Source organism: Sabethes cyaneus, chromosome 2 (assembly GCF_943734655.1).
Source record: "Sabethes cyaneus chromosome 2, idSabCyanKW18_F2, whole genome shotgun sequence".
Lineage (NCBI taxonomy): Eukaryota > Metazoa > Arthropoda > Insecta > Diptera > Culicidae > Sabethes > Sabethes cyaneus.
In genome coordinates this window covers 76,045,550-76,189,728 of record NC_071354.1, presented here as the reverse complement: position 1 = coordinate 76,189,728, position 144,179 = coordinate 76,045,550, and the positions used below count along the sequence as shown (strand labels likewise).

At 41.1% G+C, this 144,179-nt stretch overlaps 2 protein-coding genes across 2 annotated transcripts in view; one reads left to right on the top strand and one right to left on the bottom strand.

Moving 5' to 3' along the window:
* Positions 1-43,801: 43,801 nt before the first annotated feature.
* LOC128735596 (protein jim lovell) lies at positions 43,802-106,404 on the bottom strand. The gene is made up of 3 exons (XM_053830079.1): positions 104,718-106,404; positions 93,197-93,328; positions 43,802-44,532 (listed from the first exon to the last, which is right to left on the bottom strand). Exons 1-3 carry the CDS (start codon positions 106,402-106,404, stop codon positions 43,802-43,804), a joined length of 2,550 nt encoding a protein of 849 aa, XP_053686054.1.
* A 37,243-nt stretch (positions 106,405-143,647) lies between these two features.
* LOC128735595 (ribosome biogenesis protein NOP53-like) overlaps positions 143,648-144,179 on the top strand; it is a 1,188-nt gene continuing 656 nt past the window's right edge. The window contains exon 1 of the mRNA XM_053830078.1: positions 143,648-144,179. This exon is cut by the window's right edge and continues 656 nt beyond it. Within this exon, the coding sequence (XP_053686053.1) occupies positions 143,648-144,179 (532 nt within the window).

Below are 144,179 nucleotides of genomic sequence, written 5' to 3'. Positions count from 1 at the left end.
CAGACTTTGTCTAGCCAGCGGCATTCAAAGATATTCCCGTTTACAACGAGAAAGTTAGAGTAAAGTGCCATTCACTTGATCAAAACACGGTAGGTTGCACAACCATGTGCAGTAAACACAAACACCCTGTCATGCAATAACTTTCTAATGGCAGACAAAGATGTTGTGTTTTGCATCAATTTATATCGAGTAAAGTAAAATTACTTCTTTTGGCTGAAACTACCAGAAACAGATAACCGTAAACAAGTACCATACCATTGGAATCATTACAAAATATCTTTTTTTACAACAACAAAATTGAATTTAACCTGGCGCCATTTGGAGGCATTGAAATAAAAGTCTTTGCGCGATTCCTGGTCAATTGATGCATACATTTTGTTGATTCGCCAAGAAATGAATGAGTTGTAGAATGTTTAAAACCGGACCATTATTCAACTTTTACATTTTGATTTAACACCTCTACCCTCCTGTAAGATGCAGCCACAGACAAACAGACATAAAACACATTCTCCGCATTCGTCTCACGTTGTAACTGTCACTTCAATTTTCTTGCTGGTTGGGAATGTCTCAGTAATCGTCAAAGTGGCACTTTTTAACGAATGGAGGGGAATTCCTCATAAAAAATAGTTGCTTGATCGCGAGATACCACTGTCGCAAGTTAATATTTAGGAATGCCGATCACAGGTGGTGGTAATGTTCAGGCAAAAAGTGCGTGACGTACACTCTTAAATGATTCTACCTGTAAATTGGTCGGATTTAGTTAAAGTTAGGTTGAAACTACTCAAAATGCCCTTAAAGTGTACAAACTCAGATTTTGAGTAGTTTTTCAACCAAAAAATTGGTAGTAGGAACTTAAAATTGCGTTATTTGTCATAGAGAATAATTCAATTATCGGTAGCAAGTAGCCAAAATTGGTTGAAATTTTTACCCAAAGTTTGAGTTTGTACACTTTAGGGGCATTTTGAGTAGTTTCAACCTAGCTTTAACTAAATCCGACCAATTTACAGGTAGAATCATTTAAGAGTGTAGATTTTTGTTGATGTTTTCGGCCAAGAGTTATATCTGTTTGTCTATGATGGAGTCTTACGTCAAAAATATTTGCTATAAATCAAAGCCTGTAGGGCAGTTTGCCTTCTAATTGACGCATACTTTAATACAATCTATCGAAAAAAAGAGAGTGAAAGAGTAAGCACTCGATCACAGCGAGTGATGGGGAATTGTTATGAAGCCGTGCCATTATTCAGGGAGTGACATAACCTACTTACCATTTAAAACCAGATATAATAAACCAATTTCATTACCTGTAATGAAAAAAAAATCTTTTATTAGAAGTGAATAGAGAATTGATCGTAATTTTACGAATAGGCCAACAAAACAATTGCAATTTGCAAAACACCTTCACTTGCATTCACCCGTTTCCAGTGCGCTGGATTATCGTTTCAACTCATTAGTTTGGGAATGTGACGGAAATGATTTCCGCATTTTAGTTCAATTAAGTCCCCAATAATGTTACGGTCACTTATTTCAAAACAAACAAACGAATCAAAACCGCTTCCAAGTCGCGCACCTATGATTGACCAATCAACCGGCGCTGGCTGCTATTTATTGAAGTTGAGGGGATCCATTTTCCTAGATGAAATTGCAACTCTAATGATGGTCGGAAATTTAGCGCCACCACCAGTTTGCCGATATAATTGTCGCACTCTAGTCTAGTTCTCTGGTCCGACCCGGCGTCGAGTCTATCGATCCGCACGTAACCCATCGCGTGTATGTGTGTGTGTCTCGCCAGTCTGGCAGCGTGCGTCATCAGAAGAACAGACACAATATCACGAGAATTTTTCGATGCATGATTTCCCCCAATTAACGGGTTTATCGCGCGCGCTCGTGCATGTGTTCCCAGGCCGAGGCGCAATTGTTACGGCAAAGTGTATCTTTCAGCTGGAAACCGGCAGATTATTATCATTGTGTGCTGGAGATCGGGAAAAATTTAAAACCAATAGGATTGCGTTTCTGTAATTGTGCGTGATTAAGCAGCTGTCTGCCAAGCAGTGAACGGTTGAGCTATCAGAAAAGCACACGTGCTTCATTAAAAAACGAAGAAAGCCCATAGGATGAAAGGCACAAAATGGTTCATTGGCTGCAGTCTTCAACTAATTTCCATAAACGCTTGAAATTATCACACTTGAATTGTAGTTTTAGACATAATATGAGCTGAAACATTCGCCAACAAACCACAACCCCATACTAAAGTTTTCCGTTTCAATTAGGGCTGACATTATGCAGCTACTTGTTCCTTTTTCTCATACAAAGCTTGTAGCATTACGTAACTCACAAGACACAAACCAGAACAAACGCCTTTCGTTGTAATTAAAGTTACGCTGTGACAAAAGCCATTGGCTGCTGCAGTGCTGTCAACACTAACAGCGGAGAACATCTGTTTGCAAACAATTCTTCTCCGGTGGCATCTATGTAGGTACTTCAGGAGGATACGTCTGTGGCTACCGCAGCGCTACTGAAGAGTTTCATCCGCACGTGCCTCTATTGGCTTGTCGAGTAGTTCCGCTGAACGTCTTCACTGCGGAAACACTAATTCACGGTCATCTCACCGTGCGGGGTTTTCTTCTCACCTGGCAAGGTCACGCTCGCCCTGCATTAGGAACGAGGGCGGAACAGCACACGGAACGTAAATGGAAATGGTTTTGATTTAGTCCGAACTTTTAATTGAAAAGAAACTTTGCTAGACAAAGCTTGACTCACGTGTTCTAACCGAGCACAACGTGCTCGCCTTAGCTTCGGACCAAAAAAGGCAAATGTTTTCTTTGACAGTAGAATATTATGGGTTTTCCCAGTCGTCCTTACACGTGTCACATGCAGATTACCTTACATGAGCGGAATAATTCCGCATGACTTTTTGGACACTGTGCTTCATCGGAAAATGGGAGTATTTAAATGTATAAAGGGCACAAAGTATTTTCACTGACGTTGAAAAAGGTGGATTGGTAATTGGCAAATCCTGGAATACCTACACAACAACCCACCAAGGCCAGGACAAACATGACACGTTATTGTGCGAAAAAAGCCGTAAACTATAATTGGATCGGAAACCGATGATGGTGGTAACACATTCCACAGCTACCATCCTGCCCCGTGCGACTGGATAACGTGTGTTCCAACTTCCAACAAAGGAAAAGTATGACGACAAAACAGAACAAAGAACGTCGGCAGCTTTGTAATTTTCTGTGTTGTTCTATGAGTACCTACACACCGATTTATCATGTAAATGCGGTAAAGCGTTGAAAAATTTTATATTACGTAGGTTCTTCGTTATATAGATTAGTTGCACACGGTGGACGCATTTACAAATTGTAATTCAAACATCTTCCACATACAACGATGTTCATTATAGGATTGGAACTACCAAAACCTCAGTAGAACTTTCGATATGTTCACAACTAAACAGTAATTCCAGTGACTGTGTATGCTCAAAAGCGGTATCGCTGATTTATGCTGAATAAGCTCCGGGAACAGTGCCAAACAAAAGACTGTGGTCAATTCTAAATTGATCTCCCTGCGTAAAATGCCCAACAAGGCAAAGCCTCGGTGCTACATTACGCTTTCGGAATAAGAACTTCTATTTTTATTTAAAAATCTTTGCAACTGTTAGATTACAGGACAATTGCAGGGCTTGGGCTACGATCCTATTGACTCTTACAGCCTTTCCCAGTCTACATTTGAACACACAACGATTATTGGCTTGCTAGGCCAGTGTCGTACCTCGAAGTTCTTGAAAGGACCCTGGGAAGCGTCTGCGTTCTATGTTAGGAGCAGCACAGCACAGCGTCTGACCCGGAGAGCAAAGTTATGTTTTGAACGCTAAATCCAAGGTGGCAGCTCCACCACGAGTCACCATGCACAACAAAGCCGTCTGAGTTTAACATTCGGAAATTGAAAAAATAAATAAAAAGGAATGCCAACTTGTTGATAAAAAGGAATGCCGACTTGAACACGATGATTTTTTTCTAGTTCGAAATCGAGATGGACGGGATGGAACACTCTTTAGAGAATTTGAAAACACCACAATGAAAAACTTTTGGGCTACAACCGATACGTATCTCAGGTATCACTGATTGCTGCCCATTTAGCCCCAGTGAGCAATACATACCCATCGCAAATGGAAGGCTTCCGTAACCTATCTCACGGCAAGTACAAAGCGTGTTCTGTTTTATCCGCTGCTGATACGTATCGTGTGCTTTCAGTCCATCGTTAATTTGCAGAGCGTTGGAAGATAACTCACTTCCTGATCCTGCTTGAATCAGTACCAAGAAACGGACGACCAGTTGCTTCACCTTCAACGCTGTTGCAATACAGTGGACCCCCGTTCGTTTGAACGATTCCTCATGCAAACTAACGGGGTTACTTTTTAATTTGAACAACTGGTAACCCGAAATATGCTGAAACCTGTGTGAACTGGCAGCCCTGATCTTTGTTATTGTTTTGGTGGTTTGTTTTAGTTGGCAGTTGCAGGTGCGAATATTGCATTTTCCGATCGGATTTCTCTCTTAATCGTTAGGAAAACGAAATGTGAAACCGATTAAACACGCTAGGTCAGTACAAACGAATCGTGTTTATGTACATTGTCTGCATAAACAAATGATGTCATGTTGAAAATGACATTTGAACCATTTTTAATTTGCACGTCGTGCAAACCAACGGGGTTCAAATTAAAAAGTGTTCAGATTAAAAATGGTCAAACGAACGGGAGTCCACGGTATACACGCGGATGCCGAAAATAAGATTGACAACGTTCCGTCACTGACCTGGATACTGGGAGCGCAATGACATTAGTATTCAGGAAACTCTCAACCCCCCGCCGTAGTTGAGTTACTGCCGCCAGTCTGCAACCCCCGTCCCGGTGAAACGTATGGGTGTGGAAGACAGAGATTTCGGAAACCAATTTATGACAAATATATATCATGTCCTAAACTGTGCTCCGTTGATGCGTCTCGCGCTTTCAGGTCAACGATAACCCTCTCGCTACTGGAAGATCTGTAGTGATGTCCCACACCCGTGTGCACCGTATCGAACCCTTTTTAGCCTTTGATCACTCTCGACGCAAACCATAATGCTTTGGACGTTCAATTTGGGCCCTTTGCTTTTTCATTATTCATCAACGAGCTGTCTATAGTGTTACCATTAGGTATTTAAAAAAATCGTACTTCATGAAACTGCAAAAATTTATCAAGTTGTTTAAAGCATGGTGCACGTGAAGTTTGTGACAATCAGTGTCCTCGAATGCAACGTAAGTGTGCTCTACAGCAATTAGAACCAGATTATCTTCATTTACTGCATTTTGGGTCATGCACTACAACGAGTTGAACACAAACGTCGGACTTGCTTCCATCTGATACACGGAGGTTAAGGTTGTTAAGACTCAAAACGCTCAAAATAAAAAAGCGCAAGATCATTTAAGTTTTGTTCGTTGCTAAGCTCTTGAACAGACAAATTGATTTTCCCTACTTTAATGAAACAGCTCAATCTCTACCCCGCAGAAGGAGCTCTTCGAACGAAGAACTTCCTCCTTTTTGAGGTGGAGTCAACTACAGTCTGTTTAACCCAATATGCACCCTGTTGGGTAGCCCAGTTCAACACAGCCTACGAAATATTTTAAATATTTAAAAGACGACTTCCGAAACAACTAATTTTTAAATAAATGACAAAAGACTGATAATAACAGGCGAACTTTGTGGGCACCCGTGCTACTACAAATCATATCTTTATGGTCTGACAAATACTTCAGAAATGTCGAAAATATAGCGTGTCCACACATATTTTCGTTGAATTCAAGGCGGCATATGATACAGTTGACAAATTGATGTGGTTGATCAAAGTTACTCTAGAACGAGTGATATATACCTGCGCGTTTCTGTGAATGTGCTTTTCGCTTTTCCTCTCAAGTCTTATCGTATCACGTGCAGGGTGGCGGCCTGGGGACGGACTGCCATGTTTGTTATTTAATATCGCCATTAAGAGTCATCCGGCAAACTAACAACAAAACGAGAGACATGATTTCCAGGAAGAATAGCCAACTCCTAGGTTGCACAGACAACTTCTTAGCTTAGCTTAGCTTAGACTGATTGCAGATATCAATGGTTGCACTCCGTGATTGACCCGAATCAGTGAAATTGCACAATGATTCAAATGAATGGGATTGGGAGTGACCGGGTTCTCACTGTTCAAAATTCAGTGACTCGATATTTGAAGGATCAATAACTGCGCCGGCCAGGTCCTTGCAATCAGATGGGATTGGAGAAGGAATGTTAGCGTAACCTTTGTTGTTTTAGGGACCGTGTTATATATATATATATATATATATATATATATATATATATATATATATATATATATATATATATATATATATATATATATATATATATATATATATATATATATATATATTAATGATCTATATAATGATATATATATATATATATATATATATATATATATATATATATATATATATATATATATATATATATATATATATATATATATATATATATATATATATATATATATATATATATATATATATATATATATATATATATATATATATATATATATATATATATATATATATATATATATATATATATATATATATATATATATATATATATATATATATATATATATATATATATATATATATATATATATATATATATTAATGATCTATATAATGATATATATATATATATATATATATATATATATATATATATATATATATATATATATATATATATATATATATATATATATATATATATATATATATATATATATATATATATATATATATATATATATATATATATATATATATATATATATATATATATATATATTAATGATCGTTCAACTCACAACGCTGATACTACATTTAACTTCTATTACTGTGCGATTAACTTAATTTTATCAAAGCTTTAACATAACTATGTAATCAATTATCTAGAGTTATTTTACTATTTAATTAATTTTAAATCTGGCTAAGTTATTATTTTTGTTGATTTATTGGGACTTCTTAATCAAAAACCGTTCATCTGAGTCCTAATATTGCTTAGTTTGATCAATCCAAAAAAGTAAAAAATAACAGATACTAAGAACAATGCCCATTTTATTAGTCATTCAATTCTTATTTAAAATTTTATCATCACCCATTTGTGTGTAAAAGAATTAATTCTTATGGGCTCATCAAAATGTAGGAAAAGATATTTTCCAATTTATGCATTGCAATAAAATTCCTGAACCGTAAAACTCAAAAGTCGGGGTTAGTATACCTAAAACTACAATCTGGCATTATGAAATTATCCAATCGCTACTTGAAAACTACAGTGCCTAAGATGATAAGCATTTCCTCTTATTATCGCAAATATGCAGAAATATAGCGCCCCGCACGCTCCCTAGGCTGCACAGACAACTTGTATGCATTTACTAGAATCTTCGAGAAAGCGCATGCAATATACACTAAACTAAAAGCGGAGCCTAGGAAAGGTAGGTTCAATGCGCCGGCACTATTGATAGCAATGAACTTGGAGTGGTTGATGAGTTCACGTATTTTTATCTTGGCCCAAGCAACAATGTAAGTTTTATTGTACTTTTATGGCGGTTTTCATGACCAATTTTGGTCTTAAATGCCATTATAAGAGTGTAATAAAACCCAAATTATTACTTAGCCCTGAAATTATTACCCCTGACAATAATCCTAGTACAGCAGGATTTCGAATTTGGCAACAAATGCGTGTCGCCTAACCGTGCCAAAATCGAGACCCTTTTTCGATAGGAAAAAAGTAATGTAAATGCTTTAGAAGTTGACTAAATATCATTAATCAACGATTGCAACCATTTTATGTTTCAAAAGTCCGACAAGAGCTATCCGTCCGGTCTCCGGTGCAAATAAGTTATTGACACCCTGCGGTAAGACGTTGTCCTACGGCAATAAAGATATTATTGTTCGAAATCACATTTTTTTTTCATGAACATACTCAGGGCATCATTTTTTCGTCATTTAAAGCATGTATGCGGAAACTGATTGATATTCAAGCAAATTTTTGGAAGTGATATATCTTGTGTTGCCGAAAACGAATACTTTTGTTGCCAAAATCGTGGCATGCCAAAATCGAACCATGCCAAATTCGAAATCCAACTGTAATGAGATTCAGTGACGCAAAGCAAAACCTTGGGTTATAAACGTCTTTAAGAATTGACCCTTCTTTATCGACAGACTTCGCAGCCGATTATTAACGTACAGAACAGCTACGAAGCCAGTGCAATGATCCTACTGACTGTAGCAGCACCTCTAGCTGAGATTCGAACATACTACGACTGGCTAGACCAGCATCGTGCCTCGAAGCTAACTGGGTGGTTAGCGATGCGTTCAAGTAAGAAATCGGGTCTTCTTTCCCCTTCTCAAGATATTTCCATCAAAGACAATGCGAGCAATACGATACTTTCCCTTTTCGGAAGTTGGAGTTTCTTGGAGCCGCAGTTAGCTTATAGATTACACGATAATCGCGGGGCTGGGGCTGGAGCCGCAGCAGTCTCGCTGGTACCCGTGTACCTTTGAACCATAGAGGCGCTGGACAAAAGGAGACTGTGCAACCCCCCTTATTAATGTAGCGATGTATCTGGTTTTGGGTTATTTTTAGACACAAAGTGTACCTCTTCCTCCGTCTACTGTAGAAACCATCGACCGACAAATTTTAATCTAACGTGTTTTTACTTTCAGGGCGATGACACTGTGCATGTTAATATTAATGCCTGACCGCAGTTCAAGGTCAAAGACTAAAAACACGAGTTTGGTCAATTTCATAGGAACGGAGCCTTTCTCCGAAAACCCGCGCCGTAGTACCTTGCAAGTCGTAAGGGCCTGCATAATGTCGTCGTCCTGAAAGTAAAAACAAGTTAGATTTGAACTTCTCTATCGGTGGTTTCTACAGTAGACGAAGGAAGAGGCACACTTTGTGTCTAAAAATAACCCAAAACCAGATACGTCGCTACATTAATAAGGGGGATTGCGCAGTCTCCTTTTGTCCAGCGTCTCTATGGTCCAAAGGTACACGGGTACCAGCGAGTCACACGCCCTGGAGGGTGTTATGGGTTCAAATCCGGTTGTAATCTCTGATTATAGCTTGGTTCGACCCATGCACCTTCCAGCATTGGACAAAAGGCAGGAGTCACAACGACAACTTGTTAAGCGTAGCTACCTATTACCCCCCCCCCCTCCTACCCAGCTATAAGCTTTTATTTATCATGAGTATACCCCCCAGGGGGTGTACTATTGATAAGTTAACTACCAAGGATTGCAGTATCCCCTCGGGGGTACAAAAATCTCTCAGTATGTATATGTTTGTGTTTGTCCAAATTCCTCATCCACCCCTTCCTATTCCTCTTGTTTTCCTTCCCGTCCTCATCAGATAAATGATGACACGGGCAAGATGGGCAAGGCACAAATCTTCCTCATGATTGTGAGAAACGTGCTGCTCGAGCCAAAGATACTGATACCTGATACCCCCCCCCCCCCCCCCCTCATGCTTTTCCTCTTTCCCCTCCATTCCCAAAAAACCCCCCTCATGCTTTTCCTCTTTCCCCTCCATTCCCAAAAAAATTTCATTACTTTCCCCTACCGTCCTTCCATCAATTGTAGAAGCATCATTTCAAAAAAATATTAATGAATGAGAGGAACATAAAGATTCGAACTGGTACAATCGGTCGAACTATAGAATTATAGATTGAAAATTCAAGAGCGCACTTGAGTGCTCTACGGCGTATTGTAGACAGGGATGCCACCTATAATTCTGTGTTCTTTGTTGGAAAAATCTGACAATCTGTTCGGCGAGGAAAAATATCTGTGCAAAAATCTGTCCAATGCAAAACAATGAGAGTGAAAGAGATAGATAGTCATTTTGCTAACTATTTCCGTCTCTTTCACTCTCATGTAAAAGCTCCAAAATCTGTTTAATCTGTGTAATTTGGCGAAAATCTGTATTCTATGCATACAGATTCTGTACAGGCGATTTCTTTCAAATATCTCTTAAACACAGAATAATCTGTGCATGTGGCAACCCTGATTGTAGAGCCGCAAGTTCGACGTCGTAGCGCTGCAGGAGATGTGCAGGAAGGGCGCAATGGTACGTACGTTCGGAGATGGACGTACCATCTACCAGAGCTGGGTACGTAGTACGTATACACGGGCTGTGAACAGGCTAGATTCGAAAACGGGTGACCGACAAGGAGGCATCCGACGCACATTTAGAGCTTGAGTATAACCACTGCCCAAAACATGACATCAAGATCATCATCGGGAATTTCTATGCTAATGTCGGCCAAAGAGCAGAAATACAAACCGGTGATTGAAGGGTTCAGCACACACCCGCTGATGGGCCTAAGACTTATCGATTTTTCCAGCATAGACTCCTATACAAGTACACCAGGAGGTCACCAAATCAAACAGAATCACAGATCGACCATGTTTCGATCGACTATCGGCATTACACAGACATCGTTGATGTCAGATCCTATCGAAGCGCTAACGTTGAGTGATGGTTAAAATGCACCGAAAACTTTCTGTTGTGAACAACATTCGGTACCGACGAAGCCAGTCTCGGTTAAATTTCATGCGAGGAAGCAACCCGACGTCGGTCGCCGTAAACTACGTGCATTCACTCGAAGCCACGAAGTCTATGTTGGCTCACTGGTAACCGCGGACAATGACACCTGACGTGGGATACAGAAGCGTATTATCAGCGGAAGCAGAAGACTAAGCCCCTATACAAATTGTACCTTGTATAAGACGCTCATTAGAACGGTTGTTCTTAACAGGCATGAAGCGTTTACAATGCTAGAGGAGGACCTGCGAGTGCTCAGAGTTTTTGAAAGACGAGTAATGCTAACGATCATTGGCGGTGTACTTGAGAACGGAGTCTGGAAACGGCGGATCAACCATGAACCTGCACCTTTCTATGGCAAAGCCAGTTTCCAAAAGGTGGTTAAAGCTGGACGGATACAATAGGCCAGACCTGTTACTAGAATGCCGGACCACTGCCCCGCAAAGATGGTGTTTGTTTCACATCCGGCAGGAACAAGACGATCAAGGGCGCAACGAGCAAGATGGTTAGACCTGGTGGAGTGGGATCTGGTGGAAACTCCACGGTGTCCAAGGAATTGGAGACCGGTAGTTCACAATCGAGAAATTGTACAAATTTTGTTCAACAGTATGTCATTACAGGTTACCTTACCCCGTTGAAGCCTCTTGACGGTACAAAGTGTCACTTTTATAGTTTAGTGTACTAGTAAAAGTGGAACTCATCCCTAACTACGGACAGCTATAACTGGACAGCACTGGCTCGAGAGAGAATAGTAGAACAAACTTTAAAGGAAAGCTAAACCCGAAATACATCGCAATAAAAAATTTAACAAGCATATCGTACATTCAATAGTGACTATAGCAAAAAGAAATGCAGTGGGTTATATCCGGGTGATATCACAATTGACCAACAGTACTGGTCACAGTGATGAATCCAGACATCCTACATAAATTATGTTCCATACACATATTATGAACGGAAATAAATAACTATGCAATATTCCGTTAGCATTTCCTCGGAAGTTCAAAGTGGCGACTGAACAATTAAGTAATTTAGTCTAACGGTGCTACATCTCGGATTAAACCGCTTAATAGTTTTCGTAAAGTGGTTTACCATCTCTCCCTCCATTCAAACGGCCCAAACCTCGACTAGTGCGGTGCCGGTGGTTGGATCATCAAACAACTGACCATCGTAATTTCGTCTTAAAACAAGCTTCATCATCGTCGTGACCTGGTCTTGACTAAGTAAAGTTGTAAACACAAACACACTGCATTCGTCATTGTCCGACCACTTGGAAACAACCGGGGTACACACTTGGCGGGACTACTGTTCGCCGGGCATCGGGGACGATGGTGCAATTCACAGGAAAATAGCCAAATGGCACTCGAGAAAATAGCACAACGCTGCGCTGCAGGCCAGCGGATGTTGTTCTTCGACGTCGTTCGAGGAAGTGGGTCAAACAACTATACTCTGCACATTTGTTCGGCGAGGTCTGCGATTTCGTGCGGATTTTCCGTCGGCAGGAATGTTGGCGACGACGTTGAAAAGCATATAAACATTCTATGGTTATTTTCAGACGCGTAAAAGAGTTCAGGAATTCAAACACGTGCTCCTTGCCCACAACAACCGCCAGCTGGTCCTTGAATTATTATTCTGGATACCGTTCGCCTCGCGATACGTCGGAAACAATGAAAGGAAGTACGCAAATTGATTGAACGGTGTGCCAAAGCGGTTTGCTGCCTCCAAACAGATGAGAGTTTTTTTTCGTTTCCGCCTATAGCCAGCCGGCACTCGCTAAATTGGGCAGATTGGAATCTACGGCGTAGCTACCTGACAGCTTACTTCGGATTAGTTTGATGAATAATTCAACATACATCATTACTGTGGGTGCTGATACAAATGGCGCTATCCGGCTCCACTCCTGCTCCATGCTGTGACTAGATGAAATCTGATAAACCAAAGACTTACCACTTGGTCATTTAACCTCAAAATCGCAATCAGCTTTCGTAACCAGACCCACGTATGGTCATTATCAAAATCAACGACCAGTCTACGGAGCTCCTAGGTAAGCTAGAAGGAGTTTGATTATTCGAGACATGTACACAAAGATTTGCGCTTTTGTAACATCGTCGTCGCCGGTTTTGCGGCGATTCCTGCTTACTTGACTCGCGACGACGACGGCTATTTCTTGCGGGCATCAAAATAATACCTATGGAGCTCACAAAGAGAACAAAACTTTTTACCTTGGTTCAGATTGTATCTGCAAGTCGATACATGTATGTATGTATGATTGAACGGAATTGAAATTCCATTTGCGTATCGCGCAAATATACATTTCTGCGAAGTTTGAATGCTGATCGATTCGTTGCCAGCATGCGCGGGCAGGCATGTTTCAGAGCCAGCCAGCGGGGCTAGGATGGAAGGCAGATAAAAGGTTGCGTAATTAGTATGTCGGTGCGCTCGTTCCGCCTTCAATGGGCAATTTAGTGTTATCTTTATGGTGCAGCGCGGAATAGCCTTTGGCGATAGGCTAGGCAATCGTTTGGGCATAATTTACATCATTGCATCAGGAAATAGCCGCAGATGGGTGGCTGTAAAATCATATTTACTTGAAGCCGGAATGCGAATTTAAATAACTTCTTTTGTGCTGTTTGCTAGGCGGAATGGAAAATATATGCAATTGAGTTTAAGATGATTTCATTTGGTAATAACTAAAAAAAATCGTTAATTACTGTTGGTACGGAATAATTTTTGGTACGTCTAAAATGTTGTAAACCGTTATCAGTTGTCCGATTTAAGCTGTGTAAACTGAACAAATTAGTAGACTTAAATCCAGTAAGTAGGAAGTTAGTTTACACACATTGAATGCTTCATATTTCAGCAGCATGTTAAGAAGCTACTGAGTGCGAGATTTGCTTGGAACAGTATTATATTATCTCCACCATATTAATGAGCTTTTTTCGTTATAAGGAAACACACACACACACACACACACACACACACACACACACACACACACACACACACACACACACACACACACACACACACACACACACACACACACACACACACACACACACACACACACACACACACACACAGACACACACACAGACACACACACAGACACACACACACAGACACACACACACAGACACACACACACAGACACACACACACAGACACACACACACAGACACACACACACAGACACACACACACAGACACACTCACAGACACACACACACACACACTCACAGACACACACACACACACACACGCACACACACACACACACACACACACGCACACACACACACACACACACACGCACACACACACACACACACGCACACACACGCACACACACACACACACACACACACACACACACACACACACACACACACACACACACACACACACACACACACACACACACACACACACACACACACACACACACACACACACACACACACACACACACACACACACACACACACACACACACACACACACACACACACACACACACACACACACACACACACACACACACACACACACACACACACACACACACACTGGTGCGAGTGGTGTCAATAGTCAAGTGGCAATCACAGTAGGACACGGTAGATGGACCCACAGACTAATACCGAATCTCTCGACGTGGGTAAAAAGAAAGTATGGAGAAGTCAACTTTTACCTAACGCATTTTCTGTCTGGTCACGGCTGCTTTAGACAGTCCTGTATCGATTCGGACATGCAAGGTCACCCCACTGTCCGGATTGTAGAAACGTGGATGAAACGCCAGAACATGTTCGATGTCCAATGGCCTCGATAGTGTTCGACTGTCCAAGATTCGAGGCGAGCAGCGATCCGGCATCGGCGAGATGGACACAGTGCAAGCAGCTGAGGAAGTCAATTCGCGTATCGGTGTCGGGAGATATTCCATCGTCGGGGAAATCTCTGACGGAGTAGAATAAATCCAATCCATCGCCGGGGATTATTCGAGCAACTACAAACGCGCGCCATAGGAAGGCGAGGGTGGCCGTAAATAGACGGAAGTCAAGACGGTCGCCATCCCTACATCGTTGCACGTCTCGACAGGTAGTAGGAGAAGCTATATTAGGATACAGGTGATTCAAATCAATCTGAACCACTGTGACACGGTACAACATAGGAAGGAAGGATAATAATATTCATATGAAGAAATTCTGCGCGGGTGGTGAAGGGACAGAAGTTAAGATGGTCGCCATCCCTACATCGGTACACGACTCGACAGGTGAAAGGAAAAAGGAAAGTGGACGGTGAAGGAGCATGAGTAGCATCACGGATGGCAGAACCCTGACAGGGTGGCTGAGAAGGAGTGGACATTATGACGGTCACCATCTCGGGATCGGTTCACGTGACAGGTGCACGGAGCAGTGTACAGACACAGCCTCCCCCCGAAGTAATACCTTACGGTAGTTCCGGAGGGGTTAAGGTCAGATGCCCGTGAGGTTTTTAGTAGGTTAAAGTCCCACACTGTGCCACATCATCATTAGTGTGCCTGGCATAGAGCGTTTCCTCACGCAAAAAAAAAACACACACACACACACACAAGTAGGATAGCGTAGGATGGTCGGCCTCCATGCCGAACATCCAAAGTAACGTGGGCGACGGCGGCTTAGAGGTTGGGGAGGAAGCGACGGTTACGAAAAAGGAACTCATTGAGATCGCTAAATCCCTAAAGGTGAGCAAGGCACCGGGACATGACGGAATCCCGAATTTGGCCATTAAAGCGGCTATTTTGGAGACTTCCGAATTGTTCGGAGCAGTAATAAGTAGATGCCTGGAAGTTTGTCACTTCCCGGACAGATGGAAGCGACAGAACCTGGTTCTATTGCCGAAGCCGGGCAAACCTCCGGGTGTCCCCTCGTCATACAGGCCGATCATATAGGCATATGATCGTCATATAGGCACGCATAATTTGTTCGTTGACTTCAAAGCCGCATATGGTACCATCGACCGGAAAAAGCTATGAGAAATCATGGACGAGAACAGCTTCCCCAGGAAGCTCATCAAACTGATTAAATCTACGATGGATGGTACACAGTGCTGTGTTCGGATTTCGGGTGGATTGATGGTGATGGTCTTTCATGCCTGCTGTTCAACATAGTGCTACAAGGTGTTATGAACCGAGCGGATATCAACACGCGGGGTACTCAATTCGTCAATTCGTCTGTTTTGTCGATGACATGGATATTATCGTCAGAACATCTGTGGCGTTGGCTGAACAGTACACCAGACTAAAGCGCGTAGCAGAAAAGATTGGGCTAAAGGTTAGACGTATTTACCTTTAGCCCGATCTACAAAGTACATGCTAGCCAGCAGAACCGAGGCCGACCGACGCCACTTGGGTAGTAGTATAATGATTGACGACGATCAGTTTGAGGTAGTCGATGAATTTGTCTACCTTGGCACACTGATAACGACGGACAATGAATCCTGCCGTGAGATTCGGAGGCGTATTATCAGCGGAAGTGGTCCTTACTATGGGCTTCACAAGCAATTGCGGTCGAGCAGACTAAGTCCCCGTACAAAGTGCACCCTGTACAACACGCTTATTAGACCGGTTGTTCTTTACAGGCATGAAACATGGACACTGCTCGAGGAAGTCCTGCAAGTGCTCGGAGATTTTCGAACGACGAGTGCTAAGAACAATCTTCGACGGCGTACAGGAGAACGGAGTATGGAGGCGGAGGATAAACCATGAATTCGCACAGCTCTATGGCGAACCCAGTATCCAGAAGGTGGCTAAAGCTGGACAGATAGACAGATTTTATTAGAAGTAATGATACAGAACATACCGTTAAAGAAAAGAAGACGTCACAAAAATACAAAAAGTCCAGTCTGGTATAACAGTAAGATTAAGAACTTGAAAAATCGCAAACAAAAGGCCCATAAAAATCATAAAAAACATGCCAGTACTGAAAATTTAGTAAGATATTTGGACGTATGCAAACAGCTAAATTCTGCAATCAGCAATGCGTTTGAAGAGTACAATTCAAAAATTGAACTTGAAATAAAGTCCAGTCCTAAAAACTTCTTTAATTACGTGAAAACTAAACTAAAATCTGACAATTTTCCATCCATAATGCATCTTGATGAAAATGTTGGGGATAGCCCGGAAAATATTTGTAAGCTTTTTGCAAAATTTTTTCAAGAAATCTATACAACATTTTCTGAAGAAGATCGCGATCGCGACTATTTTGCATTTTTTCCGGATTCTTCAATGGATATTGGCGTTAACCAACTTCAGGCTCAGGATATTTTGCAGGCTTTGAAAAATGTGGATGCCTCAAAAGGTCCTGGGCCTGACGGAATCCCTCCAGTATTCATAAAAAATCTTGCAATAGAGTTCACTGCTCCTCTGTTTTGGCTTTTTAACTTATCACTAAAATCCGGAATCTTTCCAAAAATATGGAAAAGCTCATTTCTGGTGCCTATCTTTAAATCGGGCCGGAAATCTGACGTACGTAATTATCGTGGTATTGCCATTATCTCTTGCATTCCAAAACTTTTCGAAGCTATTATCAATGAAAAACTATTCCTTCAAATTAAAAACAGAATTACAGAAATGCAACACGGTTTCTTCAAAGGACGTTCGACTACGACAAATTTACTGGAATTCATAGACCACTCACTGAATGCAATGGATAATGGAAACCATGTAGAAGCACTCTATACGGACTTTAGCAAGGCATTTGATCGCATTGACATACCAATGCTGCTTTTCAAATTGCAAAAAATTGGAATTGAGCCAGGGCTCCTGAAATGGCTTGAATCATATTTAACTAATCGCCAACAAATAATTAAATTTAACGGAAAGACCTCGAATCCAATTCAAGTCACTTCTGGTGTTCCTCAAGGCTCTCATTTGGGACCTCTTCTTTTTATCTTGTATGTAAACGACATTTCCTTCATTCTCAAGGAACTTAATGTGCTAATATATGCCGACGATATGAAGCTCTTTTTGGAAATAAGAAATGAAGAAGACATCAATGTATTCCAGAACGAAATACACATATTCTACATATGGTGTAAAAAAAGCTTATTAGAACTTAATGTAAAAAAGTGCAACCTTATATCATTTAGCAGAAAAAGAATTACACCGGAAATATCAATCATATTAGGAAATGAAATAGTAGAAAAATGTGAAAAAGTTAGGGATTTAGGAATTATCTTAGACTCCAAACTAACTTTCATCGACCATTATAACACAATAATACACAGAGCAAACATGCTAGGTTTTATTAAACGCTTTAGCTATAATTTTTCAGATCCATACACCATCAAAACACTATATATTGCTTATGTGAGGTCAATACTGGAATACTGCAGTATTGTATGGTCTCCTTTTTCAATAACGCACGAAGAAAGAATAGAATCAGTACAAAAACAATTTCTCTTATATGCTCTTCGTAAATTAGGTTGGACAGCATTTCCTCTTCCATCATACGAAGCACGCTGCATGCTTATAAATATACAATCATTAAAAGAGCGTCGTATTTATGCAATGGTCTCATTTGTAAACGATATCGTTTCGCACCGTATTGACTCAGCAACACTTTTATCAAAACTGAACTTTTATACACCTACCCGGCAACTTCGTAATCGAAATTTATTTGCCATAAGCCATTATCGTACTAATTATGCAAAATTCGGTCCACTAAATCGTATGATGGCCTCGTACAATCAATACTGCGAAACCATTGACTTTACAATGTCTCGACATAGACTTAAACATCACTTTAATTCAATACGTAATCATAACGCGTAGATAACGAAACAAAGGAATAAGAACACTTTTTAATCACCATCTAATTATAAGACTTCTATATAAGAAACTGTATATGCATTATACTAGTCTACATCGGTTGACGAAATAAATAAATAAATAAATAAAGCTGGACAGATACGATGGGCAGGGCATGTTGCAAGAATGCCGGACAACTACCATGCAAAGATGGTGTTCGCCTCAAATCCGGTAGGAACAAGACGACCAGGAGCACAGCGAGCAAGATGGTTAGACCAAGTGGAGCAAGATCTGGCGGAGAGGACTCGTGGAATGTCCGTGGAATTGGAGAGCGGTATCCCTCAACCGAGTTACATGGAGAAACTTTGTTCAACAGGCTTTGTCTTAGAACAGCAAGCCACCTAACTGGAGTGTGGACAACTAGTGGATGATATGTGTCGAGAGTAGCACCGAAAAAGAAGAAAGAATCTTTGGGGAGACGCCTATTTACGGAGTTGCCTTGTCGAAAACAAAAGGTCCTTCCGTACCAACCCGAAAGGTGTTCTGAGAAGATTAAGGTAATCATCTAGAGGCTGTTCCGGCAGCAGGCTCGTCGATCCCATTGTACGGTGAGGAAGAGAATCACGAAGAATAAGCTCGAGTCACCTACGAGGAGGGGATTAAATTGGAGAAGACCATGAAGGCAAAGAAGATCCTGACGTGGCCTAACCTGACCTTGAAAGTGGCAACCCAGAAGAACCCGGATATGTTCAGGAAAACGTTACAGAAAACCATACACGAAGTTAATTTCCCCGGTAACTGAAAGAGAAAGAAGTTGGTGCTGCTACCAAAACCGGGAAAATACCCTAGAGAACCTTCAGCGTATAGACCATTAGGCCTGTCGGATAAACTTTCCAAGTACAAGGAGAGTGAGAGCAGTTTGTCAAACAGTTTGTCGAACTGCAGTTCGGCTTCCGAAAGGGCAGCTTTACAGTGGAGTTCTCAATAGCGCACACCTAAGAATCAATAATTTTCTTTATAGGGGTCGACGCCTAGACGGTTTTCCGATCGATTGGTTGAAAAATATCGAAAATTGATCAGGAAACCGCTAAGTTAATAGCGTTCAAGCCCTCACCACTTTTCGAGTTAGATTTTTTCGAAAGACGCCAAACGACCTGCCCCTCAGTAAGACGTAGTACTATGGCAAAATCGGGTTAAATTACATAAGTAAATTACTTAAAGTAATCCCGCTAATAAGGCACTAGGTCATCAAATCCACCCATCGAAATTGTTCTGCTACATTATTTTCAATGGACTTTTTTTTGTATGTGAGTAGGACTTTCCACAAGCTAATTACGTATCGAAAGTTAGCTAAATTAATTAAAATAAGCTGAGAATTTATGGAGGGTGAAGAGAGTACCAGTCACTCTGCTTTATTCATTACACGGTACAACTGTTGCCAATAAACTTGCCCATAGCTGACCGACTTTGAGCAAAATAATTTTTCTGCTGAATCGAGTTCCACTGCTGCTAACTGGCGAAAGATGTTCGCCAAAAGCAAACCCATTATCCGAAGCAGGTCGGCGCTTTTGGTGCGGTACAGTCGTTATGGTGAAAGAAAAAGAAAGGTGAACATTTCTGTTTACTTTTTCCTGGCGGTCACTGTTTACATATAGGAAAAAAAAGAAATTACTAATTTAACTTCAAGTGAAACACACTGCAATTTAGCAGTGGTACACGATGGAAGGAATGGTGTAAATTACTTCCATATCTCAAACTGCAACGCAAACGTGCAAACATATATTCAACCGGATTCGGTCAATCAAGCCGTCAGCTGAGGAGCATGATCGAAATGAACCGGAGACGGAAATTGCTATCTTCAGCGATAAGAATAATCCGATATCTATTTACATGTGCTTTACACGGCCGGTTTTTCGATATCGAAAGCACCTTAATTCAATTAAGTGCCGAAACACATCACACTCCATCATAAAATGAAAAAATGTTTCGAAATACGTTTGGTTTTAATTGCAATGTTCTTTTTCACGTTTAATGCCTTTTTTTTAAATTGGGCGTGAATTAAAGTTTTCATATTTCGTCACAGAAAATAAACGTGTAAATTTTTACACGAATCAAAGACGGTCAAAAATTGGGAAATCTTAACGTAGCAAACCTGTTACCATAAATTTACACTTCGGAAATTTTTCCGATGAAGCTGCTTCTACTCAAGTTACAAATGCAGGCTCATATTTATGCATACTAATCAATGTGACCATCGGAAGTGACAGACCGAGTATCACGTTCACACTAATGTGACTCGATTTTGCGATCCATCATTGCTGGACCCATAATGGTGTGACAGCAAAAAGGTCACATGTTCTTACGGTCACAGCTTTATCCAGTTAGTGGTGCTTGCAGCACCCGCGCAACCCCCAACTAACAGCGTAAACGACCATAACCAGATTGCCAGCTACATGAAGCATTCCGGAATCACGTCACACATCAGTCAGCATTCCACTTCATTTCATACGACATGTCGTTCATTCGCTTCGTTGATGCCCACAACCTCCCACTGCTGTGGTTTTCCCTGCTACCTATACCTAATACGCAGAACAGGAAGAGACGATATAAAACCACACAAAAGCACCCACAAGAAAGGCCCTTCCAGGCTGGAGCATCTGTGTCGCTTCTAAACGGTACGGATGGCTGGGCAGCTTCAAAGGAGCGGAAGCCCTTTTCCCGTGTCCCTTGTCCTCGTCCGAATGCGGTTCGATGACGTTGGCCAGCCTCTGAATGGGCATGATAGCGAAGAGCAGTTATTATAAAATTAAAACGTAATGCTTTTTACAATTTGCGATTTCAAAAGAATGTATGATGTAAAATGAACTGTCCTAAATAGATCAAATACACGTAACAGCAATGATTTTCAATTGCATCCCCATGGAAAAGTTGCAGAAAGGAAGCGGAGGAAATGGATCCCGAACGTGGGGTTCCACTTTGGCGGTTGTGCTTGCGGTATCATTGCAATCTCGTAACAACAAAGAATTGCCGAAACTTGTCCGGTTTCTACGTCACTGGGGGAGAATCGAACAGAACAGCTCTCAGAGATAAATCGTATCATCCTGATTGACCCAATTTCCCGTCCGTCCAGGACGAAGCAGAATATGCCCACTATCTGCTATGGATGAGGAGAGCCAACAGCAGCAGCGCCAGCGGTTTCACCAGACGAGATCGGCTGAGGTGAATTTTCCCACTTGCCCGTAGCGACTGTGCTAAAATTGTACCATGAAAGGGTACACATACACATTCGAGAGTATAAAAGAATAAAACGGAAGCAAAGGGACGGCGGAGTACAGTCGAGCGACGAAAGCTCAGGTTCATTCAATTATTGATGGAACGACGACGAGGCGAAAACTGGGAAAATCGAGAAGCATGATGTTTTGAGCGCTGCTGCTCGCCCATTCGGCGTCGCCATTCAACATTATCGGCAGAGAGCCTGTCGCTAGCTCTCTCGTCAATACATCAACAGCGGGTTGGTAGTTTTTCTTCGGATGCACATTTTCTAAAAAAATTAATTCATAGATTAACGCAATATTTTCGAAAAATTGCACTGCCATAAGGAAAAGAAGACTATTGGTTTAGCTACATCAACTTAGAGAACAATAGAATTATGTAAATAATGTCCTTTTTTACGTAATTGTTTTCTGAAGGATAGTTTTTATGCGTTCAAGACTGCAGTTAGCAAATAACCCGCTATAACAATAATGCCACATACAATGTGTACTGGCAACCCTGACTGGGTTATGCTCCCGAAAAGGGAAAGAGAAAATGAAAACATAAAAGCCGAGGTTATTGAATCGGGTTCAGCTTAACATAAGGAAAAGGACAAACAGACACACACAGCGGGGAAGCAGCAAATCGACGGCACAAAAAACCCACTGCAGATAAAAAAAATACACAGCAATAATAAATAACAGCACAACCAATTGCACTACTCCTACTACCAAGAAAGAAAAAAAACTGTTACATAAAAATCACTCAAGTACCTTTATAAATTTATGCTGATATCCTACGACAGGACCGGATGCAATCCGAATAAATCATTCGTTATCCGCGCTCACAGTTTACAAACTAATCTTTAAAGTTTTGTTGTTTAATCTCAAACTTCTGCACAATTCGTCACCTTGATCCACGCGTTGTTTTTCATAAAAACAAGCAGAAAGCAAAGCAAACGGATTATAAATAAATTCGCGTTTCTTTGCGGATATTTTTGGATCACTCACCAACAACAGGACACCACTACACTTTAGCAAAGATTATTTCGCAGTATTTTCTGCTTGGTAAAAGCTTATTTCAATTTTTCTTTGTTTTCCTCTCGTTAGGGGAAAAAAATTCGTCGCACTTTTATTCAAATCAACAAAAAAAAGTACACACGATTGAAGGTAATATTCACACTCTCTTCTTTTTTTTCTATTGTGACCTTAAACCTCACAGAGATTGACCAACACCATTTTCCCTGTACCTAATCGACCGAAGTTCGATTTTCACTGTTATGTAGGCAAAACTGTCTTCAATTGAACTTTTACGTTCTTTTTTTTCTTCTTTTTTTTTTGACGCACTGTCGGTAACTCGCTGCAATTTTACGGCTGTTTAATGTTTTACTGCGCTTCGAACGGCTAAACCACTAACAGGGAGTGAAATGCCCGAAAACCAGCTTCCGAAACGTTCTACAGAAAACTAAAACACTCCTGGTTCTCTCAGCTGAGAACTTGGTTAGGGAAAACAAAAAATTCTACGCATTTGTGTTTCGACCCTGGTGGAACCTCCCCAAGGGTTGCTCCCGGTGCGTGCGTGTGCTTCGCGGTAAGCAGACAGAAGTGAACTGCCGCCTGCCGTGGATGGAACGCTAGAGCTGGCTGCTGCTGGTTGCTGGTTTGGTTGCTCGACCGATCCGACGACCGCTGCGCTGCTGCCTTGCATGCCTGCTGCAAAGGGATGCATGCGGATATAGGATAGCCCCAGCCAGACGGAGACCGGATTCGCGGAGAGCGAGAGCAGCGACACACAGTAGTTCGTCTTCTGCTCAGCTGGTTCTGTTAGTTGGGCGAAGAAGGCTACCAAAACAAACGGAACGTTGACAGCGATGTCAAAAGGAAAAGAAGCGCAAGAGAAGAGGTGTAAACGTTGAAATGGTTTGCGTCTCTGCTGAGCTTTTGTAGGTACGTAAGCTTTTTAAAAGCTTTTCATCGATACCTTTAGTAATATAGGGGTGCTTAATTATAACTTTTGAATCTTGATCGCACTTCATATAAAGACCTAAACTTGATAATACAAAAAATAATTTGGAAGATTTTTAATTTTCTTCACATTACCCTCACACTTAATAAATCGCTATACACTCAAGTACTTTTTTTACACGGTTTGTTTTTTCGAATATTGGGAACGGGGCTATTTAGGGACCATTCATTTATTTCTCAATACGTTTGAAAGAGGCCCGACATTCGTCACGTATTTTGTAAATGGTCCCTAAATTGCACCGTTCTTGAGTAGTCGAAAAAAACAAACCGTGTAAAAAAAGACTCGAGTGTAAATATGTTTACATCACATTTAGGGGCATTGCACTTCCTTTGTTGAAAAGCTATTTTGACAAATACGAATACATTATCAACCAACAATAAATTTGAAATGACTGTTACAGCATGTTGATGCTGATGATAATGCTGATGATGGTTGGATAATGCGCAAAACAAACCACATAGCGATCCTTAGCCTCTTATCCTATCACTCCTATCTCTACCTCCACGTGGTAGAGATCCTCCAGCCGGAATACGAGCAACCTTAGCGGAAATCGTGTAACCAACCCAGATTGAAACTGTAGGATCGTGATGGGCAAAATGCAAGATCGCGTAATGGACTGGAAACCGATCAACTAGAGGATGTGCATGTTGAGAATAAAAAACCGTTTCTTTAACTTTATTTTGGACATTTACGGCAAAATCAAATGGAAATGTCCAAAATAGAGTACGCGTAACGCCTGTCCAAAATACATAAATCACCCTATACCATCATAATCGTGCATTGTCCACACGAAGGTAGACCCGATGACGAGAAGGAAGTGTTCTATGCGCAGCTAGAGGCAACATACGACAGCTACTCACCTCGGGACATCAAGATCGTCATCGGGGATGCTGAACGCTCAGGTCGGCAGGGAAGCAATGTATAGACCGGTGATTGGGTCCCATAGCCTGCACACCGACACGAACGATAACGGCCAGCGATGTATCAACTTTGTAGCTTCCCGAAGCTTGGTGATCAGAAGTACTTTCTTTCCCTGAAAAGATATCCACGAAGCCACCTGCAGATCACCTGTCCAACGAACCTTCACCAAATCGACCATATTCGAGGGTCCGTTTTTCTCGAACATCACCAACGTATCCTACGGGGTGCGGATGTCGACTCTGACCATTACCTAATAGCAGTACATGTGCGCTTAAAACCGCCTTCTTCGGTTAAACGTTCGGTAATTAGTCAACCCGCGAGTTGCCGAAAACTAGATGCGCGTACTGGATGAAGCTAGAGCTAGAAGCTTCGATCCACGAAAACGGATGGAGTATGGTACGCTCGACCGTCAACAGGGCCGCAACCGTGGTACTAAGTGAAGAAACGTCGAGTGCACGAAATGATTGGTAACTATTTTAGCATATCCACGAGAGAGAATTTGGCCAAGTATCGACGAGCGCGGAACGAGTTGATCACGATCTTGAGAAGGAAGAAAAAGCCAGAAGGAGGACAGAGGACAGAGATTGTGAGGAACTGGAAAAGCTATTCCGTGCTAACAAAACGCGCAAGTTCTACGAGAAGTTGAACCAAACTCGTAAGGGCTACACACCCAAATCAGACATATGTAGGGACGAGGGAGGAGATCTTATCAAAAATGAGCGTGAGCAGTTCTTCGATGAACACCTCAACGACGATATAGCAGAAGGAGACGCAACGGAAGTTAACCTAGGAGTGCCTACACACGACAACAGCGTGCAGGTTCCCGATCTGAAAGAGATCCGGCGAGAAATCGGCCAGCTGAAAAATAATAGAGTCGCCGGAAAGGACCGACTCCCGGCAGAACTCTACAAAAATGGCCAAGAACCGCTAGCAACGGGGCTTTACTGGATAATTTCAAGGATTTGGGAGAAGGAGAAAATATCGGAAAAGTGGATGGAAGGTGTAGTCAGTTCCATCTACAAAAAGAACGATAGACTAGATTGCTGTAATCACCGCGGCATTACACTGGTGCTGATCAACGCCGCCTACAATGTGCTCTCCCAGATTTTGTTGCGTCGTCTATCCCCAATAGCAAGAAAATTCGTAGGGCACTATTAGGTGGGCTTCGAATCGCACAGAAGATTGCGGCAACTGGATGGGATGTCTTCGGCAACTGTATGCTATTCAATATCGCTATTGAAGCTGTGATCCGGCGAGTGGGTATCGAGACGAGAGGAACGACCTTCAGCAGTCCTAGCCTTCGCAGACGACTTCGACATCATTACGAGAAACTTTCGGACGGCGGAGGCGATCTACAATTCAATGCGTCGAAACCCAAAAATAAGAGGCTAGAGAGAAAACTTTGTTTGCCTCCTACGGACAGTGACTATTGACGGCGAAGATCTGAAGTGGTTGATGAATTCGTATAGTTGGGATCGCCGACAATAATACGAGTAACGAGATTCAATTACGCATTCAAGTTGGAAATCGAGCCTACTTTTCCCACCTCAAGGCGCTTCAATCAAAGAGCATTCACCGCCGCACAATGCTGATGATGTACAAAACGCTAATAAGACCGGCAGTCCTCTACTTGAGACAACAACTTTGCTTACGGAAGACATACGCGCACTTGCCGTATTTGAAAGAAAGGTGTTGCGGACTATTTTAGTGGGGTACAAACGGATTGCGGAGAGTGGCGTAGGCTATAAATTACGAATTGCAGGCCTACTTGAAGAGACTCCCATCGTAACCTGGCAAAGGTTGGGATACTACGGTGGGCCGGTCACGGCCGCAATCCGTTCTCTTCAAGAACCCCACCGGCACCAGGAATAAAAGGGGCCAATGTGCTAGATGGCTCGGCCGGGTTGAAGCGTTTGTCCTACTTCCTTACTTAAATGGCTCTCCAATTTCTCGGACACCAAGTACTCTCCACCAGATCTCACTCCACCTGGTTTAACCATCATGCTCGCTGCGCGCCTCGTCGTCTTGTTCCTAGCGGATTTGAGGCGAACACCATCTTTGCAGGGTAGTTGTCCGGCATTCTTGCAACATGCCATGTGCTTCGTATCCATCCTTTTGGATACTGGGTTCACCATAGAGCTGTACGAGTTCATGGTTCATCCTCCGTTCTCCTGTACACCGCCTAAAATCGTTCTAAAACTCCGAGCACTCGCAGGTCCTCCTCGAGCATTGTCTGTTTCATGCCCGTAGAGAACAACCGGTATAATTAGCGTCTTGTACAGGGTGCAGTTTGCGAACTTAGTCTGCTCGACCGCAATTGCTTGTCAAGCCCATAGTAAGCACGTCTTTCGCTGATAATACGCCTCAGATCCTCACGGCTGGTATCTGTCGTGTCTCTCCTTTTAATGACTGGAATTTTCACGATTTGGAGCATAATTCAGCTCCAAATCTACCATCGACACATCTTTCTAACTCCGATGAAACACGTCCGTCCAAGCTAACATCGTCCAAAAAACTGCCTCTCTTGTTTCGCGCAGGCTTTAAAGTCGCAACCTCAATTCGGAACGAACGATTCGCTCTCCTTCCCTCTGTTCTGCTCAGACGAGAGAGTGTCGAGCCACGCATTTTGTGCGCACGATGCATGATCTTGTTCACACATGCAGAGGAATTCTTACACTTACCAGTCAACAAGATCTATATGCCAACACCATTTTGTAACACGAAAAGGAATACAATCATTTATCATCTAACTGGATTAATTATCCAACCAATTTATTTTGCCTGACACATTCCCTACAGTATCATTGTCCGCCAGTCCGCCAGATACCAGTGCGGCAAGGTAGACAAATTCGTCGACTACCTCATACTCATCGCCGTCAATACTATACTACTGCCCAAGCGGCGTCGGTCGGCCTCGGTTCCGCTGGCCATCATGTACTTTGTTTTAGACCTATTTACCTTCAACCCAATCTTTTCTGCTGCGCGTTTTAATCTGGTGTACTGTTCAACCACCGCCACAGATGTTCTTACGATAATATCCATGTCATCGGCAAAGCAGACGAATAGACTACATTTGTTGAAGATCGTGTCCCCCGTTGATATCCACCCGGTATAACGCTATGTTGAAACTGTTGACGAAGCTGATCAACTTGACAATCCACCTGAAATCGGAACATAGCACTGTGTACCATCCATCGTAGTTTGAATCAGCTTGGTAAGCTTCCTGAAGAAGCTCTTCTCGTCCATGATTTTCCATAGCTCTTTCCAGTCGATGGTATCATATGCGGCTAGGAAGTCCAAACGGCGCATGTGAACTCTGTATTCACGGCCTTTTTGGAGGATCTGCCGCAGTGTAAATATTTGATCCGTTGTATACCGACCTTCGACGAAACCGGCTAGGTAGCTCCCACAAATTCGCAATTGGTGATAATCAGCGGAAAATTATTTGGGACAGCACTTTGTAGGCGGCATAAAGAATAGTGATCGCTAGATAGTTCTCACAGTCCCACTTGTCGCCCTTTTTATAGATCGGCCAGATAACCCCATCTTTACACTCCTCCGGCAGCTGTTCCGTATCCCAAATTCTAACAATTAGCCAGTGCATACAAATGGCCAGCTTTTCTGGTTCCATTTTAATAAGCTCCGCTCTGATGCCCAACTTTCCCAGCTGTTTTATTGTCCTTTAGCTGCGTGATGTCCTCCTTAGCTTAGAGGGGCTGGCACCTCATCCCCGTTTGTTGCACCGTCGAAATCGTTTTCCCCGCCGTCATGGTTCTCCGCCCGTCATGATTTCGGCTCACGACACAAAGCCTTGCGGGATCCGTTCAGTTCCTGGTGGAACTTTCACGTTTCCTGAGAACGATGCAGCCGCTTCAACTCTGCATATTCCTGCTCTTTCAGGTAGCGCTTTTTCTTCCGGAAGATTTGGTTTCGCTGCATCTTCTTCTGTTTGTGTCTTTCCACGTTCTGATGTATGCACTGCGCATCTTGGCCGCGCGCACAGCGTTGTCCTAATCCATTACCCTCCTAGATTCATCGCGAAACCAATGCCAAACCAATCGTCTCGCTGATTCCGTATTACATGCCCGCTGGAGCTCTCCGCTACACTGTTTTGATGGTATTCCAACAATCTTCGAAAGGAGTTTCGTCCAGCTCGTCCGATTCAACGTTAGCGCTTCGTTAGGATCTGACGTTGCTAATGTCTAAGAAGTGCCGACAGTCGATCAAAATGTGTTCAATCTGTGATTCCGTCTGATTTGGTGACCTTGTAGGAATGGGAAAACTATCATTAACTACTGATAGTTATCAGTAAGCAATAATATCACTAAGTACCAGTAAGGTTTCGCTATTATTGATATCTACTGATATAGTTACGTTGTCCCGTTAGAACAATTAGTTAGCTTAAACTTATTGGTCGGTAATTGGGTACGATAAACGTGGATGACACAATACCTCGTAGTCAATGTCAGTAGCCTAAAGCCGGGGTAGCTCGTGCTGATTCAAGCAGTCGTCTCCATTTAACTCGAACTTTGGCCACTCGTCGCCAATTTTCCAGTCGTCTCAAAAGTTGACGTGTCTGGCCCACCGTAGCCTACTGACTTCCGCCAAAAGTACGATGGAATTCTCTCCAAACAATGCCTGTAGCTCGTGATTCATACGTCTCCACCACTCTTCGCTTTCAGTTTATACTCCGCCAAATACCCGCAGTACCTTTCGTTCGGACACGGCAAGGGCGCGTATATCCTTCGTGAGCGACCTTATGAGTCCATAAAGAACTACTGCCCTAATAAAAGATTTGTGCATTATCAGCTTCGTACGTTAGCGTATGCTTCTTGGTCGTTGCGTGTAGCGAAGGGCAAAGCAGGCTCGATTTCCCGCTTGAATGCGCCGCTGGATTTCCTTACTAATGTTGTCCACGGTCACCAGCAATCCAAAATACACGAATTCATCTACCACTTCTAGTTCGTCGCCGTCAAGGGTTACCATCCGTGAGAGGCACGCGTTTGGTCCCTTGGAGCCTCTTCCTTTCATGTGTGTGATCTTTGACGTATTTATTATTAATCTGATCTTCCTAGACTACTGCTTTCAATCTCGCGTAGGTTGCCTCCGCCATCGCAAGATTCTTAGCTATGATATCAGTCATCTTGTCAGTTGTCACCTTGTCAACCCTCGCCGCGTTTCGACGGGTGTGTCCCCGAGATGCGCACGAAACACACCACTCGATCTAATAGCTCTGATCAGTAGCGTCAGTTTATCTGGCAAACCGTGCTCATCCAATAAGTGCAATTGCTGGTCTTGATCGACTGATTCCGTAGTTGCGCAAGCCTCCATAAGGCCCGCTTGGTTATTTACAATGTAAACTTACAAGGAAGAACGGAGTTATAATATTACAATTTCCTATTTTTTGCTTCAATGCCCTGAGGAGTAAAATTACTGATATTTACTGATAGTTAACAGTAACGTACTGAAATTGCTGATAGTTATCAGTAACGATTTTTAATGATAGTTCCCATCGCTATGACCTTGTGTAGGAGTCTGTGCTGGAAGAAAGTACTACGTACGGCCATGTTCTTCGAGGAGGCGAATTCGATAAGTCTTGAGCCCATTTCATTATTGGTCGGCTGGTGTGCGCTGAGCCCTCCAATCATCGGTTTGAATTCCTCTTCCTGGCCGAACTGAGCATTGAAATCCCCGACGACGACCATGATAACATGTTTTGGGCAGCGATCGTATTCGACCGTGTCCTGCTCCATCCATTTCGAGGGTCAAAGCACCCTGTTCCACAGAGGGAGGTAAAGCGTAAAGCCTCATACAGCAGGTGCATATTTCTCGGCAACTTGCCGAATATTTAATCGAGAAGGACAGCTTTACGGCGAGGTGTATACCACCTAGGGTTGGGAGTACAGACGGCATTTTTTTGAGAACCGGGATTTCAGTACGAGCGGTACGGTATTTTGGCACGAGCACGAGATCGTCGATATGCGAGAGCAGCAGCGAGGGTTTACCTAAAATGAGTAATAAGTGATGTTTACTAGAGTAGCCGCTAGCGTGTAACGAACAAGGGAGGCGGTTGGCAGCTTCGCGCAAAAGCCGGGTCGAAAGTCAGTCGGTGCTAAAATGGCAAAAGAAGATAGAATAACACATTGGCGATCCATTGAAGAATTAAACTTTCACGGTGAATTTAGGTAATAAAAGAGGTAAGCAAAATGTAATGTTTTGCTGGCAATATATGCTGGTAGAATTCCAAAAGCAAGTGCGGATTTTTTGCGGAGGGCGATTCTTTTGCGAAGTTGAGAGTTTATTTAGGCAGGGTTTGTTTAAACATTTGGTGACAGTATAGTTGCTGAGCGTAAGAGTGTTGTATTTAGCGACGTTCGAACGTTTTGCATTGGGATAGGGATGGATAATTGAATTCGCAATTACAAACGAAACTGGCGAATTTGGGAAGAGCTTAAACCAAACCAAACGAGCAGATGGAATGAGTATGGTTTGTCCCATGTACAAAAAGGGCCATCGGTTCGATTGCAGTCAGAGATTGGGAATATATGGACCTACATTCTTGGCTGCTTTCGTAACTGACACAACGGAATGTGTCCGTTTTATTTTTATCTCCAGTTAAGCCCGCAATTCGAAAGGGTAGTAATCTTGACCCATCACTTTTTCTGCTATACGTGAATGATGCACGTGAATGATGAAATTACTACGAAAATCCTACGCTAACGATCTTAAGCTGAATCTAAAGCGTCAGCAAAAATCCAGATTATGCTGTCTACCCTACTAGCACGGTTGTTACGAAGTAGTTTTGGTAACCGAATTATGACTAATTTCAGTCGTAATCCGGTTGCTTCAACAAAATGGACCTAAAATGTGCTACTTGGGTACTCTATCTTCAACAACGATTACGTTTTCGATGGGACATTTTTACAACGTGAGAATACTATGAAAAGTCTTGAGCAATTCTTGACTCCTCACCAGCATTCAAAGATCAAATGTCATACGCTGTCTGAACACCACGTCTCAATCAGGATTTTACGGTTTGGTAAATATATCCAAGGTCGCCGTCGCCTAGCGCACGATCTTTTCTTTGGTTGCACGAGCACTTGTTGGTACCACAAGGAGGTCAAAATAAGTGAAATGACTTAAGATGAGGACTCGAATTGAGTGACGCAATGACAATTATCAAGATGACTTAAATATATAATGAGCTGTTATAATATTATGCAAAAAGTGGTATCTGAAGATTCACAAGCTTCTTGTAACATTTCAAACATACCTTCAAGCATTTTGTTATCTTGACCTACTACAGGGAAACAAATTCTGAACTATGTTTTTTATCAATTATTTTTATTTCAGTTTTATAATTGTTCATATAACAGTAAATATCAATAAGTGCCAAATATTTTTCTTACAATTTTTCACCTTACTTTTTCACTTCATAATTTTTTTTCGATCTTATCCTAAAAATTACGCCCTAGCTGTTTTTTTTTTGTGTCAATTTTTCTTTTTCTGAAATTTTCTTACCGCATTTCCTTTTGTTTTCGGTTTTGACCTTCTCTTGTGCCGAATTATGTTACAATTTTGATAGATCTGCTACTATATGATAAGAGAACGGAATTGTGTAGTACAAAAATTAACCCAACGAATTTGGGAAACAATTATCGTACAATTAATCATTTAAAAAGAAAACAAACGCGTACGTGTTACGAACACACAAATATTTTGTTTTGATGTCTGCCTTAATGGTACACTTACTAATTACCCTCGAATCGGCCAAATAGAATTTAAGGACATGCTTCGATTTTGGTTTTCTTTTAGAGTTACTCCTTCTATTTAAATAATTGTGCCTAAATAACAGTTATTTTCCATTTGCCTAAATTGCATTTATATTCTTGTGTGAGTGTGTTTTTTTACGTCCAAGTCGTCATTGGATTTGTTTTTGTTTTTTCTTCATTAACTTGTTATCATTTATTTCACTCGTTATAATTTTCTTTCGCTTTTTTGTGTGTAAGTGTGATGTATGTGTGTGTTTTTGTCACTTCCAAAGTTTATTCTTTACATGTTCTTTAATGATTAACTTACCGAAAAACGTTTTTATTTACAGACGATTATATTTGCCAGCAGAAAAAATACGCGAATTAAAACAAACTTTTTCTCTTTTCTTTTGGAGAAGTATCAACTGAGAATAATCGAAACCAAATTACATAGTACTTTGATGATAATAACAAACAGTACAGGTTGATATCACATATCAAAAATTACACGTTACAAATATTTACTGTATTTGTTGCTTTCTTCCTTTTGTCGAACGGCTGCTTGCAACACTTTGTCGCACTCCGTTTCGCTTAATATGAAAGTTCATTCGCCATTTTGCTGTCTGTTCTTCCATTAATGGTTACACTGTATCTTTAATCCTATTACTTTGTTTCTTTCATTGTGTAGTTTAAGATTTGCTTCTTATATGTTTTTGTGTTTTTTTTTCGTTTAATGTATATGAAATTCAATAAATTACCCTGTTTTATTCTTTCCGTTTTTTTGTTTCACTAGATGAGCAGCTGGTTACTGTCGTAGATTTTGTGGAAACACAAAGTCAAACCAAAAACACGGTGTCAAACTGCTGTGACGATGGATTCGCCGATTTTTTGAAGCGTTTTGCGTATTTGTGGTTTCGCTAATGCAGTAGTTTGTGATCAATTTTCGGATTGTCTATTGCTGACTGTTTTGCTGAGGTTTTACTGAGAGGAGATTAGCGGTAAGTTTCACTCACAAATAGATGTCGAAGGACGGTTTTTTGGGAATCAAATGAAGAATTAAATGCCTGCGCGCGGTAGTGAACTGAAACGATGATTTTCGGTAGAATTTCTTATTATTGTAACTACGTTATTTTGTACATGTGGTTTACAGAATTATTCAATTTAGCCTAATTCGAAATGTTTTCATGTTCCAATTTGGAATATGACATTTAACACCTGTTTTATCAATTTTTCTTCCCTCTTGCTCGTTTCGGCTTATAGGCGTTTGGGTTTTCTGGGTTTTTAGCTGCGAATCTAAACACCGTTCACTTCCTGCATTTGATTTGATTTTGACATAACCTGAACAGAGTGTGACATCTAGATCTCAAGTCGTATACTAGGTGAAAACACGCTCTGAGTGATTTTTATACACAAAAAAAATAATAATCTGTCCCAAACTAGCATTTAACTAAATCTTTTCACTAATCGGTTGTTCTCGATTCACTTCGGGTAAAATTTTCACGATACTCAACCGGGAAATTTTCGTTTGTACATCGCCTAAATGCCTTTACTATATGCTTAACTTCAGCATGAGTGCTTCTTCTTTGAAATTAAATTTACGGTGCACGTTAAAAATTATAAAGCTACAAAACGAAAGTAACCCGAAACTGTAGTCTAAGCTGCGCGGGTGATTTAATCTTGCGGATAGTTGCTCTGATTTTTTACTTGTGTTGTTGTCTTTGTTCCATTTGATGCGGTAGTTAGTTGTATATCGGTTTGTATTTCACTGTAAATAATAGAAATATATGGTTTGGCTGTATTGGTAAGTTTTCAGTATATCACGGTGATGCTAAGCTAGCATCTTTCTATTTATTTTGTTGCACCTGGTGCAGTATTGTTGTGTTGTAGTGGTGTAAATGTCCCGTCCAACCACATATTCGTGTAAAACAGGCAGGCATTGTGGTGAACAGGACATGGTTGTAAAAGAAAGAAGAAAATGCTTTCCATGTCTATTGTTTTTGTATTGTTGTATATCCTGTTGAATATGCGGTTTGATTTCGGTTCCTATGTATAAAAACATCTGCTGCTGCTGCTACCATTCCCTTCTTCTAGCATTTCTCTTCAACTAGTTTTCAACTACTGCGCTCGTTAATTGGCTTGAAATGTTTAGTTATCTAGTTTATTATTTCACATTATTTTAAACAAAAGTAATTTGCTGTGAAAGTTCTGCTTGGTTAGTACGCGGATCTTTGATCGAATTGAAGTCGTGTAATTAGCTGAACTTAGTACTGTAAACCATGTCTAGTAAAGGTAATAGTTTTGTTTGTCGAGCAGGGTACATCTCCAATTCAAAACTGGTTTACTGATGTTCTATTTCAACAATTAACATTTTTCTAATAATTTTTAATTCAGAGAACTAGTATGATTTGGACTAATTAACAAGCCACTTCAGTTTTGGCAACTTAGCACTACAAAATGAAATGTACTATCAAAATGTAAGTGGAATCCGGAGTGATTCTCTATCGCTTTTTGTAGCAGAACAGGAATTTGACTATCGTTAAAATTTTAATAAACCATGAATTTATTTTTATTTACAAATGATCTTTGTTAGCAGATAAGTCGCAAATCACGTGGTGGTTTCCAATAAGTTAGGCTGCATGTGTTCCGCAGCCGTCGTATAGATTGCAATACAATACAATCATCCACCGGCGTCGTCAAATAGAAACTTGCTTCATGTAACGAAAAATATCGACACTGCAACTGAAAAGCCTAAATTTATACCATTCACTTCTGTCGTCTTACATCCGGAGACCTTTCATTTCATCGACCAGTAAGATTGGAATGTTTAATACCAAAACGGTAGACATTAGTCCACGAAAACGCTGGAAGGCTGAGACTTAAGAAACCTCAGCAGCGCAAGGCCTTCGGTGCCCAAAAACCAAGCCAATGTTTCCTTTAGAGAGATGGCGGAAACTATTGACCTCGCAATTACTTCAAGTGATTACCTGTCTACTCTACATAATATAGATCAACTAAATAAAGTGCAAGCGCCAATGTGGTTGAAGGTTACAATACCAAACATTAAACCCTGGGGCGACATGCTACTCTGGATTTTTATAAGATGCGCTTTCCAAGGTCTAATGTTCATGAAGACGTGGACAACGTGAATATCACAAGTGACAAGATCTTTTGACGACTTTAATACCAGAACGATAGCTGAGTTTTTAATTATCAACAAATGGATAGCAGTCCAACCAACACATGACTATCACGGATTCTATGGCTAGAAAAAAGTGTGGAGTAAGAAACAACCTACCTAAATAGACCAAACCCTCTGGCTTCACGCACGTCTGAAACAGTCGGGAAATGATACGGTTCCAAACATTGCAATAGTAATGGAGATCGTATAACCAATCCCGTTGGAAACCGTCTGTTGACTGTCAGGAGCATAATCATGCGAATGCCAAATGTAGGCACGAAGAATAGGCTATCCAGTCTAGAGAATGTGTTTCCATGCCAGCAACAACTCTTGGTGATGATTCAACTGCAAGATAGAACATTGTTTCCTCATCGCAGTGAGCAGTTCATGTAAGAAACGGCTCACAATAGCGTCGAACCCAAAGCGGACAGCTGAGCTTAAAAGGTATCGACTCGGTACAAAAGCTAAGATGACCCGAAGCCGTATAATCACCAGCTACCTAACCTCATAATTGTAAACTTCGGCAAAAAATTGGGTAACGGGACTTGACTGCTATGGGAGTTGACAAATCAAAAGGCCCTAAATTAAGATGTCGGCCGATTACTAATTGGCTGGAGAGGTATAAACTTGCCAGTCATAAACGAAGCGGTCTGTTAGACCGGTGCTGGTTTTTACTGTCGAGAGTTGGAATTGTAAAAATCCTATTCGCTGGGTAGTTACTCTACCGTACGTATTCAAATCGAAACCAAGGAAGTAGTTACTGCTGAACATTAGGCTACTATCAGCGCAAAGCGTTGCTGCAGAGCCTTTTGGGAAGCTGGTGAGCAGCTCGGTAAATAAACTGGAGAGAATATAAACGACCAGCATACCTATGGTACGATCAATGCTACGGCAGAGTACTTGACTCGTTCACGATGTCAGACGGATTGAAAGCAAGATGACGGGGTAACCAAATTTGCTGTTCAATTTTGAATTGAAAGTGGCTATTCGAACGGCATGTGTGCCGAACCATCATCACGAGATCTCACATACTCCTAGGCATTGGCGGACGCCTTCGATTTCATCGGTGTTAGCCGTAGAGCTGTGGCTCATACACATATCAAGAGGGAAGCTGCCAGAATAGGACCCTACAAACTGCTTATTTTCCCGGTGGCACACTATGGACTTGTAGTGTAGGCGTTGAAAAAGAGCGACTGACGTGCGCTGAACAGTTTTGTTGAGCGTAAGATCCTGTGAACAATTCTTAGCAGATAATTAGAAGAATGAGTGCGGCGAATGGGCCTGGCAAAGGGTGAACATGTGTATTTCATAACCACTGCTCACTAACTCCTATCCCTACCTCCACGTGATGCCGGCTGGGGTATGCAACCTCGGTTGTCGTACGCTAACAGGGACAGGAGCACAATCGACCCCTCCCACCTGAAGATGGCAGCCCCATTAGCGGGATAAGGACCTTAGACTAACAACCTACTGTACTCAAAAAACAAAAAAACATTAACTGAAATGAAAGAAGATATCGATGCGGATTATTGGCATGAAAACACGGACACGAATCTTAAACATGGAATATACTGGCTCTTGCTCAGCAGAGCGAGCTGGCTCCACTTGCAAGGGAAGCTGGCCGCCCGAAGCTTGAAATCCTGGGACTGAGCGAGGTCCGCTGACCGGGTACTGGCGAACACAAGACATCATTTGGGCAAGCCTTGCTCTATTCTGCTCGAGAAAGAGTAGTTGGATTCCCATTGAGCCCAGATGCACATGCGGCCCTGATGTAGTACGAACCAACAAACGAAAGAATAATCGTTGCCAGAATAAGAACACGGGCTAGAAACCTTACAGCTGTGCGCCAGCGGATGCTGCCGACCTGCAGGAGCGAAGGAGGACATCCAAATCCACTTGGGCGACTTCAACGCGAAAATAGGCTCAAACAACGCGGACTTTGAAAGCGAAAACGGGGAGCTCTTTACAGAATATTCTGGTAATAACAACATGGTCATTGGTGGGTCGCTTTTTCCCCATAGACCAGTATACAAAGTCACGTGAGTTTCCCGCAACGGCCTAACAGAAAACCAAGTGGACCACAACTGCATCAGCCCAAAATGGCGAAAGAGCTTTCTTGATGTACGCAACAAATGCAGCGCTGATATTGCATCCGACCATCATCTTGTTATCGCTGAGATACATCTGAGCGTGGCACGTGTCCAACGACGGGAGGAGAAAGTTGGATGCCGCCTCGACGTCCGCTGATCGAAGAATTTGGAGGTGAAAAGGGCCTTGAATCCCGAGCCTCGGAGTTACCATCTGGTGGAACCGTCGAAAACAATGGCCTTTATCACGATCAGTGACGAAACCGTCGGCAAAATGCGCAGCGGGCGAAGGGAGCCGCATTATATTGGAGCAGATCAATGAATTCGAGGACTCTCTTCTGCTGGTGTTCGTTGACTTCGCAAAGGCGTTCGACCGACTCAACCACGAAAACTTCTGTGGAGCACTTAGGCGTAGAGGAGATCCAGATAAGCTAGCCCATCTCATTGCGGCTCAGTGCGAGGCGTTCTCGTGCAAGTTTAAGCAGAACGGCGTCTTGTCCGACCCTATAAGGGTTACTGCTGGCATTTGGCAAGACTGCATTTTATCACCGCTTCTGTTTCTCATCGTTATGGATGAGATATCAGTTGGAGCAATTGACAGTAGACCAAATCGAGGATTGCTCCTCTAACGATGGAGTAGCTAAATGACCTCGACCTAGCGGACTATATTGTCTTGCTCGCACAACGCCGAAACGAAATGCAGAGCAAGTTAGATGACCTCTCCGAGAGCTCCCAGGTAGCAGGTTTCACAGTCAATGTAGCAAAAACTAAGTCTATGGTAGTGTACATTAACAATCCACCCAACTTCACAGTAATGGGACAACAAGTTGAGCAGGTCTGGCGTCTGCCTTTCAATATCTTGGTAGTCAGACAATGCCCGATGGTGGTACCAATACTGATATAACCACACGGATCAGGAAGGCCACGGGTGCCTTTGCAGGCCTGCGAAATATTTAGCGCTCAAACCAGATCATTCGGGATACGAAAACTCCGAGCTGCCAGCGAAACGTGGTGCGTCTGAGCGATGACAACATAAAAACTGCAAGTATTTATTAATCGCTGCGTGCGATATATTGTCCGTGCCTGGTGGCCTGGCAACTGGTCATCCAATGGGGAACTCCATCGTGGACGTCATCCCAAAGTAATTAAAAGTTCCGATAAAAGGTGGAATTTTTTGGCTTGATCAGCCAACGAAATGATCATGAATAGAACTCTATTCAGCTTAATTTTTAAGTAATTAACGGTACTTCCAAGTTCATATTTGATGATTGAACTTCGAAGGGAATGCAATTTCTAACAGGACTAGAAAGTTCGCAAAAAGTCGCTTTATAGAACACTATTCAGCTCAAAAAGAAACTCCAATAAAATCTTAAAAATAAAAAAAGGTTGGGGAATTTTCTCACTTCTCCCTGTTTTGTAGGTTCATGACATTTCCTATTTAAACTAATACATTAATTGTAACTTTCCACACATCTCCAATCACCACAAAACCTCGGTGATTTGAACTCGGGTACTCCCTTTCGGTTACTTAGATGCATACCACTCATTTTTCTCATTTCTCATTTACCACAGCCCCGAAACGAACTTACACTCAAGAACAACTCAGCGGCAAAATTCATGTCACTAGCGGCGTCAGAGATGGCGCAATGCATCAGGATAGGCTTGCAACGCGGAACACTCTGGGTCTCAAATCCAGCAGCGGTAGGTGTTAGTTAGAGTCTTTTTAAATGGTCTGTCTTAATCGACTGAACTGGCTTTACAGAAGTTAGGAGGAGGCGGAGTTAGAAAATAGAAAAGTATCAAAATAGAACTTAAAGTGCTATAGACCCATAGACATAAAGCTTATTAACCATTATCCAAACTCTTAGTTACTTTCAAGTTGCATGTTGAATTTTCAAGCTGCATGTTGAACTTTCAAGTTGCTACAGATATTAACGACACTTTATTGAGAATGAAGTTCGGTTTACGAACGTAGTGGCTGGTTGTTCAGCAAGAAAGTTCTGCGGAACTGAATTTGAACCAAATATGAACTTCCAAGTCCGTTTCTTGAGTGAAATTCGAACTTTTGGTTGCTTGGGTCAACGGTCGATAGCAACAGAAATTCGTGAACGTGGGTGGAAGTAGATCGAACACACCTTGAGGAAAGACGCAAACGTGATCTGCAGAGAAGCACTTGACTGGAATCCGCAAGGACAGCGTAGAAGAGGCAGACCCAGAGGCTCATGGTAACCCAGCTTAGCCAACGATATCCGGGTTGTACACGAGCACCTGTCCTGGCGACAGGTAAAGGCCATGCCGGGTAACCGTCAGCGGTGGAGATCTCTGATTTCATCCCTTTGTTCTGCCGGACCAGCGGATAACCCATGAGTAAGTAAGTGCGGCGAATGCACAAAATCGTGAGATATATAGCGCTCTACGCATAGAGTTGCGAGCTGCTCGTCAAACGCCTGAATTTAGGAAATTCATGTGAATCTTCTTACAACTTTGTAAGCATGTATCTAATACTACAAGCGCATTATTCTGTCTGTGACGAAAACCATGCCTCTGACAGGACGCCATGTTTTCGTGGTAAGATTCGCAGATGGCCGCTTATACGCGCTTTGTACAAAGCTGAAACTAATACATGTATCACTTAAAATACACCTCATGAACACTCCTGTCATCCGGGACAGGATTTGTTGCGGGCCTGAAAAAAGAGGCGCTAATTTGTGTTACAAACATAACAACATTCGTGATACTCCAAGTAACCAAAAGTTCCGATAAAAGGCGATTTTTTGACTTGACCAGCCAACGAAATGATCTTGAATAAAATTCTATTCAGATTATTTTTGGGTAACTAACCGTACTTTCAAGTTTCATGTTTGATGATTACATTTCGAAAGGAATGCAATACAAGTTGTTCTTGTTCTTGTTCAGCAAGAAAGTTCTGCCGAACTAAATTTGAACCAAATATGAACTTTCAATTTCGTTTCGTAAGTGTAAATCGAACTTTTGGTTGCTTGGGTCCTTGTACAGAGTCCAGTTAAAACCCTGGCGCCACAGCTGACAGGTGCAAATTAGTATATAAATGTAAGCAAAGACTCAACCCTCACACAGACTATGCCAGATTCAGCATGAGTAGCGTAGTTGCGTCTCACAGAGTTCCATTGCGTTAAAAGTACATTTAGGAGTTTTGGTCATAAATCCGGGTTAACTCCGTTATAGTGAATCTAGTTTATCACGTCAAAAGTATTTTTTACCCAAAATTATAGAAAATTCGCGAGGCGATGCACACAGTCTACAGCTAGTAGACAAATATGCAAGCTGCATAATCGCAAAACATACTACACACTCACTAATCACCTATATATAGGCATGAGGTATATGTACAAATCAATAATCGAATTGTCGTCGAAAAGTGAATTAAGTAGGTGCCATCAGTATTTACTACAAACATTTTTTTAACCTGGAATACTGGTAACCACTAGTCACAACTGAAAAAATAAACGAAATTTTTACCTTTAGAAACGTGAAAGTTCAAAATTTAGAACCTAAACTGTCAACTTTTAAAATTATCAAATTGCCAAAAATAAAGTGACTTATTCCCTTGTCGTTTGATCTATTGCATTTATCTTTCCGATTACCACGTTAAAATTTTTACGATCCACTATTACGTCAGCTCTTGCCAATTTAGTGTTTGTGTTTTGTCTGAGGAACTATTGTTTTGTATTGAATTCAATTAACTGATCATTCTCTCCCGCTCTTCCCCTTCTCTCTCTCTCTGTGTACGTTTCCATCGCATTCTTCTTGCAGTAGCAGTACCAGCAGCGATTGCTTTCTGAACTATACGGTTAAAGTTAACACATATTCTTCTGTAAAAAATAGTCTATTGCGTTTCATCTGTAGTTCCATGTTTCCGTATTTTTTTCTTCTTCTTCATGTATGTAATTTAGTATCAATTGTAACTATGTATTTTCATTTAGGATAACAGTGCTTGTATTGAGGTACTAGAACAGATCGGCTAAGTCGATGGTGACTTGCAGGCAAAATAAAGAACCGAGAAGGCAATCCCCCTAGATGTAGGCTCCCGCAAGAAGTCCTACTGTTTTGCGTTTTTTTGATCGTTTCCTTAAGCTTACTTTCCTATAAGTTATAAGAATAAGACTGCGCGTGTATAACGGTTTCGGTGATGTTTGGTTCTCTCAACTCAGGGATTTATATCTGCTGTAATTGTAATGCTTGCAAATCGATATATTCTGCTGACCTGGTTCGGGTTCGATTCGGTCAGTTTTTGTAGTAACCTATGTAATGCGAGTTAAAATTAGTTCCATTCAGTTTTTTTGCTTTTTTACTGCGATTTTGTTGTTTGTTTTTGTTTTTCGTTTCGTTTTTAGTCAGCCGCTGTGCTGCGAGCTGAAGCCAGATGCGTGAGCTTCCTCGCTCGTGAGAGCGTCAAATAATTCAATCTGACAGCCCGGCCGCGGTTTGCTCTTTGAGTTTGCCCTTAATTCGTGAAGCTCATTAAATGTTTACCTTTAATTTGTGTATGGCTTTCTTAAGGTAGAAAAAAAACTTGTTTCTCTTAGTTGGCTTTTAACTTACGCTTGGCTATTTGGATGTACTAACCTTAATCGATAATCAAAAGTCACGGTAGAAAACGAAACAAAAATAAGGATTTTCTCAAAACAGAAGAATAACTGGTTCAGTCTTTTATTGATTCTGGCTGTTGATATAAAACAGGAATAAAGGACAGAAATAAAACCAAAAAAGAAAAATATCGATCCATGTAAAAATTGCTTTATTTAGTTGATTAATACTGTATCATTTGTTGGTTTTCGTCGCTTCTTCTTGGAAGTACGCTGGTATGTGAAAAATAAGAGATAAAAAATATACAGGAGAAAAAATAGAATATCGCTCTATAGTGGGTGTGTGTTTGTGTGGATGTGTTTCTGTGTGCCAGTTAGAAACAATACTAAGTAACTATCCAATTGGATGTTGCGGTCCAAATAAAATCTAGCTTCAACAAAAATAGAAATTATACTACTTGAGAAAAAAATAGGTTTATAAAACGGCTCTTGCGATAACAGCACTTTGATTCACTTAGTTATGATTCATAAATAAATTAGCTATTGTAGTAGTTATTTTGTTGTGTTTTGCATTATATTCACTTAGATCTGTGTTTTGTTGTATTCTGCTTAGTTCACTGTAAATGGATTTTAAAACTTATACTTTAACTTATATACTCAGGAAGCACGTTTGTTCATTTCTCTTATTTAGTAGTTCTATTGTTTCATTCCCATTCCATATCTGAAGTACTGCACGGTGTTTGTCTTCGTAGGAGAAAATCATAATTTCTCTGTTGTGTTTAGTGTTTGTTTGCTGTGGTTGCAATTGTTTTGCGTTCATTCGTTTGGCTTTCATAAGTTGATAAAATTAAACTTAAATTATATCCCATTAAGCACCATCTCGCAGAACTAGCTTGCATCGTTCCGAAAACTTATAGTAAACTAATATCTGTGATCTTATCCATAGTCGCATGTTTGTTGCTTATAATTTCAAAAAATAAATATTGCCCCAAAGTTGTTTGCGCATTTGTGTCTATGTTTCTGTGTGCTATTAAGTAAAATCGCATTAGAACTAAAAACTTTTCACAATTTAGCACGAGAAGATTTTCATTAAAATAAAATATTGCATTCGTTCTACTATAACATTGCATTAAATAATGATTCAACTAATATACTCAAAATTACAAACAAAAATAGTTAGGAATTGCTCAAATAAAAACTAACACTATCACGTTCGATTAGTAGTTCCTCTGTCCTCTGATCAGCGTTGCTTCGTCGAAGCAACAACTATTTGCAGCCGCCGAACGGTGCTCGGTTTTGTTGCCTGCTGCAGTGGCGGCCAGCGGCCGGCGGCGACGGCCCGTTTTAGCCAATACTCAAACCAGTTTGGCATTTTCTTCATTTCGCCGCCCGCCGCGTGTTCGTTTGTATCACACAGCCTAATATATGTATAGTTTCTCGCGTTCGCACTATCGAATCGACACTCTCATTTCACTCTTTTGCCGCCGTTACTCAACTTTCTCAACCAACCCACTTGGGATACCGTGGCAGTGCCTTGAGGCGGTCAAGAAAGTATAAATATTAGTCCTGACCATTCTGCTGGTAGATCTCTCTCCGACCGTCGGCCGGATGGCCACCAGGTCCACCGTCGCCAGGTGTCCCCGCGGATAACGAGGACCGGTTCAACGCCAGAGGCTGCGGGAAGTCATCGTCCATAGACTGCTTCGATCGGTCGCTTTTGCAGTCCTCGTCGATGCCCATTTGGTGCAGCTGATGATGGGGTCCATGTCGGTCGGGAGGCAGGAGATTTAGCATACTCAACGGCAAGCCTGGAAAGCCACCGGGGAAATCCGGATAGAAACCCGGTGGGAATGGATTAAACAAAGGATTCGGACTTCCGAGCAGCTCCGGTTCCGACGAAGCCGAGCGCGGTCCACTGCGCTGATCTCCTGGCCCGCTTCCGGATCGCCCTTCACTCGGGCCTCCACCGTTGCCCGAATGATGAGGCAGATCCTTCTCGGAGCCATCCTTCTTGTCTTTGTTGTTGTTATTGTTCATACCCATCTGCAGCAGCTCGATAGGTGGTCCACTAATGCAGTCTTTTCGCAGCTGCTCCAACTTTAGACTTTTGCCGTACTTTCCCCGAACGTACATCAGCAGTGAGTTGTACGGGATACCGAAGATCCGCGACGCCTGGCTGGTGGTCATCTTTTTGTTCCACACATGCTGCAGCGCCTCCGTCAGTTCGGCGTTCGTCCACGATCGCGGTGGACCCCCTCGAGGAGCCGAGTGCTGCCCTTTTGGTCGGTTTACTGAAATGTTTACAAACAGATAGGTAATGGTTAGATCGTATAAAAACAAAAGAAAAATCACAACTAATAATAGGTTCCACCGTAGAAAGCAGCAACGCGATTAAGCAATGATCCGATTCAGTTATTACTGTATCAAGATTAATAATTGCCACCGTTAATTTTACAGGTAAATCTCGCAGAATCAATGCGTTATCCTGCTGAATCGTAAGCTTCGTTCGTTTCGTTCATCAAATTTCCGATCCATCGAAATGATTAATACGATCAACTAATTCGATGCTTGTTCACCCTAATTGGACAATTTGACTACTTTCCTGTGATGATGCTGCCCCGAACGGCGGGAGTCAACCGGCTCCTGCCTCTCCCATACAGTGCTTTCTTTTTCTTCTTCTCGAACGAAAACGGAACAAGGAAGATAAAAGGCATTCCAGCCAACAACGTATTCGACTCCCCCCCCCCCTCGTTCCACTCCATTGCAAGTCACACTCCCAGCCAGAAGAAAAGCCCCACGAGTAGCCAGCGAATCGGGGGAGAGTGAGAAGATAAAAAATCACTTCGGTTCCACCCCCAAACAATTGAAAAGTTTCTTCGAGTCACGACTTTTGGACTCGATTTTTTTTCCGCCTTTACTACGATGATCACTACGACTACTACTACTAACGGTTGCCTACTGCTGCAGATGAACTTCAAAAGGCATAACGCGACGATGACTGCATCGCCCTGTTCAGGGAAGATGAATCGACAAACAAGCAACCAGCCAAAGCCAAGAGGAACATGAAAAATCTCTTATACCATCCCGTCGTCGTAGGACGAATGGTAGGTTACTACTTTAGAAAGGGGGTTGGAGGCGAAAGAGGGTACAATCGGAACCGGGCAGGACGCATATGAACACGCAGCATGTGCAGGAGCTTTGCTTGCTTTTGCTTCAGAAGTTGATGTTTGTTCTCGAATATGAGGGATAATTTGTCGCGCTGCGTGCTACCACCATCACCGGCACCGGGGACATTAATCTTTGGCATATTGGAGACCCCAGTCGCGCCCGCGGGGAACAACGCTAGGTGCGTGGTTAATTCTAGGCGTGGGCTCGTGCCCGCTAAATGATACGCAGTTTACACTTTCTACCTGTTTTCGGCGAACGTTCTAGCTTTAGACTTTAGAGTATAAAAAATTGCTTCTGTTTTGTTGGCTGAATGGTTTGACTTTTTTGCGTTTTAGGATTAAAACCATTTATAAAGGTTGTATAAATAAACGCACGAATACATAATTTAAACGCCCACATAAATGGAATTAAAAGTTTTTAATGATAATTAAAAAAATTGATTCTGGATGCTCTTCTTGGTTTACTGTATCACCATTTTTTGGATTTACTGGCGTTGAATCGCTGAAAACTATGCCAGACCACATTATTGGCTTCTAACAGCAATCATTAGGGATACCCATCCGTTCTGATTTAGCTGGATACATCCTGATTTTGACATCCTATTGAGCATTTGACCTGATTTTCATAAGACTTTCAATTTTGTTGACGATCCCTAATTTTTTCATTGTGTTATGTTTTTGAGTGGAAACTTTCTTATAATTGACTATAATTTTGCAAGCGTGTAAAGAGTGACAGTTCCATCTGTTTTCATTATGAGTTTTGATTTCACCGTGTACGGTATCGATTTTGTGTTTCGTCTTGAAATTCTTAGTTGTGTATTCTTTCAAAATGTCTATCTGAAAGTGTCCCTTTAATGACGAATGCGTCGGAATTACCCTTGTTTCACAGAAGAACGTACAGATTATGAGAGCAAATGTTCCATATGCGATTCATGCGTTTCGGTAGCCAATAATGATATGTATATTTTGACTAAGTGGAGACACAAATTTGAAGGCATTCATTCTGTCATTAATGAATTGCAGGTAAATCTGATTTGGAAAAGCATATCCAAACACCGAGACATTGCAAGAATACTCAATTGACATTAACTTGTAAATTCATGCTGAGTTATGTGGTGCAAAAATCAAATCCAGCCGCTCATATGATTTGGGCTGCGGACAGAAAGCCATCTGCGTCAATTCGGGAGCTGGCAAAACTTCTGGATTATCATGTAACTACTGTAGTTCTCAAATACAAGGTAACTCTTACGACTGCTCGCAAAGTGCAAGCCAACCACCAGAGAAGAATCCATTATTATCAACTGCAGTTGAAGGTCATACGGAAAGTCATGTCTGATGTCAACTTGTCGGATTATGATTTGAAGAAAAAAATTAATCTTGACCGTTGTTCTGTGTGGCGAATCCATCTCTGCCAAGGCAACAAGTGTTACCGTAGTTGTTCAGTTACCGTCCTAAATGAAGCCTCAAACGACAAACAGTGGCCAGAACCTGGGCTCGTAGGCTGTGCTGACGAAACACGATGGATCTATCTTGACGATGAAAGTTATGCGAAAGCCGATGTCAACCAAATTCCGGGGTCAAACTCTACAAAGCTCATGCTCGCTACAAGTTTCCTATCAGATTCAAGTTCGTTTTCGAGGATAAGTTTGCGAGAAAATTCATTTTTTGGCAAAGGATTTGATCAGGTCGATCCTTCGCATATCTGTAGGAATAAAATAGCAAGTAGTCCTCAGTCTTTTAGCCAGCAACTCCAAATACCAGAAAGAACCAAATACCAAACAAAATTCGAGCAACCTAAGTGGAGCTCATAACCAACAGCAGTAGCAACTAAGGTCGTATACGGACAGGGAAGCACTGATGTCAATGCTAGTAGCATTGCTATTTATAAGCATCTGTACTATATAAGGAGTGGATCTGGACGGCTTTACGCTTCCCCAACGATGTAAACACTTGCAATCTAAGTTAGGAGTGGTTCACGACGGCGTCTGATTCAGAGCGGGCGGCTGAAATTTCGCCACTAAAGCTTAGATGACAGCCCCATCACGAGACTCGGGAGCATGGTCCTAGTAAGGCAACCTGCCTAAACTTTAGGCAAACACGGATCGGAATATTCAAGGGCAATGAATGGATGTTTGATACCTGGAACATAAAGCAAAGCCATCCCAAGTAACCAAAAGTTCCGATAAAAGAGGATTATTTGGCTTAATCAACCAGCGAAATGATCATGAATAGAACTCTTTTCAGCTTGATGTTTAAGTAATTAACGGTACTTTCAAGTTCGTATTTGATGATTAAACTTCGAAGGGAATACAAAGCAACTTCTACCAGAACTAGAAAGTTCACAGAAAGTTCATTTAAGTCGCTATATAGAACACTGTTCAGCTCAAAAAGGAACTCCAATAATCATGATATTTCCGTATAAAAATAGAATTTAAAGTGCTATTTTATAAATTTTTGCCAAATTTCTTTAGAGCAGCTTCTAACGCTCTTTGCAGCGAACTCAAGGCAATTTTGAATTTCGGCTAATTACAGGTAAAGCTGCTAAGCAAGCTATAGATCCATAGACATCCCAAGCAGCACCATTTGTTGCATGAAGGGTTACGCAACTATAATTGAAACATTCAAATATGGTAAAAGTTCGCATCAGTTACCTTTATCGAACTGTTATGTGATTGAAAAAGCGCAAGAGGTGGAGCCTATATGCAACCAATTGTTACACAGATGTTTTATGGAACATCAATGCGCGTTATCTATCCATTCGCGACTACGATACTAAAAGAGATTTTAAGCCTGTTCGCACTCCCACGAAATCCTAAGCCGCGTTGTCAAAACTTGCGTGAAAATATAAACAAAAATACTTCCTTCTCTTTTTTTCTCGCACAAAAACCAATGCGCGTTATCTAAATACAAGCAGGTATTCGCGACTACGATACTAAAAGAGATTTTATGCCTGTTCGCACTCACACGAAATCCTATGTCGCGTTGTCAAAACTTGCGACTACGATACTAAAAGAGATTTTAAGCCTGTTCGCACTCCCACGAAATCCTATGCCGCGTTGTCAAAACTTGCGTGAAAACAAAAACAAAAATATTTTCTTCTCTTTTTTCCTCGCACAAAAACCAAACAATTATGAGCAACTTCATCACGAATTATGTTTAGCGGGAACCGGGATTTCCTCTCTGGGCTCCAAGACGAAAATTATTTACATTAATAAATATTCTTAATGCGACTTTAGTTTTTTGGGCCTATTATGAGCTAATCTCCATGCCATTCAAAATTTATCGTGCAAAATATAATTTTGCTTTGTATTATTTGATGCGCCTCGTGAAAGTTATTAATTTATTTATTTTCAAGTTTAAAGAATTAACCCAGCCAGATTAAGAATTCGTTTACGATGGAAAAATGCGGTGTAAAATCGAACTAGATACTGTAATCAAATAATATTTTAGTAAATGCCATGGATTCCTGATGAATGTTCGTGTAATTATTGTTAAAATAAAAACATTCCTTCGTTGAAAAATATTTTTTCATAAAAATATGGCGGAATATGATGTTACATTGGTTGTATTTGTTTGGTTACATTTTATTTAACAATATGCCGTAATCAACATGATGCAACATCATGTGACATTATTGTTTAGCAATGACATTATAATAACACGATGTTGCGATGAAGTTTCATGTTACTAGATATTGACTAATATATTTGTGACAGCCAGTATAAGTATTGGATAACCTGAATCCAACATATTAATAACATGAAGTTGCTTATTTGTTGCGTGTTTCAATACTGTAACCGGTGAAGTTTTTTGCAATTTAAACAAGACTTAATAGCCACATGGAAGATGTTGCAAGTGCTGCTTGGGATAAAGCTTATTAACCTTCCTTAGACACCATTTTTCAAACTCTTAGTTACTTTCAAGTTGCATGTTGAACTTTCAAGCTGCATGCTGAACTTTTAAGCTGCTACAGATATTAACGGTACTTTACTGAGAATGGAGTTCGGTTTACAAATATAGCGTCTGGTTGTTCAGCATGAAAGTTCTGCGGAACAAAATTTGAACCAAATCTGAACTTCCAAGTTCATTCTTTAAGTGAAATTCGTACTTTTGGTTGCTTGTATTGAGTATAAACGTCCTTCAGAACTTGACCCTTCTTTATCGACAGACTTCGTAGCGGGTAATTAGAGTACAGAAAAATTATGGGGCTAGTGCAAAGGTCCTACTAACTCTGTAGCGGTACCGCCCAGTCGAGATTGTAACACACGGACTGGCTTGTTTATTTGTTTGTCAAGCATTTGTAGACTACATACAATAATATTATTACAATGTTTACTTATATACTATATATATTATTCCTATGACTAAGTCGTAGTTTAATTTGGATTCTGGACATCGTGATGTCAATTCTTTCGCAATTCTGTCTTCGTCGCACTACCGTCCACCATCCTTACGACGTGTCCTGGTCATCGTAGCCTACTGACTTTTACCAGATGTTCGATGAGAATCTCTCCAAGCAGTGCACGTAGCTCATGATTCAACGCCTTCAATTTGTACACCGCCAAATATCGTCTCCAGTTCCTTCTGCTTGAGCACGGCAATGGCGCGTATGCCTTCCATGCGCAATGTCACGACTTCAAGTCCATAAAGAACTACCGGTATAATAAGGGTTTTATACATTATCCCTTTCGTACGGCGGCGTATGCTTCTTGATCGTAGCGTAGAGGGCAAAGTAATGTATTTGTCCGTGGTCACCAGCGTTCTCGTATTTGGTCTTCAACGCAATTATTTTTAGCCCAGAAATCGTGACGGCAAGGACCAATTTTTCCAGAGCGGTGAGTCAACCAACGAGTTGAAAAAGGGCTTTGTAGTGGTGCACAGAATGCCGGCTCGCGTGATGGACTGGAAGACGATTAACGAGAGAATCCTCAACATAGAAAAGGCCGTTCCTTCAACTACATAATCATAAACGTGTACTGTCTACATGAATGCCTAGATCGGTAGTAAAGCAAGGTATAGAACGAGAATAGTCCCCCGTAGTCGACACACTGACACGAACAATTACTGTCAGCGATGAATCACCGTTGCAGATTCCCAAGACCTGGAAATCAAAAGCATTCACTTCCCCGTCACCTAGATTTCACGACCGCTGAAATAAATCGACTATATTTGCCTTGATGGCTGGATTTTTCGGCTCCTAACGGGGTGCGAATATCGGCTCGGATCTAGTTCTAGTTGCTACTAGAACTATGATGCGCTCTAAAGCATCGATAGCATTCAAAGTTAAACAATCCGCAAGTTGTCGAAAACTACGCGCATCTGATGGATGATGTTCTACCTTCCTCTGTGAAGCTAGGTGCATGGAGCCTCGAAGACGGATGGAGTAGGTTACAGTTGGCCGTCAATGACCGCCCGCAACCCCGCTGCTAGGTTAAGAAACCCCTAGTGCCTGAAAAAACTGGTTTGACGGGGAAGGCAAGCAAGCTATGAAAAGGGAATAAAAGCCTGTAAAAACTCGCTAAACATTGCCGCGAGGGTGAGGACAGAGGACAGAGGACAGAGGCCGTGAAGTATTGGATCTACTATTTTAGGCTAATGATACGCATAAGTTCTACGAGAAGGTGAATTAACCTCGCGAAGGATACACACCAAAGCCTTATACGTGTAGGGACAAGGTGGAAACCCTGGTAACAAACGAGTTTTTCGATGGGCATCTCAATGGCGATACAACTAAAGGTAACAGAGCGGAAGATAACCTAGGAGTACCTACAAACGACCACAGCGTTCAGTCTCCCGATCTGGAAGAGATTTGACGAGAAATCAGACAGCACAACTCTTTTATGGAGGCTCTGTAGCCGCAAGGTTACCGAGTCTGCTTTGACAAGCGAATGGTCGTAGGTTCGAATCTTAGTAGAATCAGGCCATTCGATGTCAAAGTGACTTTTAGCATGGGTTTATTCTCTGGCCCCTCATCACCCTTCCTTCATGCTGAGTTCTACATTATCTCGAAGACGCTTCTTATGGTTAGTATACTGGTATGAGGACCTAATGAAGTAATGGTTTTGAACCTCAGGAGGACTCACCAGTGCTAACTATAACGAGGCGAAACAGGTTTGGTATAGTAGGCCATGCATCGAAGCATGGGTAAAACCCTCAACACATAAGCACGCATAAAAAAATAAGCTTATCGTTTACTCAATAACGATAAAGCACAGAAATGCAGTGCAGAATACAGCATACACCCGGGCAACATTACAATAGATCAATAATGTTGTGGTCAAAGTGATAAACCCATACAAAACAAAGCCCACTTACGAGTGTCGGGGCACTCAACGAAAGGATCCCAGCTCTGTGATGCTAGAGAAGAAGGAGCCAACTCCTGGGTTTCGTAGATGATTCCAGTAATATTATTAGAAGCTTTGGAACGGCGGAGGAAACCTATGACAAATTAAAAGCGAATGCTAAGACTCTAAGAGAATCGGACAAAATCTTAATCAAAAGCAGAAGCTCAAAAGAAAACAATACAATGATTGGTGACGGTGATAAACTCGAAATGGTTGATTATATCTTTTGTCACTGGCGACAACAACAGTAGTAAGTATATTCAACGACGCATTCAAGCTGGATGTCAGTCCGTCTTTGCCCTCCGTAAGCCATTTCCATCAAGGAGCCGTCGTAGGATGCTGACGATATGCAAAACATACATTAAACTGGAACCCTTTAACGACCTTGAGACTGTAATTTTGCTTACGAAAGACGTATTTTATGCTTTACGTTCGAATGAAAAGTGTTGGGGCAAATTTAAGCACAGTACAAACCGAAAACCTGGCGTACTCTGTTCATGGCGCAGGTGTATGAAGTACGTCTTGGAGAGATTTTCAACGTTCACCTGGTGAAAGACGGAAGTTACGGTGGGCCGGACAGGTCGCGTTGCCGAACGACAGTGCAGCGAGTTCAGTTCATTTCAGGGACCGGACTGGCTCCAGGAATAGAAGGTTCTAAGCACGAGATCGAAGCTGGCTTGCGAGTGACGAGATGCTCAAAGATACGTAGCCCACGACTAAGTGGGGTGAAGACGAGTTCGTGATATGGCACGGGTGATCTCGCCGCTACGCTGCTAAAGAAGAAGAAGAAATAATGGATCGGAACAAACACTAAAGATTTAGGCCATGGCCATGGACCACAATTGGGAACTCAGAACGTAAAACTGTAAGTCAAACTAGGCTTCACGGGTTGCGATAGGTTGATATAAGTCGAGCTTCAATCTTGCCTTAACTTCTAGGTTGTATCCCTGCAAAACCTTTGTTGAACAGAATAAAAGATACCGAAAATTCGATATCATGTGACTGTCTTCTTCCAGAGTGGTGCAGCTTAGAGCTGGCTTTGCAACCCAACGAACATTTTTGTTGTATAACAGCTTATGAAGCGCTTGTTACTCGTTTATTAGCTATACAACGGTTTTTTTTTTTACGGTTGAATAAGCTGCTATTCAACAAAAATGTTTGTTGGGAATGCTGCGCAGTATGCATCAATGCACAATTGGAAGCGTTTCTCCAGCTTTAGCATCATCAACGTAACTTCTCACATGAAGGAAAATCTGACGACAAGAAAGAATTTCTCTTTATGACGTTGTTACTATCTCATGAAGGTGGTTCGTTTGTGTGTCGTATTAACTATGAATAACTGAATAATGTCGATTTTTTTTTAACAATGGCTCACCCGATTTGCGCGACTGAATTGCCTGGATTGCTGCATTGAGCCATGGGTATTGCTAAAAACATAACAAAATATTTTAGCAGCTTGGATCATGCCATTCGCCAGAAATGGGAGAAGTTATCGTAAAAGCACATCAGGTCAGTCGCTGATTGCTTTACAGCTCATCTGTGAATTGTGGACGCCATTTAAGGTTGAGGCGCCTTTGAGGCTCCTTTGTAGGTGCGTCTGGCTCTCACCACGCACTCCACTATTCCGTTCAATTCCAGGTCTTCTCTCACTTTCCGGAGAATTGCTATGTACGTCATTTTATCAGAAACTTCAGGGCATCTCCCCTAAACCTCTCTCGTCGGCACCCGAAACACGATGTGTCTCTACTCGTTTTTATTCCTGCGAACCATTAGGGAGGAGGATGAAGAGCCCCTCTTGTTACTTATTATTGCCGAATTGTTCGGCAAGGTTGTGGTTAGCGCTAGAATGTGACCGAACTATCACAGTGATAACCAGAATCTAGCCGCAGGAGAAGGCTTTGGCTCCAGTATATTCTCCAACCTTCAATTGTCGAATAAATATACAGCTTCCGGGCGAATACCTCCACTGTTTCTCGTTATTCACCATTTGCTAGGATGTAGTTAGATGAAGTCCGCGAGGATCTCCTTGAATCTGGAAAGGTTCAGTTTCAATACACCGTCGTACATCGCATTGTACATTCCACACCGTCGGACAGAGGATGGAGCCCTGAAGAATGCCCGCTATGATTGTAGTTCTCCAGTCTCCTCTGTCTGTCTGTCGTTGGTTATGAACATATCTTTTCAAAAAATTATAAAATATCATTCCCTGCAGTGATACACAGGAACGCGCGTGGTGTGCTTTTAGGTTGCCCTGGTGACTTCCTCTTATCTGTTGTATCTGTGGATCTTCTACGCTACCAACACCGTTCAGTTGCATAATCTGAGTTTCATGATATTTTCGGTGAAAATTAGAAAATTAATTTTCACCGAAAATATCATGAAACTCAGATTATAAAGCGAACGGTGACTAACTCAAACAACCATTCAGTTGCCATTCAGTGTAAACCTGACTATATAGAGACCTTTCTCGTTCTTCATATGCTTGGTAAGCTTATTCAGAATTTCTCTCTAGTAATTTACCAACCGTATCCAACAGTCATTTAACCTATATGTTGAGAGACTTCCGGAAGCTTTTACCGATTGCGGTAGCAGCACTATATCTTCTGTTACATCCGGGAAGCTACTTTCATCTATGCGTTTCTGCAGAAATGCGTGGTCCTGAACGAATTTGAGTTCTTCTGAATCTGAGAGTCCTAAATTACCGCTTTCAGATCCAGGTTCGGAATTGCATCTGATCCTGGGGCATTCTTAACCGTATGAATTAGGTGCGCGAAATTTCAAATTTGTCACATTTCCAAACGACGCCATAATTTTAACTCCCTGTTTTGTGTGTCACCTGAATTCGACCAGCTACAACTAAACTGATGGTGACTAATTTTCGGTATGGCCTAATTTGAATTCAGTTTTACTTACCGCTCAACCAAACGGTGGCAGCTAGCTTGGTTGAATATGGAAAGTAACTAGGTTACAGATCATCTGTTAAAGCATTGCGTAGGGTTTAAAACCGTTGCCAAATCAATTACAACTGTCAGCTGCTGCGGATTAGCTCTTCCGTTGACCGTTGGTTTACCGTACGGTTTTGTGAAAATTGTCTTATTGCTTTGTTTCTCACTCCACCCCAACTTAGTCGTAGGAAAACAATATTGAACCTCGCCCGTTGTGAATGACGGACCTGAAAATCGGAATTAGGTATTCATGGTTCCGTTTTGAGCCTACCTCAGTCGAGTAGCAGCCAGCAAAAAAAAAAACATTATAAAAATATTGCACCTGTCTTTCTCCGCAGCTCCTCGTTCGGCTGTCCCCTACCGAGCCGTTCGGCTTTAAATATTGTTCCAATCCGCTCTGTCAAAAATCATGATTTTTATGCAATTGTTGTTTCTCGAATCGCGTTTTCATTGCTTCCACGTTTCTGATGTTGCCACCCTCTTGTAGCGTCGAAATCGTCTCAACGAGCCATCGATTTTCATGTTCGACAATGCCACGCCGCCGCCGCTCAGCTCGTGCAGATGTGTTTGTTCCAAGTTGGCCTTTTCGCTTCCTGCCACCCGGTGAATCTTTCCGCCCGGCCCGGTTCGGCCCGACCCGATCCCACCGACAGGCGCTAGTTCCGGCTGGAAAACTAAAAGAACGAATGAGAAACCAAACTGCAAACGAAAACGCCTCAGCCACTATCTATACATGGTCGCCGTGGCCCTGCCGGAATGAGGCGGGTGGGTGATTTTGTTGCAATTTCACGTCTGGTTCGCTGCTCTCTGCCTCTAGTCGGTTGAATTGAGAAACAAAAATACGAAAAAAAATCGCGCTGCGCCACTCTGACTGTCAGAAACAGCCTGGGAATGCGGTAAATGCGAAGGTGCCTGTGTTTGCGTTTAAAGCCATCGTCGTCGTCGTCGTCGACGTCGTAGTGGTCGTCGTGGGGCTTTGAGGGGCAAATTGTTCCAAACCAATTTGTGATTTGACAAATTTTCGATGTTGCCCTTTTTAGCAAAACGCGCCAGCAAAACAGGGGTGGTGTAGTTGTGCCGCTCTAAACTGGGTCAGTTTTGAACGGCTTCGGCTGGGAATTAGAGAAACTTGTTGGTTCCGAGGTGTCAAAATGTTTGGATTATTGCCGAGCGATGCGTTCGATTTGTAGGATTTGTGTTTTTAAACAAGGTTTAAGTGGGCCAAATCAACCATTGAGATTCATTCGTTTCGCACGGTTTGATGCTAACTTGTCATACTTTATTTTGTTATCAAGAACTAACCATTATGTAGTTTATGACTGCTGAAATATCCTTACAAATCAAATACAGTATATCCGGGCTCGTGTGCAAAAACCGTAAGCATTTTGCACTATTGCTCTTAACCTCGTTTGACCGCGACCGCAACTTCCTTGGTGGCCGAGACTTCTATGCGCCGACCGCTTGAAAGCGCAAACCCAGACTCAATGACTGGTCGATAGATCCGTTACGAAACAATTATCTACACTTAGTTTAGTACTAGTATAATCTAATACATGCTCCTATCAAACGTTCAAAAAATACACCGGGGGAATTCCATCGTGGTAACCTCGCGCTAGGAGGAAGCACTTTACCGCTGCAGCACGTGTAATCTCCCTATGGTAAACTGGGCCCAGCCAGAACTATATGATTTTCTCACCTGCTTCTTCAGATATGCTCCACGCGCAAGGCTGGCTGGCTGGCTGGGGCGGGGGAAAGGCAGGATGGGTGTTCTTTCCTGCTACCGTTTTCGGCCTCGGCCTCGGCCAGCCAGCGGACACAGGTTGCTTCGCACAAAAAGGCCGAAATTGCGCGGTTCGGTAAATTTCATCAATCAGATGCGGCTTCCAAATTGCTACCTCTTTTCTTTCTCGTAAATTTTCACGCATCACTTATCCATCTATCAACCCACGAAATGGTTTAATTGCATGTTTAGACATCGCTTTGCAAATCAATGGGCGGCAGCCAGCGCAGCTTTGGGTTCATATGTGAACAATTATTCCGGAGGAGGTGAGGAAATGGATAACCGTTTGAAGCTAAGCCGAGTTCGGCTGGGTTTCCGATATGCGTTTATACAATTGAATGGTGTGTTGCGAAATGGGAACTTAATTTTTTTTTTCGTAAGATATTAGAAAACTTTAGGCCCATTCTTTTCCAAAGGTCCGTAATTCTCTACTGTTATACAACAGAAACTACTTCTTGATTTATTTACATAGGTATATCATGTCATCATTTTTAATTTTATATTATTTTTTAATAGGGTCTTTGAGTAAAATATAGGTTATTTTTTTGCCATATTAAAATGGTAAAGTATGAGGGGCATTACTATTTTTCTTTCATTTATTTTTAACCATGTCATTAATTAAAATTTACGAATTTCATATACTTTGCTAGCTATTTCCAAATCTGAGGCTCATCTAAGACGTTTGTTGAATGGAATCAGTCAAGTAATCGAGTTTGTTTCATCAACAACATACGAGGCTCATCTTTTTTAGTACATCGAATTCCTAATAAGACAACCAGTTATTTTGAGTACTCTAGAAATACATGACGAAAAGTTGACCGGACGATAGCCGTAAACACGATAATTATCCTTTGTACGGTCGCCATAACGTATGTAATCAAGCCGTGTAAACAAGTGATGCTTTCACTTAAACTCCTACCCGCAAGCGCAATTGAAGCACCAATGTTTTACTTAGTTCTTTTCTCCCCAAAAACTCATAAATGGTTGGCTAAATTTACGAATTTTAGGTGAAATTTCAAAGTAAAATATGAAAATTCCATGCATCCACCTTTGGCGTCAACTTTAATAACTAGCAGGAGGGGCTTGTCACCCTCCTCCCTAATAGATCGCAGGAATAAAAACGAATAGAGACCAATCGTGTTTCGGGTGTCGACGAGAGTGGTATAAGGGGATGCCCTGAAGTTACTGATAAAACGACGTACACAGCAATTCTCCCGAAAGTGAGAGAAGACCCGGAATTGAATGAACTAGTGGATTGCGTGGTTAGAGCCAGACGCACCTAAAAAGGAAGGCTCAACCTTAAATGGCTCATTGAGAAATCACTTGCGAATAAGGCAAACATTCAAGCCTTATCGCAAGAAACAGTGATCGAATGCAGAGACCTAAATGAGTTAGTTAAGAAACTTACCCAAGCAACCAAAAGTTCGAATTTCACTTAAGAAACATACTTGAAAGTTCATATTTGGTTCAAATTTAGTTCCGCAGAACTTTCTTGCTGAACAACCAAACATTACATTTGTAAACCGAACTTCATTCTCATTAAAGTACCGTTAATATCTGCAGCAACTTGAAAGTCCAACATGCAGCTTGAAAGTTCAACATACAACTTGAAAGTAACTTAGAGTTCGGATAATGGTGTCCAAGGAAGGTTAACAAGCTTTATGTCTATGGAGGTATAGCTTGCTAAGCAGCTTTACTGGTAATCAACCGAACTTCAAAGCTGCCTTGAGTTCGCTGCATAGAGCGCTAAGCAGCTTCTGAAGAAACTTTGGCAAAGGTTTATAAAACAGCGCTTGTAGTTTTATTTTTATACTTTTCCATTTTCTACCTCCGCCTCCTCCTAACTTTTGTAAAGTCGGTTCATGCGATTAAGATAGACCATTTAAAAAAGTCTAACTAACACCGACCGCTACTGGATTTGAACCCGAGCGTTCCTCGTTACATGCCTATCCTGATGCATTGCGCCATCTCTGACGCCGCTAGTGACATGAATTTTGCCGATGAGTTGTTCTTAAGTGTAAGTTCGTTTCGGGGCTGTGATAAATGAGAAATTAGCACATCGAGTAAAAACGATGCAAATCGCATATTCCAGCAACGGAGCAGTGGTATGCGTCTAAGTTACCGAAAAGAAGTACTCGAGTTCAAATCCTCGAAGTTTATGTTGGTGGTGTGTGGTAAGTTACAATAAATAAATATTTATAAAAAAACAGTCAATTATTAACCGAAATTAAACACTTTAGTTAATGAGAAACGTCATGAATCTGCAAAACAGGAAGAAGTGGGAAAATATTTCCCCCAATCTTTTTTATTTTGAAAATTATTGAAGTTTCTTTTTGGGCTGAACAGTGTTCTATATAGCGACTTAAGTGAACTTTTTGCGAACTTTCTAGTTCTGTTAGAAGTTACTTTGTATTCCCTTCGAAGTTTAAGCATCAAATACGAACTTGAAAGTACGGTTAATTACTTAAAAATGAAGTTGAATAGAGTTCTATTCATGATCATTTCGTTGGCTGATTAAGCCGAAAATCCCCTTTTATCGGAACTTTTGGTTACTTGGGTATTTAATAAATAGCTCACTACGGAGGAGGAGTTATTGAAAGCGCTGAAAGTACAATGCGATGTGGGCGCCATCTCGATGACAATCCGGCTACTACGACACACTGCGGTATCCACGACAGCGTGGATTCGACTCTCAACGGTTATGGCCAACAAACTACTGGACGTAGGCAGGGTGAAAGTTGGGTGGACATTGTAATCACTGAGAACCGTTTCTTGAATCACGAAGCAAACGGAGAGATACTTTAAATGCATTTGCTTGGGCCATCTGGCGAGGAGCTGCAAAGGTCGGAAAAGACCTGATTTGATCTGTATTGGAAATGCGGCAGAAAGGAATACATTGCAAGGGAATCTATGACGCTTTTAAGGTGTAAAAACGAAGATGGCAATGACTAATTGAGAAGAGGCTTCAAATGTCAGGCATACAGGACGGCACTGGCTGGCCAACAAAGATAGAGGTTATTCAAATTAACGTTAATCATTGCGACACCGCACATAATTTGTTGTGGAAATCGATTAAAGAGAAATAACCCGAACCCCCCAAGTAACATTTTGGGTTTTATTACACACTTATGATGGCATTTAAGGCCAAAATTAGTCATGAAGACCGCCATAAGAGTGCAATAAAACTTACATTGCAGCTTGGGCCGCTTTTGGAATTGTATTCACTGCATTTTTTTGCCAATCTGCACACAGAGAATATATTTTCATAAGTAGAACTATTACTTCAAATAAAAAAAATTGCTTTTGAAATTTACAGAATCAATGACGACTTCCAGGAAAAAAATAACCGTAACACGAACATTAGCACCCGGAAACAAATAACCATAACACGAAGGTAAAAATTATTGTAACAGTAGGATACAAAATTACAGTAAAAACAATTTAATTTATCGTCAGAAAAGATAACCAGACCATCAAACTTATTGTTGTCCACCATAACTTTCATGGTTTTCAGAGATTCTACCATAAAAATGAAGGGTTGTTAAGAATCTTAACAATAACAAAAATGTTGCTTTTCGCGATCAAAAATTTTCATTTACAGTAAAAGTTTTCGTCCTTTTATGGTAATTTTTTAGGCAAAAAAAGAAATTTAATTTAAAAAAGCACTAAATTTGTGAAGAAATATAGCACGAGGTCTTCAAATATTGGAACTTTTGCACTTGATTGGTTGAAAATGGTTAAAAAATAAAAGCTACGTTTTTAATACCTCGAAATAGTGGACCCCTCGTTCGTCAAGGAGCCTAACAGTTTCAAAAAACGTGGAATTTTGAGCCAACCTTAAGATCTATATCATGCGATATTTCGATAGTTCTGTAAAGAAGAACAGGGCAATGGAGTGAAAATTTTTTTGGCGGACATCTTGGTTCTGGTCGTCATATGGGATTTTACCAAAAAATCGTTTTCACCTTGAAACTCCAACCGATTTTCGTTTTAAGACCATAATTGGAAAGCTGAGAAAAAATGCTACAAGAAACATTCATAAAATTAGGTGCGCAATGGCATTAACTGAATAAAACAACCAGTTATTTGTAGCAAAGTGCACAATTTTCATTTAATTATTATGATATTACCAAAATTTGCTATGAAACAAACTACAAACGCCACGGTTTTGTAAACGAAGCGAAAAAAAAATTTCGGCTATCTTGGATTTGGCCGCCATGCTGGATTTCATAAAAAAAACCGCCGTTTTCGCCATGATCCTCCAAACGGATTACCTACGAATGGCCGAAACACAAATGGCCGAATCACGAATGGCCGAAACACAAATGGCCGAAATAACAAATGGCATAATATATCTAATGGCCGAATCACGAATGGCTGAATCACAAATGAACGAATCACGAAAGATCGAATCACAAAAGGCTGAAACACGAATGACCGATCGTCATATTCGGCCGAAAATAATCACGGCTTTCAGCCTGCACAAATGTTGAGTATATGCTGTCCTTACTCGCTGCCGCTCGTTCAGTCTTAACTAAGGGATAATCCCTACTAGTCGGTAAACCTAGGAAAATGCATATACCTAAAGAGTAGTGGTTTCTGCGGGGGCTGCCCCCCGCAGTGACCAGCGCTTCCGACGGTGGGTCACTGGCGCACACTCTCGGCCTATGGCCGTCTCGCCCTGAATCATCTAGGAAACATTTGACACAATCAATAGGCCTCGCACCCATAATAAACGTAAATAAACGCAAATCATTCGCGCTTAGAGGTAGAAACAACTAGCAATCATCTATGCTCTATCTACCAAAATAAAAACTAAGACGCAGAGTATGTGTTGTTTTTCTGAAACTAAGGTACAGAATTTTACGAAAAGCTTTTTTCCTTCACCCAGCAACGACGCGGATCATCACAGAGCTGTGAGTGGAACAAAAGGCAATAGAGGGGAAAATTTTAAAGGTTTTTGGGCGGATGTTTCAAATTCGTGGAGAGAAATAGATGAAAAAATTTATTCAAAATGTGTAAGGTCTCACAAAATGATCAATAAAAATTTTGTTGATTTAGGCATACCGGGAAAATTCGGCCTTTCGTGATTCGGCCATTTGTGATTCGGGCTTTCTCGATTCGGTCGTTCGTGATTCGGCCTTCTGTGACTGTTGTTGGAATTCAGCCATTTGGATTTCGGCCATTCGTGATTCGGCCATTTGTGTTTCGGCCATTCGCCCCTCCCAACAGATTTTAATTTAAAGACCACCATCGGAAAGCTGAAAAATGCTATGGACATGGTGGCCCGAGAAGCAGTTTATGCATCAACCTACGGACGCGCTTACTGAAAAGCTCATCGGAAGAAGGCCGATAATTATCGAGGGTAAATTCAATACCTGGGCAGTGGAGTGAGGTGATAAATTGACCAATGCCAGAGAGTATAGCCAGCTAGAGATGCTGGCAAAGCTGGAGGTATATAACCTCGAACGGTGATACGGTTACTTATCGACGTTACTTTATGCAGCCCTTCGCTAGTGACAAACTGGAGGGTTTGGGAAGAATACACCAATAGCGATCATCTGACGGTCCGGTAAAGCACAGGCCAACAAAATGCTGTAGCAGTACGGAGGACAAAACGTTGTTACGGGAATGGAAGAGGAGTTCTTTGTTAAGACATTAAGAACGTACTTTCAGCCTTTAAAGCGGAGCGCGGAAGAGTCTACGAACACTTTACTAAAGGCATGTTATGCAACCATCCCAAGAAAGCTGAAACCGCAGAATCTACGACAACCAGGTGGAACGGTCAGCTGAGCGACCTCTGTAGTAGTTGTCTCGAAGTAAGAAGACGAGTTCAGAGAGCTAAAAATACGGCAGGCAGAGATGAGCGTAGGTTCGTGTTCCAATCGGCAAGCGCTGCATTGAAGAGCGAATTAAAAAGGTGCACCCACTACAAAGAGCAGTGCCGTGGCATTTATGCTAATCCCTGGAGCGATGCGTAGCGTATCGTCATGGCAAACGTGAACGGGACAATGACAGCTGAGGACCTTGGTTGGTCCAGTAAAGATGAAGGTCATTGTAGATTAACTTTTCCTGAGGCACTACCCAGCATGGTGACCACCTCCTCCGGACCTAGGCTAAGGGGACAACACCGAACATGTACAGGTGTCCAACAAGGAGCTTGCAGGTACTGTAACAGACTTGAAAGTGAAGAAGGTGCCAAGTGCGGATGGAATTCCTAACGTAGCCCTAAAAGTCGCAATCCTAGCGTTCCCGGACAAGTACAGGATGGTACTGCAGAACTGTCTAGAGAAAGGTCGCTTTCCGGGCATGTGGAAGATCCACAGGCTGGTATTACTGCAAGGTATTGAAACTTGTGAAACCTCCGGGTGTGTTGAATACACTCGGGAAATTGTTGCAAAGGACCATCATCTACAGGTTAACGAAGTTTACGGAGAGCTGATAGGGTCTGTCGAGGATGCAATTCGGATTTTGGAAAAGGAAATCAAAGGTTGACACTATCCGGACCGGACAGCAGTCGAGAGAGCAGAACAGTTGGCAAGACAAAAATGAAAAGGCGACCGATATTACGCGGTGATAACGATCGACATCAAAAACGCTTCCAATAGCGCCGGTTGGTAGGCTATCGCCGCGTCATTGCACAGATTGAAAGTCCCTGCTACCTGCCTGCTAAGATCCTAAAGAGTTACTTCCAGAACCAAAGGTTAGTATGAGAGACGGTGGCAACGATCGGTGATACTTACGGCTGCAGTTACTCAAGGCTCTATTATGGGTCCAATATTATAGTACGGTATGTAACACGATGTGTTGTCTCTAGAACTGCCCAAAGGGGCAGGGATCGTTGGCTTTGCGGACGACACCGTGCTGTGGTTTGCAGGTGAAACGCTGGAATAGGTAGAAATGCTAGCCACGCAGGCAATCGATATGATTGAGAGATGAATCCCAGGAGTGAAGCCGCAGAAAGCTCATCATATAACGGAAGTGTTGCTGGACAGTGGGAGTAAACCACTGTTGGACAGTGCGTCTTACCTCGAAGCGACTGCTGATACTAAAGCATTTGGGAGTGATGATCGACGATCGGGTTAATGTCAACAGCCACGTGGATTATGTCTGCGAGAAGGCGGCAAAAGCCACCAATGCGGTTGCTAGGATTACATCGAATAGCTACGAATCTAGCAGTTGTAAGCGCCGACTTCTGGTTAGTGTCTCCCTGTCAACTCTCAGGTACGGAAGTCCTATCTGGTCTTCAGGGTTGAAGACCAAACGAAACCTAGCAATGCTGAACAGCACGTTTCGGTTCATGACCATGCGAGTCGCTAGTGTAAATTGAACAGTTTTATTCGAGGCGGTATGCGTCAGCGCAGGAACGATCTCTAAATATCACCATCGTACAAGACAGAGAGTGTTATATGCGAATGCAAAGGAAAACCAGAGGAGTTCGGAAAGTTGTCAGATTTGACTCCCTGGCCCGTTGACAACATGAGTGGGATGCGCTGCTAAAAAAGCACAGATTCATACTGGTTATGTTAAATTGGATGAACAGGAAGCAGGGGAGAGGTAAACTTTCATCTGACGCAGTTCTTATCTGGCGGCATGGAAGAAACAACAGAACAAGTAATATTCGAATGCCCAAGACTCGAAGTAGTGCGGAGATATATGTCTGCCTTAAATGCGTAGAACCTGGAATGCTGTTGTGAGGGCAGTATTATTTAGAATTAGGATAGAATTAGATTAGAAGCAATTTACGATCAGTTCAAAGTCACAAAGTCAGTTTAGAATCAGTCCAGAATCAGTTTAAAATCACATTAGAACAAGTTTAGAAGCTTAGAATCAGTTTAAAAGTTTTTTATAATGATTATAAGTTGTTTATAATGATAAAGACTGATCATATACAGTTACTTCAGTTTTGAATCAGTATAGAATAAGTTTAGAAGAAGTTTAGAATGAATTCAGCATCAGTATAGGATTAGCTAAAAACCAATTTAGAATCTGGGGTCAGTCCCGGCGTAATGGTTAGCATTCACGCCTCTCACACCGAGGACCCGCGTTCATATCCCAACCCCGCAGAAGTCACGAATGACCCAAAAACTGGTTAAAGTGACTATAATCTAAACAAAAAAAAATTTTGAATCTGTTTAGAATTAGTTTAAAATCATTTTGTAATCACTTTAGAATCATTTTAGAACCATTTTGTATTCCTTTCAAAACAAAGTTCTCTAATTGGACAAAATATTTAAACACACGAGTTCGCATTGGGTTGACAAGAAGTTCGACTTCAACAGCAAAGCTTGACAAAACATTTTTTCACTATTAAGAGACTAAATGGCAGTTGAATCCTTGAAGTATAATTAATATCGGCATTGGTATAAGAGATTGTACACACCGTTGATAGCTCCTGTGTTGCAACCGCCGGAAAAGTCGATAGGAAAATTAGTCCAACATCTACTTAAGATGGCACAGGGAACCCATACCGTTTTCCTCTTCATAGATGTCACATTTAAGTATATTTAATACGACTAACAATTCTCCTGAAATGTCAATGCTTATATAAACTTCTTCAGGTAATCAAACCAGAGCCTTGCCACCACAGATTAGTTAATTAGCATTGCAAGTCCAGTTATTTCCTAGAGAATACGAGCATCAACAGTTGAACCCCTTTACGGCTGGTTCGACTCATGTTAGATTAGAACTATTCTTTCATCAACCACGCGCACACTCACACTCGTCCGGATCGCCGTTTGCCAACGAGCCAATTCCCACGGGTATTTCGTGCGGCCTCCGTGAGCGATCGAGGTAATTCAATTGCTTAGCCCTCTGCTCAGCCCTCCAGATGCCCGAGTAACGCTCCAGCTAAATTTGTTCCCTATTGGGATCCCGACTGATGGAATCGAAAGAAAAACCACGCGCGTGGTCAGTGGAAATAACGTGTGTGAACGACGCAGTCGGAATCTTCTTCTTCATGCTCTTGATCGGGAAAGGTACGACGAGACCGGAAGTAGCGTGTAAGACCGACGACGGCCGCTCGCTTCAAGAGCAGAGATTGCAGCTCCATTGATTCGTCATCGTTTTGCCTCGCCGAGTTTCGCTGCTTTCGTCCGTCCACTTCGTCGTCGTTGTCGGCCGGGGCATGGCCGGCTGGCACAGCACTCTCTTGTGGTGTCTTAATCGAGTCATTAGATCTGGTGTAAAGTGTATATCATTTCGCGGTTGACGGATTGCGAGAACTGGCGTTTAGATTGCTGCCCGCTCCGTTTTTCGGTGCGAGGGTAATCATGTGTGATTAGAGCATAAACAGCGGTCATGCGTAAGAGACTTAGGGGAATCTTTCCGTTCTGTTATGCGATACATATGTTAAGTGTGGGAATGAAACGCATTGTTGAGTTCAAGAATTTCGGTCGAAAGAATTTTGAAGTTTCTTTCTTAATGTGGGACTCTCCGCTTCAAAGACAACTACCGAATCGTAAAACAATACTTACAGGCAGCCACCGGAAACCAAACCATCTATACAAGAGCGAAATACGATAAAGTTTCACCAAGGCACTTCTCGAAAACACAGATCCTTTCCTAAATTTTGCAGTAATCGCACTAAAAACTTTTTTCAACTTTGCTCTCACCCTCCAGCTACTGGGAGCAAAGGAAATCTTCTTTTAATGACTGTAATATATGACGAAGCCCATCAAAAGATGCACATCATCAAACATCTCCAACCGACTTGCCCCAACTGCGCCACCCATTGAAATCCTAGCCCGAAAAAAAACAGCTCTCCACAGTCGCACGCATTGACAGCGACAGATCTAACGCATCCCTTGCGCGATGATAAACTTCAGAACCGAAAACATCCTTCCTTCCTTCTTTCGGCTTTCCTCGGGAACATTCCGCTTGTTGACGCCACACATCCCATCCTTGTCGGTCTGACGTTAGAGTTTTGGATGAGGAAAGTTCGGGTGAGGGAACAACGATATATCTATGTGCTTACATGATGAACCTTATCGTCGTCAACCAACCTAAATAAGTGCAGATAGAGTGTGCATGAATATATGCTCGTATCTCCAAGCCGAGCGAGTGTTACGATAAAGTTTTTTGATTTTGTGTCTCCTTCAAACGGAAGGGTAATCCTTTCAGTATACTTTACGTATTCGGCTCCGGGAGCCCGGGGCTCCGCTGGGAAAGGGGGGCCAAACAATTATTCCAAAGCATCAAAACATTTAGAAAGAAGATTAACTTTTGCATCTTCACTGCTTTCGTAGGAGGAAAGAACTACAAAAACTGAGGAAACATAAAGGATGAAAGAAGCAGAGAGTATAGTGATTTTTTTGTGGGTTATGCCACCGTTTGAACCCGCTTGTATCGCTTTTCTCGTGTTGAATAACTCCATTCCACCGTTCGTTTCGTGTTTTTTCGGCTTCGATTTTCACCTGTGTTTCCCCTCGGTCGGTCTATCACTGCACGGTGCAGAAGCTTGTTTCGCCATTCAAAGTGGTTGCTTTATTTTTAAATTTTCGATTAAACAATTCCACCTAGACCCGGCATTGCGGTTCTGGCCCTTCCAGCCCCCGCCCCATCGTCGTTGCGATCGACCGCTGCTGTGTCAGAAACCGACAGCGACGACGACGACGACGACGACGATGGTAGCCATGTGCAACGGGCGATCGGAGCAGGAGGACGTAGCTGCATGCTAAACGGGAGGTACTAAAAACGGCACCAGAAGAGCAAACCGCCCTTCCCGACACTGCACTGCTCCACTGCCAGTCGTGCTGTCCTCCGCAGCCGTTATTGACAAGCTGACAGTGCTGACAGCGGGATTGCCCTGTCGGGACTGTTGTGTCACTTTCGCTGAACGACCGAAATCATTTGTTTTTGGTACGAAACCAGTCGCAAGTGCTTTTTTGGATGGTTGCTTGAAAGCAACTATTGATCTATTCTCGCGTAAGGTACACATTAAAAATCAAATTGGTAATAAATCACTATCACCAGTAGAAAAAAGTGCTTCGAAATTTGCTTTGCCTAGAGTTTAGAATCAGTGCAATTGGATGTTAACACTAATTTAAAATACGGGAAAAATAATGCATGAATTTCAAAATTAAATTACAATAAATTGAAAACTAATTCTGAACTGATCATGTTGACTTGGAAATTAAGGCGCATTAATTATGGAACTTATCTAATAACTATTCAAAATTACAAGAAACTGTATTTTTGAATGATATAGTAATGAATTGCCTTTCAACTGATGTTAAAATTATCTTAAAATAATTATCATCAAATGCTCTTAACCCTCTGTCACTTTTAAAGCCTTAGAGGCCCTATGTAATTTGTTTAATATACATTAGGTAAAAAATGTAGTTAAAACAGCTTTCTGGGTGATTTGGTACCAACATCTCAACATTTTGAGCATGCATTGAATAGTTATCATATTTTAAAAACCAAAACTTCGTACCTGGTGCTGGTCCAGATAATTACTTTTGCATGAAATTCAAAACTTGAGATTTGTCATTTACAGCACTGAATCGCTTTCGTCAATTTCCCCGAAATTGTTGATAGCACCATTCATTGTGGTAGATTGATTTGAAGTGTGATTGTCTTACAACTAACATGTGGACAGCCAGTTAAAATATCAATTAGCTAACGTCCTCTGCATCTTATTACTTCCATTTGGCACTCGTGAACACTTTACAGCTCTTAGCACTTAGCAAAAATTTCAAGCAACTAACCGTTGCAAAGCAGCAAATGAAACGCTCAAAACTGTTTTATGATAAGACGATCGGTCATTGTCCTCGCTTTGAAAATTGCTGCGTCACGTCACATGCACAAATATCCCTTCAGTCCTGTTTCCGTGAAAGACAGCAGTTCCGAACCAATTCTAACAGCACATGGATGCAATCTGGCAATAGGAAAGCATGACCGCTCATTTTTCTATGACGTTTCACTCGCAGAACATCAAATTGAACTAGATTCAATATTTAAATATAACATCGGTTGAAGAAAAGGGGTACCCTTTTGTGCTTACCCAAGCACAGATATCCAATTAGTATAGCCCAAGTAACAATTCCAAGTTTTATTACGTTCGTATAGTGGTTTTCATGACCAATTTCATAAAACCTCTAATAAAACTATGAGCTCCACCACAAATTTCTGATTACCACTATAAAACTGCTTTGTGACCAAGTGGCCCACTCTTCAGAATGTTTTCATAACCTCTACAAGAATCAGGTTATAAACTCAAGTAGTTGTATCACGTTTTGCTGAAAGCAGCAATAAAACCGATTAAGCTTTCGCTGCTTGACAGCCACCGCCATAATTTAATAAAGCTTTTCGCTTTTCGCTCTAGTAACAACTAAATATCAGTTCGTCAGCTTTGTCAATTTGAAAATATATCCGTGAGTAGTAAAGTTTAAGTTTTACTGACAGATCAATCTGAACGATTTGGTTTATAGCGACCACAATAAAATATCCCACAGAATAAATAATGAATTTTAAGCAGTCTTAGTTCATTTGCAGCATGTGCACATTATATTTTATCGTGCATATTGATATGATAGGTTGATGAAAACAGCGCGCCACTGAAATTTTACTGGTTGTTTTAAGAAAATAAAAATATTCAGTTAGTCATTCTCAATTTCTAGCAAAATTATTTTAGTCGCTTCCTCTGACAGGAAAACCGAATGATTCTTTCTGCAAAACACTTTGTTTTAATGCGTTTTTGTTTGCGAGCTAAAACAAAATATTAGAATATTGCAATATGGCCTCGCATAAAAAGATGATTGTTGAAGATGAGTGTTGAACTTCGGTTTTCTTCATAACAACAGCAAAAAACCTGTTTGGTCAGGGTGCTACCGATTTAATAGCTCTATAAAACTTACAGATTTATTGCGGTTTGAAAAGCAACCGCGATAAAATCAATTTTGATTAGTAAGCCATTTTGTATTGCTACGCCACAAGTCTATAAGAGACGTAGTGCAGCCAACCGGTTTCAACGTGGTAATATAAGCAACCACAATAAATTTGCTTTATTAACAGTTTTATTGTGGTTTTCTAGCTAGCTTTAAGTGTATTTGGACTCGTATCCTCTTGGTATTGCGCAGTACCACAATAAAACCAGAGGTTATGATTAATATCGCAATAAAACCTTTATAAAATTCAAGTAAAACCAAGTGGCTTTAGAATTGTTACTTGGGAGGTAAAGAATCTTCGGAGTGTCCCCCATTAGGCATACGGACGCTAGGCATTCGGATTATAGGCATAATAGACGTTAGGCATAAATAATGGACGGTAGGTATAATTACAGAGACTACAGATTACAGAGACACCAAGACACTCAAAATCCGCTAAATTTTGAAACAAAACGGAGAGTACCATCATAAATAAAGGTAACTCTCCGCTTTCGTTCAAAATTTAGCGGTTTTTGAGTGTCTCGGCGCCTCTGTAATCTACAGTCTCTGTAGGTATAATGGACGATAAGCATAATGAACAATTTTTTTGCTAACAGAATACGACTGCACTTAGATCTATTGTGGTAGACCTACACGGGTGGTAGGAAATGGACGTGCGGGAGGCATAACGGACGTTAGGCAATCTGCCGTTAGCTTGTAAGCGTTCTAATCAACTCAGTTTAAAAGTGCATTGCATATGGTATGAGTCAGATTACTACAGAGACTATAGATTACAGAGGTGACAAGGCGCTCAAAAACCGCTAAATTTTGAATCATAACGGAGAGTTACCTTTATTTGTGATGGTACTCTCCGTTTTGATTAGATTCAAAATTTAGAGTTGTAAAAGGAAACCACACTAAACAGAGAGTGTGTTTAACTGTCGTCCCTGCCTGTGAAGCAAGATAATCACGAAGAAAAAGTATGGGAAAATTTGACTACTGAAAAAGTATTGTTAATTCTACGATTTTTTTTCAAAGAACGCTGTAAACCAAATCGATCAGAATGATCTGACAGTAAAACTTTAACTTTTCTGCTCACAGATGGGTTTACAAATTAACAAAGCTGGCCGTATGATTTAGCTTTTTATCGGAGCAAGCTGTATGTTTTACAGCTTTGTAGCGAAAAGCTTTATTGAATTATAGCGGTGGCTGTCACGCAACGAAAATCATAGTCTGTTTTATTACTGCTTTCAACAGACCGTGATAAAACTACTTGAGCCTATTACCTGTTTCTAATCTATCTATCTATCTTCTATATTCTATATATATATAGATAAGAACCTTGTCTGTAACCAAAACTAGGTTTCTGACAGGACGTCATAAGAGGCTTATCGGTAAAAACAGCCCTTAACAGGACGTCATGCTTTCATAGCAATGGGTTCTATTCCCAATCTCCTCATTGGTCGACTCCTGGACTGCTCGATAGCTCAACTGCTCGACTAGACTGCTTGACTGGACTGCTCGACTGAACTGTTAGATTCGACTGCTCGACTCAGCTGATCGATTGGACAGATCGACTTCACTGCTTGACTGAACAGCTCGATTTAACTACTCGACTGGACTAGTCGACTCAAGTGCTTGATTCGACAGATCGAATCAGCTGCTCGTTTCAACTGCTCGACTAACTATTCGGCCCAACTGCTCGACTTATTACTCGACCTAACTTCTCAGCCGAACTGATCGACTGAATTGTTCGGTTCGACTGTTCACCTTGGCAGCTTAACTCAACTGCTTGACTTGATTGTTTGACTTAACAGCTTGATTCAACTGCTCGACTAGACTGCTCGATTTGATCATTGTAATCGTAAGATCTTCGCATGTCGTGATACAAATAAACTCAATAGAGCGGGGCTTAAGTGCGACGTTTGAAGTTGTCATCAATTTTTAGGAGATATGAAGAAACACAACAATAAAATATATTTTATATTGATGCAATAACTCAATATCTTCACATTCCACTGTAAATGATCTGGAGTAATAGTGTTATGCAAAATAATTTCTTCATTTCTCTGATCAAGTGCCGAATCGCACTTTTACCCCACCAGCGGGCCAAAAGTGCGAAGCTCGAATCTATGTGATTAGATCAGCAGTAGTTAACGAAACCATAATATCTTCAATCTGCGATATGGTTCGGAAAGGAATATTCTTAATTTTCACATTTCCTGTTTTCCACTGGTGTACTGCAGCTTCCGTCAGATCGAAACTTTACCAAAGGTTTTCATTTGTTTCACCAGCGGATATATACTATTTTCCGCTGGTCAACATCAGTATAGCACACAGTTTCCACCTGATCTTCCATTTCTAGTATCTGTAATACAGCGCCTAAGACTGTATATAATTCCCTATGCATTTCTGCCTCGTCTACGTATCGTACTTTTGCTCCGTCCTTTAATCGCACTTTTGCCCCGCCAGGCGCCTACATTACATCAAAACCAGTCTAAAATAACATTTACACATAACTCAGCAAGCATGCTTCGTAAACAATAAATGTTTACGATAGATTCAAGCTGTCGAAGTAGTCACCTGTCCATGCCAATGTCAATCCATGCCATGCCAATCTATACTGATAAATCATGGAATCGCACTTTTACCCCCTTCGCACTTTTACCCCCTTCGCACTTTTACTCCCTTCGCACTTTTGCCCCTCGTTACTCTATTGTATTGTGGATTTTCGGCTTTGCAGTCAGTTTTATATTGAAAACGGCTTTTTTATACTGCCTGACGTTTCGGCCTTCGGTTTTGGCCTTTTTCAAAGGCAATATGGTTACGTTTTCTTGTCTAGTCGTTGATTATCAACTTCCGTCTGTTGATAAAAAACCTGACTAACTAAAGTTTTTGGAGCGTCTTAGTAGAATACGAAACAGGTTCGAAAACAGACACTGAGGAAGCCTGCAAGTCGTAGGCGAAATATGTATCTGTCGTGGATAAAATATACATAGTAGAATTAAATTCGATAAGTTTTCTTCTTCTTATTCAATTTTAGATAAAACTGACTGCAAAGCCGAAAATCCACAATATAATAAATTTAATATCAAAGAACTAATAAAAAGATTAAACATCTTCGCAAACACTGGTAAATGGAATGTATCCGCAGGTTTCTTGACAAACATTTAGATTTCCCGGATTGTAAGATTCGGGCTCAACTAGAAGAAGTAATAAAAATCTCCGAGTGGGGCTCATGGTCGAAAGACAGTTTTGTAGCGGTCGTCAGAAAGTTCTGGAGGAGCTCATAGTTTTATTAGCGATTTTATAAAATTGGTCACGTAAACCACTAGAGGAACGTAATGTTGGGTTAACCTGCTGAACGTTTGACCGTATGTTTCGCATAAGACTTTGACTAATTGAGGTGTTCGGCGGTGTCGGGACGCATTGTACCTCCGGGTAAAGCTCCGGCCACAAATATCGCAAATGTATCTGCAGAAACGGAACTAACATGATAAATTAGGTGACGGAATATTACAAAACGGCTTTCTGCCGCAACATACTCCCCCACCAAAACCTATGGTTTGTCACTATGCCGTACTGATGAACTAAAACGGGACGGAACGGATGAACAATGAAATATCAGCGGGCTAGCGTCCTTTTAGCTCTGGTGAACGACGCGTACGATAATTTCTCACTGGACACGACACAGTTCAAACTTGCACAGTTCAAAAGCGTAAATTTTCGATGACTACACGTCGCATTTCCTCTAGTATGGCCATCACAATTAGCGTTCAACAGGAACTATTCACTGTGCGGATACCGAATGTACAATGGCCTGCAGTAGCGCAGCAACAATATGTCACATGTCACGAGTATGCCAAGATATCTAAATTCCATTACTGCTTCATATTATCTATATCCAGCTCTACCTCAGCTCCAACACCATTAGAACTCCATGTTCCTAGTAACCAAATCGATTGTTTTGTCAGCATTGATGGCGAATCCCAAATTCGCTGCTTCCAATAAAAAAGACCTAAAGGCCTCTTCATTGCTCTACGGTTTATTCTGATGATATCTATGTCATCGGCCAAACTAAGAAGCATTTGAGATTTCATGATGATAGTCCTATTCGTTTCAACCTTCGCTCTTCGTATTGCACCTTGCAAGGCAATGTTGAATAGTAGGTTCGATCATCCCCTTGCTACAGTACATTTAGCGTCACAAAAGCAGCTTAGATCTCGCCTGCAACTCTGACGCATAATTTTAACCCATGCAAAGTCGTACGATTCTACTAATTTCGTAGGACAGCCATGGTCTAGCATTATCTCTCACAGGTCACTTCGTTTGACTGAATCGCACGTAGCCTTAAAATCAACAAACAGATAACGGGTCTGTGAATCTGTATTTACGGAATTAACGCAGAGTAAACACCTGATCTGTCGTGAAGCGGCCTTCATGAAAACCTGTTTGGTACTCGCTGACGAAAGAATCCGGTAACGGTCTTAGTTTACAGAACAGAATGCCGCAAAACACTTTATAGGCAGTATTGAGTAATGTTATGAGTAGGTAATGAGCAAAGTTGTGTTGGCATCTTTCGTTTAAGTGGTAAGGATGTTCGGCGCTTCTTTTCCTGTTGCCGGTGGAGTTCTTAAAGAGAACATATTTCGCAACACGGCAAGTACACATATACCTTCCTTAAGCAAAGCTACAATCTCAAGTCAGGTGAGGTATATCTAATTCATACCACCTAGCAAAGTACCTATAGGAAACCAGATTTCTTGTCCATCTAATGGAAATTTTTTAATTGTGCTCTAAGCTAGCGCGACACATCGAAGCGAACCGAATTGTGTGTGGGAAAATTCTTCCCGACCAAGGCTGCACTGGCCCCATTCGCATATCCTTGAACCCGACCACACACTACGGTGGTAGTGCTTATCAATCAAAATACCGGAATCAACAAACGATTTGACACAGTCGTTTTCGGCATCGGCAATAATCAGTTGCGAGCGCGATCTGCAACCAGCAACCACCGGCAGTGTCGAATAGCTCTACTCCAGTTTTCTAGCCATGTTGCGCCGATAGAAAACATAGCCAAATCAGTCGTCTAAACGAGCTCTCCCACAATTAATCATCTCGGCAGCAATGAATGCTGATTGAGATCTTCCCCTGTGGTCAACGCTGGTGACAACTGGTCCTGCGAGGCTACTCATTGCTGCTGGTGCTGCTGCTGCTGCTGCTGCTGTTGAAGCAGATCCAATGCGGTTTCTCCCGGTGTAGCCTCGTCCTCGAAACCGTGCACCGGTTGGTGATTGATTTTATAACCATGTACGCACTGGACCGAATAATGTAGTAATAGATTCCGTTGCGTACACTAACCGAAACCACAGACGGCACAGCAACCGCGCCGACATAATATGCGTCGCAGCCGTCGTCGTCGTTGTCGTCGCCGCCGCCGCGCTAAGAAGCATATTTATGTTTTGAGGTCTCGCCTTCGCCACCCACCTGTGCGAGCAGCTCACCGATCAACGGCAGCGCACACCGGTATCTTGTTTTAACCGTAAACAAATCAACCATCTCGGACTGTAATAATGGAATTAACCACCGAAAAAAAATCGTCAACAACTACCGCCAGTTCTGCTACCAGGCAGGCTCCGGGTAGGGTGACCGGGAGGATTAAAAGTTTTACTAAATCAAACTCCGTCGTTGAATATTAGATTGGATTTGAAACAAGATATGTTATAATGTCTGTTGCAAATTTCGACCACCCTAAGTCGCTAGCCATGCTCAAAAGCCAAAGGAAATCGAGAAAAGATATTATTTGTCAGGTTGTCACATTGAATCAAAATCATGTATCATAACCGAGGCAGCCCTGCCGGCACCCTCACCCGGTTCCTCTCCCACGAGATCTCCATCTCTGAAGTGTCTGTATTTGTGGCAGTGTGTGAAGCAAAATGTATAGCATCCGACGAGCTTTTATTTAGAAGACGTGTGATCCAAGGGCAACGCCATGTGCCTCCCCCTACGGCTCGGGAGATACTTTTGCGGTGGCTAAAGCGACCGGTAGTATCAACAAAACCGGCAATAAATCACATCAAAAAAGAATAAAATGATAATTTATTATCGGTGCTTGTGCTTCGGTCCTTGTGGGCTCACAGTGACTCCACAGTGCCATCATCGTCGTTGGTTCGGTGAAATGTAGGCAACCGCCGCCGCCGCCGCTAGACGAATCGTCCTCGGACGCGAAGATGTGAACGTAATTTGAACTCTTTCGGGAGCTAGCAAGCGTTACAGTGTGGTCCTTATTTGTTTTGAAAAGATCTTCCTTAAGTGATCGTTCTGCTGTGTAACAACAAAACTGAAATAGTTGCTGGGCTAGGGTTTCTCACGTCCTCGCAAATTGTATGTCGCTTAGTCTTCATGCGCGAACATGGCGCAAGAACAGCGACGGCTAGTTCCCGTGAGTTCTTCGAAGCACGGAGTCGCGATCGAGCAGTTAGTTGATGAAAATCGATAATTCGGTCAGAACCTACCTAAATTTCAATATTGGAACGTTAAGAAAAATTATAAGGAAACGAAAAAATTTGTTCAGTAAAATAACAAATACTGCATGATTAGCAATGAATCAAAGCTGTTGGACAAATGATGACTCCAGTATGCTTCACCACAGGCACGTCAATATCAATGGTTGGGAATTTAGTTGAAATCCATCAGTATGGAGGATAAACAGGTCGTAAACTAGGCACAGCAAATTATTGACAATGAACCAATGTCCTCTGTTGTTTGCAAAATCAACTTCAAACCTGGCATTATGTTTTAAATTTCTATAATGTGGAAAATAGAATCAACCGCAAAGGTACTGCACTATTGAAAGTACGACGCTCTTGATATGTGTGTAAAGGTCAAACCTTTCTGGAGGGGCCACTCTGTAAGTTCCTGCAAATACTCTCCAAGCCATGAACCATAAAAAACTCACATGAGCAATATCATGTGCAACCACAGCCATCATTTGAGTCGGAAAACAATTCACCCGACCGATAAACCGCGCAAATAAAGCATCATTACGTCCAACAACATTGCGTAATTGCAATAATCCAACGAAACCCCTCAATCGACCAATAAAGCAGTTAACCGATATCAATAGACGGCGGTGGATTAGCATCCCGTCCCTGCTCCCTGCTTCATGCACCGTCGTCGTAGAAGCCTAGCAGCCTTCGCATAAGGTACGGATTGAATAACAGGTAGGCCGGCTGGAGGGCAGGCGGCAGACAGGTGAAACCTGCGCCCATTCGTTGCCTAGGGCGCCATGGCGCAGTCGACTGTTCGGTTCGGATCTCAGCAGAGCCTCGTCGCAAGTGAGAGCAAACGATTGAGGAACAACCATACATGCCGAATGGCACACGAAAAAAGACCGGGAAAATCATCGAAATCTTCATCCATAGGCAAATTAGTTCTGGTTTCCCTTCTGCCCTCTCACTCTGCCGCTCACCGCAGCTACAACTGCTTCAATGCCGGAGGCCGGGCAAAGCAATAGGATAATAATCCCGAAATCAAACAGACTGCATTCACCCATAGCCAAGCGCCAAGCCGGATTATGATGCTAATATGCCAATAGACTAATCGATTAACATACATTCGATTAGTGGCCTACCTGTGCCGGCAGGAAGGCTGGGCCCAAGCCGGTTTCTAGTTTTGTTGCCGTCGTGGAAACAGGCAGTGAACGCACCGGATGACGAAAAACGGCGCATGGATCTGGGAGTTTGGTTTTCGCTTTGGGTGGGTTGATCTTCACCCTACGCGCCCACTCGCTAGAACCAGCATCGAGTTCCCCAGCAGCCACCGCCGCGTCGCCCCGCACCGATGACGGCGCAACCGGCCCTGACTTGGCCAATATCGGGATCTCACCATCGAGCTTTATATGCAAATAATGGTGCAATAACGGCACGTGAAAGGTGAAATACCACCAGCGAAACGACTATTGTTTCTAGGGTCGGTTGGTCTGTTGATCGTCGTCGTCATAGTTGTCGATGTGCCAATAGGAAAATTGTAACCTTTTTGCGGTCTTCAGCGATTTACCATTTTCCCCTACGTTTGCTGCCTGTTGCTGCCTGGTGTCTTGAGCAGAACTGTTCAGTGCAGTTGTTGTTGTTGTTTTTGATGTTGTTGCTGTTGTTTACACAACACACCGATCCGAATCGAATCGATTGCCACGGGGTGGAAGTGGGTGGTGCCCCGATAGGTGAGCTTGTAAAATCAGATAAAAATTCATCAATCGACGATGAATGGGCCATCGATTTGCCATCAAGCCCGGGCCCGGCGCACTGCACTGGCGAAACTGGGTGCAACCGGACCCGGGAAGGTTGAGCAAATATTGACGAAATTACTATCATCAGGCGCGCGGAACGAGCGAACGAGCGAGCGGTGCGATGCACGTATGTTTTGGTGGCTCGGCTGCCTGCCGAGCTTTGCCGAGCATCATCGGAGGGTTTTGTTTTTGAATTGAGACCGCGGTGTGCCATTTGGTGTCCAATGCCGGGGAAAGAGCAGGGAGAAGTGGTAAAGGTCTTCCCAGAAGATTTATTTTATTGGTGGTTTGAAGTTAATTGAATGATCATTCGAGGCAGTCGGTAAATGTCTCAATTTAGGTGATATAGTTGCATATTTTAATTCAATAGTTGCATACTTTGGTTCAATAGTTGCATATTTTTGATAATTAACCTTTACTTTCCCGACATCAGAAATAAGGGTACTCTTTTGGCTCTTATTACTTTTGGTAGGTATGGACCAATATTTTGTCAGAATATCTCGATGCAGAGACTAATTCTGTTTAAATGTAACAGGCAGTGGCTATTATATTTCCACCAACGAAAAATATTTGTTTGGCTCTTAGAACAATATCGTTTTACTATATTATGTGCCGTAAAACGGGGTAACATCGATCAGGTAGGCCATTTGCACAAATAAGTGAAATAAACAAGTTCTGTCAACTTTCCTGAACTGATCAATGCTACCCTCGATGATCAATCTTACATCATTTTACGATACTCGACTGACTCTGACAACATTTGGCAACATTCTTAATGTTTTAAATAGCTGAACTTGTGAAAATAGTGATTTGGGTGCCATTTTTATGGACACAAATCTTGAAAACCATTAAATTGGTAACTTTTTTGATGGTAATATTTTGTTTACGGTTTCTTGTGGCAGATTATGTTGATTTATTCTAGAAATTGGCACGATTACCTTCGATCGTACAGTAGTACAGTAGTTAGTAGATCATAATCTTGTCTTTCAAAACCTTTACAGCTAATTTTTAACCTGACGCTTCTTCAGGAAACGTTTCTTGTGTACTCGAAAGGTCCTTTAAGGTAACAGCAAGGTCATAAAGCAAAGATTCCAAATCTTTCCTGCTTTTAAAAAGGAAAATAAAATCGATATTATCAACTCTAACGCGACTCTCAACTAGTGATGTCCGAAATTTTCAATTATTCGATTACCGATTAATCGGTGAGCCTTGTCTGCACTAATCGATTAATTCAACTATTCGTGCTAGTGGTGTTCGATTGAAAATATTCGAATATTTCTTTGAACAATTCGATTAATCGAACGATTATGAACAATTAACGAGCATTATTCGGGGATTATTTGTACTGATTGAACTATTCGATTAATTCAACTACTCGTGCTGGCAGTATTCGATTAAAAATTATTCGAATATTCCTTGTGTTATTCGATTAGTTTTAATAATCGGACGATTAACGAACATCGCTACTCTCAACTCTAGGTCGAAATTCTGAAAAATAAATAGAAACATTTCTAGTGCATGCATGGTTTGTTCTTGGTGTCCTGGCCACTCGATAAGCACATATCTTTCATTTTGTCTGCAATTTATATTAGGTAGGTAGAACACAAGTTCATGTCACGTATCAAGTACGCCCACGCGAACCACACTAAACTGCTAGCCAAATTAAAGCATCCTGGTGCCTCTACTACTTTTGTTCGGCGATTAAATTCTTTTGGAAACCGCTGCCTCTACGAACCTGAGTAATACCGAATCTTTGACTTTCGGAGTACCTCAGGGTATCAACGTCATATCATTGCTATTCTCGCTGTATAATAGCGAATTCATAAATTAACCTAGCACAGGTCGATTGGCACTCAGTTTTAATCGAAGTGCTGTCAAAGCGTTCATAAATTAAGCGAGATTGCATCTCGGTTAAACTGACAGCATTCAGTTTGAAGCGCAGGTTAAAACTGTCTAGCATTACGGTTTACAGGTCGATCTGTCAAGCTGCCCGTATCGTTCATAAATTTCGGGTTCGAGTTAGCACGAACCCAGGTTAATTTATGAATTCGCTATAAGACACATCAAATCGGCCCTCTCGGCAGCTAGACAACCTGTAATCAGGCACGTATGCAGGTTTCTGTCCAAACTCTGTTCAATTCCTAGGCCTTTAACAAAACTGATGCGTTCCAGGCTAGCCCCTTAGATTTGGTCAGTATACACGACCGGAGCTATGCTGCCACTAAGGATGATAACTGAGCATTTAGAATAGCCTGATGATAAGGTTGTTTAGGCGACACCATCCCTAAAACTTGTCGATAGGATTTTGCAGTTGTTTGCAGTCTTCAGCGGATCGTATAACAATTTACAGCCAGGCAGTATCACAAACCAAATAGCATTAAAATATAAGGAATAGTAACGGTCCTAAGTTACTTCCCTGTGGAACTCCAGCCTGAATGCAGAAACTCTATGATTGAGCAGAGCCTAATTTTTCTGAAAGCTGACGACTGCTAAGGTACGTCTGAAGCAGGGCTTGAAAAGGGATCGCAAGTTGAATGTGACTGCCGTGAATGCGAACTTTCCGCATTCAAACTCCGCTTTTTGAACGATTATTTGACTGTTTTTTGAAATCCAGTCAATCTGCCGCTTGCGCTGCTGCCGTCTTACAATTCATGCGGCATCTCAGCAAAAGCAAACAGTCGATCTCCCGTTTTGCTTTGCGCTTTGAGAATATAAACTGCAAACTCACTGGAAGCATACGGTGACGTATTTTTTCGTTTCTCTTTTTGTCTCCAAATCGGCTGCTCACAGTAATAGTTTGTCGCCCGGACGTCGGTCCGACGCAAGCAAAATATTCGTTTGTCTTGGACGGAGTCCGACCGACTTCTTCCATGCACGTGGTTGTTTTTTTTTTGTAGTATTGAATCATACGATTGTGCGGTTGCTTTTTGTTAGAGTGTTGACTGCCAGTCATTTGACTGTTTTGCAGTCATTCGCTGCTCCAAACAGTAAAGGCAACTTGATCGAAACGAAAATGTTAAAAAGCTTTAGAACGCGTTCGTACTACTGCGTGTAATCGGCGTTTGACTGAGCAAACTGCCAGTCGTGTTATGCATAGTGTATTCCTCCACCAATCGGACGGTGTGAACTTGAATGCGCGTTGGTGTGACTGCGGTAGAAAAAAAGGATCGTTCGAAGCCCTGGTCTGAAGCCAGTAGATGAAACCATCAAATACGTCTAAACGACTCAGTTTTTGAAGCAATATTTGGTGGTTAGTTTATATGATGTCTCAGCATATTTATTACAACAGATGGGATTCCATCAGGACCCATACGAAAACTAAGTTTTAACTTCTGTAAATCGGCATCAATCTTAGCTGCAGAGAAATGTGAGAGCCCAAAGTCAAAAATATTTTTAGACACAACACGTGGGCTACGAAAGAGTATTGTCGGTCTGTTTCTAAATAACCTATTTTCCTTTTCATTCGCTAAATAAATACTTTACCGATATACAACTTTAACATTTTACAACTATTTTCCCAAAAATGTAACAAATCTATTTTTGTGTTGAAAGAATATCAAAACCAGCTGTTCTTCCACTAGAAATAGACCTAGGTCGTCAAAATAGAAGCGATCGCTCAATGGGCTGAAAATACCCTCCCGTTTCCCTACCACTTCGTCAATTTGAAAAGTTGAAAGTAATGTCAAGCTAGATACACTAGATAAGTATCTAGCAAACATTTTGCAAATAGGGTAATTTGCCAATTGTTGTACACCACCCAATAATTGCACACTTCGCAGTATTTGCACCTTTTCACGTTGGTTGTAAATGTAATTTGACAGCAACATCGGCTAGACAATTTCATTATCCATCAGAATGTTACTATTTTCTCAGTAAATCAACGTGGTTTTTAAGCGCAATAACAAATTTTCTTACATATGTTTCAATTTCCCTTTCACAAAACGATTTTCTTGCCAAAATTATTAAGAAAGTTGGTTTACAAAATAAGCTTTTATCGAACGTTAGATGCAAATAAACATGTTCTATGGGTTTCGTAGCATTGGTAGAAACTTACTATACTCAATAAATGGATAAAAGTGGGTCTTTCTAACACAAATTGCCGATAAATTCGTAAGTTCAATAATTGGAACAACGTATGACACCTTCCAATTTTATTGCACACCTGTTTTGCTTGTCCTAACCCCTTTTTTTCTGCAACGCGCATTTGACAGTTCACTTCTCCGTGGTGTTGCTTTTTGTTATTCAACGCAAGCGGTGAGAGCCGTAGTTTTTCGTATCGTGATTTTTTCCGTTTTTACCGTTTATTGCAAGGTTTCCAGGTCTTAATAGATGCTAAGGTAATCCTAAAATATGTACATATATGTAAGTGGCAGACTTGTCATTTCCTCACTCATTGTGCAAAAAGTGCAACTCTTTTTGTTCAATACAATGAGTAGAACTGCGGCCACAAATGAGAAATCTATCCACGCATAGCGAAACAGGCCAAAAATAAAGAGAAATATAAACAAACTTTAGTTTCTCATTGAGCGAAAAAGCACGGGAATTCCAATGTTACCGTATCTATCATCCACTTTCATTATATGCAACAGGTTTTACACTGTTGCCGCTGCGAGAAGTCTATACAGTTTTTTTTTGTGCCCCACATCGTGCGCAGCCAAAAAGTGTATTAACATTTTGTTGCTCAGTTCACTGCTCAATGAGTAGAACGTAGAACTTCAATGTCCAGGTTGCTGAGCAATCACAGTCAGTAAAAAAGAGAAAATAAAACAGAGCACAACAATTCGCGACTGCGTAAAGTGTGAATTTCTCTCTTCTCTTATTTTATTCTGAGGAGGAATCGTCCCTGGTAGGTGGTTTTGCCCACAAATAAAACAACTTGGCAATAATGCCAATGTAATAATGAGAAAAAAACCAAAACAAAAGCTGTGCAACAATTGAGCGTAAAGTGTGTAATAATAAGATTTGAAGCTTATTTTGGTGTGCAACAATTGAGTGCAGAGTTGGTATGCAAAAAAAACGCATATTACATGATTTTTGTAAGGAATTTCACACAGATGACTATGGGAACCTATTTCAGATTAGTTTATTGGCAAAGTAAGCGGTATTGCCAAATAAAATTTGTCTTCAGTTGTTAAAAATCATTAAATTGCTGTAGACGAGTGCTTAACTGTGTAATAATTGGCAATTTACCCTAAACATTTACAAAATAACATAGAGTTCGGCAAAATTTTGCCGAAAGTTCGGTAAAAATGTCGATGGTGTATATCGACATTTGCGGATCTTTAGTTATATTTGGCAACAAAAAAAAATTTACCGAACGGTCGGTTGTTGAGATTTCGGCCAAATTTTGCCGAGCTCGGTGCTTTTATTTAAGTGTGAGTGTGAATATTTTTGTAACATAATTAAATGCCATAAGTGGAGTGTGAAGTAACTGTAGTTTCAACAAGATGACCTAACATGCCACACTGAGCATGCAACAACTGATTTGTTGAAACGTTCGACAAACGAAAAATTTCGTGAATCATGGCGAAGTTGTAGAAGAAGGATGATCCGAAGTTAACCTAGGAATGCCCATGGAAGATAGTAATGTCCGAGCACCTGTCTTCCAAGTGATCTAACGAAAAATCGGATTGTATCAACAAAACTACCGGTAAGACCAGTTTGTAACGTTCTTCGAGAAACGCTGGCAACGACTCCACACTGGGTTATTTCCAACATTTGGCTGGAGAAGAAGCTACTGGAAGAATGGCTGGAATAAGCTGTTTGTCACATCTGCAAAAGGGTGATCGGCTCGACTGCTGCAAATATCGCGAAGGAAAGCTGATACATGCCTACAAATACTGTTATACCATCAGCAGCCACGGGTAGCACAGATTTTCGTAGGGACTTATCAAATGCCATTCAAAGGAACTCACACTACTACGGATCAAATTTTTACCAGCTGACAGATCTTGCAGAAATATTATGAGTAGGTATAACATGCCCACGAATTACACTTTTATTGACTTCGAAGCAGCACAAAATACAGTCGATCGAGGCTGGCTGTGGCAGATAATGCACGAACACGCTTTTCCAGACAAACCGACACGACTGATCATAGCTGCATCGAATCGGGTGGAGTGTGTCGAGAGTTGTGACAAAGGCTTATTCTGTACACTTTTCAACATCGCTTTAGGAGGGAAAATCACGAGAGGCACGATTTCCAGCAAACCCAGCTAACATTTTCGTACGTATATCAAAGAGAAAAATGAGAAATATGTTCCGATATATATCATAAAAAATCGCACTAGATGCACGAAACCAGCATAAGCGTACTATTTTGGAGGCGATATACGTACTGCAGATTATTCGTAAACAATTCACATTCATAAGCATTTGTATACGATAAGATCCGACTTAACATGATTAGTTCCATAATGCTATATGATTCTGTGATGAAAATCGTATGTAAATCAGTCGTCATCATTCTGTACGATTGAATATTATACTGTGATTTAATAAGCTTTGTGTACGATTTCGATTTTATTTAGAGACATTTAAGATGATTTTCATATATTCATATACGATTTGTGGTTTGCTGGGAAGGTAGCCAACTACTAGGCTTTGCAGATAGGTTTTAATATTACGCCAGACTGAAAGCAAAGGCTAGGAAGATTGGGCTAAGCAGAATTCTGACTCGCCCAAAAATTGGTGTCGAGTGACTCAAGATCCAGTTCAATGGATACGACTGCTTGGAACAGCACGAGTTACCCCGGCATATTCTTACGGCGAAGGCGGTGAATCCATTACGATTTGCTTTAACCGGATGTAACATTTAATGACACGTATTGTGGTTTCAAGTCAAGTATTAACACGTTTTCGAGATATGACGTTCATTTTTTTATACGAGAGACATCGCAATCAGCTGTAAGAGTACAGGACAATTGCCGAGCTTATGCTACAATCTTTTTGACTCTTAAAGCTTATCCCAGTTGAGATTCGAACACGCAACCACTAGCTTGTTAGATCAGAGTCCTACTATGAAGCCAACTGGTAGACAACATTCCATCTGATATCCGGTCCGGTGGATTATCGTAACAGCATCTTGATAACTACATCAAATAGATGAATAAAAATTGTATTAAATTTTTATGATGAATTTTTTTTTTTGATGTGGCATCCATACTTTGCCAGCAAAACATGAGAAAATGCTTTAATCAATGTCACTTAATGATAGTTTCAACACAAATACATATAAACTTTTCTCTATAAGTAATTTTTAGTCTGCAATGTATTGTTGATGAAAATAACCTCGAAATGACAATGTTTTGAGAAAGCTTGGACCCTGGTAGATAGTTTAGTGCAGCTTCATTACAAATCGCGGTTAAACCGGGTTAAACAAATTTAAAGGTAGATTTGAGTATTGGATGTGCCCACACATCATCATTCGTAGATTTCAGGGCAGCATACGATACAGTCGAGCGCGAACAGCTATGGCAGATAATGCACAAGAACGGTTTTTCGGAAAAACTGACGCGGTTGATCAAAGCTATCCTGGAGCGAGTGATGTGCTACGTGTGCGTTTCGGGGGCATTTTCGAGTTCCTTCGAATCGCGCAGTGGGTTTCGGCAAAGGACTGTCCTGTGTGTTACTTTACATCGCTATTGAAGGTGTAATCCGGCGATCGGGCATCGAAACGAGAGGAACGATCTTCAGCAAGAGTCCTAACCTTCACTGACGACCTCGACTCATTACTAGAAACCTTGGCAAGGCGGAGGCAATCTACACCAGACTAAAAGCGGAGACTAGGTAGATTGGGCTACAAATCAATGCGTTGAAAAGACATATGGTAAGAAGAGGCTCTAGAGAAAATAACGAGCGCCTGCCACGGAAAGTGACAAATTGACGGCGATGAAAGCGAAGTGGTTGATGAGTATATTTGGGATATCTGGTCACCGCTGACAATAATACGAATAAGGAGATTAAACGACGCATTTAAGCTGAAAGTCGAGCCTACTCTCCCCTTTCGCAACCCGCTTCGATACGCCGCCGCACAAATCACACCGGTAGTCCTCTACGCGGCCGCTACTAGGCACTAGATATTGAACCTCGGAGTACACAAAATGATTGGTTTGATGGGGAATACCAACAAGCGGTGGGAGGAAAAACTGCTTAGAAAAATTATCTAAGTATTGCCACTAGAGAGAACCTGGCCAAATACCGACAAGCTAGGAACCAGTTGACCACGATCCTGAGGAGGAAAAAGCGCCTAAAGGAGGACAGAGATCGTGAAGAATTAGAACAATTATTCCGAGCTCGCGCAAGTTTTATGAGAAGGTGAACCAAACTCGGAAGTGCTACACACCGAAACCTGACATGTGTAGGGACGAGGGAGGGAATCTAATCACAAACGAGCGCGAGGTGGTCGACAGATGGAAGCAGTTCTTCGATGAACACGTCAATGGCGAAGTCGCAGAAGGAGGCGGAACGGAAATTAACCTAGGAGCGCCCACGGAAGGTAGTAATGTCCTAGCACCTGATCTCCAAGAAGTCAAACGAAAGTTCGGGCTGCTGAAGATCAATATAGCCGCTGGGAAGGACCGCCTACCGGCAGAGCTTTATAAACATGGCGAAGAAACGCTGGCAAAGGTTCTACACTGGGTTATTTCGAGAATTTGGGAAGGGGAAAAGCTACCGGAGGAATGGATGGAAGGAGTGGTTTGTCCCATCTACAAAAAGGGTGATCGGCTAGACTGTTGCAACTATCGCGGTATTACGCTGGTAAACGCCACCTACAAGGTCCTCTCCTAGATCCTGTAACGCTGGTTGTCACCGATAGCACAAGGTTTTGTAGGGAATTATCAGGCGGGTTTCACGGGGGCTCGCCAACTACGGACCAAATTTTTACTATCCGACAGATCTTGCAGAAATGTCGGGAGTACAACGTGTCCACGCATCACATCTTTATTGATTTGAAAGCAGCATACGATACAGTCGATCGAGACAAGCTATGGCAAATAATGCACGAACACGGTTTTCCGGACAAACTGACGCGGCTGATCAGAGCTACATTGCACAGTGGTCCAATCAGCGAAATACGTGATCGTTTGATATAGCGCCGAAACGTGAAGTTTTTCGCATATAGTGTCTTTAGGAACATTTCTGGGTATAACAAGCCCCTTCTTGTGAGAGAAATCTTTGGGTGATTAATTCCCTTAAAAGTGAGATACGAAATTTATTTTCTCGTATATTCGAGATACAGGTTTGGTACTTTCGGCAAAGTTGTAGTAAATATCAATACAAACAACTTTGTCAAAGACACCATACTTATATTTCTTCATGGAAATTGTCTATGAAGCGTTATTCATGGACAAACCCTTCAAAACAGTTTTTAAACCCTGAGTTATTCTGTTCAACTTTTACGTGTTCATAGTGTTCTAGAAAGTTGTTTATCTGGCTAAAATCAACGTTTTTATAGAACATTAATATATGTGATTTTCTGAAGTTTCGGAGATATTGAGCATTTTTGATGAAAAATAGTACTACTTTGAGCTTAAATATTTCCCAAGGTGGCAAATGGTGGCAGATCAAACAACTCGTACTTGAAAGTACAACAAAAAGATGTGTTGCTTATTTTATTTTTTGTTCGAGTCAAATTCATTGTTAACTGCTTGTCAATTCGTGTTTTCTAATTAAATAGACTAAAAACTCATTCCGAGAAAATTCGGTCTTTTGTGACTGTTGTTGAAATTCGGTCATTTGGATTTCGGTCATTCGTGATTCGACCATTTGTGTTTCGGCCATTTGGTACCAGCCCATTATGAGTGGGATCTTTTGAAAAGACATCAATCGAAAGCATTGAACAAAATAGACTTAAGTTAGTTATTTGGAAGCTATTTTCTTATATATTGCGTGGAATAATTTTGAGTCTACATTCATTTTCGACTCGAAAATAGGCGAAAAAACTGCTGGTAACTCAACTTGTTAGAAAGAGATTGTCAAAATAAACAAAATGGCGTTTATTGCATCCGAAGTACATTTTAATTGTTCGATAAACATGGCTGTGAAGTATTTTTAAAACTATTATAACTTTTGAGGATACAAACAGATACAGTCAATTGACACTTGATTTTAAAGGTTTTTTGTTGTACTTTCAAGTACGAGTTGTTTGGTCTGCCACCATTTGCCACCTTGGGAAATATTTAAGCTCAAAGTAGTACTATTTTTCATCAAAAATGCTCAAAATCTCCGAAACCGCAGAAAATCACGTATAATAATGTTCTACAAAAATGTTGATTTTAGCAAGATAAACAACTTTCTAGAACACTATGAACACGTAAAGGTTAACCAGAATAAGCCAGGGTTTAAAAACTGTTTTGAAGGGTTTGTCCACGAATAACGCTTCATAGATAATTTCCATGAAGAGATACAAGTTTGGTGTCTTTGACAAAGTTGTTTGCATTAATATTTACTACAACTTTGCCGAAAGTACCAAACCTGTATCTCGAATGTACGAGAAAATAATTTTTTTATCTAACTTTTAAGGGAATTAATCACCCAAAGATTTCTCTCACAAGAAGGGGCTTGTTATACCAAGAAATGTTCCTAAAGACACTATATGCGAAAAACTTCACGTTTTGGCGCAATATCACACGATCACGTATTTCGCTGATTGGACCACTGTGCATTGGATCGAGTGATGTGTTTCGTACGCATTTCTGGGATACTCTCGAGTCCTTTCGAGACGCAGCGAGGATTGAGACAAGGTGACGGTTTATTCTGCATGCTGTTCAACATCGCTCTTAAAGGGGAGATCCAACGAGCGGGCATCGAAACGAGAGGCACGATTTTTACCAAGGGTAGCCAACTTCTGGGCTTTGCAGATGACTTCGATATCATAGCCAGGAACTTTGCGACGGCGGAGGCAATCTTTGCCAGACTGAAAGCGGAGTCTAGGACAGTTGGGCTAAAAATAAATGCGTCGAAGACCAAATACATGAAAGGAAGAAGCTCAAAGGAAACAAACGCGCGTCTCCCACGGACGGTAACCGTTGACGGCAACGAACTAGAAGTGGTAGAGGAGTTCGTGTATTTGGGATCGCTGGTAATCGCAGACAACAACACTAGTAAGGAGATCCAGTCCTCTTCAACAACCCCACCGGCACCAGCAACAGGGGAGCCCAACGTGCACGATGGCTCGACCAGGTCGAAAGCGATTTGCGACTTCTGAGACGACTAGGAAATTGGCGACGAGTGGCCCAAGACCGAGTTGAATGGAGACAACTGCTTGAAACAGCACGACCCACCTCGGCTCTATGATGAAGAAGAAGAAGAAGAAGAAGTCCTCTACCGATTTCAGATAGAAACTTTACTTACGGAGGATATACGTGCGCTTGCCGAATTTGAATGGACGATGTTGCGGACTATTTTTGGTGGAGTATAAACGGAAAGCGGAGAGTGGCATAGGCGTTTAAACTACTTAGGGAGATTCCTATCGTACATTTATCAAAAGTTGTGTAACCATGGTATGCCGGCCGCATGCATGCCGGACGACTGTGTAGTGAAGTCTGTTCTTTTCTGACTAAAAAATTCTCCTACTGAAGGATCACCTCAACCAACAAACTGATTGGATATATGCAGCAAATCTTTCTGATATTTCTCGGGACAAACTGATTGTTTGAAGGTTCCAGAATGCTTCCAGAGTGATGGTATGGGAATGTTTCTCCAAAAATTCGTAGGCTCCATTGCTGTTCATTGAACCTGGTGTCAGAACCAACACTAAATAATACATAATATTTAAAGAATCGTTTGCTTCCCATCGCTGGAAAACACTACAAGAATGCACCATACTGCTTCCAACGAGATTCGGCACCGTCTCACCAGGCGAAAGTTACACAGACTTGGCGTGAGGACGGAGGAAGTTAACGGATTTTATTTCTTTGCCACTCTGGCTTCCTGCTTTGAATTGCCTGATTTGAATGCTCTCGGATTCTATGCATGGGGTTACATGCTAGGCAAACTACGGAGCACCAAAGTATTGACGGTGGATACTTTCAAGCAACATTTGGAGAAGATTTACGATGAAATGCTTCAGGAAAGCGTGCGTGCCTGTACTGTAACGCTTTTCAACAACGATCGATTGCGACTGGAGATTAAAACAAAGAAAGAATAATTTGAGTTGGATTAATTTAAGACAAATGTTGTGGATATACTTTACACGAAATACACTCAAAATTAAAATTTGTGCAAGCGTCTTAATTTCGTAACCATTTACGTTTTATTGATAGTTATTATTATTCACCCTGTAAATTCATAGTTTATGTTCTATGATATTGAGTCTAATTTAGTGTTCAATTTATTTGCAAATAACGAAAAAAGTAACCCATTGCAACTCTTTCAGTAGTTCTACCTGCTTCACTGACCTATAAATCCATTCACTGTATTCTTAAATTCAAAATAAAATTCAATTCCAATAGCCTCAAACCGACAAAAAACGACACTTTACCCAAATTTTCCAGCTCCCTGCTACTTTACATTAATAATTGGCAACGTTCGTTCCCAACAATTAATCATCGCTAGGCCCCATTTAATGGGTTCCCCGCACAAAAAGAAAAGCTCGCATCACCTAATCCTCATTTTTCACGAGCCTGCTCGTGTGATAAAATTATTCATATCAGCTTTATCTCGACTTGATCACGACACATAAACTTTGGGCATCATCATCCGCGCTGTTCCAACTGGGGGAAGGGGCGGTTCGCTCGACTTGGCCGCTCCGGCAGCGCAGCGCTTTGCTACTGCTCTTGTGCCCTTCTCCCAAAACCTATCTGCGGCGAAGACATCGTGATCTCCCCCACCAGCAGCTAGCTGGCAAAAACTAGACACCGATCCAATCCAATCGCGCCGCCATCGAGCGATAGATAGAGCGGGGGGATCGGGACTATGTGCGTTCCAGCGAGCACGCTTGCCGGTCCAAAACTGATTAGTTATGAGTTACGATCATAAACGATGCCAACAACGACGTAGGAACCCTTCCAACCGCCGTCGCTACCACGTGGGGCTAAACATGACGACACTCCCAGACGCTGGTTTGCGATGGTGCTGTGCTGCTGATGATGGTGATGACGATGACGAAGTTAAAAACAAACAAGTTAAGCGGCATTAGCAGCCGTCACAATCTTTATCGTCACCGGTTCAAAGTTGCCTTTCGGGGGGAGTGAAGGGAGCTGAAACTTTCAAGTTCATATGTTAACTGAAGGGTGGATTCCCCTGACAGCACGCGGTTGGCGATGAGAAAACTTCCGAAAACGAAAGCAATAAAACGCTCGATTGAAGCTGCCTGACGAGGCATCAAAGGAGGTACCTTTTCCTTAAAGTCGAACAGCATCGCTAACGGGTTCGGTTCGGTACTTTCGTTCTAAAATTATAGCCAGCTTAAAGCACACAAGGCAGAGAAGCCCAAAATGTATCATCCCGTTCTTTTATAAACGAAATGCTATTCCTGACAGGAGAAAGAAAAAAACAGGCGCGGGAGGAGATAAATGATCTCACGAGGCTCACACGACAATGTGGGAAATTATTAATCATCTCACTCAAACGTTGTACCGCAAACTGCAACCGGGTGGTGGCCAGTCTGCTGGAGATAGCATGCCGCCTCGCTCGAAGTCGAGAGGCTTGCAGCAGGAATCCACGACCGCCATCGTTCGTCACTGCGATAGTGATACACACAATTGATCGTCGTCGTATAAACATATGAACTGCACCGCGCGCCCGCTGCTAGCTTTGCTAGCTTTGGTGGCATGGCGGTTCGGATCAAAGTCGGATCGGGTAAAATTTCGATTGGATCGTGCGAAATCTGCCTGCCCCGGAGATTGATCACTGCCTGCCAACGGTTGGGGAAGCAACGGAAACGAAATTCGTGAGTTCTTTTCGGTTTCTGCCGGAATGATTGGTATTTTTGGTGGGTCATTTTTTTGCGCGTGTTTAAATATAGTCGTCGGAAATGAGGACGGGTGTGCAGTGTTTTGTTTTCCCAATGAAAGTGACGTGTGTAACTTTTTAAATGGTCGAAGATTTCCACATGAGGTCTTAAACATTGCCTCAAAATGCCGGATTTATCGTGATAAATTTATGATCAGATTAGATATGTGTTTTCTAACCTCAAACCCACGACGGTAGAACTAAAGTTTTCTGACTTGTTTGGCACACCTGAACTCTGAGTTAACCTCGAACTAAACAGCCACCCGAAGAAATAAAAAACAACAACATTTAACCACTATTCACAAGCATAACTTTTCGCAACTCGCTGAAAGCCCTCCGTAGGTAGCTCGCACAAGAGAAGGAGGAAGCTCCCACGGGTGTTCCTGCTGGTTAGTGTATCATCTCTCTAGCAGCTTTTTTTTCGCCGTTTTTCACAAAACGCCATTCCATGTCATACCATTTGCAATAAGTATATGAAATGAAATGAGCTTGGCGTACAGTCAGCTGCAGTCTATAGGCACTTGGCCAACTCTGGCAGTGCCATATTTATGAAGAGCCCTGCTAGCTAGTGAATAAAGTATTCCCGGGCGGGAGCATGTCGGGCACATACATATACACATACATACACAAACACACGCGCGCGCACAAACATATATGTGAATCCGAGCGTGTGGAAACCGAATTTATTTGGCAAATTTCCGCCAAAATACTTTTCTCTTTCTAACTCCGGTCTTTCTGCGGCAGGCGAACTTTGAACTCCCCGCGGTGGGAAGGAAAGAGAGAGGATCCTACATCCGCCGGTAGAGTGGGAAGGTACAGTAGCGCACGTAAGGCAACAAAGTTCGAAGGAGACATGCCCGGAAGCTTTCTGGCTGCCGTACCGTAAACGCCGTCGACACACAGGGACATATAAGTTTATAAACATCGTTATGAATATGGGCAACCGCTGGCTGGCTGGCTGGCTGGCGGCCTGCTGACGTGAGAACTGCTGCCATCCTCAACGATTCCGATGCCAAAAAAAATACCTAAACGATAATTTTATATCCTTGCAACGCTCCGTTGCTGCTGCGGTTAGAAGACAGGGCAAAAAGTTCGACCCACTGACTGCTGCAGACCGCCTGCCTGTGTGTTCAAGCGCGGGCATCGAAACTTCGGTTCCATCAACTGAACATGATGAAATGGCTAGCTCATACTGGAACTGGGTCCACCACCTTACCCAGAGGACGGTTCCAGTTTTGGCATGTAACTTTCGGCTTCTTTCAACGGTTACATCAATAATGATGACAACGACGTTGACGGCGGCGGTGAACTCAACACGGACTGCCAGCGCGCTGCAGACTTTGAACTTGCAGCATTGCAGTGGTAGAGATTGCTGCAAACTGCCTATACAGAAGGGTTAACTTTTCCTCTGTGTTATTTTTTTTTCGTCGACCTACAGATCCGTGCCAGATATGATAGTAATTAATTTACATTGCGAACGAATTTTAGACTTGTTGGTTCGTTTTACGGTCTTTGTGGTTTCAATTGCAGCCACCACGGTGGAACGGTCAAATTAGTACATGAGCCTTGCAGCAGTCAGTAGTATAGAAAAAAACAAGTGTACTTACGTTTCTTTTTCAGAAATGGTGGTCCGTCATGATGCATTCCTCGCGGGTCGGACATCTCCATCAGAGGACTGTAGATCTTGCCCGGATCCATGCCGGGAGGGAACAGACCAAGCGGGGAATCCAAACCGAACACTGGATGGGTGAAAAAGAGAAAACAATTGAATAAGATTAGACTGAAATATGATTTCCATGAACTTTTAATATTATTACACTATGGATCAAATTATCTCTGATTTGTAATTTCCAAGTTTAGAAAAAAATGTTTTGATTGGTCTTACTAGTTTTCAAAGTTTAATTAAGAGCTGATTTATTAAATGGTTCGTAACAAACTGCACAAGACAGATAACTATCGTCGCTATTATGCTTGAGCAAACAGTAATTAGCTCACAGTTATTCGCTGAGGTATCCCAGAACAGTTAATTATTATTCATTGGGTTGACCCAGGGCTCAAAGAATCAAGCCCTGAAGCAAAAGCTAATAATCTGTAGCCAGCAAAAGGCTGTAAATCTTTCTGCGAAATTCCGCTACTTTAATTGACGAGACATTGGCATCCTTTCTGATTTCTGGAACGCACCAAAATATTGGTTAAAATCCCAGGAGGTTGAATAAAGTTTAGTTTTAAAGCCCATTAACTTTTGCTAATAATTTCGATTGCATGCTTGTAAATTGGATGCAACAATTATAGTATTTGTAAAGTGAAGGAGCGTTTGGTGAGAAGAATGATAAACTGAATTAAACTGGGAAATTTCGATATGAGATCAAAAAAATACATATATTTTGGGTCATTTAATGGCGCGCGGGACTGCAGTCCACACAATCTCGGTTGGTACTCGAGTGTTTTTTGCGATTAAACTACCGTCGTACCCTTTTTCTTAGATAGTCTCATATCTAATTTTGTCCCTCCAGTCTTTATCATTCCATACACGCACACATACGTTCCTCCACCGACAGTAATTAGTTTTGTATGATTGCCCCTTGCTTCTACCACCGAGAAGATAGACGTTTATCAACTGTAGTGTGGTAGAAGCGAGCGAGCATTCGGGTGCCGACCATCGAAGCAAGCGGCACCGTTCAGTGCTATCGCACACCGCACCGGGTGTTTTTTCTGTTACGCTACGTACAACGTAGTCCTACGTCAAAAGCAATTGTTGTAGACTATGGTGTACAACAATTAGCAGTCGAACGTGAAATATATGCAGCTAGCTAGTTAAACGACATCAAACCGAGATGCACATAAGAAAGTATTTTAGAAACCCCCACTCTCATCGATCGAGTTATAATCATAATGCTCTCGGTCCTATGGATGCTTGTAGAGAGGAGCTCTTCTCTTAATCATGCACAGTCAAATATAATCATGATAACAGTTTGTCTCAGTTTAATCCTTTACCCTACAGTAGTAATTGGGTTTCCTACTGTACTGACCGATAGAAGACCTCTGCTACGCATGGTATCACTGAGCGTTTACTACCAGAATGTTAGAGGATTACAAATGAAAATCGACAAATTTTTTGCTGCGATAGTGGACAACGAATATGACATCATCTTAACAGAGACTTAACAGAGGCAGAATGATGTGCTGCTATTCGGTCACAGTTACAATGTATACTCGAATGACCACAATCCGGAAATACCTAACTGGTAGATGATGTGATGTGGCGTTCACATCGCAGTCAAGATTTCCTCCTTTATTCCTCTTCCTGCTTGGTTCGGGTTGATGATGATCTAGAACAGCGATGGGTATAGTTTGTTACCGGTCATTTTAAAATGAAACGGTACCAATGCCATGGCGTCAAAGTTTTGTTTTTTTGTAGTGTATATGTTTAGTTAATAAGTGTAGCTTGTACAAAAATTCATAAATTAGTTTTGTTGGTTCAACTAACTGGCTCTTTTTGACTGTTGTTAGCAATGTTGCAAATTTTCATCACGATAAAGGCTCATCACCTGCTCATCAGCGGTTTAAATCTTGTCAACTGGCAACTCTATCGTATCCTGATTGCTCGCGATGAATCGTCGACGCAAAAACTGGTGAGCAAAATATGAATTGATTACGCTCGAAAATACTTGCTCGGTATCTTACACTCATCGCTAATCATTGTTAATCGCTGTCATCAAAGAATGTATTTTGCGTAACGAATGAAACGATGAAACGATGAAACGTAAACAAGCATATTTTTTTGGCAAATTACAAAAGAAATATTGCTCGTTCAAATATAAAACGTTATTCGTATCACATATAATAATTATGAACTTGTCAAACGTCAACATATACTTGCAACGCCATGCACAACCAGGAACTTCAAGCGGCACACGGACAAACAAAATGGTTTCAAGATTTAGTTTCAATGAAATGCAAACCTGGTGCAATATTATTATTATAAAATCCCCCACCCGATAATTAGACTGCGAAAAATTTACGTAAAAATGATCGATGTGAATGTTACCATTTAGTGCCGTGAGGAGACACTGTCGGATTAATGACTAAGGACCCCAATCCATCCAGACCAGGTGTTCGGGTATAGCACGGAGGCTCCTAAAGGCTCCGTAAGAAACCACCTAAGTCAGAGACAGCCTCTCTCATTAAATGGTAACATGGGGAAATGGGTAACATGGTAACATGGGGAAATGGAAAAGGGAACCTCCCCAAACAGTGCCTGTAGCTCGTGATTCATACGGCTCCGCCACTCTCCGCTTTCCGTTTGTAGTCCGCCAAAAATAGTCCGCAACACTTTTCGTTCAAATACAGCTAGTGCACGTACCTATGTCTTCCGTAAGCAAAGTTGCTGTCTTCAGGGGGCATAGTACTTTTTCAATTTTAAAAAATCGATTTTTTTATTGATTACTAGCTGACCCGACAAACTTAGTCCTGCCACAAATTAAACTGTGTTGTACATAAATCGTGAAACTCGGATGACCTTGTGGGGGCTGCCCCCGTCTCGCCCTGAATCATCTAATGTTACTATTGATAGTTTCTGGTGGTCTTGTTATTGACTAATGTTTTATGAAAGAGTCTAAAATTTATCGAGTTCGATTTATTTGCGAGTTATGTAAAATTTCTGTTTTATTTGTATGAAGGTCCTTATCCCCCTACCACAGGGGTGAGGGGTCCCAAATCATCATAAAAAATTGCTGCCTCCAAAACCCCCCTATGACAAATTCGGTTCCATTTGCTTGATTCCATTTGCTCTATAGGAGCCCCCCACTATTGAAGGGGGGAGGGGTCATAATTCCCCTCCTAAACAGGGGAGGGGTCTCAATTCACCATAGAAAAAACTTTGCCTACAAAAACACCCAAAGCAAAGCTTGGGTGCTAATTCCGTTATCGAAATTTGACCTTCTGTTTTTTATACGACAGACTTCGCAACCAGCTGTTAGAATACAGGACAGTGCGGGGTCAGTGCTACGATCCTATTGAGTCTAACAGCCTCTCCCAACCGAGATTCGAACATACGACGACTGACTTATTAGACCAGCGTCATCCACCAACCCCCTCCCAAACACCCACATGCTAAATTAGGTTCCATTTGTTTGATTAGTTCTCGAGTTGTGAGGAAATTTGTAATTCATTTGTATGGAAACCCCCCCTCTTAAAGAGGAGAGGGGTCATAATTCCCCTCATAAAGAGGGGAGGGGTCTCAATTCACCATAGAAAAAAATGTGCCTACAAAAACACCCACATGCTAACTTTGGTTCCATTTGCTTGACTTTGTCTTTTTCTGGCATTCATCCAAACGGTTTCAAACACGTATGCTCAAAATCTTAATCTTTCGATATCTATACCTATAAAAATGGATTTCTGTCTGTCTGTCTGTGAACTACTGAACTACTGAACCAATCGGCGTAAAAATTTGCATGTAGAGGTTTTTGGGGCTAGGGAAGGTTCTTATGATGGTTAGAGACCCCTCCCCCCACTAAGAGGGGGGAGCTCCTATACAAAGCAAAGTCGTGGGCTTAAACCGTCATTAGACATTACCCTTCTTTATCGACAGACTTCGTAGCCGGCTGTTTAGAGTACAGGAAAATTACGGGGCCAGTGTAACGATCCTACTGACTCTATCAAGCAAGCACCGTCTAGCCGAGATTCGAACATGCGACGACTGGCTTGTTAGACCAGCATCGTACCTCGAAGCTAAGTAGGCGGTGTAGCTCCTATACAAATGAAACACAAATTTCTGCATAACTCGAGAACTAATCAAGCAAATGGAACCAAATTTAGCATGTGAAGGTTTTTGGAAACAAGAATTTTTTATATGGTGAATTAGGACCCCTCTCTACTTTAGGAGGGGGAGGGGGTTCCTATACAAATGAAATACAAATTTTCTCATAACATCTGAGAACATAACATCTGGCATCTGAGAGACATGAGATGATCGTTAATCGCTATTTTGTCGAGTGCTGATGTTTTTACCTTTGTTATACTATAACAAAGGTTTAGGAATTGGTCGAAAAACACGAAATTGATCCGAGGCCCGGAGGGCCGAGCCACATATACCAATCGACAGGGTTCGACGAACTGAGCAATGTCTGTGTGTGTGTGTGTGTGTGTGTATGTGTGTATGTATGTGCGGGGCGCAACTTTTCTATCGCCTGTTTCTCGGAGATGGCTGAACCGATTTGTTCGCTATTAGTCTCATTTGAAAGGTATTATTGCCTAGTATATCATCATTGAATTGTTTCGTGGTCCGACTTTTCGTTTGAAAGTTATAAGTAAAAACGTGAAAATTACGTGACACGATTTTCTCCGGAACCAAATGACCGATTTCAACGATCTTAGTATCGAATGAAAGCTCTTATTAAGGCTAAATTTTTCGAAAAAATTTTATTGAAAACAAATGAGTAGTTTAAAAGTTATGCTTAAAAAACCTGTTTTGACAAGGTAATAATTATCGCCTGTTTCTTAGAGATGGCTAAACCGATTTAGGCGCTATTAGTCTCATTTGAAAGGTAACATAGCCTAATAGATCACTATTGATTTGTTTTTTGATCGGACGTTTAATTTGGAAGTTATGAGCAATTGAATATAACGCATTAAAATTTACAATAATTTATAACGATTTCATCCAAGATAGTTTATCTAGTTTGATTTATTTTGGCATCAAAGTAGAGATTTTAATGCTGCAAATATATCTGCAAAATTTCCAAGTCTTCTGGTTTTGCCGATCAAAAGATATTAACCCTCCAACACTTGTGCCAACTTTTGTAATACGGTTACTCGCGCACACAATGGTCCAAAACCAAAAAGACATGCGCTCTAGAGTTTTGACTGGGAAAACTTGGTTTTAAATTTATGGAACCTTCGTAAGAATTTCTTGAAATTGAAAGCTCTATCGTCTGGTGGAATTTAAATTTTGATTAATCCCCCTAAAAGTGAAATAAAAAAATTATTTTTCTTCAGCTTCAATATAACATATTGATGTGTTCTGCAAAGTTTTAGAACATATTATTACAAGAAATTTTGTTGAATACAGTAACCTTCTATCTATTCAGCGAAGATAGCAAAATCTTATTTATTGTGTATATAAATTTGTAAAATCAGTTTTTCTATTTTAGCTCTTTTTGTAATTATTGTATGACTTGTTCATGTACTACAAAATTGTACAAATAGTAAAAATACACAACTTTGCTGAAAATAGCATACCTCTATGTTTGCTTGTTTAGGAACCGTAGAACTTTGATTATAAAAAATACCCAAATTTTGACCCCGAATTACTAGACTACCAGCAGACGGATACATTTTAAACATTTTACATTTGCTGATAGTTTTGCTGCATACAGACACCATTTTTCCATATGAAGAAATGAGATAAAATTCCAGTTGGGGTCAATTGCGGTACACCTCACATGCTGACTGCTTCGTTTCTGTGATGTCAGTTTATGCTGATCTATTTTCCCAACAATTTAAAATATTGATGCATTGAATAATTATGACATTTTGCTCATAACAAGGTAATTGAAGAATATACGTTAGTTAAACAGCGATTTGTAATATGGCATTCAAAAACCTACACGTGTTGTACAAAATGTGTGAGTAATTGAAGGTTAATAAAAATTGATGAAATTTATTGATGTCAATCAAAAAGAATGGCATTACAGGAATTTATGCATAGTTCAAAAACCTATAAACTAGACCTTTACTACGTAATGTATATGTTAAAGAATAATATTTCCTCTTAAAACTTGCTTTTTTTTGCACTTACTCAAATTAGTAACAACCAACTTACCCTTTCTCAGTAATTTCATGAAAAAAGGAACTATCAAAATTTATAAGTGCTGCTATTTTGTTCAAATTTTGTAAACTTATACAGTTTCCAAAAATTTTATGAAAACCAACGCACTACGCAACGTTAACCAATAGATGAATTATGTTCCAAAGACGTGTCGATTTCTATCTCAAAGAGCAAGTAAGACCGTATAACAAAGGTTCCTTTCACCACTAGGTGGATTAAATCGGGTTTTTGATATACGACACGACATACTTTACTGATGCTGAAATGTCGCTTTATGGGAACCGGTTCCGGATTTACCGTATCTCCCCGGATCCGGATGGTGCGCACCATAGCTCAAAACTGCAGCAAAATAATTGATATGTCCACAGTCGATTATATGTTTACAAAAATCAACAGATTTTAAACAAATTTTAAATATTCGGCAACTTTATCTAAAAAAGCCATGTCTCGGTCCTCCAAGGAACTCCGGAATAACTCCGCGACCATCTAACATATGGCCATTATCTATAGTTATTATTGAAATATAAAATATTTTCGTCAAAATTCCCAAATTTGGTGAAAAAATATTGAAAGATAAAAAAGTTATGGCCATTTTAGTGAATTTTGCGGTGCTAAAAATGATGTAGACCTTGGAGGGGTTAATATACTTTCATATTTTTAGAATTTTTCATTTCGGATAAGCCCCCGAGCGCCAATCCATGGTACGGCAAATCATGTTTGTTTCGAATGATCATGTCCAAGGAGCCGTAGGGGAGAGGGGAAGAGATTCATATATGTAAACAAAATTGTAAATATTAGTATAAAATTCATTGTTTAGAATTCAACAAACCCGAATCGATTCGCTTTTCGCGTTATCGAGAAAAAATATTTGAAATAAGGCAAAAAATATAGTGCAAAAAGTACTGTGCCCCTTAAGTCCGTAGAGGACTACTGGTCTGATTAGCGTTTTGTACATCGTCAGCTTTGTGCGGCGGCGTATGCTCCCAGATCGAAGCGTCTTGCGGGGGAAAAGTAGGCTCGATTTCCAGCTTGAAAGGGTCTTTGGATCTCCTTACTCGTATTATTGTCGGCGGTGACCAGAGATCCCAAATATACGAAGTCATCAACCACCAGTTCATCGCCGTCAATAGTCACTGTCCGTGGGAGGTAAACGTTGTTTTCTCTGGAGCCTCTTCCTACCATATATTCGGTTTTCGACGCATAGATTTGTAACCCTATCCTTCTAGCCTCCGTTTTTAGTCTGGCGTAGATTCCCTCCACCGTCCCAAGGTTTCTAGTAATGATGTCGATGTCGTCTGCAAAGGCTAGGAGTTGGCTACTTTTGCTGAAAATCGTTCCTCCCGTTTTGATGCCCGTTCGCCGGATAACACCTTCAATAACGATTTTGAATAACATACAGGACAGTCCTTCCCCTTGCCGCAACCCTGTGCGCGATTCGAAAGGACTCGAGAGTATCCCCGAAACGCGCACGTAATACATCACTCGCTCCAGAGTAGCTTTGAGCTTTGAACTTTGACCGGCACGGATAGTCAATTTTAATTCGCCTCTGAAGTGACCGGGGTTTATTCACCTAGGTCCTGGCGTGTAAGTTCGCGAGATCATGGTCGAATGAGGTGACGGTCGCTTCACAGCTATGGCAGATAATGCACGAACACGGTTTTCCGGATAAACCGACGCAATTGATTAGCGCTACCGCGGAACGAGTGATGTGTTTCGTGCGCATCTCAGAGACACTCTCGAGTCGCTTTGAGACGCGGCGAGGATTGAGACAAGGTGACGGCCTATTTTGCATGCTGTTCAACATAGCTCTTGAGGGTGTGATCTGAGCGGGCATCGCAAAGAGAGGCACGATTTTCAGCAAGGGTAGCCAACTTCTAAGCTTTGCAGATGGCTTTGATATCATTGCCAGGAACTTTGCAACGGCGGAGGAAATCTACGCCAGACTGAAAACGGAGTCTAGGAGGATTGTACTAAAATTAAATGCGTCGAAACCCAAATACATAAAAGAACGAAGCTCAAAAGAAACAAACGAGCGCTTTCCACGGACGGTAATCGTTGACGGCGACGAACTAGAAGTGATCGATGTATCTGTGTATTGAGAATCACTGTTGACCGCGGACAACAAGATTAGTTAGGAGATCCAGTGGCGCATTCAAACAGGCAATCGGGCCTGCTTTACCCTTCACAAAACGCTACGATCAAGAAGCATACGTCACCGTAGCAAGCAGACGATGTACAAAACCCTTATTAGACCGGTAGTTCTTATGGACTTGAAACTGTGTCGTTGCTCACGGAGGACATACGCGCCCTTGTCGTGTTTGAGCGGAGGGTGCTACGGACGATATTTGGCGGAGTACAAACTGAAAGCGGAGTGTGGCGGAGGCGTAGTATGAATCATGACCTACATGGTCTGCTTAGAGAGATTCCCATCGTACATCTGGCAAAAGTCGATAGGCTACTGTGGGCTGAACACTTCGTGTAGATGCCGGGAGAGAGTGCGATGAAAACAGTTCTCTTGAGCAACCTCACTGGCGCCAGCAACAGAGGGGCTCAACGTGCAAGACGGCTCGACCAGGTCGAAAGTGGTTTGCGACTTTTGAGACGCGTGGGAAATCGGCGACGAGTGGCTCAAGATCGAGTTGAATTGAGACGACTGATTGAGACAGCACGAGTCACTCCGACTCTACGCTGACGACGACTATGAATCATAAGAACCACGATAAAACCTTTATAAAATTCAAATAAACCCAAGCGGCTTCTAATTTTAAAGCGGCTACATTTTAAAGAAAAACACAGTTATTTAATTATTGTAAACCAAGTTGAACGTTTCCCCTACATTTAGTGTCAACAACTTGTAACCTTGTAACAACTCTGCTAGTAGATAAATATTCGATATGAACCACAAATTAAATCACAAAACAAATCTAATAAAAATAGTTGCGTTCAGAATGATTCAATTTATAAAATGGCTTGTTAAATGAGGGGAAAAAAGCTGTTACAACAGGCACCGACGTCTCATTAACTAGTTCACATGTTCACATCAACTACTAGACAATGTTAGCAGACCCGTATAATTATAACAAAAACAACCACAGCAATTCATCCATTATATTACCCAAAAAAAAAGCACACATATTTTAGATGGTTATTAATAATTTATGACACCGAATTTTGGACCAACTACTCCGCCAATACGGACCGTCAATGGCCTTCCATTTGGCTCACTTTGCGCACCGCTTGGGGTCAGTTTCGTCATGTGAAATCGTCGTAGATTTTAAAATTTTAATTGAAACTAAAGCAGATCCATTCCGAATTCAATGATATCCAACTCTCCCACGATACGCAAGAAGACCCATATATGAACTGTCCGCTGACGACGTTGAGCCCCTCAACCGCCTTGGTAAGACAACAGCTTCGCATGCATTACACACGCATCCGTCGACCGGTGGCCGATTAATCGGACAAACAACCGCCGAAACTCGGAAAATTCTCACATAAAGATACGAACGTTCTCTGGTTGGAAACAAACGTTGAATCAGATTAGCGCACTCGAGCCAAAAAATATATTACGGTTGATTGTATGTATGTGCGGATCATTAACGAAACAAGGGTGGACTCCGCGAGACCGCGACCGCGAGAAAACAAAGGAAAATAATTCCACCTGTCCGGCGTGGCGGTCGGTGCCCAATTTTTCCCGTCCTAATAATTTCAAGCAGCTGAGAGCAATTATATTTTCGAACTGCAGTACATGCGAAACATAGGTAACAGACGATGCACGCGCCACTTTCTAACGGTGCGTTTTATTTCGCCTCCCGCAAACACCTACGGGGGTCAGTTGATGGTCCTCCGAAATTAAACCAGATGAAATGGGAAATGATATCAGAAAGCTTTCCTCGTGATGCTAATCTTAATGGGCGGGTGTTCTCATCGGGTGGTGCGTGTGGAAACGAAAAATTCCGGAGGATGTCTAGCCGCGCTGGCAATCCTCCGAACTGACCGACTGGGGGCTCCGGCATAGCAGCCTCGTTTCGTACTGACGGTTATTATTTTCGGCAGTGGCCAAACGTGAATGAATATGTATATATCTTTATATGGTCATTGTTTTTCCCAAGATACATTTTCCACCGAAGAGAAATCCACTCCACTCTGGCAGAACAATAGCAATATCTTAATTTTTATTGCGCTCATACAGCCAATGTTTTCATTCGCGGCGTCCGTTAGGTGACCCTTCGGGAGCAAGGTTTCCCCCTGTCAGCACCCCTGTCTCGCGGTGCCCGGGTAGTGATTAAAATTTCGGACAAATAGCTATTATGTGGAGATGGGTAGATGGCACACAGTGGTGCGAGTTGGAGGGGTCCAACCGTGTTTGATCTTGGAAAGATCGGAGGCTTGCTGTCATTGCTGTACTTTTTACGTGGGTAATGAACCGAATTCTGTCAACTTATTAAATTTTGATGTGATGACTTTCGTTTGGATTTATGACTGATATATTGCGAGCGTATTTTAGATCTTCGTTAATGATAGAAAGTTACAGAGAAACAGATATTATAATAACGAAATACCAACTGCACAGAACAGATAAGAACGATCCCTGGTACGTCGCCAAATTTTTGAGACAGATCTGAAACATCAAATGTCTACGCCTTGCCGGTCAGCATCGAGGGGTCTTCAATAGGGTACGTCTTCAATACGTACGTGTCAAACTCTGTACAACAAGATTGACATGTGTGGGTGGTGGTGAAATTTGAAATATTACATCAACTGCTAGGAAATAGTTCGATGTTGGGATATTTCTAAGGTCAAAATACATAAAAAAAGTAAGATTAGAAGGATTTACAATGTTTTACAGTAGTGAAACTTAGGCCCCGTACAGAGTAAAAGCGGCTGCGACGCGACGCGATTTCGCTCTCATGTTGCTAAATGCACAGTCCTGCTTCGGCCGAAAAAGGGCTGCGCGTATAACTAGAGCAAGAAATGTCGCGTCGCGTCGCAGGTCGCTTGCACTCTGGCGGTACCCTTAGGAAGCGCACAGAATAAACGCGACTTCGCTGATATACGCAGCTTTGCTTCTGGCGAAAAATGGCTGCGTACCGAATGTGAGCGTCGTATTGTACACGACCTTGTATTTGACACAAAGTGGTTAGAATTATATTTTAGAAATATATTATACCTATTTTGTGGCAACAAAATAGCAAAAAATTCAATCAAATGCTGATTAAATTGAATATAACTTTCCATAAACACGTGAATTTGCAACTGAGAATTATAAAAGTAAGCAAAAATGTGCAAATACTCACTGTGCGGTGGCGTTAGCGTCAGCGACGAAACCGACGGCATGTGCGGAAAGGAGAGCGGCGAGTGCGGCGGCCGCGGTGGACCGTCCGATTGGTTGAAGAACGGAGGAAAATTCAACGTTGGGCTGTGCAGAAAATCCTTCGGCCCGGGTCGATCCTTGCCCAGGCTGCCGCCGCCACCACCGGACGGACCGAGGTTTCCGCCGTCGCCGCGACTATGCAGACCACCACCGCCGGGTCCGCTGTGGCTGTTGTTGTTTTTACTACTGCTGCTGTTGTTGTTGTCACCGTCCGGCGTTAAACCCGGCGGTCGCAGCTGCGGCGAGGAATTGTGATGCGAAAGATGGGCCAGCGGATGCTGGTGGGCGGCCAGGGCCAGATCCATGTGGTCTAAAAAATGGGACCCGTCGTCGTCTCCCAGCCGGTCGTCGTCGCGGTCTTCCAATTTGACACGTTTTTCGGCAAGCCCAAGGCCTGCAGGTGGGTTGTTGTTCAGATGAAACGACGGTGGTGGCGATAGTGAACTCATCGATCGGACTAGTGAAGAGCGGTTCAGGTGTCGAATGTCTTTCAGCGACAGCCGACCAATGGTGGGCTCAAGCGAGCTATCCTTTGCGTTCGATTGATCTGATAGGCGAGAGTTTCCTTCTTTGTGAGAGCCGCTACTGTTCGTCAGACTTCCAGAGTTGCTAGAATTTGAGCCGATGGTTGAGGATTTTTTCATGCAAAGATTTTCTGGGCCTTCCAGTGCGGACAAAGAAACCGTTGACGCTGTGGAATTGTTTTTACTTTCCTTTTCGATGTCTTCTTCGGTTTTGCTTGGAGTTTTATGCACAGTTGGCTCTTTTCGGTCTTCACTTTCACTTCTTCGTAAGATTTCTTTGATATCCTCGTCATCATCCTCTAGATCATCCTCATCTTCACGTTCGTTTTCGTTGTTATCATCGACTTCCTTACCGTCCATAGAGTGCGGTACCGGAGTGGCGGGTTTGCTTGTCAGGTCTTGAGGGGCGCAGTCCCCCGATCGTCTTCGGGGACGAGCCTGTTTTCGTCGCGGCATAGGAGAGGTGCATATATCTGGGTTCGGAAGATTCAAAGCAGGATCGGCGAATACCTGCGGTGGCAGCAGTAACTTTGGAGTACTGGTACTCAGCATGCTTGTTGCAGTTGAACTCTGATGCGGGTGTCTGGCGTGATGAAGGTTATTAAAGTTTGGCGATGGAAGAGACGGGGAGGTCGGTGATATCATTGACGAGTCAAGTAGACTGAAATCCTCCGGCGATTGTGCCGGAGTTGGGGTATTACCGGCAACTGGATGGTCTACCAACCCTCGCACCTGTAGTGATTCTCCCGCTTGTATTAAGACGGATAACCGTTCCTGGGGAACGCTGATCTCGCCCCGGTACATAAAATCCACAATTGCTTGCACGACCCATCCTCGAAAGTCTTTCAACACTATCACAGGATGCTTGCAGGGCGTTTCGGAGAACACACGCTGAAAGAAGGGCGAGCAAGCCGACAGGACGACCTTGTGCGCCCGGATGCTCGTCTCGGCACAAACAAGTGTGACGTCTACCAGTGTTTTGGTCTGAAGTAGCGTATCGAACGCTCGCAAAATATGGTTCTGATGATTGTTCCACCGAAGGCTGTAATGCTCCTGGTCCGCCATTATTTCGAATTTTTCTTTCATGGGTTTTCGTTGATGAATTTCAGCATCCGTATTTGTGCGACGACGATTGGTGGGTCTTCAAACAGTTATTATATCTGTAAGAAAAGGAGAGAAGATTTTTTAATTAATAATAGGTAACACATCCAATGACCTTGCCTTGGGATGAATTAACTCGACAAACACAGTCACTTAAATAATGGTTCCGTAACCTATCATTTACGAAGCGGAACTTCTTCCGCTCATGCAGGCAACGTATTGCGACCCGTGATTTAATAGCTCAATTTTTCAATTTGTTAGGCAGGCAGTCAAGCGCCCAGCAGTCATTCGCAAACAGTCGGCAATTTGCTTACACGAACTCCATTTAGCAGCACGCCTTTCAGCTGGCTGTGCATCCTATACACAGCCAGCAGGAATCAGGTTCAAAGCTCATACGCGTCACGCCACAAGGAGCGAGACGCCTTCGTTCGACCAACCGGTTTTAGCCGACAAGGATCAGCAGAACGGCGAACCACAAGTGCTGCAGGATAGTGGGAAAAAAGTATTCAATTTACCTCCCTACCGACCGCCCGCCCACCCGGCTAGCCGAACCGCACTTTCGCGCCCCGTCCTTCCGCTATAATGACAGTGAATTTCAATTTTCTTCTAACATTTAACGTTTCACACGACAACTTCTCGCACAGCGTATGAAGTTGGCTCCTTAAAGAATCACAGCTATCCTCGGCAGCAGTCGCAGTTACAGCCACGGTTGACGAGAAACTTTAACAATATTAGCCCTGATGGATGATGGCGTAGCCGAGTGTTGTCGTATTTGTTGACGGAGAAAAATAAAGAAACTTACGTCGGAATCAGTTTTGGAAGTGCAAAATTTTTCGCACAAGAAGGAAAGCAATCGATATACTAGAGTTGAATGAAATCTGATTAAAGTAGTCGTACCGGCGCGGTGGTGGTGTGTAGTAGATTGATTTGAAAGTTTGATGGTTAAATTGCGTTCTAGCAGCATTATGAAAATAGCAAATATTGTTAAAATTTATTAAAAATATTACTTTCCCTTACCGTCCCTTCATCAATTGTAGAACCATCGTTTCAAAAAAAAATTAATATATGCCTGACCGCATTTCAAGATCATGACTAAAATCACGAGGTTTGGTCTATTTTCACAGGAATGGGCCTTCCCCCGAAATCACGCGCTGAGAATCGCGGCTAACACGCTGACAAACGAACAGCGTTCACACTTTCGTCGTCTCGCCAGTAAACACAAAATTAGATTAAACTTCTCGGTCGGTGGTTTCTACAGTAGGTGGAGGAAGAGGCACAATTTGTGTCTAAAAATAGCCCAACCCAAGTCGCTAAATTAATAAGTGGGGCTGTGCAGTCTCCTTTTGTCCAGCGCTTCTGTGGTTCATAGGTACACGGGTACCAGCGAGCCACATGCCATGGCGGGTGTTGTGGGTTCGAATCCGGTTATAATCCTATAACCCCCCCCCCCCTTCCTTTCCACTCTTTCCCCTCCATTCCCAAAAATTTCTTCTTCATTACTTTCCCTTACCGTCCCTTCATCAATTGTAGAACCATCGTTTCAAAAAAATATTAAAAATATTTATTGGTTGGGTTGAACAATACAGAAAAGTGTTACTTGGTCACATCAAATTAAGAAGCATTTAATTAATCATCCAATTGAATATTATAAAGACATTTTTTTTTGGAAAATAAAATAAACAACGTATGCATTAAAAAAAAAAGAACTTTGTTCGGATGGTGATAAAAAAAACTAAAACAGCTAATTGAGTTAGATAAATTTCCCATGGAAGATAATTATATTAGCACAGACAAACAGACATAACACTCGTTTTCTATTCATCGTACCGATTAAACCGTCATTTCAAATTTGGGCTTAGTTGGGAATGTCTCCGTTTTGCTCAAAGTGGCGCTTTTTGACGAAAGAAGGGGAATTCCCCATAAAAAATACTTACTACTTCGAGGGATACCCATGTTGCTATTTGATATTTGGGAATGTCGATCATAGATGGTGCTAGGTGTTCAGGCTAATGTGAGGTACGATAATTTTTGTTGATTTTTCTTCCAAAAGTTATGTCTGTTTGTCTGTGATATTAGCTTACTTGAAAAAAATTATTCCCCTTTGCGAGCGGCATTCCGGCAGATAACCGGAACGTTCGCCAAGGCGGACGAAGACATGTGAATGGGCTTGTTTTTTGAGTTCTTTCTTCGTTTTCTTTATCAATTCCACCTCGCGAAAACTGGCGACAAAATTGATGGAGTAGATCTTACGCTTCAGGTTTGCCCAGAAATGCTCGTTGGGACGCAGCTGCGGGACGTTGGGCGAATTCGCCGACGTCTGTATTCCGCCGCTCCATCTCCTCCGACGATCGCTTCGAGTAATGGGCCGACGCTAGATACGGCCAGAACACCGCGTCTTCGCGGTATTTCTTGGTGAACGACGTAGCTTTTGGCAGGCACTTCGTATAATAAATTTACCCGCTCACGGCCAGTCCGGAGTGAAAGAAGAGCGACGTTGACATCCCCTTTCCGCTGATTGTCAGCCACAGCAACACCTTTTTGGGGAGCTTGGTGTGTGAAATGAACTTCACCTCGGAGCTCACTTTCTTCGCGGGGGAAGTAAAATACGAAGTGCCCTGCCAGTCGTTGCCATCCAAGGTGTCAAGTAGCCGTTCTTGAACTGGCAGCTCCTGAACTTTGGCCTAATGTCTGGAGTCTCCAGGTCAGCAATGTGATCCAGAAGAACGGCGCGGACAGTCTGAAGCTGATCCGTAGTTAGCAGGGAAACGGGATAATCAGCCGTAGTTATGGCTACGCTGAAAGCATCCACTATTTCCCTGTATGTGCACCCCGAGGGTGGTTTTGGTGCTGAAGGACCCGCGCAGGCTCGGCTGCGTGGTTTCTTTTTGGTGGGACCTTTGTTGCTGATATTCGGGGACGCCGTATCAGCAGATCGTTGCCTTTTGGTAACGACCAGGTCCCGCTGGGCAGGCTGGCCGACCGGCAGAAGGGCGAGTTCCTCCGCTTCCTCTATTGAGTAGCCCTTGCTACGATACCACTTCTGCCGTCGCCGTTGCGCATTGGAGAGACGCTTGGCCACATCTCCGGAAGCCTCAGGTTGCCCCTTGACTTCAGGCAGCGTCACTGGATCGGGAAGGTTATCTGCGTCATTCTCCGCATTCCCTGTTGGTGAGTTTAGGATCATGGATGGACTTGGACTTAGACTTAGACTTGGACTTGGACAGATCCTGCAAAACTGTATGTAGTACAACGTGCCCACAAATCATATCTTTAATAACTTTAAAGCAACGTCCGATACAATCGATAGAGACATAGTATGGCAGATAATGCACGAACACGGTTTTGCTGATAAACTCACGCGACTGATACAGAGCTAGATTAAATCGCGTGACTTGTTTCGTGCGCGCCCCGGGGACACTCTCGAGTCCCTTCGAGACGCGACGAGGGTTGAGACAAGGTGAGGGCTGTTCAACATCGCTCTTGAGGAGGTGATCCAATGAACGAGCATCGAAAGGAGAGGTACGATCACCAGGGGTAGCCAGTTCCTAGGTTTTGCAGATGATAAGCAATCTGCGTCAGACTGAAAGCGCAGTCTAGAAGGGTTGGGCTAAAGATAAATGCGTCGAAGACCAAATACATGAAAGGAAGAGGCTCAAGGAAAACAAATGCGGACGGTAACCGTTGACAGCGACGAACTAGAAGTGGTAGATGAATTCGTGTTTTTGGCATCGCTGATGACCGCGGACAACACTAGTAAGGTTATCCACCGGCACATTTAAGTGAGAAATCGGGCTTACTTTGCCCTTCGCAGTACACTACAATCAAGATGGATAGGCCGCCGTACGAAGCTGACAATATACAAAACCCATATTAGACCAGTAGTTCTTTATGGACTTGAAGCCGTGACGCTACTTACGGATGACATACGGGGTGCCGTGCTCGAGTGGAAGGTACTTCAGATGTTATTTGGCGGAGTACAAACTGAAAGCAGAGTATAGCGGAGGCGTATAAATCACGAGCTCCATGCACTGCATGGAGAGATTCCCATCGTACATCTGGCAAAAATCGGTAGACTACGTTGGGCAGTACACTTCGTAAAGATGCCGGACGACTGTGCGACGAAAACCCAAGTAACAATTAGGGTTTTATTACACTCTTATGATGGCATTTACGACCAAAATTGGCCTTGAAAACCGCTATAAGAGTACAACAAAACTTACATTGTTGCTTGTGAATTTTTTTCAACAACCCCACCGACGCCAGGAACAGGGGGGCTCAATGTACAAGATGGCTCGACTAGGTCGAAAGAGATTGGCGACTATATTAAATCGACTAAGAAATAGGCGACGAGTGGCCCAAGGGGACGACTGCTTGAAACAGCACGAATCAACCCAACTCTAGGCTACTGACGACGATGACGATGAAGGCTCCCATTGCTTCAAATCCTTCTATCGTACTCAACCGCCAATAGAGAATTGTAGCATTTTACGGTGTCTTCAGCAGTTAACGTGGAATTATCCATTCGGTTTGCTGTATGACATCTACCATGGCGCAATCCCGACAACTTCGCACTGTATATAGATCGATGCCGTCTACTTAATTTGGACTCGCTAGATTACCGACAAAGAACTCGCCAGGCAGTATTCGTAGCTAATGGCATATTCTTTGTTCTACCAGTGTACTTCAAACACCATTCCACTGTACTGTCCTCGGATGTAATGAATCCATTACCACGTGTGTTGAAATTATAACCTTTCCAAAAGTGAAAGCGTTGTTTAATATCGATGAGCTAACGTATAAGTTTATGTAGAATTTATTTATTTACTATTTGATGGGGCTTTCAACCGTTGGTTGGTTCGCCCCAACTTTATGTAGAAGTAAGGAGTCTTAATGTTGTATAGGTACTAATTTTCATTTGTACTTTAGTCGGATATGAAGTAATAATATTTGAAAAAAGTGAGACACATTGATTAGTATGCAACTTTTTAGCGAGTGAGTAAACCTTGATGACATATTGACTGAGACTAGCTAAGAGTGTAATGTTTCAGTCGGCAGAATTTTATCACAATCAGTTAAGTTGTCATTAATATGGCATTGGTCCGCCAAAAAATCAAGAGTGTCATCATGGGAAATTCGACTGCGTTCCACAGATGCATTCGAAAATATCTGGGAAATCATCATTTGACGTTGTCCCGATTCGGACAGCTCGGTTAGCTTTGAGGTTCGATAACAAGCCAGTCGCCGTATGTTCGAATGTCGGCTGGGCTATGCTAGAGTAGGTAGGATTGTTGCGCTAGCTCCGCAATCGTCCTGTACTCTAATAACCGGGTCCGAAGTCTGTCGATAAAGAAGGGTTAAAACTTAAAGACGTCTATACCCATAGTTTTTTTTCGGTATATCTATTGTTGAAGCCTTTCAGGAAGACTCAAATGATCCATCGGTGGTCAAGCAGCGGCAGAAAACCGAAGATTGCTGATCAGGTGAAGATCCGCAAGGTGCGTTAACTCTGTTCAAACATCGGACGAATCTTTCGATTCACAATCCGTGAAGGTGTCGGTCTCCACGTCTTCAAGTTTCGCGAGGCACCGAACCGAAATGGCAAACAAAACACGGTGGCTAAAACCCGCGTCCGCTAGCTGTACCGGAATTGTGTCGTACAAGATGATGAAGCTTAGATCAAAGTGGATGCAGTACAGTTGCTGGGGCAGGAGGTTCACGTTGCGCCATCACGGTTGGCTATTCCTGAGAAGGTAAGAAAGAAGGAGATTTTCTCCAAAATTTCTTGGTTTGGCAAGCAAGTCTGTTAATGCGGAAGGATGGGGTCAATCGCACGTCACAATGGTGACAGTCAACAGAAAAACTATCGGGATGAATGCCTCCAGAAGCCCTTGCTGTGGTCTTACAGTGGCAAGATGTTGTTTTGATCAGCTTTGGGATCCTGCCAATGCGCATGGCCGGTGTTAGTTATTTGTAGCCGGTTGAGTAGTTTTGGGCTATCATGAAGACAAGACTTCGTAAAATAGATAAGATCATAGAGAATAAGTTGGCTTTACAGAAACAGTGGCCAGTGGGTAAAAGTATCTAAAAAAGTCTAATAAAGAAATTAACTGCCGCTACTCGCATAACAGTCCCATTTTCTATGGAGTTTCCTATTAAACGGGATTGTTATGCGAGTAGCGGCTGTGAGGTAGAAACCTAATAAAAACATGGCAGTTTATTCTACTTAAGTTTGAAGAAAATCTGACTTAAAATGAATGCTTGGTGACTACGTCCCGGATTTGCGGGACACTCGCGCGTTTGGATGACCTGTCCCGGATAGCCAAACGTCCCGAAAAGTGTACCGCATTGATTATTTTTTTATCGTACCAGTTGAATGTTGAAACGCTCAAAGAAACTCTACTATTCTCTATTCGGCTGTATCGGCACAGGATCAGCAGAGTCTGCGATAAATAATTCCATTTACGACCGAGAGTGCATCACTTACATTGTACCTACTTTAATTTAATCTAACTTTCATTATTTTTCCAATACAAAATTATTCGTTTAATTCACACTCTTACTTTTCCTTCTGAATCGCAGTACGTTAGTGTGCAATAAAGCCCAGTTGAGCCGCACAATAGTAGGCACTCATCTACGCCCAAGGGTCTTTCTCTTGGGTGAATGTACGCGAGCAGAGCATTTATTGAAAGCGGTGCAAGGCGTGAAGCGCCTGCCACTATTTACTACCAGCAGCACCACCGCCAGCCCCTCCACCAGTAAATGCCCTTCGCGACGTGAAACGACAAAAAAAAATGGAGTGAAAAGGGAACTGAAAAAAAAATCAGAGGGGTTGTGTACAAGACACGACCGCATATATAGGTGACGCAGGACTACGTAAGTCTCTTTATAATGATAGTAGCATGTATTCATGCTTGTAATCATTCGATTCTTCATGTATACATGCTATATGCAACATATATACATGCTACATGCGTTGTATGTAACATTGCATACGTTCAATTCTCAAAAGATTGTGCATTTGAAAACCATTTAACAAAATCAAGAACACAAACTATTGCTTTCCTGCTACCTTACTGAAATTAAAGATTGTTTTTATTACCCATGGTTCCCACGTTGAAGGGGTTTTACCAATTCAATCCTATTTTATCAACAGTACATCTTTTCACTGCACTTCTAATGAAACGGCAAGCATGCGTATTCACAGAGTCGTATTATAACCGAACACTACAGCTGTAGCACATTTTTCCAACACAGATATCAAATTCGCCGAGGTTTAATCGTCTCGCAGTAAAGAATTTGCGTTCTGTTGGGACAGCGAACTTGACATTTTTTCTGGCACACTTCCCTAACACAGACATCGAATTGGACGAGGTTTAATCACGTTCGTGAGAAATCTGTTGGCACGAGGGGGCTTTGTCACTCTTTCTGGCGTACTTCCCAAGCAAGGACATCAAAATGGTCTAGGTTTAACCGCGGTGTTAAGAAATCTTGTTGAAATGAGGAAACTTGGTTACTTGTTTTGGCTTACTTCCCAAGCACAGATATCAAATTGGTATAGGTTTAGATCATCACAAAGAATCTTCCAACCAATCACGAAGCGAGAATTGTGGTAAAGCATAGGTTCATTATTTTCAATTTTTCAATAGTTTAACATCAAGAATCCATACTTTTCTTCATTTGGGTCAATTCTTAGAAGATTTTCCGATCGATTGGTGTAAGAATATTGAAAATCGATCGGAAAACCGCTGAGCTATTAGCGCTCAAAACCTTTCATTTTTCGTGACGCTCGCATTTTTCGATTTTTTGGAATGACACCCTATCTCAAAACTTGCCGTAAGACGTAGTCCTACGTCAAAATCTGTAAAAAGTTTTCCGCTTTTTTCGGCCTTGGCGATCTGCGGGCTACACGCGCCAGGAACACGCGAAGGAACGCGAGGTTTTCTCAAACGAACGGGAACGGAGAAAAATCTGAACTGCTCCGTAGACAACACAGGAACACCGGGAGAAAAATTCTTCAAGTTTAACTGCACGTACTTTAAACTTTGTCCTTCGGCCGAAGGACCATCCTGTTCGCGAACGGCATACTGGAGTGGGCAGCACCGGGTTTTAGGTTCCGTTATTATTATTCTTATTATTATTTTCTATGACCAAACTGGCTTGTGGCGTCCTTTTCGAGACAATCAGCTTTAAGAGACTCTCGTGAGTTTAGAAGCAGTGAATTTTAAATTGATTCAAAGCTTTAAAGGTCAGACCATTTTCTTCTGGAAATGATTCCGGTAGACCTTGCCTGGCCCGGGAAAGGCGAGAGAAAGCAGCAAAAATCCCCGGCTCCTCTCCATGGTGGCAGCAGAGACACAACACACCACCGACCGGTGTCAGTGTTTGTATTCTTCACAGTGCACCTTCGCGCTACGAAGCAAGAAGCGCAACCGAATGGCCGGGAGGGGGAGGTGGGGGTACACCATGCGCGTGGAGGGTGTATACACTATTCAAATTGAAGTATTGCAGCAAACATCAACGCCCCGCCGCAACCGCCAGCAGTCTTGGTCATCCGTGCAAACGAAACACCAAGCCAAAGGCTCTTGGAAGAGCGAAAGTCGATTTTTCGCGAGGATTTTTCTTTTTTTTCTGCAGCCGCAGCCTCGGATTCTGCACAATATCTTCGTCGTTCCCGGCTGTTAGTATTTTCATTTCTTTTTTCTGGTGTTTTCATTTTGAGATTTTCCAGCTTCACAATGGAAATTATAATAAATCTTGTTTTTGTGTGAATTCACGTGCGGAATCTGGTGAGAGAAATAAGAAGAAGAAAAAGAACAGACGTAGAATCCAGCTTTCAGCCAGGGCGTGGAAATCGAAAAATATGAAGAAATGCGGTCAAAAGCGGTGCATAAATCGATATTCCGATATCCTGATCTGGAGCAGAGCCTATAAAGTGACAAATTGCTGGGTTCTTTAAAAACTGCATCACTAAAGTTCTGAAGTTTTAAAGCGTTTAACAACGGTTTAAAGATGCCTCGAATGATGAAAGCAGACTGTCATAAATTTTCGCCCCAATTAATCATATGAATAAGCATGCAAATGATTCAATTTCAACAACTCTCACTCTCCTTCCAGCTCTATGGTTGACATTTTTCTGCTTTTGCTTCGCTTTTCTCTCCCTGTTAGGAACAGGGAATGCACATGTAATTAAATAAAATAACAAATTTGTACATGCATGCAAAATAAGCAGCACGTGCGGGAGAGTTCCGCGGCAGGAAGCCAGCCAGTCCCCGATGCTCTTAAAATCCTCATTTCCTGAAGCCAACTACCAACGATGACAACCCTCCCCGGAACCAAGGAACCGAAGGAGCCTGATATGGTGGCGTGAAAAAGCTTCCACATGAGCTGCCTGGCATTACGAAACGAAAACGCAACCAACAACAGTCAGCCGGGAAGTGAGAGTGAAAAAAGACGCCCAAGCAACTGGAAAGAATCGTACAAACGACACTCGTTGTAATTATTTTCCGCTACACTTCCGTTCACCGGCCAGGAGTAAAAGGTGTCACGGAACGTAAGGAGTATGTTTCTGCTGCCGTTGCTGCTGCTAAAAAATACGACTTCTCCAACTCGCACCCTTGTCAAGCATGCACACACGACTGCGGGATGCATTTGTTCGAGCTGTTGAAAGAAATTCTGGAACATTTTGACAGGGCGTTGGGATGACCAGAAAGTGAAAACCGTGAATTTAGAGTTAACTGAAAGAATAACAGAAGTAGAGTAGAAAGATGAAAGATGAAAGATGAAAGATGAAAGATGAAAGATGAAAGATGAAAGATGAAAGATGAAAGATGAAAGATGAAAGATGAAAGATGAAAGATGAAAGATGAAAGATGAAAGATGAAAGATGAAAGATGAAAGATGAAAGATGAAAGATGAAAGATGAAAGATGAAAGATGAAAGATGAAAGATGAAAGATGAAAGATGAAAGATGAAAGATGAAAGATGAAAGATGAAAGATGAAAGATGAAAGATGAAAGATGAAAGATGAAAGATGAAAGATGAAAGATGAAAGATGAAAGATGAAAGATGAAAGATGAAAGATGAAAGATGAAGGATGAAAGATGAAAGATGAAAGATGAAAGATGAAAGATGAAAGATGAAAGATGAAAGATGAAAGATGAAAGATGAAAGATGAAAGATGAAAGATGAAAGATGAAAGATGAAAGATGAAAGATGAAAGATGAAAGATGAAAGATGAAAAATGAAAAATGAAAAATGAAAAATGAAAAATGAAAAATGAAAAATGAAAAATGAAAAATGAAAAATGAAAAATGAAAAATGAAAAATGAAAAATGAAAAATGAAAAATAAAAAATGAAAAATGAAAAATGAAAAATGAAAAATGAAAAATGAAAAATGAAAAATGAAAAATGAAAAATGAAAAATGAAAAATGAAAAATGAAAAATGAAAAATGAAAAATGAAAAATGAAAAATGAAAAATGAAAAATGAAAAATGAAAAATGAAAAATGAAAAATGAAAAATGAAAAATGAAAAATGAAAAATGAAAAATGAAAAATGAAAAATGAAAAATGAAAAATGAAAAATGAAAAATGAAAAATGAAAAATGAAAAATGAAAAATGAAAAATGAAAAATGAAAAATGAAAAATGAAAAATGAAAAATGAAAAATGAAAAATGAAAAATGAAAAATGAAAAATGAAAAATAAAAAATGAAAAATTTAATTCAAATATAAAAAGTAAAACAGCTAAAAATAAAAAAAAAACAAATTCCAAATTCAAACATGATCAAATTTGACCACCTCTCTGTTAGCTATCCTCTAAGGACTGCACACTGCAAACGAGCTCAACACTGTTGCTGAGTTTCTGCGAGCTCCGACGAGGAGCAACCGAGCCACCAGATCCTGGCACCAGATGCAAACATAACGAAGGGTGACACATATTTACACATCACAAGGAATATGTTAGCCCTGCGGTGAATGAATGCGAGAGTGGGTGGGTGGTGGGTGGCTGGTACCAGCTTGGCCAGCAATGCCCTTTTACGCCGCAGGTGTCGTTTTGGGCAGTAAGGATTACCGCACGACAGTCCGGGACTGTGACTTGCAAGAACCTCCAACGGGACGTGGCGACGATGGTTTTAAAGGTTAGAAAATTTGCATCAAAGCGATTTCCTCTTCTAAACGCCACTACCATGCAATAACTCGCTCATGTAGGAACCCATTTACTCTGTACAGCATATCCTCGACTCAGCAAAGCGGTAATTTTTGCCTGCTTATTACAGACAAGTGTTGTTTGCGTTATGATCCTTATGCTTTCCGAGTACCAGTCTGACTGTTGCGACAGCAGAGCGGGACAAAAGTGGGTTGACATTAAAACATATCGCTTCGCCAATGAAACCAAGGGCAGGTCTTATTCCGTAGCCTCGCTAAGGTTGAAACCCGAGAGGCTCATTAAATTAATTACGTGCAGGATCGGGCATAACTAGCCTGAGTAGAAAACATTTAAATTCAACCCGAATAAGAAATTGTTCGCATTTCGAAAACGGCTATTTCACATGCTTAACTCCCTCTTTAAATTAGTAAAGCTCATACTCATAATTTTATCGCTGTCAGGTGACAAATATCAATATCCAATCCCTTACACTGGAGTGCGACTTAATCTAAATCGAAAATCCACCCCAGAAATAAAACACCTTGGGTAAGGGTCGAACCTAATTAAACTGCGATACAATGGTGTAATGCATAACTATAATTGCCGTCCGACACGCAGCAACCCTTGTGAGCCTTTTGACCAATGGTCAGATTTTCGGCTTCGATTGAAAATCACCCCTTGGTAAACGGAAAGAGAGAGTGAGCAAATGTGATTATGTGTTGTACTGTTTCAAGTGCATAACACACCTCCCGTCACTCGCCCGTAGGCTGCTAGCGGCGATGGCAATGAGTGACCACCGATTGACCAGCACAGGGGCCACTCCGGGAAGGTAAAACGATGACCCGTTTTTGTTTTGATTTACGGCAACCAACCTGCCCGGGTACCATGTGGAGTGAATCGGAAGGGTTTAAATTTTTCACACCCGATTTGTCGAACCTTTTTCTTCCATTGTTAATGAACCAGTTTCGTAGTGGCAAGTTAGTTTGATGAAGGTAGTTAGGAAACAACACGTAGAACATATGATTATTATTTCTGTTACTTGCTGTGGTCTACCGTGTAGCGGCCGACTAATGCTTCCGAGAGGAGATTAGGCCAAACTACTGCTGCTGCTGCTTTTGCTGCCACTCTGATCAGCCGATCTTGTTAGATACAGAGGCCGGCCTGTGTTGCGGAAATAAAAGGGCAAGGTAAAGGGTTAGAAAATTAATTTCCATAATTTATTCCGTGACATGATTCCGGTGGGAAAATACCACTTGCCTTGCACATAGGCCGTCTTCGGTTCGCACGTTCAGCGGAAGAAATTTCTGGTGGCTGTTGGAAAGTTTTGAAGTATTTTTAGTATATTTGCTTGACATTGACAAGATTGACAGTTGTTGCTTAAGTTGGAGCAAGTTGCTTGGTTTATTTGCTTTTGCCCTCGTGAGACCCGTAAGAGTCGAAAAAATTCTGAGTGCAAAAAGTATTGAGAACATTTCTTTGTCATTAGTCACTGATGACTAGGGTAAGGAATCTAGTTTTTCCACTCTGTGCTAGTTTTCGCACCACAGCTGAAATATGTAAGTAAGTTTTTAGAACGGTATTTATCACAATTTACGGAGGGACGTTAGAAGAAAGACTTTAAAACGGATTTCTCAATTTCTTTGTCCAATGCCGAGTTAACAAATTTCTTGTCCATTGTAAACTTTTTCACAAGTGCAACAAGCTATGTTGGGAACCCTTGCTTTGTTTAGCGAGTCAATTTTGTTATTAGTGGACACCAATCTTGTTTTTATTTGATTGCTTCGACTGGTCGAAATAATTTCTTTAGGCATTATCTAAACAAAAATTTTTTAAATTTTGAAGAAGTTATTGATATTAACACAGCATCCTATTCAAAAGCTACGCTTTCCAGCTTTTCTATTCTTGGAGTAAGTGTTGTAAATGTTTTCCTATATTGGCTCTTTCTTTTCTTAGCTACAATTGTTTGAATGATATTTCTATTGTAGCCATTTGACTAGGCAAATGATTCCTTTCGATGGATCATATGATGGAACGAATCCATTTTTTGGTGAAAAGAATGGTTCGAAGTGCTAACTATTACTCATTTTACTACTCGGTTATCTATAAACCTCAAATAATTGGGATTTTGGCCGTTCAGTCATTAAATTATAGTAGACGTTCTATTTGTCTTTTACGTCAACGTTTCGATCCGGATTTGGATCTTCATCAGGGCTTCTACGAACGGGTACTTTTATTAGCAGTTGTTGTCTGATTTATAATTAGTTTGGTACTTACAAAGTGTTGATCGTCTTTGTCTAAATTCTTTTAGCCTACAGTGTTGTCTGGTTTTGGATTTTGGTACTATTTGTTTTACTATATAATGTTTGAGTTAATCAGAATTTAGTGACGATTTCTAATTGTGTATACAATATTGTTTAGTTTAGGAAGTTCACACAGTTTACGACAGGTTAAAATAGTAATTAATATAACGCAAACAAATGACAGTTACCAGTAAGTCTATTACTTATTACTTTCTATATATACGGTACTAGCTGACCCGACAAACTTCGTATTGCCACAAATTAAACTGTGTTGTACATAAATCTTGAATCTCGGATGACCTTTGTCACAATCAAGAGTTTTGTAAGTTTCTGGAGAGTTCATGGGTGTTTTAATATACAAATTTTCCTTACAGTAAAGTAGAAAACAACTCCCCCATTGCTTAGCCTGATAAAATAAAGCGGATAGCATTTAAATATTAGCCATCATTACAAACCATTTCGCCGAATACCATTTTGCGGAGCACCAATTCTCGGTTGACCATAACGCGGAATATAGAGTTTCGCAGAATACCATTTCGCGAAAAACCTTACGCGGGATGTACCATTTCACGGAAAATCTTTTCGTAGAAAGTACCATTTCGCAGGGGTGATCCAACTGAAGGAAAGTAATAGAGGTTAGTAGAACCAGCAAAATAAATAAATCTAGATAGAGGTGATCTCTATGGGGGGCTGCCCCCGCAGTAGCCGACGCTTCCGACGGCAGGTCGCCGGCAACATTCGCGGCCTGTGGCCGTCTCGCGCTGAATTATCTCATGTTAGTATTGATAGTTTTTGGTGGTCTTGTTATTGATTAATGTCTAAGAAAGAGTCTAAAATTTCTCGAGTTCGATTAGTTTTTGAGTTATGCAAAAATTTCTGTTTTATTTGTATGCGAGTCCTTATCCCCCTACCACAGGGGTGAGGAGTCTCAAACCACCATTGAAAAAATTCCTGCCTCCAAAACCCTCCACATGCCAAATTTGATTCCATTTGCTTGATTACTTCTCGAGTTATGAGGAAATTTGTATTTCATTTGTATGGGAGCCCCCTCCTAAAAAGGTAAGGGGTCTCAATTCATCATATAAAAATGCATGCCTCCAAAAACACCCACATGCCAAATATGGTTCCATTTGATTAATTAGTTTTCGAGTTATGAGGAAATTTGTATTTCATTTGTATAGGAGCCCCCTCCTAAAGTGGAGAGGGGTCTCAATTTACCATAGAAAAAATTCTTGTCTCCAAAAACAAAACACTGACATATAAAATTTTGTTCCATTTGCTTGATTAGTTCTCGAGTTATGCAGAAATTTGTGTTTCATTTGTATGGGAGCCCCCCCCCCCCCTCTTAGCGGGGGAGGGGTCTCTAACCATCATAAGAACCTTCCCTGGCCCCAAAAAGCCCTATATGCAAATTTTTACGCCGATCGGTTTAGTAGTTCTCGATTCTATAAGGAATATTCGGGCAGACAGACAGAAATCCATTTATATAGGTATAGATATAATCGAATTCGATTTCGAAAAACCGAACATGATTTTTTTGCATTTTCTGGTGGCCTGTACCTTTAGAAATTTCTTGCTAATAGGATTGTTTGAAATCTGATCTCGTTAAAAAGTTACAGCAAATACTGCGGGCTTACCTTAAGGGAAGTGCATCGCTGTACGAAACATAAAACACGTTTTTTTTCGAAACAATTTTTTTTCAGCTGGTGGTATGTGATAAGCCCATTACAAATATTTTATAAAGTTTTTGTCCTTCCGGTGTTGAGCCACTGAAGGGGAAGGGGTCGAAAAAAAACGAAGAGATTTTTTTAATCGAGCACAAAAAATGTGGGTTTAAACATTTTTACTTAAAGTTTAGACGTGAAAACCAAATCCATTCTTCCTTTTAATATATACGTTATCATTTTCCATGCAAAAATCTACGAAAAAAAGACATAAACGAAATAAAGTTTTTGTTGGCCGATTTTCGAAAATTCCATTGTTCGAAGTTCTATTTCCGTTTTGTAGAAGCGTTAACTCAACTCGTGCACTCATTTTTCGAGTTTTTTCAGGCTGTAGAGCCCGCAGACAATTGATTTTATAAAAAAAATTAACTATTATCCTACAAATTATGTATTTTCTCCCAATTTGCAAGCCAATTTCCAAGGAGGGTGTGACAAAAACTTCAAAAATAATTTGCAATGGCTTTATTATTTTTTATGCAAAAACCAGCGAAAACACCCAAGTAACAATTTGGGTTTTATTACACTCTTATGATTGCATTTAAGACCAAAATTGGTCATGAAAACCGCCATAAGAGTGCAATAAAACTCACATTGTTGCTTGGGCAAAGACAAAATCGAAGAATTTTTTTTCGGAAATTCCATTGTTTGAATTTCCATTTCTGTTTCGTGCTAGAAGCGTCAACACTCCGTACACTCTTTTTACGACTTCTTTAGACTGTAGAGCCCACAAACAATTGGTTTAAAAAAAAATTGACTTATATATCCCAAAAAATTTTTTTGCTCCCTGATTTTTCAAGCCAATTTCAAAGGCGGGGGAATCTAGGTACTTGTAACGTATCTGTTTTTTGATATCCTAAATTTTAAATTTTGATTGACAATTTTTGATAAAAAACAGCATTCTTTTAGAAAAATTGCGACCATTTGAGTTATTAACATTTTAAATATTGACATAAAGTTTCAAAACCGGCATTGAAATTCGTTCTCCAATCCTCCGTTGGTTCTCGGCACGTACCGCCAACAAGGAGCTGTTTTCTAGAGAGTATGCGTGCGCCCAGCTGCCTACTAAATAATAATCACATTTTGGTACGCGAAAAATACAAAATACAAATTTATTCAAGCGTAATTTGTTTTCTTCGTCTTCAATTTCTGTCTTCTGATCTTATTACTCTTTTGTAAAAAATTTCTTTGTGCAAGAAATATTAGTTTTATTAATGCTTTATGATGGATTCAGATATAACCATTGAAAAATAGCGAATAAGGCTGTTGTCAATCAAATGGTAACCAGAAAATAAATATATTGTTCTGCAATACCATAAGTGTTCTAACTCTTTTATTTAATGTTTGAACACAGAAAAGGATTTTTATCGAGATTAGGGTATGAAATGGGAAAGGCAACTAGGAAAAAGCGCCCAGTATAGCTCTAGCCATCCCAAGCCCCTACCTAGCGCCTCCACGTGGTCATACCTGGAAATACTTCAATTTGTATAATTGAGTAGCCAAGCTAGGAGGTGCGGGGTCGTGCGGTTTTCAGTTCCTAACCTTACAAATGTAGTTTTAGGCAACCATTAAACCACACAACTTTATTCTCAAATAATATAAGATTTAAACTAATATTTTTGGCAAACTAATCTATTTTCAGAGAGCGAAATAAGGCGCCAATTGCAGCCTGGCTTCTGGTCTAATTGCCATTAGTTCATCTCTGAGGGTCCGGAGAATCACTTAACCTTTATTAGCAAAGATACTCCTAACGATTGTAAATAAATCATTATCTATGTATATGGGAAGCGTTTGGTACGGGAGGTCCACGCTTTTTTCCTTCCCCTTGATTTCAAGGAGTTTAATGGAATTAGGTATTTTTTCTGGTTCCAGTTGATTCCTTGGAATTCTCTCTGCGGTACATGCTGCGCAGTTGGTCTAGCCGTTGACAAGAAAAATGATTGATTCAAGTACACTCAAGTCGCTTTTTACGCGCAGGATACGTCCCGCGTAAATCAAAACCGCGTAAATTCCGAAAACAGCGTAGAAAACCGCGTAAATTCCGAAAACCGCGTAAAAAACCGCGTAAAAATAGTCGCGTATAAAAAACCGCGTATAAAAAACCGCGTAAAAAGCGACTTCAGTGTAATCGTCATTTTCCAGGATGCCTTCAAGAATTGGATGCGTTAGTGTGAGATTAGATTAGATTAGATAGAAAAGGCTTTTTTATCGAGATTAATTTAAAAATTGTTAATTACCAGCTTATTCATGAAATTATTATTTTTTTATATTGAATTAAGCAATAGGGTAGTTGATCAAATGGTGGTGGCAGCTAACCAATAGTTACGCTACTACTCATTATTACTGCATATTTTCGTCGCCGTAGCGTTTTAAATAAAACAATTACGTTCATTATATAATACAAGTTCTTGGGAGTATTGGTAGTTGAACTATACCATTTAAAATTAAAGCATTACAGTAGACTCTCGGAAAAGTTAATCGATTAGGAAATGGGTCGATTAACTTTTCCGCGTATCCCAAAAATCATTGCAAATGATAAATACAACAGCGAAGAATGCATTCCGGGATATAGGATACACATTGTTATGTATCTGGAAGTTGTAATGGAAAGAAATATGTAGCAAGATCTTTATGAAATAAATCTTAATTACTTTCAGTAAGTTTAGAATAGTCGGTAACACTAGCTTACTTTTGTTTTTTCATACTTTGCGACTTCGTTTTGATTAAAAATAAGCGTTTGCACTAATTGTTAGTTCTTTGCTGTTCCTTCTTTTGCATTTAAAATTCAATCTGACTTTGCTCTTTTCCAGTATGTTACCAAAAATCCTAAAGTAACTATGTGCCCGTATTGAAATATTGTTGCAACTGTCCGGTACAAGAGTTTTATTCAATCCCAGTTATGGTACGACTCTGTATGAAACTGTGGAAAGGCGACAATAAACCGAAAAATGAGAAATAAAGATAAAAGGTAAACACAAGTGTGTGAAGAAACGCTTGGACAACCAATAAATTTCTCAGAAAAATTAAGGCAAAAATTAAGGGGTTATATACAGTCAGAATTTTCGAAAAATCGGTTTTCTATTTATTTTATGATCATAATGTACATATATTTAAGTATGTACACAGAAAATTTCATGGCAATCCGGCAAATATTAACGAAGTTATACGCATATTTGTAGCGACGTGTCAGAGCGATTGAAGAAGGAACGCGGAACTTTGAACGCGTGTTTCTCGAACCCGTGTTTTCAAAGTCGGTGAGCAAGATTTCTCGAAAACGGCTGAACCGAATCACTCACAAATGTTGACACAAGTGTTCTAAGGATATATTCTACAGATTAATCGAAGGTTTTAGCTCACCGATTATTATTTCTTGTTTTATGGACAATTTAAGAGCGAAATTTATTCCAAAAATCGATTTTTTATGTTTACCAAGCCACCATTTCGTCAAAAATGATTATATTGCTAAATCCTTCGATCAATCTGTAGATAACATATTTTATCACCGATTCCTTTTTGGTTTTTCGATTTTCGATGATTCAGTCCGAAAATATCGTGCTCACAGCAAGACGCCTTATTTTAGAAGAGTTCCAAGAGATTAACTATAGCAGCTATTTAAATAACTTTTTCCAAAACAAAATATGTTAAAATACAGCCAAAGCTACTGTAAGATGTATACAAATTTTCACTTTAATCAGTTAAAGGGTTTACCCTAGAAAAATTCTGAATAAATCCACTTTTTTAAGCTTCCTAAACTGTATATAACCCCTTAACGCTTAATACGCTATACGGTATACGCTTAACTTTCCTGAACAATTAACTTTTCAGAGAGTAAACTTTTCCGAGAGTCCACTGTATTTGCTAAAATACCGATTTACTAAAATCTAACTCTACTGTAGGCGCAGTTGGAAGACGCTAATTTCTACAGTTCCACTGCAATGTTTTTTCACCTAGCTAGCTAGCAACATATACGAAATAACAAAATTAATTGAGGAACTATTGGTACAATATAATTGAATCGGAAAATTCTTTATGATGGTTTGGTGATGGTTTTGTTACAGATTAAGGAAATCTCGGAAGACACTATAACTAGATATCGATAAAAATTACAAGTTTTAAGAGGGCCTTTGGGACCTTTAGGAGAAACTTCTATAGTGTGGGCTCAGGTTTTATAAAAGTTATATAACCGTTTTATCGCAGTTTTGTAAAATTACAAGTGTACCAAATTGAATTTCTTAGTTGGGTCATCTCGTTTTGTCTTATTGCTAGTCGAGTTAAATACCTTGCAGGATCATAAGCTCTCTTGCGAATAAGCTTTCCGGCAAAAACGAATTTGAACTTGTTAGTAACATCACCTCAACCAGTGGCTTTATAGAATTTTTGTCTGCTAAGCTGCCCATAATCTATCTTTATGTACGATTCGTCGTCCATGAGGATGCATCCTTCGTACTTCGTAAACATCGTACACGTATCTGATGAGAATCTTATTGAATAAATAAATATATTGTGGTATTGACTAAATGGAGCAGTTTATTTTTAAAAAGAAAACAGTAAAGTGTTGATATATCAGCAATTCTATGAAAAATGGTATTCAATTTTGTTCGGACCGAGTAAATTTGTTCCGTTTCGAACAATTTTAGGCCGGGGGGCTCTTAAGGTACCCTCTTCTAAGCAAAAATGGTCCCAAAAAGAATCATTTTTGCGTCTAAAACTTTTATTGGAACGTCATAACTTTTGAACTACTAAACCGATTTTAATGAATTTAATACCAAGTGAGTGAGGCAATTCACAAAGTTTTAGAAAACAGATACCCGAGCATTGCAATTTCTTTTCTGCCTGGCAGCAATTTATTTACATAATATAGGGTGTTACGTAGCTTAGTACAGATACTTCAGGGGGTGGAACAGGGCCATATTTGACGAAAAGAACCTTCTACGCTTATGGTCAAATCTCAATTACAGAGTTAATAAACATTTTTAGTTTTCATTCTGTTTGCCTTAGATTAGCTCTGGTATATCAACTAAATCAACGATTTTGAAGTTATTATCAGCTCAGGCCCTATTTGATGATGAGATCCTTTTTGGGAACACCAAAAGCTAGTGCCATTGGCGAGGAAAAATTGGTATTAAAAATGATTTAAAGTTTGATTTACCCAACTGTCGCTTGGTTCTACGATCGACATACCAACTTTTGAACTAGGTATTAGTTTTGTGAGACGAGAGGTAGCTGTTGAGTTGCATTTTTATTTTAATTGCTATGAGCAAACATATGACGTAATTGTAAGTCAATTAGCAAAAAAAACCAGTTGATAGATTTCAACATTATACATATTAGGTAAAAGTCTGAATTCTGCAAATAGGGTACGGGAGGGTATTCCCAGCACGCTACTAATTTCGGCATACATTACCTTTTTTGGCTACACTTACCCAAATAACAACTTTGCCGCTATATAACAATACTGAAACGAATTTAGCACTCATAGGCTTTAATGTGTTATAACTATTTTCATAAAAATGTTAGTAATTTGCTATATTTTATTCAATAAACATCAAAACCACTGTTTTTCCAGTAGCACGTAACCAGGCTGAAAAAACCAGCAGCAATCGCTGACGCGTATTCGCTCTTGATGATGGTTTGGAAAACACACAATTATGATCACATTTACTTATTCTAGAAACTAATCAGCTGTGAATATGCTATTACAGAACAATTCTACTTCTTTTTATGACGGAAGAATACAAAAATTTCCGTCTGATATGAAAATAGGTATAAATCAATTTTCATTCACTAGCCATTAGCAGCATGTTGTTTTTAATTCCAGCATATGGTGCGTTATTTAGGGGAGCATCGTCGTGATTGGGCCGCGTTTTGAAGTTCGCCCATAACTTTCGTTTCAAAAGGAATTTTGGAAATCTAAATACATCGTTGCAAAGGTCTAAGAATTTCCGGAAAGTTTTGAACTGATTGCTTGAAATATGATAAAGTTATAGGCATTTACGTTAAGACAAAAAATGTTGTCATAGTCGGGCCATGTTGTGCAGGTTGGGCCACCGCAGAAAATCTGAGACATACGTATTGAAATTCTATATAGAGACATGAAAAGAATAAATTCCGTGAAAAACGGCTTATATAGGTACAAATACCCTATTTTTAATCGCATTTTTGCGAAATTTTGGCGATCTTGTAAAAGCAATATTGCTACAATCGCCTTTTCCGAAGTGTACAACTACAATGAAAAAAACAACAAAAATCTAGGTTTTTATCGTAATAATTTTACTTTATTTCATCCCATTTTACGTGACTGACATTTTTTAGCGATTATTGCGCTTCTACGCTTAAAATTATGGTGGCCCAACCATGACTATTCAAGTGGCCCAACCTTTACAAATAGCGCTTTTCTAGTATTTCATCGTAGCCTTCCCAAACACCTTACTGGAGGAGATTTTTCTATAGTCTTCGTGTGCAGCACAGCATACTTCATACATTTTTAAAATTTATCTCGATAAAATTGCCTTTCATAAATCATTTTTTGAAGAAAAGTTCATCGCGCCTGGAAAACTTGTTTTGTAAGATTTAGTCACTGAATTCAGTACGGGTGTTTCGAATACACGATTGAAACTCACAATATTGTGAAAAGTTAGCTATCACAGTGAGAAGTTTTACAATGGTTGTATCATAGATATCATGAGTTACTAAAACTGTAAAATTGTGATGGCCCGACGAAAACGACAATACCCTATTTATATTGGGTGCTTTGCCCAAAGTTAAACGCGGTCTAAAGGAAACACCGCACCTGAAGCAAACACCGCACTAGAACTGTTGCCAGAATGCTGTAAACAGGCATGTTGTTCTCCTAACTGGGTCGTCAAAAGTAACTAAAACTTATGATTTCTGTGTAATTTCTTCCAATAATATCAAAATCGACCCGGCAGCTATGAAAGAGCATTTCATTTACGAGTTGCGCGGTGGATAATTTCCAATGCAACTCACAATATATCAGCAATTCTATGAAAAACTGTAATCAGCTTTGTTCGAACCGAGTAGGGGATTGTTCCCTGTTGTGAAACACCCGTAATTTTTAACGTTTTTATTATCCTAGTCCAATCAAGTTACTATCAACGTTTAGTCTCACAGCAATATAACTTTTAGGCAAACAACGGTCAAACTCCAACATTTACAATGCTTTGTAGAAAAAGTGTTTGAAAAAACACCCAAAAAAGGTTTTTCGCATGTTTTTCAATTGATTATTTTGTGTACCAAATGGAATCAAAAAGGTTAGGTAAAGGCATATAAGTTTAGTTTTGGGCCTCTATTTTATCACACAGACAAATTTTAGGTGAAATAATTTTTTTTTTTTTTTTTTTTTTTTTTTTTTTTCTTTAAGACGCTTTAACCTAGGTGAAATAATTGACTCAAAAATTATAATACAATTTTTTTGCAATATGGCCACCGCCCCGGTTATGAAACAGTCGAGTTCCCCGGGTGTGAAACATCTAAAAATCAATTATTTTATACTTCAATGATCATACATTACTTCAATGAGGGCATTATGAGTTGTTATGGCAGCAGGTTTCAGTTAGGTTTAGCCAAAACTCAATTCCTTGTAACACATGTAACAGGCCAGTGCATTTGAAATGCGCATATATGATTATTTGCTTTTTTACGTGCATTCATTGCGATTCAGATTTAGATGATCAACCGAAAAAAATCAGTAAGGGTTTTATATTTTTAGTATCTTCCAGGAATAAATGATTTTAATTTTTGATTTTCCTTCGATATTTCTATATTTTCTTTTCTTTTCTAAAGATTTCCCGAGGTGTTGCACAACCCGGGACGCTTTACTTTTAGCTACAAAAAACCATGTTTTGAAATTTTGCTATAACTTTTGTGTTTTAAACAAAAACCATATACTTCTTTTGACAAAAAGATAGGTACACGTTTAAACTTTCCAATGCTTCAAATAGAAATAAAATTCGATCATGGCCAAAGGCTATGGCTAATAAACAAAACCTCTTTCATAACCGGTTTATTACCCTATATTTGTGCCGTTTCAAACAATTTTAGGCCTGGGTAGCTTAAGGCACCCTCTGCTAGGTAAAAATGATCCCAAAAAGTGTCGTAGAACAGTGCGTCTAGAATTTTTATTTGAACGTGATAACTTTTGAACTACTAAACCGATTTTAATTAATTTAAGACCAAGTGAGAGGCAATTCAAAATGTGTTTTATTAAAACACAGTTTATTTGTAACATCAATTTGCGTTACTAAAACTACTATTAATTATACTTTCTAATACAAATTTCAACCTGAGCTTTGAAATGACATATCGGAATATTCGAAAATATTCCTTTAGTATATTACATACGTAATTCATTTTTTATATTTTTTGTGCATATAATCTTAAACACGTAAAAACATACAAAATTTACAAAATTGTGCAACGAAAATACAAAATAAAAACGCATTTATAAATGGTTTCTCGAATTCCAAATTTTAGTAGGTAAGATACATTGTGTTTGAATTCTTTTCAATAAACGCTTTCAGTACACGATGTTGAAACTGAAATTTCTATTCAACATCATGACAACTTAGACTTTGCCGAACGACATTGTCGAAAATCTACACTTTTATTCAAACACAGAAATTTTTCTCGCCGATATTGCTTTAAAGGAGAATTGTTTCAATTTTGTTCCGTGCGACTTTTGAGAGATGTTTTATTTTTTCAAGGTAAATTACGTAGAGGGACGTCCTAAGTGCAATTGTCTATTGTTCCATTAGTTGTTTTTGGAAAATTATTAATGTAAAAATGTTTAATTTATTAATTAATTAACCCTCTAACGGGCAACACCGTAAAAACAATGCGATCAAGCTAATGACTATTTTATCATGAAAGTACACACAAAAAAACCTTAAGTTCTGATTTTCATGCAAAAATAATTATTTGGGGGAGCGCCAGGTAAGAAAAAGTCCAATTTCTCTTTTTCTTTTTTCATGTCTAACGCTCTGTCCAAATATTTTTTCAATTCAGATATATTACAAAATTAAAATAATGCATGAAATTTACTCATAGAAATTTTGTTTAGGCCAATCATTTTGTTCTAGATGTCCTTTTCCTTCAAAAGTAAAAAAGGGAATATTCGGGCATTAATTATTTTCAGAATTTTTCGGAATTTTTGTTTTTGAAAAATGATAACTTTTGAATGCATGGTCAGAATGTTATGATATTAGTATCAAAATGTCAAGAAATCTGTTTTGAACACATTCTGCATATTGCCAATTAAAAACAAATTTCGTATGCGGCTCTGGAGCTCCAAAAGCGAAGACCGTCTTCAGACGGTCTTACCCGTTGGAGGGTTAATTAATGCCTGAAGTTTACTTCAAAGCGTGTACCACTTTTTGTCATTGTTACTTTCGGTCAACTTTTTACAAGCGAAAAAAAACAATATCAGGAATTGTGTGCCTTGAATGCAGCACAACTTTAAACACTGCACAACGAATTTTCACTAATTGGATCTATTTGTAAAAGCACAAATGAGTGAACAAAGTCATTTCAGGTATTTTAATATTATTTTATTGTATAAAAGTACACCCATCGTTAGCGACTAAACAAAATCTCCCAACTTTATCACAAAGGGCCTCGAGAAACCTTTAGATAGACCCACAGAGATGAAAACTGTTAGAAAACAACCAGGAAATGCATGTTATTTTATTATGATTCTGTATCAAAATGCGTTACAATGACAGAATCCTCTATTTTGAATTTACGATTGCTAATTTCAAGAAATGGAATTCTGTTCTCGAACAAAGTAAGAAAAAAATCTAGCATCACTTTTTATTAACTATTATCTAAACATGGTCAAAACATCAAAACAACATCAAAAATTAAGTTTTATTACATCTATACTAACCATTACCGTTTAAAGGATTGCATGAAAATTGTCCCTCTTTGTTGCATAAGAATGAAGTTTTTACACACAATTCATTAAATCTTAGATTTGCACAAAAGTAAATATGAACTTTAATTAGCGGTCCAGAACTAATTTGCAAAATTCTACAAGATCAAAAAAAGTCGACAAATTGTATCTAATATCTTCCCAATCCCAATCCCGAACACTTTTTTTTATTACAACATCACACCAACAGTTTCAAACAACTTTTCACATACCTTTCAGCAGTACTTCTTGCGCGGAACAAGTTCAGTTTTAAAATCCGATTTCCAGTCGGTGTCCACTCAACTTCCCTGTTGCTTGTCGTTGCGGGGTCTTTTAAATTTCACAAATTTATTCTCAATAAACACAACTTTTGATTGACTCCGGACGATGATTCTACCACCAAACAACACAAATCGATCAAATGTAATTTGGTTTCTTAACTTGTTTTTCCTTCCGTTTATATAAATTTTTTTTTTGTTTTTCCAACACTAAAACTAAATCAGTTAGAACCTTAGATCCAACACTTGTTTATTTTTCTCTCTCAAAACGGCCAGAATGGGAACTCAACCCATGCAATCCAAAAGTAGATTTCGATTTGCAAACTAAGTATCACTTGGATTTTGGGTTCACTTTTTGAATCATAATTTTTCAGGTTCCTAATCCGAAAAAGTTTTTTTTTTAGTTTCAAATGTTTTCTTCTAACAAATCACAAACAATTCTGAGCCGAAAGACGACAATTTTGAACAATACTAAACGACACGATCTGCTGCAGCATGACCGTGTGGTTCACACTAACCACTCATCATTTAGCCGGGTCAGTGCCTGAGGGCATCGTCTTTGTCTGCCGTTGACGTTGTCCCACTGGCACTAGGGACCTCTAGGTGTTCCCACCGAGATGAAGCGTAAAATCATACGTAAGAGGGTGATGAATGTTTTTCTTCTGTCTGAAACCGTCCTCCCTCTTTCGGGTCCTTATTTTGTTCGTCCTTTAATTGCTGCTGCTGCTGTTGCTGGCTGTGGCGTTCAAGAGGTGAAAATGCTTTTATGGTTGTGCAGAAGGTTCACAGGTAGCTGTCGCCGGGTTGCTTATTTTGGCTAACTGGTTGGCTGACTGACCTGAATGCCTTGGTTGAAAGGAATTGGACCCGGTTTTTGTGCAGTCCTTTGAACTTGCAATCCCTCGGAGCGTGGTACAATAAATTAGATCATGCATCGGTTCACATGTGATGACGTTGACGGTGGTGTTGTGTGGGAAATGGTTCCCGAGCTGTGCACCAGGCAGAGGGAATTTCCGCTTGTTATTCCCGATCTTCTATTGTTGAGTGGTGCCGAAATTCCCCAGAATTTTGCTGCCTTTGTGACCTCGTTTGCTATTTTAACGATTTTTCTTAGAACTTAATTCACACTCACAGGTTGGAAAACAACGGAAAAGAATTGCACATATTTTTTCGTATCCGAAAACACTTGCTTGTTAAGAACTAAACTATTCGTTTCTTTTTGTTTTAGCCCAAACGTTTAAAAAAATTTCTTCTTCTTCGTTTTCGACAGCTCATCCACCTACGATCCTCGCAGAATTCTGTGTTTTGCTCGTGATATTCGCCGAATGAACTTCATCCGATCGTCCACCGAAAGATCGGACTTTTCAACGATTAAATCACTGGTGCGACGAATGTCCGGAACCTGTCCGTCTGGTTCTCGGATGTGGGTGATAATTTTAACTCTTTTCCCCAGACAGTGTGTTTTGGTGTCCACAAAACTCTAAATAAACCAAATTTCAACTATCGAACCGCACATTTTGAGGTTTACGCCGTGACTGCCTGTGACCGACTGAAATGTTGTAGCGCGACTGCCGGAGACTCTCGAACATATATCGCAAAACATATTTGGTATCATACACCAGTGATTGCTGAACGGGTGCAAGCGAGTGAGCACGAACCGCTCATAGCTCGCGAACAAACGAGAAGCAAAGCTCGCAGCACACACTCTCTACACTTCGCCGCTATTCCGTACCGCGCGCGCTCTCTTGCGGGCTCACTCTCTCATTCCACCCGGTTATCATTGCTGGCCTGTCTTCCCAGTCCATTGCAAAATAATAAGAGTTGTTGAATTTTTGATTTCCACAATTTATTCCTATGCTCACACACTCCCCCGCACACGACATGACCGCAGCCGATCCGTGAACGGTGAAACATGTGAGTCCTCACGCGCACACATTCGCAGCGACGCACTCTCACACATCCGTACGGGGCGATATATGAGCTTTCCACGCTCACACAATAATCCCTTCACCGCACGAACACACCGACAACCCTCCATGCTCCGGTGTAGTACATAAAGCACACCGAAGGATGTAGCATAAGGAAAAAACAAAAACATCACCCCGTTTTTTCCGCAAAAACCCCACACCGACAGCAACCTAGCAACTCACCAACACCAACCGGACGCGGCCGTCTCTCAAAGCTCGGTCACCCATATTCCAGCATGTTGCAGTCGCAGGTTGCTCACTCTCCTCACCGTGCGACGGCGTGCAGCATAGCTCAAGCACCCAGTCGCCCGTCACGTGAGTGTCTGCACATGACACCCGATTCGATCCGTTCGTACTTTTTTATCGCACTCCGTTTCGAGCGTACATTGTACTTGTACATCCTTTCGCGGCAGTCGACTCTGGCCTGTCGAGCACATGCGCATAATTAAATCCACGGTTTCTCCCTTTACCTACGGCAGAACGAATCCTAATTCCTAATGTTGCTAACCGAGTTTTTTAGAAAGGGGACGGCGGAAAGCCTCTGCGCTCGAATCGAGGCACAAAGTGTGGAAGAGCGAATCTTCGCGGGGACGACGGGGAAAAACAAGAAAAATAGTCCTGGATTAGCGAAATAATAACAACATCGAGCTGGGTAGCAGAAATTGGCAGAAAAGAACAAAGGGATCCGGGGGCCGTTAGGGATTAGAAACGAACGAGCTGTTTTAGAGGGTGACGGGCCTCGTTCGGATGCTGCTGCCGACCGACAGCGTGACACCGCGCGCCGTCGGTCGTATCGTCCGGCCTTCTTTTTCGCTCTTCGGCATATGAGTTCACATATGTGAGCCGGATATGAGGCGTGTTTCAGAGTTGCCATCCATCGTGCACGGGCATATGTGAACGGGCGAACAACGCAACCACCGGGAGGGGGCCTCCGGGGTGCGCCCGTTCGTGTGGGAGAACACGCCGAGAGTAGGGAAAAAATAACTAAATTTAGCCAATATCGGCGCTCGGTGCCGGTTCGGTGGGAGTGGATCGATGTGCGCTGCGACCGGGTGCTTTTATGCTGTGTTTATGCCGCTTTTCGCCATATATGTGACTAGTTTTATTTGCTAGCGTGGACAATGCGCTGCTCGCTGGGCAGGGTGTTCGGTTCCGTAGCTTTCGGTCGTGTCGTTCCAGTGCGGGGAACAAAATGGAGAAAATAGACAAAGCATTGTGCATTATGCTTATTTGATTCATGAAACGATTTTAGAGAAAACTATCGATGACCAACAGAAATACATAGTAGATTGGATGTGGCATCAGTGTAACTAAATTTGTTATTTTTATGAAAAATTATTTCTAGATACAGTACATGAAACAAAACCAATTTTTTATGTGTAATATGTTTTTATGGCTGATTTTTTGTACTGTTTTTTAAGAGTCAATAAAAGTAAATAAAAGACCCTTTTACACTAAATTTATCACGGAGGATAAAAATATTAGTATCGCAAATATGGTGGGAGGTACAAATTTAAACTTCATAGGTAAAAGTCTCAGAACAAAATCTATTTATGGGAATACTGCTAACCCAGTGCTTCCCAACCTTTTTCGAAAGTTCCCGGCCAGCATTCCATATGCTATTTCGCTGCGCACTAAACTTTTGTCGAACCCCCATTCGGAAAACACTGCGCTAAACTTGGAAAAATAATAGTTAGGTCATTGCAAATTAATTTTAAAGTTTTTGTCAACTTCTTTGAAATTGGCTCTATCACGTTGGTTCCAAAACAATTCTAGAGTACCTCGGGGTAGTACTTTAGGACCGCCATTGTTTTCTTTGTTTATAAACGACATACCCCGTCTACTACGTAATCGGGTACGACATTACTGTACGCGGATGATGCCAAAATCTACATGGTATGGACTGGGCAGGTTAGATTGGAAGCCACATTTCTCGATTGCTGGTCAAATGCGTTTTCAGTAGACGGCGATTGAAGAATTGATCAACCGTTTTGCAGAGTGGTACGATTTTAAGCAGCAGGGTTACCGATCTACGGGGTGTTCAATAAGTTCGAATACACTTTAAAAATGTATGGTTTAGGTATACGGTTTTTGCAGTCCACGAAATGATTTCAAAACGATATTTGTTGTATATCCGACGTTTCGGCCGTTGGTTTCGGCCTTTTTCAAAGGAAATCTAGCAATTGTTTGTTTTATTGACAACATGTAACGTACAAAATTATAATTTTACTCACATAGGTATCGTTTTACGTTAAGCGCACTAGCTCTGCGGTCTATTGTTAGGAGATTTTTAGATTTTTAAAAATGTATTTAAAAAATGAAAATACAACATATTCTTTTCAGAGTCAATTTTTATTGAAGCAGTGTTTATTGAGAACTTTTACGACATATTTGGTGAAAGCACCTTTGTGCTTTATGACGAGCTTGAGACGTTTCTCAAAAGAATCACATGCGGCACGCCCTGGTCAATGGGTATCTCGTACCAGATCTTGGAAATGAGCTTCTTAAATTGATCCATAGTGCTCACTTTATGTTCGCTCTGCTTGGCCAGCATGTACGACCATACATAAAAGTCCAGGGGATTAGAATCCGGAGAGCTGGGAGGCCAAAGACAAAGTCTTATCGAGAAAATCAGTCGAATTGTCCCGATATCACGCTTGGACGATATTCACCGTTTGGGCCGGTGCACCGTCCTGTTGAAAGACGTAATGATCTTTCCAGTAGAGGTCACGAAGTGCCGGGGCCACAACCTTCTCTAGAACCTCGGTCTTATCGTCGTACGCGGTCGTACGCGGCGTTGATTTTCACGTTTTTCTCGATAAACACCAGTGAAAGCTTCCCACGCTTGGATACGGCCCCTCAAACCATCACCGACGCGGCGCTCTGGAACCGCGTGATGTTTATGTGAGACAAGAGGATGCTGGCTAACGTCGGCACCCACAGCCGATCATTTTGGACGTTGTGCGGCTGTTGCAAGATGAAAAAGTTTCTCATCAGAAAACACGAATGCCTGATCAGCGCGTCGCGAAAGTATCAGTTTTGCTCTGTCCAGCCTCTTCTTCGTTGTAGCCTCCGTTACCCCGTGTACCTTACGTTTCTTGTACTGGAAGCCGTACAAGAAACGTAAAGTTCATGGTCCCAGGTCCTTCGCCATGATAGTTTGAGCAATTCCGATCGACACATCCTGGTCAACAGTGGTCTTCCGGATCGAGCGGTTCATTTTTCGACGAACGAATTTATTTCCTCTTCATCAGGGCAACTACGAACAGGGCTTCGACCGATCCTTTTTTTCTACCGCAGTCACACCAACGCACATTCAAGTTCACACCGTCCGTTTAGAGGTGGAATACGAACGCTATGCATAACACAACTGGCAGTTTGCTCAGTCAAACGCCGATTGCAGGCAGCAGAACGAACGCGTTCTAAAGCTTTTTGACATTTTCGTTTCGATCAAGTTGCCTTTACCGTTTGGAGCAGCGAATGACTGCAAAACAGTCAAATGACTGGCAATCACCACGCTAACGAAAAGCAACCTCACAATCGTATGATTCAATACTACAAAAAAACAACCACTACATCTACATGGAAGAAGTCGGTCGGACTCCGTCCAATTCAAACGAATATTTTGCTTGCGTCGGACCGACGTCCGGGTGACAAACTATTACTGTGAGCAGCCGCTTTGGAGACAAAAAGAGGAACGAAAAAATACGTCACCGTATGCTTCCAGTCAGTTTGCAGTTTATATTCTCAAAGCGCAAAGCAAAACGGGAGATCGACTGTTTGCTTTTGCTGAGATGCCGCATGAATTGTAAGACGGCAGCAGCGCAAGCGGCAGATTGACTGGATTCAAAAAACAGTCAAATGATCGTTCAAAAAGCGGAGTTTGAATGCGGAAAGTTCGCATTTACGGTAGTCACATTCAACTTGCGATCCCTTTGCAAGCCCTGACTACGAAAATACAGTTTACATTTACATTGAGTTACAAAGTCAATTTTTTACACACAAAACTTACAAACATATTAAACTAATCCTTGTCAAGTTTGTTGGGGTGGGTTTTTTCTGCTATTGGTTGAACTACACCATAAAAAACAGTACAATTTATTATAAACTACTAGGTTGGTCTAACTTTGAAAATTCAAATTTGTTAGACCAACCTAGTAGTTTATAATAAATTGTTTTGTGTGTAAAAAATTGACTTTGTAACTCAATGTAAATGTAAACTGTATTTTCGTAGTTGCCCTGATGAAGAGGAAATAAAGTCCTTGAAACGTTGGCCTAGACAGCAACTAGTTTACTAGTAACCCGTTGACCAAAACGCCATCACTAAAACCAAAATTAGTATCGTTGGTCAAACAAGTCTCTCTACAATCCACTCACTGTAAGTAAGGCAACTCCAAAGCAAAAACCTCATGTGTCTAGAGTCCTTCGTTTTCCTAGGTTTACTATCGGACATGCGGACGCGTTTTAGTCACTTGTTACCTCTCGTTACTCGCTACTCACTTCTCGTTACTCACTCCATACTACTCACTTGTCACTACTTACTTCTCAGTACTTCCTCCTCGTTACTAATTGCTCAGTACTCCCTTCCCAAGTAACAATTCTAAAGCCACTTGGTGTTGCTTGAATTTTATAAAGGTTTTATTGCGGTATTAATCATTACCTCTCGTCTTATTGTGATATTGCGCAATACCAAGAGGATACGAATGAAAACGCACTAGAAAAGCTAGCTAGAAAATCATTACAAATCTGTTAATAAAGTAAATTTATTGTGGTTGCTTATATTACCACGATAAAACTAGTTGGCTGCACCACGTCTCTTATAAACTTACCATAAGTGTGGTGTAGAAACACAGAATGGTGCACCAATCAAAACCAAAATCAAGAGCTATTAAAACTGTAACGCCCTTACCGAAACAGTTTTTTGCTGCTGTTATGAAGAATACTAAAGTTGAACACCAAAATCATTTTTTAATACGAGGCCATATTGCCATATTCTAGTATTTTGTTTTAGCGCACAAATAAAAATTCATCGAACCAAAGTGTTTTGCTGAAAGAAAGTTATTATCAATTTGTTTTCCTGTCACAGGAAGCAACTAAAAGGATTTTGCTAGAAATTGAGATTGTTTAACTGAATATATTAATTTTGTTTGAACATCCAGTTATTGAACATTGCAAAATTTCAAAGGCGCGTTGGTTTTATCCACCTATTATCATATCAATATGCACGATAAAATTTAATACGCATATGCTGCAAACGAATGTTATGATCAACATTTTATTAATTCTACAATGGGACTGTCAGAATGATCTGACAGTTAAACTTTAACTTTTTCTGCTCACGGATGTATTTTCAAGTTGACAAAGCTGACAAACTGATTTAGTTTTTACCAGAGCGAAAAGCGAAAAGTATTATATTAAATTATGGCGGTAGCTGTCAAGCATCGAAAGCTTCATTGGTTTTGTTACTGCTTTCAGCAGAGCGCGATACGACTACTTGAGCTTATAACTTGATTCTTATAGAGGTTATGAAAACATTCTGAGGAGTGGGCCACTTGGTCAGAAGGCAGTTTTATAGCGGTCATTAGAACGTTCTGGTGGAGCTCATAGTTTTATTAGCGGTTTTAAAAAATTGGTCATGAAAACCCACTTATTGCTCACTAGTCATTACTCCCTTCTCACTACTAATTTCTCATTTTTCATTAAACATTTCTCATTATGCATTTCTAATTATTTACGGCAGAAATCTCGACAAACAGAGGGTCGCCCTGTTCATCTGAATTACAATTAGAAATGTGCAAATGTAGATGGTGATTCTCTGTTAGAGGGTCTCTGGGCTCTGAATCATGCAAAAGTGACTCCCTGAACGACAAGGTCGTCAGAGTACATTTATGGTGGTCAGTATGGCACCAAATACCTTCCCTTCCCTTCCTCTCTTCAGTGTACCAATATGCTTTAATAGACTCGGAAAACCATCACAAAAAAGTAAAATTAGTTCAACTAGCTTGCTAGCCGTCATAAGATCTTGCAACTCGAAGCACTAAACATTGCATCCTACAGGTTCTTTACTTTCTGGGTCATAAATCATACGAAATACTGAGATGTATGCCCAATTAAAATTCATCACTATATTTTCACTTTTTCACCGTCGATTTTTCATTAATTTTTTGGTCGTTCCATTCGTTAAATCACTCGCGAAACTTAATATGAGGCACAGAAAACTTTAATTAACCACCCGAACAGTTATTTAGAGTAAAATATTATAATGATTTTGCCCAAATAGTTCACTTGAATTGATAGGAGAAACTTTACTTCGTAACGATTGCAAATCCGAATCCACAACCATAGTTGCTGTACGCGTTACCAAGGGAACGGGCGTATCATGGAGTGATGCCAACGTTAACTTTTGGGCATGAAACTGACCAATTATTTTCGCTTTTAAATTAACGGTCGTAGAATGTCGATATTATACTTATAAATTCTCTGATAATAAAATTCACCGTAAATAACATTTCATGTGATAGAATTACTGTCGGATCTAGTTCAACATCAAAAACAGATATGCTGTTCTACGTTTCATAATTGTTCATAACAGATTTGAAACCGTTGTTTCAAATTATCATGAGTTTTTTTAGTGTGCTTTTCTGTTAACAACTATTATATTTCATTGTTAATAATTTGTCAATAGATTTAGTTAATGTAAATCCCGCTCCGTTGTACTCGGTCCTGGGCTACTCGTCGCCTATTCGTTGCGCATCTCGACACTCGCAAGTCGGTTTCAACCCGGTCGAGCCATCTAGCATGTCGGGCCCCTCTATTCCTGGTGCCGGTGGGGTTCTTGAAGAGAACAGATTACACTACACAGTCGTCCGGCATCCTTGCGACGTGGCCGACCCACCGTAGTCTCTCAACTTTTGCCAGGTTTACGATGGGAATCTCTCCAAGCAGTGCCTGTAGCTCGTGATTCATACGCCTCCGCCACACTCCGCTATCCGTTTGTACTCCGCCACAAATAGTCCGCAACACTTTTCGTTCAAATACGGCAAGTGTACGTATGTCTTCCGTAAGCAAAGTTACAGTATCAAGTCTATAGAGAACTGCCGGTCTGATTTGCGCTTTGTATATTGTTAGCTTTTTGCGGCGGCAAATGCTCCTTGATCGAAGCGTCTTGCCTACGTATCATATTTTCGTGGATTTCAATGCATCATACGATATAGTCGAGACAAACAGGCGCGGCTGGGGCTGTGACAAGAGGTTGGACTGTCCTGTATGTTATTCAACTTCGCTATTGAAAATGTGATCCAGCGAGCACGCATTAAAACATGAGGAACGATCGGCAGAAGTAGCCAATTCCTAGCCCTTGCTGTCGACCTTCACATTACTAAAAAGCTTGGGACAGCGAAGGCAATCTGCGCAACACTAAACACGTAGGCTAGAAGGATTGCATTACAAATCAATGATAGGAAAAGACTCCAGAGAAGGCAACAACCACGCCCATCGGAAAGTGACTATTGACGGCGATGAACTGGAAGTGATTAATGAGCTCGTATATTTGGAATCTCTGGTCGCCGCCGACAATAATACGAGAAGGAGAGATGCCTCCAAGCTGAAACCGGGCCTACTTTTGTATCCGCAAGACGTATCGATCAAGGAGCATAAGTTACCGCACAAAGCTGACGATGTAGCAAAGCAAAGCAAAGCCTAGGTGCTACATTCCGTTATCGAAACTTGACCTTCTGTTTTTATACGACAGACTTCGCAGCCAGCTGTTAGAGTACAAGACAATTGCAGGGCCAGTTGCTACGATCCTATTGATCTAACAGCATCTCCAAGCCGGGATTCGAATATACGACGACTGGCTTATTAGGCTTATTAGGGATCATACCTCGAAGCCAACTGGGAGACTAGCTGACGATGTGCAATACACTAATCATACCGGTAGTCCGCTACAGACTTAAGATAGTTCTGAAAATAATACTTATTCTATTATAGCCTGCCCACGACCAAAAAGTTGGACAGAAGGAGTGTAAAGAGCTGCTTTAGTCATAAGCTCCAAGCTATTGGAAATCCCACAGATTACCATTGCACACCTTTAGCAAGTTTCTCATCAAAACTGTGTATGACAATTCAAAACTACCATTTGGTATATTGCTTTTATTCAGTGTTTCCTCGTAACGCAGTCTTTTAACCACCATTGCTAACATTCTAACATGTTCATTAAAGAAAGACATTATTGAATTGGTATAGGTGTATTGTCCTGTACTTGCACCGCATTTATGCAAATTACCTGCTCCATGTTACACCCTACCGTTGCTGGGTAGAATACATTTGTCTCAAAATATTTCGACCTTTCCAGCGGCCATAAAGCAAAGCCGAAAGAGAGTACGTGGCACCAAATCAATTTGCGTTCATAGACTATGTATTGCAATTTTACATTGTTCTTTTTTTTTGGGCGGACAAACTGTCGTCCTTTTATGACAACAGCAACAACATGCCACCCACTTTTCCTTCGCTGACGGTATGACGGCCAGTCTGTGGAAAGAGTTCAATGTTTGGAAGGGACACATGTTTACAGTTGTAATTAAGATGTTCGGCTTATACACAGAAAGGAGATGAATGTCATTCTGTTTCAGAAGTCTGACAAAAGACAGAGCAAGCGAAAGGAAAATAACCATATTTGCATCTTTGTGCTGCATTTGTTGTGGTTCCTGCAGACTATTATAAAGCAATATAACAATAATGTAGGATTCGGAACTGACGAATATTTGGAAGCAGCAATTGCACGGCTATTTATGAGGCAATATGCCAACAGCAGTTCGTAGCCTTTTTCCCTTTTCTTTCTTATCATGTGTCATCATGTTTCTGTACAGGCACAGTAAATGAGTACATATCGAGCTGTATGAGCTCAAGTGCAACTGAAAGGATTTTTGTGCAGGTTTATTCAACAATATGAATGAGTTAAGCATTGAACTAATATTAACGGGGCTTTTTCCGCCGTGGTTTTATCCAAAATTCAAGAAATTTACAAAAACAATTAAAAGTAAAATCACATTAAACAACGGTACTGTCAAATGAATCAAAATTGAGCCAAAGTGATTGAACCATCCCTGCTTGACCTTCTCTTTTAATTAGACAAATTTCGCAGTCAGCTGTAAGATTGCAGGTCATTTGCGAAGCTAGTGCTACGATCCTTCCTATTGACTCTTATAGCCTATCTCAGTTGGGCCACGAACACGCGTCGACTGGCTAGGTAAACCGATGTTCTAGTCTAGGGATGCGCGGTTTCTTACAGACTTTCATGCTACTATTATTTTGCGGGTTGATTTTGTGCTTGAAGAGATAACTTTACATGCGCCTTCTAATACAACTATTGTGTTTCTACGTTGGTAATTTGTTAGAAGAAATAGTTAAGGAAAAATAGACATAGTATTGTTAATTAAGTCAATAGGAACCACGAAAACCTAAATTAGTAGTACTAGTAAGGCAGAAATGGAGACACTCACCTTAGGTACAAAGAAATCCAGCCCTGAAAGAGGTAGGCATAATTTATAAAAAGAGAGGAGAAGAAAATGGTAAGTGACAAAGAAGAGAAAAGATTCTAGAAAAACCACCTAACGGTCAGATACATCGCGTCGTTCGTGTGTGAAAGAAGTGAGTGGAAAATCAAATATAAGTTACTAGCTAGAAGAAATTATAACTGATTGAATACGATAAAATCAATCAGGTAATTGGAACCCACCGTAGAACCACGTTTTGGATTTAATTTGTCCCGTATCGACCTTTTTATTTTAAATTTAGAAACTATCATCGATCCTTCAGTACGCCAGTCGACCTCGGTAATGAATTCTTCCTACGTCACATATAAAGAATAAGCTTTTGTGAACACAAAATGGGACGAACATCGAGAAAAAACAAATCTTCTTGGAGAAAAAATATTGATGTGTCGGACGTTGATCAATTTATGGAAGAACAAAGAGAAGACGAACGTGTAAGAGATGGAGCCATATTGGATACTCAATTATTTATGGAAGATGATAACAAACTAAATTTGAAGCAATCCCGGAAGAAAAAATTCCAAGCAAGTCCCAAATTTTGTACATCTTTAAAAAACCCTTCCCAAATTGTGGTACCGGTAGCCAAACTTAACGTTAAAAAGCCTGTTCCTGCAAGCAAACATTCTAAAAGAATTAAAAACGTACAGTTAAAAACTAATAAAACCGATATTTGGGAAACTTCCGATCTGGCAGAGAAAAAAAAGAAAAGTTTGAACGATGCTGTAAACCAGCATACTGGCGCACGCACAGAAAAGCAACAGTTAAACAAGAAACAAACGGTCATACCTAACGTCGAGATTCCAAAACCAGGTACAAGTTATAATCCCGCCCTTGATGACTATAATGAATTAAGGATGTCAGTAGTAA

Bases quoted from the DNA above. Each gene is read 5' to 3' on its own strand.
- LOC128735596 (XM_053830079.1), bottom strand. From the start codon at position 106,404: ATGAAAGAAAAATTCGAAATAATGGCGGACCAGGAGCATTACAGCCTT. The intron at 93,329-104,717 runs GTGAGTATTTGC...TCACCCATCCAG, and splicing joins GACGCTAACGCCACCGCACA to TGTTCGGTTTGGATTCCCCG. The intron at 44,533-93,196 runs GTAAGTACACTT...TAAACATTTCAG, and splicing joins ACCATTTCTGAAAAAGAAAC to TAAACCGACCAAAAGGGCAG.